We start from the raw sequence: 133,047 nt of genomic DNA on the forward strand, positions 1-133,047 counted from the left end.
GACACCTAGTCCATTTTGAGCCGACTCGCTCACAGTGGAACCACTGAGTCCGATTTGAACGTAGAAGTTCAGGTGGGAACCAACCCATGCGTATGCACCTCACACGTGCATCGCTTATGCACACATCACAATAACCATTTTGATGTGTGCATCGCTTATGCACACATCACAATAACCATTTTGAGCTTCTAGGTGAGCTCGGGCATGGTTACCCTCATACCATGGATGAATACACATCTCGTTTTGAGCATGCAGGCTCGGGCACGGTTTGCCCTCATATACATGGGTGAACAAGTACACATCCAAAATTGAAATGTTGAGGCTTGGGGAAGGAGGGCTTGCAAGATAGGTGGTTGCAAGTCATTTAAGCATGTATCCCTCCATTGTTGTGCTTGAACCTCCTCAGGTTATCTATGTTAATTTGGTCCTCTCTCTGGTATTCTCACATAAAGAAGATTATGGCGTTGGGGTGTAATTCCCACAATTTGTTTCATTAAGCCCGTGCCATATCATCTAAAGTAAGAGCGGCATATCCAACAAATGTGTGAAGCTTCTCCTAATACGAGTCGTGCACACTCTTGACAATGTGGAAATGGGTGATGCTGTTGATAGAATAATGTGACAAAGTGATTCCCACAGCAATTTTCACCTAAGGGAGCATAGAAGTACCTAGAATGAGTTTGAAAAGGAGGAGCACTATAACCCCCGCGATGTTCAGGGCGAGTACTATTGGGGTCAATGCATGGTGGACATGTATCTCGCCAAATATCCATCATCAGGAGTTATCTGGACGTAGAACAATGAAATTTAGAACACTCATATCCATCATTACAATCCCAATCAAAAACAAGATTATCTCAAAAAGAACACAATCCTCTAAAGGCATAAGGAACCACATTATGCAAACACTGATCTACCAAAGAGCTTCAATTGTAGTGTTAATGCCTTATCTTTGGTTTTGGGTATGTCCTCTTTAAGAGGTGGGAAGGTTAGCAATTGTCTTGGAATTTGAGCAAGATAAGAGGATTTAGGAATTGAAGTGCTTGAATCTATGCTCAAAGGAGACTCATGTGAAGTTGGTCTTAGGTACACAAGTTGATGGTGGAACTGTGTAACAAGGAGAAATTGGGACAACTGGTGATTCAATACATATTTTGGGAAGGTCAACACAAGTAGATTTGCAGGTGCTATCACAGCCACCTATCCTATCTTGTGTTGAAATATACAAGTGAATAGGGTGTGTGTGGGAACAAGCTCTTGGATAGAGGCTGTAAAAGATGAGATGTAATTGTGAAAGAACCTGTGAAAAGGTTAGAAGAATCTACTGGGAGAGAATAATGGGTAGCATGAGGGAATTTAGGAGTGTGGAGATATTCTGGGAGATATTCAGGGAAAAGAGAAGAGGTGGAGAGAATCAGGCAAGAGGTGGAGATATTCAGGGAGTGAATCATGGAGAAATCAAGGGGATTTGATGCTTGATGTAAACACTATAAATTGAGGCATAGCCCTAATGAGAATTTACTGGTTTTTGAGTATCCATGCCTACATTAATCTATGTGCTAATTATTCACTAATTACGTCTTAATCATTTCTTAATCACTTTGTTAATCATGTTGATTCTAGTGTATGATCCACCATAGCTCATCATTATGCTCAAATTTCAACATGGTATCAGAGCCATGCCTAGAATCAACCAGATTTATGAGCCCATTAGTGAATTAATTAGGATTAGTAAAATAATTAGCAAAAAATCAAATTTTTAGTAAGCTTTCACTCTTCCCCTTCACCCCCAGCCAGTGGAGGACTCTATTCTCCATGCACAGTCAACATTAGGCTATGCCCTCTTAGCACAAGCTAGCTAATACATCTAGCTACAAGCACATCAAACGGTGCAGCAAAACGCGAAGGCGTTTAGGAGAAATCGCCGTTTTCTTCAGCGCTGATTTTTCTGAGTATTCTGCAGATCTTGAGCTCATCGAATCAAATTGAGCTAATTCCTCTTAGCCCCAGGGGTTTTCAAGCATGCTCTACAAGCTGGTGAAGACAGAAATCAATTTCATCAAGTCTACAGAGAGATCAAAGCTCTTCATCAAATCTGCAGGTGACTTTGGTAAAACAGAGATTAAGCTTTCATTATTTGGTCAAATCTTGTGTTTCTTGGCTTAATCCTCTACTAGACTCATTGCTATTGATGCCTTTGAAAGCATTTGAGCTCATTTGAAGTGGAAGGCACCAGATCTGAGCTCCCCGCATACTCTGTTTTCTGTACACAAACCAGAGCATTAATTTGCTAATCAGTGATTAATCAGTGCTAATCACTATACTTTGGTGCAATTGAGGGTTCAAATTAACCATTAGGTATCTGATACAGATCCCTAAAGCTTCAGATTGCAAATCGGAGTTGGTTTGATACTCCAACCATCCCGTACAAATTGGTTACTCTCAATTTAATGTAATTTCTGGTGATTTTATGCTGATAAAATTGTTGTAATCATCTATCAAACACCAGATTGAGTTGTAAAAGGGTAGACACTGTCCTTGAATCTTGAATTTGGATCAAGAGGTAAGACCCCCTTCACATCACCATGAATTCAGCACAGGAAATAGCCAAATTTAATGGAGAACAGTTTTATACATGGCAAACAAAAACCATGTATTTGCTGATGAGGAAAAATCTGTGGGGATTAGTTGAAGGGAGAGATGAATGCCCAGAGAGAGGGAAAAATGAGTGGAAGAGTAGGAATGAAAAAGCATTGGGGCTTATTGCACTCAGTTTAAATGATGAGATCATTCATCATATCACAGGGATACAGTGGGCAAAAGATGCATGGGATGAACTCAATAAATTATTTGGTACACAAGCAAAAAATTCCAAGATAAATCTATTAATGCAATTTTACAAATTGGACATGAAGGAAAGTGAACCCTTAATCACACACTTGAACAAATATAAAAGCATTAAGCAACACAGCTGGCAGCTATTGGCAAAAAGGTAGAAGATGATGAAGCATTAGCTGTACTTTTGAAGAGTGTGGACAAAGGAGATTATGAAAACATTGTAGCAACACTAAAGAATGTACCTGAACTGAAGATACACGAGATAGAAGCAGCTCTACTAGAGCAAGAGAGCAGAGGCAAAGAGAAGAAAGGGCTCGACTCAATAGCAGGAGAGGAAAAAGCATTCTTCACCCGAGGAGGATTCTCTCGAGGATGAGGACGAGGAAGAGGCAGAGTAGGAGGGAGGACCTTCACTTGCCACAAATGTGGAAAGCCAGGACACATGGCGAGAGACTGCTACAGCAAACCCAGTGAAGAAGGAACGACATCGGCAAACTTCATGGAGGCTCCAAGGGAAGTGGAGTCGGATCATCTTTTCTGAGAGAGAGAGAGAGAGAGAGCCCACAACCCAATGTAACCTGCCCCAATAAAGTAAAACCACCTCTGAGCCACCGATGATGTAGGCCAAGTGGTAGTTGTATGTGTGAGCACTTTAGTCAAGGTCGCGGGCACTTATAGTAGCCTTGGACACATAGAGAGAGAGAGTGTCAAGGACTATGGAGTTTAGGGACTTGAGGCACTGGTCGCGGGCTATCAAGTAAGAGGGAAACTTGATACAGGGTCCAGGTGTGTTAGGATTATTCACTTGAGGGGAGGTGTTGAAATATACAAGTGAATAGGGTGTGTGTGGGAACAAGCTCTTGGATAGAGGCTGTAAAAGATGAGATGTAATTGTGAAAGAACCTGTGAAAAGGTTAGAAGAATCTACTGGGAGAGAATAATGGGTAGCATGAGGGAATTTAGGAGTGTGGAGATATTCTGGGAGATATTCAGGGAAAAGAGAAGAGGTGGAGAGAATCAGGCAAGAGGTGGAGATATTCAGGGAGTGAATCATGGAGAAATCAAGGGGATTTGATGCTTGATGTAAACACTATAAATTGAGGCATAGCCCTAATGAGAATTTGCTGGTTTTTGAGTATCCATGCCTACATTAATCTATGTGCTAATTATTCACTAATTACGTCTTAATCATTTCTTAATCACTTTATTAATCATGTTGATTCTAGTGTATGATCCACCATAGCTCATCATTATGCTCAAATTTCAACATCTTGAAGAGTTTGTGTTGATTTCTTTTGCACCCATTGATATGGAAAACCGAGGGTGGCTTTTGGAATCTTATTGATACACTCTTTTACCCCTAGCAAACCATGGCATTTGGGAAGCCAAAGTGCTGTTGCACCCTCATAATAGCCTTGTGCTTTAAGAACATGCTTTGGAACCCAACGAGTAACAATCTGAGGTTTAGGCTTGGAAAAGATGTGCTTTTTAGGTTGCTTAGCAACTAGGCTAGATGGTACAAGTTTGTACGCATCTTTGGGTAGCCAAATTGATAATTCCTTCTTGCCTGGCCTTCTTTGAGCAGTGACTAAAGTAGTTGGAACATGCCAGCCATGGCCCTCACTTGAGTACTCATCAATTATCCACATCATTTGTGTTGGAGCTTCAAGAGCAGATTTTGAAAGTGGGTTGTGTAAGGTAGAAACACCACCCTTTTGACATGATAAAGCTCGTGGAGTAGCAGATCCCAAGATGCAATCTGAATCAATTTGCAACTTGTATTGTCTATTCTTCCAATCTAATGAGCGATTGCAACTTGTATTGTCTATTCTTCCAATCTAATGAGCAATTGGTAGCACTTAACCATGATCGACCGAGAACAGCCTCTACCACTGCCTTGGACTTACTTGCCACATAAAAGGGCACTGACATCTGGTGATCCTGAATGGACATCATAATGACATATTTTCCCTCTATAGGGTTATCTTCACCTGAGAAGATTCGTAAGTCAATAGGAATGTACACAAGTGTTGGTTGTCCCAAGGCTATCCATGTGTCAAATGAGAGAACATTATAATCTGCACCAGAGTCAATTATGAGGACACCCATGCATATGTCGTGGAAGATACATATGTATGATGACGAGAAACTTATTGTAATCTATTACTGGATCTCATTGTTGACCTGCGGGTCTCAATGGAGAGTCCAGAGTGATACTGTTTTGTGAGAAACAAGGATTGAATGGAAATTTTGAGTTATGACATCTCAACCAGTAATTGTTTGTTGATAATGGATTGTTTTATAAATTAAAGTTTAAAGAGGAGTGTGTGAGTATCTGTATTCTAAAGCAAAAGTTAAGAAAGGCATTCAATTATGGGTGGGTGAGTACTTGTTTGGTTCTACCAATTCCAGTGGTTGGGTGGTGGCTAACCCATGGGCTGGATGGGGTTAGGCAAGAATCTGTAGAGTTTTAATAATAAAATTGATAAATAAGAATACGTTTAGAACTTAAATAGTTAAATAATAACCTGAAGACTTCTCTAATGAATAGATCAACAGCTGTGCCTGATTCAATCAGGAAAAAAGCATTGATTCCTTCAAGTTAAGTTTGTAATAGTTTCCCTTCTATGTGGTTTAATCAGATGAAGGTTAATTCAATATCTTGACCTCGTTAGAAAGATTCGTTAAGTAATTCAAAATGGTGGAATCGTCCCCGCTTTTCGGGCATGAGAATTTTCCCAGTTTCGGTTTTCGGAATGACTGTACCAAGGAATCCTCTATGCGGTTGGACTCCGCATGGACAATAGCATGGGGGTCGGAATCCAAAACTCAGCATACATGTGGGCATTCGCCGCATAAGCTCTGAACATTTGCTGAAGTGGTGGCATAAGTGTCAAAGCTAAGCTCAGCATACATTTTGATGAGGAAGGGCTGTACCAACAAGAAATCCTCCATGCGGTTGGACTCCGCATGGACAACAGCATGGGGGTCGGAATCCGAAACTCAACATACATGGGGGCATTCGCCGCAAACATCTACTGAAGTGGTGGCATAAGTGTCAAAGCTAAACTCGGATCAATCGGACCATCGTGAGGCCCAGTTAGATCATCTGGGAAGGTATCTGATGCATCCGCAACATCCGTTAGAGCATCTCTCGGACCATCTAGATAGGCATCGGCGGATGCATCTGCTATGTCCGCAACATCCGTCAGACCATCTAGAAAGGCATCGGATGCATCCGCACTGTCAAGTGGAACGTCTACATGTGCTGTAATCTTAACAATGGGGTCATCCAGAATAGCATCGGAATCGGCACTACATATAGGAACTGCTAGAGCACATGACATAACATCATCCATGTCGGCACCAAAGTCGGACTCATGTACATCTGAATCACAAGTCGGGGAATCCGACTCTAGCACGCTAGTGAACATGTAGGGGGAATTGTCAGCTGGGGGGGCTGACGTCTGAAGATCATCACAAGCCTGCATGATGGACCAAAGCAATGGGACCTCCACATGAGTGTCCGGAATTTGGAAAATGGACTCAAGGAGAGCCCTCAAATCTGCATCACTACTAGCCAAAGCTAGCTCCTTGGGATCATCATCAAGAACAGAGGAGAAAACATCATCATCAGCATCATCATCTGACTCCATCAAATCAGCAATGGTGACCTCCTGACTATCTGACGTGTCAACAGTCAGAGTCAGACATCCGTTGTGAGCAAGGAACAAAATTGAACCATCATCTGGACTCTCCGCCCACTCACTAGACCCATCCGATGATGTGAGGCTAGGGACATCCGAGGACACCTAGCTCTCCTGGCTCTTCCTATCCTCCCATGGTCCCTCAGACTCCATCGATCTGAACTATCATCTGGACTATCCGCCCACTCACTAGGCCCATCCGATATGCGAGGCTAGGGACATTCGAGGACATCTGTCTCTCCTGGCTCTTCCTATCCTCCCATGCTCCCTCAGACTCCACCGAATCTGAACCATCATCTGGACTACCTGCCCACTCACTAGACCCATCCGATGCGAGGCTAGGAACATCCGAGGACACCTGGCTCTCCTGGCTCTTCCTATCCTCCCATGCTCCCTTAGACTCCACCAAATCTGCCATGTCGTTCTCCCTCTCCCTTTCCTCCAGGGATGTATATAATGCATCAAGCTGATCAAGCAATTCAGAAAACATCCTCCTGATGCAGACACTATCAGCATGATCCCCTTTAAAATATTTGCATTTTCGATGGTCCCTTAGTACTACCCATACTTTTGATTAAGTGCGCATGCATTTCTAAGCTTGGCTTCAAATTTTCCCAACACACCCAAAGCCCATGCATAGTTGCAGACTATCAGCACGTCGAAAAGATGCAACACTTCCTCCTCAAATCTGCTCGGACAATAATTGTCCTCATGGCCAACTTGTTTGCACTCTTGGCAAAAGGCAAACGGACACTCTGTCTTGCAGTGTCCTTGCTGTTGACATCTCGAGCATGGGCAGATTCGGACAATGCTTGGATTTGTGTCCAAATTTGTCACATTTCATGCATTCGGGGCAATCACGGGAGCGATGCTCCGGACTCCCGCAATGGCGGCAATTCCACATTAGTTAGTGCCAAAAGATAACATTCAGATTTTGTGGTATTATTTTTATTTTAATTATTTTCCTGCTTGGCCCACGACCTATGATTATTTTTGCTAACAAGGGATGCACCACGGCTAAATTTGTTTAACAAAGGTCCAAGGTACAAGCTATCATGCTAAGGCAATGGTGCCCCCAAAATTCTACTTGCCAAGTACAATCGGCCAAGAGGAAAAGAACTGGACGGTGTCCCTAATGTAAAAAGCCCAAACGAAATTTGAGGTGTGAATGCCCAATGCCCAAAGCTTGAAAACCTACCAGTCGTTTTGTGAGCCTGATCTTTTAGCTCAGCGCAGGGACCTTACCTCTGCCGCTGATTCTGCCTAGTACTAACTAGCTCGACAGTTCTTTCCGGATTGCGCTGCACGACCCCCAGACTTTGGTTCTCGCTTGCCTACAGAACGCTCTCTTGCATTTGGCTTCTTTCTTTCGTTGGAAAGAGGAGGATCGGGCATGGAAGCCAGCGAGGGTTTTTGAGCTTCTGCATGCTGCAGGCAGGCCTCAGTTCGAAATGGAGGCGTTCCTCGGTACATCCGAGTCTGTGAATGAAGGACACGCTGACAAACTTTGTGACCAGGTCTCTGATGCAGTTCTTGATGCTTGCTTGGAATAAGATCCTGAGAGCAAGGTGGCATGTGAAACTTGCACGACGACGAACATGGTCATGATCTTTGGGGAGATCGCCACAAAAGCCAAGGTGGACTATGAGAAGATTGTGCGAGACACCTGTAGGGAGAATGGGTGGTTTGTTGCTGATGATGTTGGTTTGGATGCTGACAATTGCGAGGTGCTGGTGAACATTGATGGGTAAGAGAGTCGAGGACTCTACACCGGGCGTGCCAAAGTGTTTGGGGTGGCGCCCCAAACATGTTGAACACCTAAGCAATCACACTAATCCACACTAGACATGAGCAAGATGATGATTAAAAGCATACTTAATAACATAATTAAGGCATAATCATACTCAAAACACAAGTAATAGGGCAAAAGCTTCAAGATTGCATTATCTCATATCATGTCATCTCATGAACTCTCATCCTATCTCATGAACCCAACTCAAAATACAATAGGTGTATATATAGTGCTGAATGGGTGACTCTTGGGCTACCCCACTAGCCCACTCCATGTGTAACTCCTCAAGCATGTGGGTGTCCCCGTATTGACTAACCCTCAAGATATCTCTTTCTATCCCCTCCACCCTATCGTCTTAAACATTCGTAGTTAGTGTCGCGTGCTCCAAAACTCAAAAATTCTAGACAACAGTGTCGAAAAATTAGACCTGTTTGTTCCAGATGACATCCTAGAGATGCCCGCCAACTACGAAGTCGTAACACAAAGTTACCAGTGGGTCATAAGTCACGGCTGGTTAGAGGTCTATAATACTCTCACCAACATCTAAACCTCTATGAGTCCACTCTATATCACCCTTATGACATTCTAAAACTCTACAGTAATATTTACAAACATTTAGAAGCCATGATAACAACTGTACAATACAATTTTGATGCTACCTACATAGAGTACCCAACTATAAACAATTTTGATGCTACCCATATAGAGTACCCAACTATAAACGAAGAGGAAATTCTAGACTTAAGGGAATTTATTAAGACTCATAAGCCTAGTCACCCACCACTAGCATAGAACAGGGTAAAGAAGAAACCTCTTCATTCTTAAAATCCACTTACCCTATCTATGCTAATGTCGCTAGTAATCTACTTAAACCCTATCCTACCTCGTAACCTACTAACACCTCTCCAGGCATAAAGCATCTTCTCATCTTTTTCTCCTCCTGAGATTGATTTTCCCACTAACACTCTCGTCCCCGAGGAGGTACGAGCAACTACCCCATCTCCAACACGGCATGCTCAAGAGGTAAGACATACTACACCATAAGATAATCTTCAGTCATTTACTAATGACACAGTCTTGGATGATTTGATAGCTGCAAAATACGAGGGACTTATACGATCAAGCAATCCACTTTTGGAGCCCAAACTAATGTTCAAAGCACTAATACAGATTATACCCTTTGAGCCTACCCGACGGATCATGTTGGAAACATACTCAAAGGTCACTCCAACAAAGCAACATCATGTACCATACCCTCTCCGTGCACCTCGACCTGATCTCAAGGAACTATTTCCATTGGTGGGAGAGGGTACTGTATGTGCAAATTTGGCCAAGCACACAAAGCTCGCCAACCCACAATTAGCGGACTTACTGGAGATCTGAAGAGTCACTTTTATGATCAGCTATTGTTTCCATAGGTGGCAAAAAGCAAACCTCGTACACACCAGAGGCAGCTACGCTACCATCACCACTACTGATGAAGAGCACCCCCACCTGGAGGATTTCGGACTTCAACCCGAATGGAGAAAGGAGTACCTCGTGATTCTAGAATACAGCCAGGTGTCCATGATCGCGCCACCACATTGCAGGTCGATCCATTGTACATGCCAATCAAGAGAAGATGGACTCCGTTGGAGTTTCACGAAGCCAAAAGACGTGACTCTCATGTGTGCTACAATTTTCCAATTTTTGAACCAGCAACTTTTGGCCACATACAAGAAAAAAGAATAATTATTGACATGGATCCGAGCATGGCGCAGCATTTCGGACCTCGCCATTGTAGCCAGTGTCAAATTTTTGAAGCTTGTGGTGGTCCTCATAGACCCCAACCAAAGGAACATTATGATGGTGACAACTTGAGGTTTGACATGAACCAAGGCCCATCAGATAGAGGTATCATGCTTTATTACCACCATCTTTGTTGTCTTCCAGGCAACATGCACATCAGATTTGAAGATATAGTGGATACTGGATTTTGTAGATTCCATTCAGCCTTCAGACGAACACTTAAAAAGCTCCAATCCAGAAGAAATTTTTACCGACATGAGTTCGGTGACCAGGTCTTCCGACCTAGATAACAGGTTATAAGGATAGAACCTACATCACGAAGGGGGGATGTTAATCCCATTTTGGATTAACAAACATGATCCTCAATTGAGGACATTAATAAGTATCATGAAACGGCACTATAAAAGTTGTACATTATGAGATATTGGCCCCCCAAGGCCTCATAAGTAAGTTTTGGGTGCCCACGTGTGAATAAGGGCCAATTGTATATAAGGTATTTTCTCATAATGAAGAGATACAATCCCCTTTGTGCTATTAAGAGTTCTCCCTTTTTGTCTTGAGAGAGATTGAAAGAGTGAGAACATTCTAGCATTGTGTCTCTTTTATGCTTGTATGATTCATGCTTGTGTGAGAGAGTGAGAGAGAGAGTAATTGTCCTATGCAAAGGTGTGAACGACTCCATGGTGATAGCATGGATGTGGAGTTTAGAGCTTGGAGTTTGGAGCTTAACAAGCGAGCTTGGAGGCCTCAAGGGACTCAAGATCGAAGCATTGGTAAGTACCCTATGACAGTTGTGATCTATTACTCACCCATTAAGTGAATGTGTAGAAATCCCTCTTGGAGGTGTAGTAGCCCACAACACCACTGGCATTCCTCTTTCATCCCTATGCCTAACCCATAGCTCACATAATGGCCCAACCTTGTGACCTCTAATACCACAATAATCACATGTTTGCACCCCTAGTGGACCCTCTTGCTGCCCTTGTAGTCTTGGCCAATTAGGTCTATTCTGGAACCTCCTCGGTGGTCGATAAAAATTTATGCCTTGATGATTAGGCATAACCTGATTTGCTAATGAGAATCTAATTTGCTCCCGCTGAGGTTGTATCTGAGCTGGAATCCTTCCTAGGATTATACCAACATCCCAGTGTTTCATCACCTGGCTTTTGGCATATGTCACAAAACTTCTCCTTCACACCTGATGTACTAAAGCCCAACGTTCTCAAAATCAGTTTTATTTTCTTTTCCAAAGCAATTCCCTCCACTTTTGTGGGGGACCTCTTCCTCTTGGTTTTTTTAGACTTCCTGGGAGAATGCTTCTTTTTCTTCTTATTTTCCTCATCAGATTCATCCGAACTGAGATCAGTCTCTACTTCTTCCAGACCTAAACTTTCACCCTCTGAATCCTCATTTGAATGAGACTCCAAATCTAAATCGGAGTGATACTTCTTCTTTTTCTTCTTCTTCTTCTTCTTCTTCTTCTTCTTCTTCTTTTTGACTTTCCTATTCCTAACCTCTTCTCTACTCTAGTAGCTACCCTAACTAATTCATCCAGACCACTAGTAATATCCACATTTGCTACCGCCCCTTTGATTTTCTTTCTCAACCCTTTAAGAAAATACGTGGCAAGCATCTCAACTAAAGGTCTCTCAGCTACATCCAATCTCCTAAACAGGCTCCTAAACTTTTAAGCATAATCTTTGACCAACATATTTTTTTGCTTTATCTTTTTCAATTTCTTAAGGATATCATTGGCAGTCTTCTCCTTCATGAACCTTCCCAGAAAAGATATCTTTAACACATCGTAAGTGTTGAAATGGGCTAACCCATATTGGCTACACTAATACATCGCCCCTCCTTCCAGAGTAGCAGTAAACTGTTGTTTCTTCACCTCATCCCCATACAAGGCATCAAAGCCACTCACTTGCCATTGTGTCTCAAATTGGGCTATGTGGCAATCTGGGTCTTCTTTAGACCTTCCCAAAAATTTGGAGGCTTTGACCTTGGGGTTCAGTGGTGGAGGTGCAGGTTGTGCCATACTGGTTGAGGTGGTATTCTACCCCTTGGATTTCTTGGATTAGGCCTTGATGGAAGAGGACTAAAAAATAATTACCCTCTTGGAACCTACCCCAAGACCTCCCACATCTATATCCCCTTTTTTCTAAAAAAATTTTCCCAAAAAGGAGGGACAAAGATAAGAAAGGTGTAAAGGGGGATAGAGATCAAAAATCCCTTTTCTTCTCCATGTTTCCCTTTAATCGTTGGTCAGAGCCCTTTCTCTAGGTATATTTCTACATGGCAAGATCATGGCAGGCCCCTGATATGACCCATCACCTAGAGATCTCTTTGCATGCCCACTCAACCCAACATCTTCATATCCTTGGGGTAGTGCCACGCACACACCTAGCCATGCTTCGTTGCACAAGTGGAAGAAAGCAACAGTGTTGGAATTGTCCCACTGAAGAAGTCGACAAGGGCATACCTTCCGCCCAAGCCCATGCATGTCACTTGCATATTCACAAGGGCTTCACATTTTGTCACCACATTTTGTGCAGCACCCACTCACCTATACTTGCACCATGCCTCGTCATTGTCAATAGCTCTCCAAGCACATCTCTGGATAGAGGGACCATGACAAGCACATGCGTGGCCGCCGATGGTACAACCCATCGCTTGTTGGAGCACCTTTGAATGGTAGGTTCCTCAATTACCCTCTTCATTATTAGTAGCCCTCTAGTTACATCTTTGGATGGGGGGATAGTGGCAAGCCTTGGCCTGTGATATGGCCATCACCTAGATATCCCTCGACACTACATGATCTCCAGAACCTTTACGTATTTCATATCTCTTCAAGACCCTTGATTCCGACTCATGTACCTTCATAACTATGAGCCTACTATGGGATGCCCTCATGCACTATATTTGTGGCTCCAGTTCCACTTGGGCAATCCCATCTTCGTCGACATCACTCTCTATCACCCCATGCCTTGACATCGGCATCTACCACGCACCAAATATATTTTTGGTGCACTTCTGCCCCACCTTTCAACATCTTTAGGCACCTTTTCCACCCTGGCTTGGTGACACGAGGACACAATCACCTTTAGGAAGGGGGATATGTTAACCATCTAGTCGTCCGACTGTTTGGTCAACATGACTCGCCATTCGAAAACCTGTAAGGTGCTTTGCCCACTTATCCGCACTTCTAGAAACCCATGTAATGGTAAAGTGGCACTGGAACTTATGAATCGGCCTTACCCTGAGCTTAATGACAATTAGGGGAAGTTTAATGACTTCATGTACATAGTTGCTCTTAGACTAGTAAACCATTGCAAGTTCAAATGAGACTTTCTCAGCCCTTGAGCACAAACTCTGCATGCAGGTTCCCAATCCACTCATTCGGTAAATCCATAAGCATTTTTGCCTTTGTAAATTTCAAACTTTATCTCTGTTGTCCGAGTTCTTTTATCTTTATTTCAGCCGCCTTGTTTAGACTTTATTTCAATTAGATCCTTATGACCTAAATTTGTCCTCAGGAGTCTTAATCTCTTCTCCTAGGTTCTAACTTATGTCTTTGGACTAGGTATACTCTAATCATGAATCTTCTAAGGTTTTTAATTTGTTCTTTAAGAGGCTTGAAATTTAAGTTAAGTTTCCCTACCCTCTTCATTTGTAGACTTTTTGTTAAATATCGAGTTTAGGATCCTAATCCTTCCTTTCTTTTTGGTTAAAGACCAAACTTTAGATCCATTTCAGTGATCCCTTAGTTTTACTGTGACAAGTAAATCTTTTCTCTTTCCAATAATAGCTTTTTAAGGAACCCTTCTCTCTATATTAAGGTTGAATTTAAAATCTTGACTGATTCTACTTTTATTCTAACTAACCTTAAGAACCTAAGTTAATCATTTTTCCTGGTTCTTAACTTAAACAAGGGTAAACTTTTCTTTGATTATATTCTTCCTTTGGGTCTTAATAGACTGGAAAAAACTCTCTATTAATTTTGTTTCCATTTCTTAAAATTTATTTTCTTTAAGGGTTAAATCTTGGACTTTTTCACCTATTGAAATCAATCCTTCCTTAGTGAGGATGATTGCCTTAATCAAAACCTTGATTAGGGTGATTTAATCTAGGTTTTCTCTCTCTAGAATGATACTTCTATTTAATTTTTCTCTTTAGAAATAGATTTTCTAGTTTGGTATAGCTTCTAAAGTCTCCTTTACTCTAAGGATAGGATTCTTAATTTAACATAATCCCATATCTTCTTCTTTTTTTGCACTATTTTACCCTAACTGTAATATCACTAGATTAAGAGTCATGTTTGGTTCACTATGGGGCTTAATTTTTATAAACATTCACTTGTACATCTATCTCCTAATAAATTCTATATTTTTATGGCCTTAATCATTACTCCTAAACATGCTTAGACCTTTTTCCTAAGGGTTAATACTTGATCTAAGCCTTATCCTAAAGAGGGATAGATTTGCACATTAATTGTGCACAAGGTACATCAACTAAATTCAATTAAATATTATGCATTAATATCTAGATACTTTTCCTTAGCCTTTAAACACGGCTCCTAATTATTCTTTAGGCCTCGATTTAAGAGTAGATATTAAGTCCAAATTTTGTCCTAAGGGTAGACTTGCACATCTAATGTGCACAATGCACATTACACCAAAATTTAATTAATCGCATAAATTAATACCTAAATTCATTTCCTATGGATTGGACCTTAGGCTAGGGCATGGAAATAATTTTAAATAAGCCAAGGCTAGAGTATAGGGGAAGAATTGACCATAAATTACATAAATTAACCATTTAGGACCAAACTATGTTTTAACCCAAGGTTATTCCTAAAGTTAAATACCATAAATTATTTTCAAATTCTTCCCTAGAATAATGTCAAATATCCAATGCATATTAAAGTCAAAAGTTAAAGATTAAATCAAGGCACTTCTATGCCCAATACCATGGCCAACCCTATAGCCTATAAAGACATTAAATATCTAATGCATATTAAAGTCAAAAATTAAAGATTAACTCAAGGCACATCTATGCCCAATACCATGGCCAACCCTATAGCCTAAAAGACATTAATTTAAGTTACCCTATGCAAAGGTAGTGGTCTAAGGTAATATTAAGGAAGAGATTTTTGACTATAAATAAATTACAGAGAGTAATTTAACCCCTTGATCATTAATCTATCCAAATCCTAAGCTAAGATGTTAACTGCACATTTATCCACAGAGTCTAATTTGCCCATTTATGTAATTGAGGTCATTTAAATGGTCAAATTTCTCTATTAACTCTCTGAATTAATCTCTACAAAATTTACAAAGAATTAAAAAATACCATTTATTCAATTTGAAGAATTCAAGGCTAAATAAAAAAGGACATTGTACAAGCAAAAAGTCAAAATCTGAAGAAGCAGGACTACTTGAAATTAGCTTGAATATTGATGTAGCTGGATGATTTGGGTGTGATGAAGACCTCCAGGTACACTGGAATCCCACGAGTTTTCTCCTAGGGTGGCTTAAAGCTCCAAAATAGTTTGAAATTAATGTAGAAAACCCAAAACTGACAAGTATTAATAATACTAGGTGGTGTAAGGTCTAGAGTAGGTGTACTGGGCAAGGAGAGAATTACTACTATTCATGTTGTCAATTATAACTTCTAAATACTAGTAAGCTTAGAGGATGTATACAAACAATAACACTAATGATCTTGAAAGATATGTTTTAAACGAGAGGAAACTTGTATAACATACCATTAGGACAATCCTGAATGATGTGTGTTATGCCATAACTCAGGCACCATCATGACCTGGGGGGGAGGGGGGGTCACTCATAAATATGTAAGCATAGCATGTGGGTTCAACAAAAGGGGTTTTTTTAATCTCTTTTTTACACATTTTTTACATACAGAATGGTACATTTAAAGGGGATATTTATAGATTGAATAGAAAAAGGGTGCGTTTTATTCATGAAAATTTTACAAATAAGGAGTTTTTAAATTAGGCCTTAAACGCATGTGATATAGAGAGTTAACATATAGTGAACCCCCCAAGATCATGACAATGCTAAGATATTCTTGGCCATGTCTATTGAAACTTGATAGGGGTACTCCCTTTTAAGGTGTGCACCCTCACAAGTATAGCAAGGCCAGGGACTGTAGAGTTCATCTCACATGCCTTATAGCTCATCAATTTTTCCACGCCCATAAGTGCTAAAGGTTGACATCTTGTAAATGGGAGCTAAGGTGTTGTCATGCATCCTTAACCTCTCTGGCTAAGTAAGTGGATGTGGCATTCGTAAACTCAAAATCTAATAGCTCCTCCTGAGATCGGATGGAAAGTCGCCGCCCCTGAAGCCCTGCCTCTTGGGCAGAAAGAAAGCTGCTCACGGCCTCGGCTATGAATAGGTAAAGAATAGTTACCTCCTTTACCTGAGCTAGGTATAGTATGGAGATCATCCAAGGTTGCTCAGAAGCGGCAGATTCACGAGGGCAACATGTTTGTGAACTATGCCCTTATGCCTGTCATCATTCATTGTCCTCTAGAACAAGCATCGGTGGATGAGGCTCTTTCACATTATGCTTGGCGTCATGCTATGCAAGTAGAGATGGATGTCATAGAGTGGAATCGCACTTGGTTGTTCATGCCAAGGCTTGAGAAGAGGAAAGTCATTTGTGTACAAGGGATCTCCAAGACCAAGTACAAAGCACATGGTAGCTTGGACAAGTACAAGGTGAGGTTGCTGGCCAAGGGCCATGTTCAGCATGTGTCGATTGCAATGAGACTTTTTCTCCTACAACCTAGATGACAACAATCTGCATTGTTCTTGCACTGGCTACACATCATAGGTGGCCCATATTTCAAATGGATGTCAAGTAAGATTTTTTGAGAATGGCGAGCTCACATTGGAGGTGTATTTGGAGCAGTCACCTAGGTTTGATATTCCAGGACAAGAGGACAAAGTGTATAGGTTGAAGAAGGTTTTGTATGGTCATAAGCAAGCTCTGCGCCGCGAACATGGTACCAACAGATTGATGAATTTCTTCAGAAGCTTGGCTTGTGTCTTTATCATGCAGACTCGAACCTTTACATCCTCATTGAGAGGGGGTTATGCATAATTATTGTGGTCTATGTTGATGATTTGATTTTTACATGTTTTTTTTGCTGAGAAGATCCGCTTCATCATGGATGCATTGGAAGAGGAATTTGAGATGACGAATCTTGGTCTACTACATTTCTTTCCTGGATTTGAGATTTGGCAGAACCTAGAGAGCATATACTGCCTACTACTAATAGCACAACAAAAGTACACCAAAGAGATTATTGACTCATGGGGTTCACCTAAAAATATGTAAGTATACCACGTGAGTTCAAATGAAGGTGTTTTTTAATTCAAAATTTTAAGGTAAATTTACAAAAATACATTTACAGAAGGGGTTTTTTAATTAATTTTTAAAAAAACCCATAAGTCCATCAAGAAAAAAAGGTCATTTTATTCATGAAAATTTTATAAGAAAGGGGTTTTTTAAATACCCCTTGAACGCACGTGATACATAGGGTTTCTTAGTAGAGTACCCCCCGAGATTCTTGATAGATTTTAGATGACTCAACAAACCCAGTGACGTCTCCCATGGATTCCAGTGAGAAGCTGTCCCTGCATGATTCTTCTTCCATGATCTTGGATAGTATCGGATCCTAGTTGGTTGTTTGGTTGTGGTTAACCTACTCTAGGCTAGATATTTATTTTGTATGGCATCTTCTTTGGTCAAGGGTGCACGCTTCTTGGATAGCCAGATTCAGACTATGGGCTAGTGATCCTAACACAAGGCGATCAAGGATGAGATGTGTTTTCTCACTTGTTACGTCTAGAGTCATTTCATGGAGTAGCAAGAAGCAGCCCACAGTGGTTTTTTCCATAGAGGTGGAGTATAGAGTAGCTTGTTATGTTGCATGTGAGGCCATATGTTGAGGAGATTGCTTTGAGAGCTTAGTTTTCCTCATAAATGGTCTACTCTTGGTCTACTCTTCTTTAGTGTGACAATCAGAGATACATCACTCTTACTAAGAACCCTCTATTTCATGCTAAAAAAAAGCACATCGAGATACAATGTCACTATGTTTGTGAATGGGTTTTGGCTAGAGACTTGCACTTAGATTCTTGTCCATCTGCTGAAACGCAACGGATTTGTTCACCATGGCGGTGTCCTAGAGTATCTTGGTTTCTCATCTTTGGATTCTTGGAATTTTCTTAGCATCTAGTGTTCAGAAGGGGTGTTAGCATATCATCCCTATCTTTTGGCTCTCATATTGGCCCATCTTTTGTCTATTAGGGTTGGCCATGTTAGCTAAGAGTTGGCAACCCTTTTGCCCAAGTTTTTTCCCAATTTTATCTAGTCGTGTCTCCTTATGGAATTTTGCAATGAGTCGGCCATCTCTCATGGGGAGAGTATGTATGCTAAGCTTCTCCCTACCTTTTTGTGGTATCTGATCCCTCACTTATGAGGCCTATAGATCCCTTTTGCTCGGGATCTTTCACCTTTTGTAGTATCAACAAGGTTTCTCTTGTGTTTTGCTCATCTCTCTATTGCACTTTCTCTCTCCTACGTTTTTCTTTTGTTCCATGCTTTTGCTCTGTGCTTTTTCACTGAATGGGGTCAAGGTGTTCTTTAAATTATATAGTTCAAATTGTTGAGGGGAACATCCCTAAGACAAACCTTCGATTGTTGAGGGGAACATCCCTAAGACAAACCTTCCAAACTGAACACGCCCATTATGAGTTTGTGGTCATGCATTTTGGCTTGACGAATGCCCTAGCCACATTCAACTACATTTTTAGGGATTTGATTGTTGGCAAGTGTGTGTTCATATTCTTGGACAACATACTTGTATTTTCAGCTACAATAGAGGAGCATGACATTGATGTGTGGAGAAGGCTTTCAAGTTGCTCAAAAAATAATTTTATCTATTGGAGGTGCACTACCATGGATACATTATCAATGTTGAGGGCATCTGACTCAAGTGGTCGTGATACTCAATTAGGATATACTATAGACTGCATATGACATTAGGTCATTTGTGGGCATATGCCACCCACATTGACAAGTTCTCTGACCTCTCGTTTGATATCTTACAGATCTGCTTACGGCTGTCTCAAGAGTAGATGGTAGCGTATGCAAATGACTCCTTGAGCTTTGGATGCATGCAAGAACCTCAAGGTGGCCTTGTTTGATGCTCCTTGTCTCATGCTTGCCTCATGGGATAAGCCATTTTAGGTGATTATCGATGTAAATAACATTGCAATTGGAGTTTTTCTACAACAGAATGGCCATTTGATAGCTTACTTGTCACGTAAGCTTCTTTCTATCATAAATAATTACTTGGTATATGATTATGAACTCCTCGTAGTAGATATACGGGCCCTAAAACATTGGAAGCATTTCCTTTATGGTGGGTGAGACTTTGAGGTTCGCACTAACCATCAGCAGAGCAAGCATGGTGTTGGATTTAGACAATGCCAAGTCCATAGTGGAGTGATTGTCAGCTGGTGCAAGATTTTCCAACAATTTGGTGGCATGATCGAGTACCTTCCAGGAAAGGCCAACCCAATGGTGGCAGATGCATGGAGTAAGAAGGGAATAGTGACCACAATATAAACCACTAGAATAGACCTTGTTGGTATAAGACTAGATGAGATGAAGCACACGTACTCGGATTGCAAGGAATTCAGTATACACAGTGGGAACAAACATTAGATGCCACACCACTTTTTGATACAGGATAGTTGGCTTTTCTATAAAGGCCACCTCTATGTCATGAAAACATTCAGGGCAGCTCTTCTTCATGATGTCCATGCTGCCAGTACTAGTGGTCACAAGGGCATGAACTCGACTATGGAGAAGTTAGAAAGACAGTATTATTGGCCCAAGATGAAGTGGGTTGTGTTCACTTATGTGTAACATTTTCCAATTTGTTAGAAAGTGAAAGCCTCCCATGAGATATTCATACTCCCGAGGGTAGGGTATAAGAATGCCATCCTTACCTCTTTTATAAAGAGTTTTAGTAGAGCTGGCTGCATTCATAGGTTTGGGATCTTGGGGCTCTGGGTATGTTGAGGAGCTTGGAATTCTGTCGGGATTTCTTCCACCTATCTTTTGGGAACAAAGATAAAAAAGGGTCAAGGGTTGTACTTGCCATGCGAGTGACCATAATAATGACTTTGGTCAACCTCTCAAGATAGGTGGGGGTTTAGAAGTGGAATAGCTCTAAGTTCTTAGGAGCTCTTCTCCCCATGAGACGGGTTGCGCGGAGGCTCATAGATTGATTCCAAAGGGGTCAGTGGAGCTTGCGGCTCCAAGGTAGACTCCTCCTCATGCCCCTCAAGGATGGTTTCATACATGTGCATGTTTGGCTTGGGGCCTATTCGTTTTCTTTGTGCAACGCATTGGAGTGGGGTTTAGGATGGTGTAAGGAGTGGGTTCAGATCATGTGAGTGGCCCATAATTGGCCATTGCTCTAGGACATGCTCTAGTTTACCTCGAACCTTTGCACAAGCACTTGGGCTTGTTTTAACCTCTCCTTTTCCAACATTGAGTGAGAGGAGGGCTAAGGAATCAATCACTCATGGTGGCCATACAAGAGTGCAATCTTGGTGTAACCAGAATATGTAGTCAAGTCAACCAAATGGCACATGGCATGATGACATGACAACTATACACTGATGACATGGTAGTCATAGATAATTGACTGACCAAAATATATGATGCACATTTATATGTGGTGGGATATTCTGCACAGATCATTAGATCATCAGATTGTTAGATTGTTAGATTAGTAGAACAAGTCTACAGCCTACTTCAACACATCTTGCATGTGTGCTTGTGCTATCGACGTAGAACCATAGCCAAAATTATACCATAATTTTTTTACTTCAGTTCAATTATACAAATATCCCCTTTTCTATGCTTGTGTAGTGTTCTTCAAGCATGGTTAAGTTGTTTGTGTAAAAGTGATGCATTGCAGTCAGTAGGTAACATTTAGAATTAGAACATAGTCTTACAAAAGAAATCTCCCAGAAATTTTCTTTGCCTCAAAGTATAGAACTCAATCAAAACTTTGGTACATTTTTTTCCTTCTCTCTTAGCACAAATTGTTACAAGAAACATGTGTTGTTAAAGTGAAAATTGTAGTTAGCCTCAAGAACCTCCTCTTAGTAAATGTATAGCTCCCATATCCTAGACCAATAGCTCCTGTACCTCAGACCTTTTTTCTACAAATATTGGGAGGCCCTTGTGCCATAGAAAGAATGTAAGGAACAATCCAATGTCATGGGGCTTTGCCCAACCACACTTGGGAGCACAAACAACTCAACTCAGAAACCAAATTACCATGGCCTAGCACACAAATACGGAATGGGGTGTGTCACTCACCTCATGAAAGCTTGTTACCTAGGATTCTCATAGGAGACGATGTTGTCATACAGCCGCATGTGAAAGCTCCACTCCGCCACACTCCAAAGGAAGCTTGACTCTCCTTTCACCACTTAATCTCTCACACTCACTCTCTTACATATACAAGAAAGCAAGCACACATAAGAGATCAAACAAGAAAGCAAGTAATAGCATAAGATAGTAGATAGAGAAGAAGAGCACTCTATTGAATTAGCATAAAAGAATGAGTTGTTGGCCTAATTTTGGTGAAAAGGAAAGCTAATAAAGAAATACTCTTGTGTGGGGAGAGGCCACGCACAAGAGGGGGGAAGATTGCACCCAATATGGTCTTTTTGGAGCTAAGTATTTTTGTTTAAGTGTTTAATTTTTCAATTGATTGATTTAGTTGAAGCTTACAAGCAATGGTTTTTATGATTGAATTAATTCTCTACTTTCCACAATCAATTCCTAGAATAAGATTCCGGTTGCAGTGGTATCATACATTTTGCCTCTTATGTGTGGTTACTAGGGTATACGCTCTTGGGCGGCTAAATTTAAAAATACGGTCCTAGGGTTCATTCGGCCACTCTAGTTGTGTAAACACCTAATCTAAAAATAGTACTCGCTAGCTAAAACCCGTGGTGTGCCTACGCACACACATAAAATATATAGTTTTCAAGTGAATTCTGGCCATTTTGATGCTTGTGGCCCAAAGGTGGTGAAAAACCCCTAATAAAGCAATGAGGAAATATTGTTACAAAACTACGATGGAGCAAAAAGCATGCCTTGGGTTATGGCCCTAATCTCTACATACTATCACTTTTTTGTAACACCATCTCTAGCTACTATTCTCTAGCCTTATAAATGAAATTTCTAATATTACAAGATTTTTCTTAATTTTTTTTTATTTAAAAAATTAAGAAGAAGATAAAAATGTAAAATTAGGGCACCACCCTACAGCAGAGACCCAAGCAATACCTCATATAAGAGTATCTAAGAATTGCTAAGTACCTCTACAATGATAGTTTTTTTAAAAGCCCTTTGTTGGTAGGTTTTGAGCCACAAGGTCCCATCCCATGGAGATTAAGGCTAAGGTCCCAAGGCTCCATCACTAAGAGCCAAAAGTCCTACCTAGATCGAACATGGCAATGGTTATCTTCTTGGGAATTTCTTTTTTTTCTTCTTGTTTTTTAATTTTTGGTTTGTTTTTGTTTAAACTACTTTCACTTTTACAATTCACTTAGAAGGCTCTATTCTCACTAAAAAGGGCACACTAAGGAAGGTGGAGTACTTGGCATACTTTAAAGTTGATCTCTCAGAAAGGATTGAACTAGGACCAAATCCTAAATGGTTATCCAAGTAATAACTAGAAAAGTGATAGAGACCAATTAGAACGATGCAAGCAAGTACTCAAACAAACATTAAATGGAGAACTATTAAAAACATTGAAATTGAAAACAATAGCATTAGTTGAGGATGGGTTTAGAACACACCTAGTTAGTTGTATGATTGGGAAGTTGATCTTGTGTCGAATTATACTTGTAATGTTACGAACTTCCTTTGTGCTTCTTGTGAACCTTAAAAAATCTTCAAAAATCAACGTAACATGTCATCATCAGATAGCCATAACTCATACACTGGGTTAGACTCAATGTGTCACTAAGATTATCATCCTCATAGCTTGATTCTAATATATATTCCTTGTCTAGTGTATAAGGCAATGGGCTGAGTGCATCCTCATTGTGATATGGCCCAAGTAATATGGGCAAGTGAGCTAAGTAGTTACCACTAGCTAAGCTGTCTAGGAAATGACTCACCATGCTCTAGAAGGGACAAGAAGTCGATAACTTTATTTCATATAATGATGGTGTAAGTGCATAAGCTCTTTCCCTCCTCCCTTGCTCTATAAGCTCTTCTTATGCATTCCTTACTTTGATAGGGTCCTCCCATTGGGTAAAGTATACTGTAACATACCCATCTTCACTAATAAAGAAATGTCCATGTAATAGATAAATTTATGAGTTTTTATGGTATAAAAATTAATGATTTTATTAAATGAGTCATTTCTACTTAGAATCTTCAAATTCCGAGCCCAAATTTAGAATCTGTGTGCAATTTTACCCTAATATAGCATTTTACAGCATCCAAAACGGACACCGGATTGAGCTTATATGCAGTCATTTTTAGTTAAAAAGCGACGACCTTTAAACCTTAATAAATGTACGACCGGGCGTCTGATTAATGAACGGTTTGCACCCCAATGACCAGGAGAACCTCTCGGACAAAAAAAAAAAATCGCCCCCTGGGGTGGTCCGGCACGCAAATCGAGATCGACGCCCCAAATTTGGGAACCCTGCCCCAAAATTTAGACCGTACACACTTACCAAGGTGCCCATACGATGGTCGCACAAGAACCAAAGGACGGCCACCCACTGTGTGGTCCACACGTACCGCTACGTGGACACCCATGCTGCCCCAAACCAGATAAGGTACATGCGTACCACTCCTTCCCTGTTAAACAACACAACACCGTACCTTTTTCACAGAGCCATGTAGGCCACTGATCTACAGCCTTTGCTGGTACGCCGTCCTTTCATCCTTGCTTTGCGCAGCGCCCATACCCGTACCCCACAGTTATATAAACCCCCGCCGGGGTGCTCCATGGGCAACACGCATTTCTGCGTAGCGTATGCTCTGTTGTGCCACGGTCCGTACCGCCATCTGCACCGTCATCCATCCCTGTGCAGTGTACTTGCTGTAGTACAGTCGCCCCTTGCAGCCACCCCTCTCCACACCCCCTCATTTGCCACTTTTCAGATAAGGCAATTTTCCTCCATCCCCCTCTTGCTAGGAGGCAGTGTCCTTAACTCTTCTCCCCCCCGTATGAAGAGACTTACAGTAGCCCTCAGCCCTTCTCCCCTTTAGCAAAACGTTTTTGTGTTAAGGACATCTCACAATTCCACCCCCCCTTTGCGTGGACTTTAGTATAGTAAGAGGTTTTAGCCTTAAGAAGAGAGGGTTCATACGCTGTGGTCTTTTGCTCATACGGTGAGCAAACGATCTGAGAATTGAGATCCGATTGGGGCGTTTCGACCGCAACAGCGAGCCCTACAAGACGATGTCCAAGATGGCCCCTTCCCAAAAATGTCAAAATATTACCTCTCAGGAGGAGCGCGCAACAACGAGACTAGAGAAGATGCTCCTGATGCGGCCCCAACCCTCCCTTTACAAGCTCCTCAAGGAAATGGTGGTCAGGCTAGCTTGGTTATCTTTTAAAGAAGAGTTTTTTTTAATATTAGTGTTAATAAATGTATATCTTTTCCTTTTAAAATAATGACATAAAATTGTATGAAGCTACGAATTGAGTGATGTTGTATTCAATGAATTGTATTGAAATTGTTATCTTTAAAGAGTGCAAGTTTTTCCTGGCTTCGACGCTAACTCCGTTCCGTGCTTGTGTAGCTGGGCGGCATCGTTAGCAAAGCCCGAGAATGGCCCAAGGTATCCCTCATACCATTGGGAGAATAATGTTCATCGATTGAGGCGAGAGATTATGATGTTGTCTAGTTCTGAGGGCCCAGGCTAGTGCGGTGAATAAGCCCAGCCTAGTGTGCAGACATCCCTCTGAGGGGAGTGGGAGGATCGAGCGAGTCCAATGCCTCATTTTATACAAGTTTGCCCATGATCTGCTCCACTAATTTGTTCCTTGATTTTTGCCACCTCCTGTACATCTGGGGGGACACCTCATCCTTGATTCACTCCACCTCTTTTGCTTGATTCTCTCCACTTTCTCACTTTTCCCAGAATATCTCCACACATCCTAGAACTTCTCATGCTACCCTTTATTCTCTCCTAGTAGATACCTCTCACCTTTTCACTGCTACTCACTCATTTACAGACTCTCTTTTACAGCCTCTTGCTAAGGGCTTGTTCCCACGCACATCCATTCACTTGTATATTTCAACATCCTCATCATAGAGGAACTCATTAGGGAAGCTCTGTAACTTCCAGCCACGCTGCAAGCAGAAACCACCAACACAACATTGACAAGATTCCACTGCAGGCCATGCTCAAGAAGATTTCATACAATTCGAATGGTGCCGAGTATGAAAATATCCAAGATGAAGCTACAGAGAAAGCTTGCAAGGCAATGTCTTTGATGATGCAAATAAAGCCAGTTGGACAAGTACAACAGATTCGGCCTCAACAGGATTACCAAAGTACATGAAGAGAAAGAGGACGATTGGACATATTACCCTACATAAGGAAATGGAGAATTACTTGAAAGCTCACCAATCGAAGATATGTAATCCATACCTGCTCACACAGGTTCTCAATCATGTAGCCAAAAGGCCTCTCAAGGAGCCCGAACCAGAAGAGCAAATGTAGTTAGCCCTAGTACTACAGGACCAGCCCAAAGTAAGAACTGGAAATGTGCAGGAAGGGCAAGCAATCTTGATGGAGACCAAGGAGATCATAAAGCACATCAAGAAAGACCACAAGAAGAAAACATATAAAAAGATGAGAGGAGTGATTACAGATGTTGCTACGAAATCTTAAAGACCAAGACACTCAGAGGCTAGCGGCCCAAAGGCTCCAACAGATTATTGAAGCTCAGGAAAGGGAAGCAATTGCCCGACTGGCCCAAGAAGATGCAACAAAAAGATTCAAAGAGTTGGATGTTGCAAGGATGGTTAGAGAAACATCTATTTCAAACCTCCCCTGAGCAACACAGACTCCCACCCTACAAGAACTAGAGCGTTAGCTACTAGCAGTCTAAGAAAGAAGTCAACGAGACCGGAGCCAAGTGATGATCCCTCTCTCCTCCTTGAGCACACCTCCGAGTTGGGTCAGCTCTCCCAGTAACTCCTCGGATGACCCCTCCTCAAACTCTTTCCTTGTTTTTTTTTCTACACTAACACTCTCTTTCCTTCATATGATATAAACCTACTTGAAGATATAGGCCTAGGAGAACTAACACGTTAATTAAACAAAATAGTGAAAGAGATGTAGATCCTACCGTAATCATGGAAATTTTGAGGGGCGACTTAGTATTAACTAATCCCTAGGATATCTTTTTCTATCCTTTACATCCTATCATGCTAAGACTTCGTAGTTGGTGTCGCGTTCTTCAAAACTCAGAAATTTTGGACAACAATGTTGAAAAATTAGACTTGTTTGTTCAGGAAGACATTCTAGAGACGCCTGCCAACTATGAGGTAGTAGCATATAGTTACCAATGGGTTATAAGTCATGGGTGGCTATAGGTATATAACACTCACCAACATCTAAATATATGTGAGTCTACTCTATATCATCCTTTTGGTATTCTAAAACTCTACACTAATATCTACAAACATTTAGAAGCCATGCTAACCAATGTGTAATACAATTTTGATGCCACCCATATAGAATAAATACCCTGCTATCAATGTTGAAGAAATTCCAAACTTATAAAACTTTTTTAAGGATCATCAGTCTAGCCACCCACCCCCTAGCATAGGTCAGGGTCAAGAAGAATCTTCTTCTTCATTTTTAAAATCAACTTACCCTGTTTATTCCAATGTCAAAGTAAGATAATTAACCCATATCCTAACACGCCACCTACTAATACCTCTGTTTATTCTTCTTCATTTTCAACTTACCCTGTATATTCTTCTTCATTTTCAACTTATCCTGTTTATTCCAATGTCACTAGTGAGATACTTAACCCATATCCTAACACGCCACCTACTAATACCTCTCAAGCTCACTGTATTTTCTCATATTTCTCTCCTCTTGAGATAGATTTTCCCACTAACACTCTCGGCCCCGAGGAGGTACTAGCACGTCACCCATCTCCAACAAGGCAATCTCAAGAGGTACGACACACCATTTCGCAAGATAATCTAGAAGCATTTATTGATGATACTATCTTGGATTCTTTGTCAACTATAGAGTACGAAGGGTTCATTCGAGCAGGCAATCCTTTGTTAAAGCCGAAGTTAATGTTCAAGGTACTCATGCAAATCATTCCATTTGATCCCACCCGCCGAATCATGTCGGAGGCATATGCAAAAGTCACTCCAACAAAACAGTATAATGTACCATACCCTCTCCGCGCCCCATGCCTTGACTTAGAAGAACTACTTGCATTGGCCGGAGAGGGTACATTGTGGGAAAATGTGGCAAAGCACAAGAAGCTAGAAAATCCTCACTTAGCTAATTTACTCGAGATACACATTGTTACATTCATGATCAGCTCTACTGTTTCAAAAGATGGAGGAAAGCAAATCCTGTACACACTAGAGGTGTCTACGCTAACATAATCACCAATGAAGAAAACCCCCAAGTGACAGACTTTGGCATACAGCCAGAATGGAGGAAGGAATACCTGACAATTCCATAATACATCCAAGTGTACATGAGCATGCCACCAACATTGCGGGTCGATCCATTATACATGCCAGTTAAAAGATGATGGACACCGCTGGAATTCTAGGAAGTCAAGAGACATGACTCACATGTGTGCTACAACTTTCCCATCTTCATACTAGAAACATTTGCCCACATTCAAGAACAAAGACAATAACTGCTCACATGGATCAAGACATGATGCAGAATTCCAGACCCCACTATTGTAGCTAGCATCATATTTTTGAAATTGGTGGTGGTGTTGATAGACCAACCCAAAGAAGCCTATGATGGCTATGAAATAGAACACCTGAAGTTCGACATGAACCAAGGGCCATCCGATAGGGGAATCACTGACTCCGATGTCTTCCAGGATACATGCATATCACTTTCGAAGACATGGTGGATACAGAATTCTAGAAGTCACACTCAGCATTCCGACAAACACTTAAGAAGCTCCAATCTAGAAGGAACTTCTACCGACATGAGTTCGGTGACCAAGTCCTTAGACCTCGGTAACAGGTTCTGCGCAGACAGAACCTACATTAGGAAGGGGGGATGTTAATCCCATTTTGGATTAACAAACATGATCCTCCAATTGAGAACATTAATAAGTGTCATGAAACGGCACTATAAAAGTTGTACATTATGAGATATTGGCCACCCAAGGCCTAGTAAGTAAGTTTTGGGCGCCCAAGTGTGAATAAGGGCCAAATGTATATAAAGAATTTTCTCATATAATGAAAAGACACAATCCCCTTTGTGCTATAGAGAGCTTTCCTTTGTGCCTTGAGAGAGAGAGAGAGAGAGAGAGAGAGAGCATTCTAGCATTGTTCCTCTTTCATGCTTGTGTGATTCATGCTTGTGTGAGAGAGTGATTGTCTTATGCGACGGTGCGAGTGACTCTACGGTGACAACGTGGAGGTGGAACTTGGAGGTTGGATCTTAACAAGCGAGCTTGGAGGCCTCAAGGGACTAAAGTTTGAAACATTGGGGTAAGTACCCTATGATAGTTGTGATCTATTGCTCATCCCTTAGAGGTGAATGTGTTGAGTTCCCTCTTGGAGGTGTGGTAGCCCATAACAGCATCATGTCCTTCGTTTTTGGTTTAGCACATCATTGGCACTCATCACATCCTTTGACAAGCAGCGCACAATCATTGAAGTGTGGGCCACAGATACCCTGATTAGAGTTTTTTTCTTGTTGTAACACCTCCCGCGAAGTGTCCATTGGCTACCCCTTGGTGTGTTGGTTTGTCGATGATGTATACGTATTCATTCTCCTTGGGGCAGTGTCTTAATATGTCATCCTTACCTCTTCTTTAAAGAGTTCCAGTAATCAATTAGTAAGGTTTTGCATCTTTAAGCAACTTCCTTGCTAGATCTTTCCTTAACTTCTTTACCTCTAGAAAACTTTTAGCTAGAAAGTCAACGATTTTCTCAATCCAATCTAGTATAGCCTCAACTTTAAATAGTGTAGCATTAGGTAGATCATCATCTATTCCAGTTTGTGTTACACAAGATAGATGATCAACATGACATGTTTCTTGCCAGGCTGTACCACTATTGTGAAATCAAATTTGAGAAGAATCAACAGCCACCTCTAGTGATTCTTCCTGTGCAGCAAGGTTTATTGACAAGTTATAGTAGGCTTGATGATCAACAAAGAAAACAAACTTATTAGCTATGTCGGAATTTCTTCATGGCATATACCATTCCTAAACTTCATGCTCTATATTGATATAATTTATCTCAGCCTCACATAACTATTGACTGGCAAAACTTATAGGATTGTTCAGTTTGTGTTCACCTAGCTAATAGGATAGGATGTATCCAATTGCAAAGTTAGAAGCATCAATATGCACATGAAAGATAACATCCTAATTTGGCACTAGTAGTATGGGAGAACTAGCCAAAGCTTGTGTCAATGTGTCCTAGGCTTGTTGGCATCCTTCTATCCACTCAAATATAATAAAAATCTTGTACAAGGGACTTGCAATCTCAGCATTAAAGAGAATGAATTGCCTGTAGTAGCCTACATGTCTTATAAACCTTTGGACTCCCTTGTAGTTATTGGTGGGGGTAATTCCAAGATAATCTTGATTTTACTTTCATTTGTAGAAATCCCATTTTGGACACTATATGTCCAAGATGACTTTGTATTTAACCCAAAATTGGCATTTGAATGGGTTTAGAGATAGGCAATAAAGTCTACATCTTTCAAATACCTTTCGTAATAAATAGGATAAATGCTCCTCATTGCACAAATCATCTAAGAAATCTCTTTAGCAAATCTTTAAAGATAGTGTTCATAAGCTTTTGGAATGTGACCGGTGTATTTGTCAAGCCAAATTGCATAACTTTATAAGCATAAACTTCATGTTCTATAACAAGAACAATTTTTGCTTAATCCTCCGAAAGCAATGGAAATTTAGTTATATCCTGAATACCCATCTAAGAAGCTTTATGCTTCCATAGCTACTCATTTGAGTATGTGTTTTAAATATGACAAGGGGTCTTATTATTGCATTGACCTTTTTGAAATCAACATATACTTGTAATTTTTCATTCTTTTAGGCACAACCATAATGGGCAACACCCAATTTGAATGTTCAATTTTATAGATGAATCCACATTCGATGAGCTTGTGTATCTCTTCTTTAAAAATGTTAGCATACTTTAGATTATTGGATAAGGTCCCTGATGGGACATGTTTAGCGTTTAGTAAAGCGTTTGGTACCATGGGGATTATGTGCTAGACGACCTCAACAGGCACTCCCTTCATATCATGGTAAGTCCATGCGAAGCAATCCTTATATTCCTTAATGAGATCAATAAGTTTAGCTTCCTGATCAGACTAAGGTCATTTGCTATGAAGACTAGGTTAAGACCTTTTCTAGGTTCAGCCAAGTCTACTTCGTTTACTTTAGTAGGACCATCATAAACTCCTTCTGCCTCACTTGTTGGTTTTTGTGTGGCATTATCAAACACTAACCTGCAATCCCTAATTGTAAAAGATTTATAGTGCTCTGGGGAAAGGTGCAAGTTAGTTGTTGGCTCCTAATTTTCTTTAGTTGCCTTAGCTGTAGCTTTTGGTTCCCTCTCTTTTTGGGCCATATCAACCCCCTAGGGCTAGGGTTATTTGTACTCTTGTACTCCATTCATTCTTTATCATTGTTATCAAGTACTTTCTAGCATCAAGCTTCGTCTCTCTCACTCTCTGAGCTTCTCTGTCGTCACACCGTGTGCATGTGTGTCTATGTGTGTGTAGAGCATCTTCTCCCTCATCCAACATTGGTATCAAACCTTGTGTTTATGATGGCCTCTCACTCTCTGAGCTTCTCTGTCATTGTGTGTGCGTGTGTGTTTATGTGAGTGTGCAAAACATATTCTTCCTCATCCAACATTGGTATCAAAGCTTGTGTTTATGGTAGCCTTGGTTTTAGAGCCACATATTAGAGTCGGTGTTATCATAGCTTTATTTCAGAGCATATTGTCCCTCATCCAACATTGGTATCAAAGCTTGTGTTTGCGGTGGCCTTGGTTTCAGAGCAACCTACTAGAGCCGGTGTTATCAGAGCTTAGGTCTTAGTGCCTAGGTCTTAGAGCCTGATAAGAGCTTGGTTTCAGTGCTAACAGCTCCACGCTGTTATTCTATATCGTAGTTCATTCATTTTTGCTCCCACCGCACATCTCTTGGGTAAGCTCTCGCATTTCTAGATCTAGGGTTTCTAAATAATTTTATACATTGTTGGTGTCATCAATCATTGCCACCACCGTACATCCTAGGTATGCCCCTGCATCTGGCGTACATCCTAGGTATGCCCCTGGATCTGGCACATTACACAAATCTAGGGTTTTTTTCTTCGTTTGTACATTGGTTAGTCCTTCTTTCTACTGTTGTACATTTTGGCCAACCCTACACACTAGCACTACACCTAGCTTTCAGAAGCTCTAAGCATCAGATTTCAATATCTGCCGAAAACTATTGTTTTAGCTGTTGTTGTCTAAGTGTCAGCACTCCTTTTAGCATTGGACTTTTGTGTCCATTGATTCTGCTTGTGGTCAGCCATTAAGCTACGCCCATCAGCTTGGCCTAGTCTAGCAGATCAGTTGTTGTTGGCTTTCCTCAGTCAGCATTTGTACATTCAACATTCAACATTCAGCTTGAGTTGTACTTGATTAGCCATTTAGCTAGCATCCACCATTGGTTTTTCCCTACTATCGATAATTGAACCTTCGACTTGCAGCTCTCATCATCAAACTTCTACGTCCCATCAGCTGTATCAATTGGCTTTCCCGATCAGCTGTTTAGCATTTGGATTTCCTCATTCAGTCGTTCTTCTTCAAGCATTCCACAACATAAATGCATTTGGCTTTAGGCTTTTCGCATTTCAATCATTCAGCTTGAGCATTCAGCATTCAGCTTTTAGTGCTTGCCATTTAGTTTTTAGCCATCAACGTTCAGCATTTGAATGTGGCTTCAGATTCAACAGTCAGCTTTCAGTCTTTAGTTGTTAACGCTTCGCATTCCAAAATTCAGCTAGTCAGGTTTACTTTCAACAGAGTTAGATTACATGTTTGCCGACTTCGAACTACTGACTCCATGTTAGCATCAAATCTACTGATACCACGTCAGATTCGAAATTGCTAACTCCACGATAGCATCATATATACTATCTCCATGTCAATTTCAGATCTGCTAATGCCATGTCAACTTTGGAACTACTGAATCCACATCAGCATCAAATCTGTTGACTCCACATCAGCTTTTCGGATTTGCTAACCCCATGATAGCTTCAGAATTGCTAAATCCACATCAGCATCAAATCTTCTAACTCCACATCAGCTTGTGACACCACATCACCTTCGGACCCGCTGACTCCATGGCACATCAGATCTATTAGCAATTAATTTAAAAAAATTAAGATAAAGAAAATTATGTCGAAATTTAAGTTTTAAAGGGAACTAGCCACTCCGTCTCAAACTTCTATTCTCAAGGAGTGATATGAAGTGTTAATCTAGTGGTATGAGATATCATATCCATTTCATGTACTTACACCAGACACATTTATGTCTTCTATCTTTTACCATCTTGTGTATATGGAATGCGCCTTTGTGGTATAGGACACTTAGACTCGTTTCACATATGTTCATCTCATTGGTTCGTTACATATATGCATTATTTGTTGATCAAGTTTTTCCCACTAATTTTTTCTCTGCCTATCCCGACCTCATCCAATCTTACTTTCAAACCGGGCCAGTTGATATAATGCAACTGAGGAATATTGCAATCCCGAGAAGGAGGGATGCTACGGTTTGATGCTACGGTTTGTCCATCCGTCCTTTTGTGGTTAATTGGGGGCACCTAATTACCACTATGTTCGTAGCATGGCACTTGGGTGATTCCGAATATTCCATGTGTAGGATATTTGAAATTAGGGATGGCTAGAACTAAGTTTGGATTTAATGCTTATGTGCTATCGTGTAACTCTAGCAGATGTTGCTAATGTGTAATGTGTTTGAATGGACAACCTGTGTAGGTTGGTGAGATTGATGATACTTGTGCTCATAAACCGGTATGGCTAGGACATGATGGCGGTGATTTGGTATGAGCAATTACCAGGTTGGTTCTCATTTTTGATATTTTGGCCATAGTATTTACTACGAGATACTTTGTATTATTGTTGGCCCACCCACTTTTGTTATACATGGGGCATGGACCTATTGATTTTGTTACACGTAAATAAGCCCTTGGGGTTCTTTATAAAATTTTCCTTTGGTAGTTTAGATAGGAATAATTTATCTAAGCTTGTGTTAAAAGTAACTCCTATTTTTGTAAAAGGGCAAGCCCATGCATAAGCGTGTAACTATTTTTGGCATGTGGGCTATTTTTATGAATAAAGCATACCTCATCCCATACACAATAGAGAGCGATAAGATGATCAAAATGGCTCCCAAATCTCCCTAGAAGAAGGTGCCAAAAACTGCTCTTCCTATGATTTTTTGGGTCATATTCACACAGCCTTTCCACACTCCAAATGCCCGGGCACCCTTTGACAGCTATTAAATTGGCCATTTTCTACTTATTCCACCTTTTTTTTTCCTTTCCGAGAAAAGATCCTTTCATTAGTTTTAAAAAAAAGCCGCCCACTGGGCTACAAAAAACCTCTCTTGCTCATAAGAAGGCAGAGCAGAGATCCAATCAAGGCAGCTAGGGAGACTCTCCCTAGGTGCAAAAAGGGTACAAAGATCAGTACAAAAAACCGAGAGCTATATCATACAATAGGAGGAGGGGAAAGCCAAACAGGTGGCCTGTAATGCCAGCGGGGGACTCCTGTGTGTAGCGTATAGAAGGGGCCACTGCGCCAAGTGGTGTGGAAGGCCTGGCGCTGCAAGATCGCCACATCCGAGTCGCCCCGAATGCGGTCATACTGTCCGCGCAGGGTGTGGATCATCTCTTGCCAAATCCCCCGAACATTCTCTGATGGTGGCTCCAGTCTCCCCTCAAAGGCCCTGAAACACCGCGCTCTCTAGGTGAACCAGATGGTGAGGCTACTAAGGAGCTCCCATCATAGATCCCTCTCCTGTGTCTAGAGACGACGGACGAGAAGTCCGGTGAAGGAACAAGGCGAGGCTGGCCGCCCCTAATGAATCTGATAGCCTGGTTGTCCTGCTCCATCTCGTATCCCAGAGCAGGCCCTGACGATGTCGACCAAGCAGCGGCACCCCACGTATACATGTCCTCTGGAGAGAGGGGGGACCAAAATGCGCAGCATCCTCAGCCAAATCTACTGCGCCTGTGGACAGTCCCATAGGCAGTGTCTCTGTATCTCCAAAGGGTGGCTGCATCGGACACAGGCTGCCGGAAGACCACTGTAGACAAGCCAGGTGCCACCAACTGCAGAGCCCTTGTGGGCAACTAGCCCCACTAAAAAGTCGAGATCCTGTGTGCCTGTCGACTAGCCCAGAGCCTGGTCCAAAAATCCTCCAGGAACTCCTGTGAGAGTCCCTGCATAGCCGCCAATGCTCCGCTCTGCACACGACTGGAGAGACCATCCTCCTCGCAGTCAGAATATGCCTCCCCAACCGAACAGTGTACAAGGTAATCTCTGTTGTGGCCTCGGCGGACGCATAAGGATCATGCCACTCGTACTCGCCAGGGTCCCACTGGAGCCGGGCCAAAGGGCGCGCATCATATGCCCAAATGCACCAATCAGAGTCCACATCTGTAGGGTCTGGATCAATATGCCACTTCCGCGAAGCGGCGGCCACTACCCGTATCCTCTGAAAGATGCACTCTGCAACCAAAGGCGACTCCGCCTCCACTCTCTGAAGTCTGCCCTCATCCTGGATCTCACAGTAGAGGCATCTACCATCCTCAGTGCAAGCTCTGACAGCAATCAGGATCTCCAACTGTGTAAAGGCTCCCATCCATCGCGTGGGGCTGTTGGCTCGAAAGGCGTGAACCACTCCTCATCAGTGAGCGCCTCCTGAATGTCATCCCGCATAATCAGCCCCCCTCTGAAGTGACTTAGCCTCTCCACCTAAACCTCCTCTGGGAGACTGCAAAAGGCCTGCCAGTCTCCAAAGCTGCGTGCTGGGCCTGTCTCGCCAATGGTCCCCAGGCTAGACGAGGCCAAGAGCCCAGCATATGACCCTTCTTAGTGCGTACCGCGGGGCTCCATATGAGCGGCTGTCTGGCCCGCTCCTCATCTTCACAAGTAGGAGGTCTCTTAGAAATCCCTGGTCTCAACAGCTCCCAAGCTCGCAGGATGCTCAAGGCAAATCTGTCCTCCCAGCCTCTATTGAGGCCTGTCCTCCTCATCTCTACGAAGATCCATCGTATCTCTGGTGCCCAAGTGCCCCCTGCTGGAGGAACCCTAGCTTGCTGAAAAAGAAGCTCCTTCCAAGGCTCAGCGCCCGCCTGGAAGCAGCCCCCGAACAATAAGCTTCCCCAATAAAGCTCTACTCTGATCAATTGAATCTATAATGCCCAAGCCTCCCTAGGCCAGTGGAAGAGTAATAACTGCCCAAGCAACCTTAGCCCGGGCTGGCTGACCGTCCCACCCAGACCAAAGAAAGTTCCTGATCAGCCTCTGTACCTGGCTAATGCAAGAGCTCGAGAAGATCCAGCAAGACGTGATGTACCACATGGTCGCTAGAAGCACCTGATTTGTCACCACCACCCTCCTAGCCAAGGATAGCCGAGCTGTACTCCAATACAAAAGCTTCTTCCGAATACTCAGAAGAAGCGGAGCGATCTGCTGCTCAGGTGACAAATCAAGTCCAATCTGGCATCCCAAATACCGCATTGTTGTGCCAGGAGGAATCCATCTAAAACCCGGGTCTGGGCTCCATACCGGAGTGGGAGCGCTACTGATTCAAAAGGCCACTGTCTTGTGCCAATTGATCAATGCTCCCAAAGCTATCCCAAAAACCTATAGCGACTGCTCTGCCCTCTGAAGATTGGCCTCCTGGCCATGCAAAAATAATCCTGTGTCATCAGCAAACTCAGAATTGAGCAGGTCCTCTCCCCGAACTGGGAGTTGGAGTCCTCTCAAACTAACCTCCTCTGCTGTCAAATACATACTCATGGCCTCAGCAAAGAAGAGAAAAAGAAACGGGGCAAGAGGGCATCCCTGAGACGGACTGATTTGGTCAACTCAAAACTCGGCCCCCGTCCTGCTGCCATCAGCACCTGACTATGCTACGGGCTGTGGAATATAGAGCCGCCACCCCTCGAATCCAGACTGGCTCAAAACCCAGGCGAAGCATAGTGCTCTCTAGGAAACCCCAATCGACTCTATTGTATGCCTTCTCAAAGTAGAGAAGCATAACGACCAGGTCCTCGAATCTAGCTCGAGCCGTCGCCTCCTAGAAGGTGAAAATGTTGTCAAGGATACTGCGCTCCTTGACGAATCCTGTCTGGGTAGCATGAATCAACTCCCCAAGGAAGGGCTGGATCCTCAAACTCAAGGCCTTGGCCAGGACCTTGTAGATAGTATTGAGGATCGTAATAGGTCTCCACTGCTGAATATCATCAGACACTCCCTCCCCCTTGGGGATAAGAAAGATCAAGCCCTCTGAAAAGCTCTGTGGCATCACCCCAGTGTCCAAACCATACTGAAAGCCCCTGCGGAGGCTTGGCCCCAAAATGTATACATATATATACATATGTATATATGTATATGTATACATATATATACATATGTATATATATGTATACATACATATATATATATATACATACATATATATATATATATATATGTATACATATATATACATATGTATATATATGTATACATATACATATATATATATATATATATGTATATGTATATATATATATATATATATATATATATATATATATATATGTATATATGTATATATATATATATACACTGTAATTTGGTTGCCAATGTGCTTGGTGTTGAGGCTTTCTTCGTTGTGCAAGCTTAGGGGACTTTGTGATGCGCTTGGGGACCCAAGCTTTGGTATTTCTTTGGTAGTACCCTTGTGCTTGAGCAATGTTTTTGGTACCCACACTTGTTGCATTGGTGGAGTTCTTTGAGGAACTCACATAGGCTTTTGTAGACGGTGTTGTGGAGTACTCTTCTTCTTCCTTGGCTTTCGAGTGCTTCATTTGAGGAAGAGGTTTTGACTGTCAAGGCACCCAAATTTGATTGGCACCTTCATAGTAGCCTTGAGCTACAAGTAACTGCTTCTCCACCGACATTTTGATACTATTAAGATATCGTAATTGTGGGAGTCTTGGTGGTGGAGTTTTCTTTAGGGTTGATGCTAAAGCTAAGATGCTATGGATGATCCATGTACACAGCGCATAAGGCTTGCATATCATCCTAAGATATCCCACATGGGGTTCCGCAACATGACACTCAAATTGGTAAAGATGAGCCAATGTGAGGAAGTTATGTGATTGTGTAAGATGACCTTGATCTTGCTATGTTGGCGCGAGCGTGGCGCAGGGGCCTTTGGGTCAAGGTCGTCAACCTCTGCATAGCTCAATGGCTCTGTCGAGTGTCACTCCTTTGGGTCAGGCCCCTACATCAGCTTGGGGTCCCAAGAGGGTGGGTGGGTCTGCCCTTAGAGCTCGGGTCTTGAACTCTCTGCCCGCACAATCTCATGTGGCAATGATGGCTTACTCCTAATCATGCACGAGAACATTCTCACCAAGGTCCTTTCCATCGGCTTCCATCCATCATATGCATCCTCCATATTTGTCTCACCTAGCTCCCGCTACATCTCCTATGGTATAGGCTGGCACCCTTGATGGGAGCTCCATAGAATATTGTAGGTGTGACTAGGGCAATAGCCCTAGTTTCGTCCTCGACTCCTGAAACTATATCTACGAGCACTCCCTCTCTAGTGAGCCCAGGGCTGCATAGCCACACGTCAATCTAGCTTGAGCTGCCTTCCTCATAGAGAACTTGGGGTCTAGAAAAAGTGATCCCAAGGTATATGTATGATATGACATACTCCACCGCCTCCCCACTTTGTGTGTGTGTGTGTGTGAGAGAGAGAGAGAGAGGGAGAGAGAGAGAGAGACAGACAGAAACCTCATATTGTCAAGAATATTTTGTGTGTTTTCGGATGGTAAAAACCTTACATAGTGTTTACTCTTCCTTCTACAAAGGAAATCAATGTTATGTTGTTACTATCAACAATGTAGAAAGTCATAATTCACTAGCATTTAATATTGTAAATTATGACTAAAGAGTCCAGACTAAATATCTATAAGTGAACAAAGAAAGTCTACAAGTCTATTGTATGTAGTTGCAGGTTGTATGTGAACACATCTAAGACAGCCAACACAAGCTGAAAAACAAAAGGGCCATTTTGTTAAAAATGTAGGCAAATAAGTGGGTGGACTTTTGCCACTAGAAAAAATTAGCTTTTAAAGGAAAAAAAAAACACTCATTTACTCTCTCTCCCCCCACAACAAAGACGTGCCCCAGGCCCTTTGTAGAGAAACAAGTGTTGCACAAAGGTGGTGAACAAGAAGAGCAACCGTTCAGCAAACTTTTGAGCAGTCCACATGATAAAGAAGTGGTTGACAAGAAATTATCCAGTGAAGAGACCAAACCTCAAGAACACATCACCAAAAAGGATTGCAACACCTCACTGGCCGAACTCAGCCAAAGAGAACCAAAAGAGCCCAAAGAGGGAAAAAAAGACACTTGAAAAGTGATTAGGTTCTTTATTCAAAACAAGCAGGAAAGTGTACCATGATGCAAGAAATGTGGGAAATCAGTCCTCATGTTCTCCCCTTCAATGACATGTTGTGGTACATAAGTTAATCTTACACAAGAAAAACGTATCTGCTGCTTCTTAAGATACTGTCCCATTGAGGCTTATCAAAACCCTGAGATTTCGACAAAAAGGTAGGACAATCAACCTTGTCATAATCCTCACAAATGATCCAAGTGACCAGCTTGAATTTACTGTACATAAAAGGGCTTCTGATTCCGGAAGATATGATAATATGTAAAGATAATGATTTTCCAGCTTCGCATTCTGTCGGCCCACAATAGCAAACTCATGGATGCACATTTACCTACAAGTCGCACGCATTACACTCCAGCCAGCTGGTTTAAAAGGGGTCATTCTCTGGATTACCCCACCATCACTGACCATCTAAGTAGCAAGAACACTGATCGAAGAGCTTGTCTGTAGCATGTCTCCATTGATAGCAGATCCCCCAAACACGCCCCTCTGCTGTTGCTGTGGGGAGAGACTTGTTGCCAACATGGTATCCACCTCCTCGGAATTCATCGAGGGCTTCTGCTCGCAAGCCTCTCCCACATCATCCACAGCATCCTCCACCTGAATGTCTCCTGCCTCAGCACCACCAGTCGGAGAGACTAAGGCATGTGCTTCTTCAATGGTCAATGGATTGTTATCGACCGCATATAAAATCTTCTGAACAGCCATAACCACCTGCCTCAAAACCCACAATCAAGTCAGTAAGATCTACAAAAATTTTATCTACCAGTGTAACCTTAGAAGACTTGGAATGGTGGGAACCCCTTGTCCATACAATAAAAGTTGCTTTGAAAAGGACCTGTGCCATCCACATCAATTATCTGACCACACTTGGAAGGGCAAGACTGTACTCACGGGAAGGCTTTCAAGATCAGGATTTTGACATAGAATTTCAATATCTCTCAGTTTTCCAAAGTAAAAGTCTCTTTCTTTTTCAAGATTGTCCACTGTCAGCTTCAACTCTGTAACCTGCAGACAGATTGTCACAAAATGAATCATAATACTAAGACCACTGCATTCAACCTCTCTCTCTCTCTTCTTCTTCTTTTTTTTCGTGAAATGGTGTTTTATATTATATGTAAAAATGTACATCAGCCACATGGCTCACACAGAACCTGTGGCCCCAAAAAAAACCCCCACAAAAGATCCTCTAAAGGATCATGACCATGCAAACCTGTACACTAGTAAGAAAACCTCCTAGCCAAATAAGCATCCCAGATAAAAGCATCAAAGATGAGCCAGCCGAGCCACCGTAGATAACATCTGCATCCAGTAGCTGAGCTGAGAGAAGAGAAGAAAACTGCCAAAGCAACAAACCGCGGATACGTAGAATGTGCCCATAAGATGAACCCATTCCGTGTAGTCCAAATATGCCAAAGTCCTGTCCATCTAAGGAAATGGAATATCACAAGGTGACTGTCCAAAGTAATGACTTGAGGACAAATCCCAAATATCCACTGATGAGCCGAAACAGTAGACCTCTCTACTGCCTCCCAAACGCGAGAGACAAAAGACCAAATCTGACGGGCCACTGGACAACTCATGAACAGATGCATAACTGTTTCAGTGCATGTCGTGCAGAAGAAGCAAGAGGCCAATGTAATTTTACGACGGCTGAGCTGATCCCGTGTAGGTAACCCTCCCACCAACATCCTCCAAATGAAAACCTTACCTTGGTAAGGGAGTTTAGACTGCCAACCACGCATAAGAGTTTTCTGCCACCATGATTTAGACTTGTGCAATCCCCACACCTTATTGGCCTTGGCTGAAACCCAATCTTTCTCTGATACGAGCTTATGATAGACCTAGTTAGCTGAAAGTGATATCAAGTCACCAGATTTACATAGTGCCCAATCAAGCCAAGGCTGATTTGCATCAGATGGCCGAGGCAATGGAGTAAAAGGCTCAACTGCATGCATGATGTAAACCCATAGTGGCTGAAATGTCGGAGGAACCCTAAAGTGCTGCCGAATACGACGAAACGAATATGGTCTGTCTCACGACCAGGTATCACAGCATCTCGGATTCTAACCAAGCCTAACCTGACCATGCGGTTGAGTCGTATGCGAGAAGCATCTCTGTCTGGCCAAACAATGACACGCGACTCCACAAATGTTTCGAACTGTAAAGAGTTTAAAAGTAGTCTTTCATGACCAGGATCCCACCGAGCCAATAGTAGAACTTCATGCCAAGAAAGGAGAATATGCGATAAAATGTGAGATGAGCGAATACGGACAGGATGAGCCGCATTCACAATGTCCCACCATGAAGCCTGCACACGTGTCTGTCCATGTGACAATCCCTCCAACTCAATCAAGTCACGAGCCATGAATACCCAAGGCTGCTCCGACAAACACATATCCTGAAAAAGCGCCCACCTACGCACCACCATATGCAAGCGGACATCCAATAAAGCAGCTCCACCAATTCTTTTGGGCGTCGTAATGTGATTCCAAGCTATCCATGTTTGACCCATAATATTTCCTTGCCTCTTCCACAGCATAAACCGAATGGGAGCAACCAAACGGAGAAGAGATTTGTGCGTCCAAGGTAGCAAAGGCAAAAAATAGGAAATCATGCTAAGCATAATAACCTGAGCTACCTTTAACCCTCATGTGCATAGGCCACCCTTGAGCTTTCCAATACACAAATTTATCCGAGATCCGAGCAGAAATCCAAGCAAGAAGCGCTTGGGGGTCCACATCCACACCCACCGGATACCCAAGATGACGAACAATGTCTCCTGTATGCACCACATGGCCTTGCCACCCTAATGCCTCAAGATCAAATTCCGTGCATACAATGAGGGCTGATTTTGTTCAGCCCAGAAGCCAATGCAAAATTATTCCAAGCTTCCATTGCTCGATCTATATTGGCTTTTTCGGCCCTGAGAAACATAAAAGTGTCATCCGCAAGTGCTTAAGCAACCAATTGCTTGCCATGAGGGAGATGCAAACCAACCACTTCACCATGCGATGCCATAGCATCTAGGCGAGATAACATAGCATGAGTGGCAATGGCAAAGAAAAGAGGGCTAAGAGGACAGCCCTACCGGAGAGAACGGGTGAGAGAAATACCATCCGAAAGTCCTCCATTGAGCATAATCCGCGTGATAGAGCCAGAGCCAAGTAAATGCACTAAATTAGCCATTTTGGGACCAAAGCCCATGGCTGTCATTAACTGAGAAAGGAAAGACCAGTTGACATGATCAAAAGCTTTTTCAAAATCCAACTGCACCATCACAATCTCTTGCTTCTTTGCCTTGGCATAATCCACTCCAATTTGAACATTAAGAATATTATGCAAAATATTCCTGCCATGCACAAATCCATATTGATATGGATGAATAAGAGTAGGAAGCACCTTCTGCAAAGCGATTGGCAAAAATCTTTGTAAAGATTTTATACATAATACCCATAAGTCGCCATTGAGCCAAAGAAGTAGGCGAAGGGACTTTGGGCAACAAACGAAGTATGCCCAACTTCCAATCGGCAGGCATATATCCCTCATCCCAAACCCTTTGACAAATAAGCGTCAAAGGCTCTGCAAGCTGATCAGCATATTTTCGGAAAAACTCATTTGTCAAACCATCCCAACCAAGGCTCTTTCCCATGGGAAGTTTGGAGAGAACAGCTTCCACTTCCCCTTGAGTAAGGGGAGCATCAAGCTGAACCGCCACATCAGGGTCAACTTGATATCGTACTTCAGCAAACAATGACTCCCTTGCAGCCAGGACAGCCGGTGAGACATCCTCTCGAGGGGCAAGCAAATCTTCATAAAACCTGATGTGATGCTGAATAACCTCAAAAGGTTGAGTAACAAGGTTGCCTTGGGCATCCATCAGCCTAACAATATTCTCACGCATATGTTTTTGATGCAACTTATCATAGAAGCGATGAGATTGACAGTTAGCATCCCGCAAAGCATCAAGACGTGCAAGTAGTTTAAAGCGAACAGAACGCCTGCAAGCCCTTTAAAAGCGACTCAAGAAGAGCCACATGCTGTTTTTGTATACAGGCATTAGCAAGACCATAATGCCGCGCTAATTTCCGAGTGTTGGTATGAAACACTGGCCAAGCATGATAATCAGCCATGGACACTCTTGTGGAGAAATGTCGTATCAACTGACGCATATAAACATCAAAAACTTCATGCTCCAAAAAGGTGTGATTTAAGCGCAAAGGCAAGCGTCCCAAAAAGCCTTTATATGCATCCACAGGATGATAGACCATTTCAAACACAAGCGGCCAATGATCCAAGAAAACCTGTTGTGCTGATCAACCATCATAGTAAGAACCTCTGGCAAAAAGAGATCTTGATGTAAAATATACATCCTATCCAATCTAGCATAAGTGCCCCGAAACTGTTGTAAGGCATAAGTGTAACCCCTTTCATCTGGATGCAACCAAGACCACATGTCTTGTTTTAGCGACCTTGCTGCAAAAGCTTCCCACGCCATTCTCTCCGGGCCATCCATTACAGAATGAGGCGACGTGGCTTGCTCCCTGGAGACACACATATTAAAGTCTCCCATCACAAAGCCAAGATGAGAGATTGAAAGAGCACACAAGTCATTCCAGAGCAAACGGCATGCACGAGCATTATTTGGAGCATACACTCCTAATAACCATAAAGGCGTATCATCTCAAACAATCTGTATCACTAGAAATCTTCCATGAACATCTTGAATCACAAGAGAAGGCTGAAGTTGCGAACGAACAGCAAACATAACACCTGACTACGAAGCAGGATGTCCGCTGTAGAAAACATGAAACCCCTTATATACATAGGCTTTGCCAGCCAACTTATGCTGCTTATGTTCAACTGCACACAAAACATCCCAACCATGACAAAAAGTTGTACGCCAAAGCTTGAACTGCTTTTGGCGCGAAGAAATACCCTTTACATTCCATTGTACAATTTTCATAAGCCTTCCCAAAAAAGGAATCAACAAGGCCGTGTACTAGGCCCAGGACAATCTGCCAAATCACGAACCTTTTGAAGCATTGCATTTTTAGACATGGTATTTGTGATCTCAGACTGCCCTTGCTCACATAAGATGAAGAGTTGACTGAGTACAAGGTTTATTAGTTAAAAATTAAAAGATATTTAGAGAAAATGATGCATTTTTGACACCTCAGTAGTGTGGGGATCTTCCGTCATGAAGGAGGCACCTATTTCATATGTGTGGAGGAGTTCTAAACTCAAAAATAATGAGATATTTTCATCTCTCCTCTCTCCTGTTTCAACTAGATCCAAAAAGTAAGCTCAACTCACCCAAAAATGGTCAAACTGCTCTCAAAAATTCTAGAATTAGTTTGCTTGGTTAGAGGCTCGCTTTTTCCATAAGTAGAAGCCTCCCACGTGCCGAAGGGTAATGTAATGACCATCCCATGGCGAGATGACCTCACCCTTCGAACCAAACACAAGAGGCAATTGTTGTTGTGCTTCTTTTGTTAGGCGACTTCTAATAGGATAGCGTTCTACTCTATCCACCCCAAGAGTCCCTGTACCCTGAGAAAGTTGGCCTCCCGGCCTCTCAATCCTGGTCTGTTGCTGGGCACCTAAACCCAAAGGGCGACGAGCATATGTATGTAAGGGCCCCTGATGAGTACGCAAAGGCCCCCGCCAAACAGCATCTGAGAAATCCCCCCGCGGGGCAACAAATCGTGTCTTTTTACCATGTACTTCCACCCATGGCTGCTCAACCTCATTCTGAACATCCACATGTACATCCATGTGCTGGGCATCATGTAAACGAGCATCATGCTCATCTTCCACGGGCAACTGCCCATCAACGATATCCTTGGTAGCAACAACTTGTTCTTTCTTAGGACATTCGGAGACAAAGTGGCCCATCTCACCACATTTGAAACAGTGGCCAGCAAATGTATCCCACCTCAATTCATACATTAAAGGTTGCAGCCCAGCCATATTGACACGCAAATGTGTCGGCCTAGGTCTCCCAGTATCCCACAACATGCATAGACGATTTCAGTTTCTAGATGTCATTCGAGGCACCACCAAGACATCACCGATACCTCGCATGAGACCTGGTAAAACACGCCAAAACATTGGTGGGAATTGTTTCACTTCAACCCAAACTGGGCAAGCCTGGCACAACATATCTTGGTACTCTGTCATAGGCTTCCACGGAACCACATGAACCAACTGCCCATCCAAAAAGAGTGGCACCTGCTCCAAGACTGCCCTACGGGCTTCTGAAGTGCGAAAAAGTATTTCATAACAGCCTCTCGGACCATCATAAATCTCCTCAAGTGCCTCAGGCGACACCAAGGGGCCCAACCATGCTCTAAGACAAGGCAACAACGGAATACGCCCAGTAAAGAAGAAGAAGATAGCAGCACGATCATGAAAATTTGCTAGCTGTTGTAGCAACAAAGGAGTCTCCATGCATACATCAGCCACACCACCATTATCTGCTGCAGCCATTTGCACGCTATTTGCCTTCACATATTCTTGCAGAAGCTCACCAGTGATCTGCAGCAAACGTGCAAACTCCGGAGAAGGTACCTGAGAACTTTCCTCTGCATTCTCTCCAACATTCACCGGAGTGTAGCTTGCATCAACATCAAGCTTTTGATGTTTTTGTTGCTCCGAGGCATCTGAAGCATAACCCACATCCTTCTTCATACTTGCTAAACGTCACATTGCACCTTCCACATGTCTAAGATGTCAGGCTCCCTCAGAGACTGTTCTTCATCTGCTTTGGCACTGCCCTTGTTCTAGGATCCTCCTCAGGAGAATTTCAGATTTTCTTCGGCTCCGTTTCCCGAGTCACAGATTTGGGAAACATTTTTGGCGTTTTGGCAAATTTATGCGGTCCTTGTCCCAATACTCACTATTTCTCTCTTGGGTGAGATATTGGGCTCTTTGGACAATTTGGAGTGAGCATAATTTGGCATACTTGGGTCGGCAGAATCACCAGTCATATGAATCCTTCCGAGCCTCATTGCGGCAATCCTTATATGATGCCCGCCATGAGGGTGATATGGATGCTTCTTGTTTAGAGCTTTTCTCTTTATGTTTCTGACATCTGGGATACTCTCCGTTTCGGAGACTTCCCATCTTGTAAATTTATGAGCATATAAATATACTGCACTGGATATTACCAAAAAAAAAAAAGTGTGTGTGTGTGTGTTACATTGTATACACCATTCCAGCTACAGCACACCAGACATCCAAGGCCCATCAGATCCAGACAACCCTCCATGTGGCAGCCGGATCCGAGAGATTCTCCAGGGACATAGGAATGCCCCCCTCAAGCAAGAGATGTAGAGATGTGTGTGTGTGTGTGTGTGTGTGTGTGTGTGTGTTACATTGTATACACCATTCCAGCTACAGCACACCAGACATCCAAGGCCCATCAGATTCAGACAACCCTCCATGTGGCAGCCAGATCCGAGAGATTCTCCAGGGACATAGGAATGCCCCCCTCAAGCAGGAGATGTAGAGATCTTGTACAAGGTCATAGATGCCATTCTGACCGAGTGACTCCTCTCCTCTTTATTTGTATGGGCACTTGTATTCGAGATAATACTAGGGACCACCACACCACACTTCAGCCACACGGCTACCTTGTAACTTGGTATTCACATGATCATCATAGCTACGTTTTTTTCTATCTTATTGTAATACCTTAAGACCCTTTAGGGCATATTTAACTGGAAATGATTGTTTCCTAGCCAAAAATGTGGAAACACCAGTTCTTTGGAATTGCCTTTTCCATTTCCTTAACCTTCTCAAGATTTCCCTTGCAAAATCCTTGTAAGCTTTGATTTTTCCCAAATTTCCTCCCCATCTCCTCCAAATTATGTCTCTATTTTTCTCAACTTTTCCCCTCATTTCTATATTATTTACTTTTCATATATACCAAATAATGTTAAAAAGTGTCATTTCCTAGCCATTTCCTTGTTTCATGTCATTTCCATTGCATGGACATCAAGCGTTCTTGTTTTCGTTATCGTTTCATGCAACTATGCCTTTGGGTCTTTTGAACATGTAAATAAAACTCTCTCTCACTCTCTCTCACTCTCTCTGACATAAGGCCTTCATGGTCTTCATTTATGTGTTCGTGTAGAGGTCTCATAGGTCAATTTGGCCTTCCGTAAACATTAATAGAACTCTCTCTCTCTCTCTCTCTCTTTTCATGAAATGGTGTTTTATATTATATGTAAAAATGTACATCAGCCACATGGCTCACACAGAACCTATGGCCCCAAAAAAAAACCCCCACAAAAGATCCTCTAAAGGATCATGACCATGCAAACCTATACACTAATAAGAAAGCCTCCTAGCCAAATAAGCATCCCAGATAAAAGCATCAAAGATGAGCCAGCCGAGCCGCCGTAGACCATAACGAAATAACATCTGCATCCAGTAGCTGAGCTGAGAGAAGAGAAGAAAACTGCCAAAGCAGCAAACTGCGGATACGTAGAATGTGCCCATGTATTCCAGACAAGGAATCAAAGATGAACCCATTCCGTGTAGTCCAAATATACCAAAGTCCTGGCCATCTAAGGAAATGGAATATCACAAGGTGATTGTCCAAAGTAATGACTTGAGGACAAATCCCAAATATCCACTGATGAGCCGAAACAGTAGACCTCTCTACTGCCTCCCAAACGCGAGAGACAAAAGACCAAATCTGACGGGCCACTGGACAACTCATGAACAGATGCATAACTGTTTCAGTGCATGTCGTGCAGAAGAAGCAAGAGGCCAATGTAATTTTACGACGGCTGAGCTGATCCCGTGTAGGTAACCCTCCCACCAACATCCTCCAAATGAAAACCTTACCTTGGTAAGGGAGTTTAGACTGCCAACCACGCATAAGAGTTTTCTGCCACCATGATTTAGACTTGTGCAATCCCCACACCTTATTGGCCTTGGCTGAAACCCAATCTTTCTCTGATACGAGCTTATGATAGACCTGGTTAGCTGAAAGTGATATCAAGTCACCAGATTTACATAGTGCCCAATCAAGCCAAGGCTGATCTGCAGATGGCCGAGGCAATGGACTAAAAGGCTCAACTGCATGCATGATGTCAACCCATAGTGGCTGAAATGTCCGAGGAACCTGAAAGTGTTGCCGAATACGACGAAACAAATATGGCCTGTCACGACCAGGTATCACAGCATCTCGGATTCTAACCAAGCCTAACATGTATGCGGTTGAGTCGTATGCGTGAAGCATCTCTGTCTGGCCAAACAATGACACGCGACTCCACAAATGTTTCGAACTGCAAAGAGTTCAAAAGTAGTCTTTCATGACCAAGATCCCACCGAGCCAATAGTAGAACTTCATGCCAAGAAGGGAGAATATGCGATAAAATGTGAGATGAGCGAATACGGACAGGATGAGCCGCATTCACAATGTTCCACCATGAAGCCTGCACACGTGTCCGGCCATGTGACAATCCCTCCAACTCAATCAAGTCACGAGCCATGAATACACAAGGCTGCTCCTACAAACACGTATCCTGAAAAAGCGCCCACCTACGCACCACCATATGCAAGCGGACATCCAGTAAAGCAACCCCACCCATTCTTTTGGGCATCGTAATGTGATTCCAAGCTATCCATGTTTGACCCATAATATTTCCTTGCCTCTTCCACAGCATAAACCGAATGGGAGCAACCAAACAGAGAAGAGATTTGTGCGTCCAAGGTAGCAAAGGCAAAAAATAGGAAATCATGCTAAGCATAATAACCTGAGCTACCTTAACCCTCACGTGCATAGGCCACCCTTGAGCTTTCCAATACACAAATTTATCCGAGATCCGAGCAGAAATCCAAGCAAGAAGCGCTTGGGGGTCCACATCCACACCCACCGGATACCCAAGATGACGAACAATGTCTCTTGTATGCACCACACGGCCTTGCCACCCTAATGCCTCAAGATCAAATTCCGTGCATACAATGAGGGCTGATTTTGTTGAATTTATTTTCAGCCCAGAAGCCAATGCAAAATTATTCCAAGCTTCCATTGCTCGATCTATATTGGCTTTTTCGGCCCTTAGAAACATAAAAGTGTCATCCGCAAGGGCTTGAGCAACCAATTGCTTGCCATGAGGGAGATGCAAACCAACCACTTCACCATGCGATGCCATAGCATCTAGGCGAGATAACATAGGATGAGTGGCAATGGCAAAGAAAAGAGGGCTAAGAGGACAGCCCTGCCGGAGAGAATGGGTGAGAGAAATACCATCCGAAAGTCCTCCATTGAGCATAATCCGCGTGATAGAGCCAAAGCCAAGTAAATGCACCAAATTAGCCATTTTGGGACCAAAGCCCATGGCTGTCATTAACTAAGAAAGGAAAGACCAGTTGACATGATCAAAAGCTTTTTCAAGATCCAGCTGCACCATCACAATCTCTCTCTCTCTCTCTCTCTCTCTCTCTCTCTCTCTCTCTCTCTCTCTCTCTCTCTCGCTCGCTCTCTCTCCTAAACAATTGAACAAACTTACATGTACAAGGATATGGATTGTGGAGGAACTCACCCCAATGCAACTCAAGTAGAGAAATACAGAATTATCCAAGGTTAGAGCAGCTCAGAAAGAGGGTAAGTGGGCTGTCTCTCATGAAGGTAGAGTAGAGCACTCATTGAGGATCTCCGACCCAAATAAAAACCCATGCCAAAACTCTAAAAGAAACCAATAGATTTTTAGCAATGGTGATTGTACTTGATGTTTGACATGGCAGACTGGCTTGTTGATTAGTAGGATGTTTTTGTTCTCATGTATGGTTTAATTTTTTGAATCATGGATTTAGCTTAAGACAGACATGGTATTTGGTTTCATAGGTTATTTTGGCCTTCTGCAAACGTTAATATCACTTTCTTTATTTCTTGTCTTCTTCTTCTTCTTCTTCTTCTTCTTCTTCTTCTTCTTCTCTCTCTCTCTCTCTCTCTCTCTCTCTCTCACACACACACACACACAAACACACTAACACTACTCAGACCTCCATTACAATATTCTTTGGCCCTCACTAGATGGCTACAATGACCACTGTCGAGCCCTAACAAGAGTAGAGAGAGAAGACAATGCACTTAATCTCGTGATTCATTGGCCCCACACATGAGTGGTGTCATCAGACGTCGCTGTCCTCAGAGGTTCAGACCCTCCACCCACTAGCTCCACATCTACAGCATATGTCACCACCGTTGTGTGGACAAAAATAGAGGCTGATAATGTGTACATAACATGTACAGGCCTGTCTGGAACGAGATCTTCTGGAGATGGTATCAGCTGATCGATGGCTTTGATTGTGGGTGCGTCAAAGAAATGAACGGGCACTCAAAGGTGTATTGAAATGTGTGTGGAAGGCATGGGCAATAAAAGATTGGAAGGGGCCAAGGTAGCTTTGGACATGGTGTGAAATGAAGACATATTATAATGGCCATCTTTTAGGCAAAGAAAAAAAGTGTATAATAATTTTTACGTGGCAAAAAAAAAAAAGAAAGCCATGTGGAAGGCCTATGAGCTGCCAGCTTGATGTCTGGAAGCATGGCGAAGGAGTGAAGAGGTGGCGGATGAGTCGGCCCAGGAGAAAAGGAGGGGAGGCGGCCGTGTTGAAAAGGGAGCTCTGATTTAATTGCAAGAAAAGGAAAAAGAAGAAAAGGGGGGGAGCGCAGCTGGCGTGAGAGCTCGTGAAGAAGCAACCGTGGAGAGAGAACAAGCCGGGTACAGAGGATTCGCGTGGAGTGCAGCTACTGGTGTAGACAGGCCGACATGTGGTAAACTGCAGCTGAGTGCAGGTCGGGCTGACAGCGCAGGAGAGCAGCGTGTAGGTGAAGGCGTGGTGAGCGAAGAGAAGCCTAGAAGCTGCTGTTCAACTTGGTGACGGGCTGGCGACAACTGGTGCTGGCGACAGAGAAGGGTGGCGGGTAGCGCAAGAGGATGAGGAAATGCGAAAGCTACTCTAGTGGGCGTCCAGATGCTGAAGTGAGCCAACGACCAAGGTTGGTCGCCTGGTAGAGGAGAGAACACCTGGTGTGAAGGGCAACTTATGCGAAGGCTGTGGAGCTGCTGTTGTTAAAGAGGTTGGCGAATCGTGGAGGTGGGCACAACTGGAGACAAGAGGAGGCGGTCGTGTTGTAAGGAGGGGCCTTGAGTTTTTTTGTGGTAAAGCAGATAGACGCAGAGAAGTACAAGGGTCGGCTGTATAGCTGAGTGAAACCTGGGCAAGCAATTGTGGATCGCTTGCAAGAAAAAGCCGCCCCTACAACTGACAGTGAGTTGTGTGTTTGGATGCGCTAGCTGGAAGCGCCTTAATGATGCTGCCCCTTGAAGATTTCCATCTTGTGCTACAAGGCTTAAAAGGATGATTTGGCAGAGTTGGGTTTGTTGCTGTGAAGCTGATGACAGCTGGTAACCGAAGGAAAGGGCTGTAGGTGTTAGCTACAGAGGAAAAGCTCGGGCTGGTGATCTGCAGGCACAGAGAGCCAGAGAGTGAGGGGGTGTGTGTGTGGTTTTTTGTGGAACTCTACCTCTTCTGGAGACTCAGGCCAGAGTTGTAAATTCGCTTTGATTAGCTGTGGCTGGTATTTGGTGATGCCAGAGAGTTCTTTTTTGTTCTTTGTTTGTTTAGATACAAGTTGTGACAGCCAGATCTGAAATATAAGTCTTGTTCATGCTCTGGTGTTCTGGTGTGTTTGCATGCGTGTGTGGAAGTGTGGCATTCTATAAAGGCGTAAACAGCTTTACCGCTTCCGTGCCATCACTTTTTGGTGCCTCCACAGAGGAACAGATTTCCTCTGGTTTGTGAACAAAAGACAGGGACTGTGTGAAGCAAGATTTGGAAAGATGGCTCAAGATTTTCCAGAGTATTGGGGATTGCCACAGGAGAGTGCAGTCAGGTTTCTGGAAAAAATGGAATTTACAGCCTTGATGAAGGACATGGCAACCCCGGAGATCCTTTCTCAGATTTTGGCTTATTGCTTGCAGGGTGATGCAAAAACATGGTTACAGATGTTTGTGACTACACACAGGAACATTCATCAACAGGATCCAGAGTATCGTGTAGTCAGAGCTACATTTTTGGCACAGTTTGCCCGTGTGAGGAGTCCGAATGAAGTGTGGAAGGAGTTGTGTAACATTCAGCAGAAGGACGGTCAGGATGTGGATCAGTATCTGTTAGAGTTTGGTAGACTGTGGAGTCTATGGTGTGAGGCTCTGATTCCTGAAGTACCCCCGCAGATGATAAAGAGGGACCGATTTGTGGCTGGTCTGGAGCCAACCCTCCGTCTGAAGGTGGAGCTGAAGAACCTGGATAGCTTTGAGGAGGCTATCAGAGTAGCTCGAGAGAAGGAGTGGAAGGTGAAGCGTCTGAGGCAGATGGGAATACAGGAAGAGCCAAAGAAGTTTGTGAAGATGCCAGAGATTGAGAGTATACATCCTGAAAGGGAAGCTGCTGTTGTTCCAGAACAGGAGGACACTTTGAAGAGGGACATACATGATGCAGTGGAGCTCATGAAGTCTCTAAGTTTGAATTGGATGGAAGCAGGTGGAAAGGGAAGAAGCCGAGGTGCACCAAATAATAGAAGGGACAATATGTCAACAGGTGAAGGAAATATGGGAGGAACAGGGAGAGGACGGGGCTACTATTTGAGCAATGTCCAATGCTGGAACTGTGGGGAGCGGGGACATATCAGCCCTCAATGTGACAAACCGCCCAGAGCAGGTGGTGGAATGTATCCTGTGATGCAGAGGACTAATGATAGATCAGGGGATCATAGTGTTGAAGTAAAAGATCCAAATCAACCCTCTACCAGTGGAGTCAAATGGGAAGAAAAAGGGAAAGGACCGGCTCTCAGCTTGATAGGAGTGGAGACCATTCCAGAGATTATGCCTGTGGCCAAGAGGACGAGGAGTACAATGGCAGAACCTGAACCATCTTCTAAGAAAGGTAAGCATGTCCAATTTGATATAAGCCCTCAACCAGAGAAGAAGAAGAGGAAGCCAAGAAAACATTATAAAACTTCAGATTTGCATATTGGTCAAGGTCAGGAGGAGTATACATTGATGGGAGATTTAAAGGGAAGGGTAGCCAATATAACATTTGCCCAATTGCTTGGATTGTGTCCGAAGCTTAAGAGAGAGTGGAAGAAGTTGGCAAATCCGAGAAAAGTAAATGAGCAGGAGCCCACACAAGGCGAAATGGAGCTGATGTCTGTGGAAGACCTTCCTGATATGTGTCCATCAGTTGATGCTTGGTGTGGAAGGGTGAGTGTTGGAGAAGCATATGTTGATGGCGGTGCACAAATCAGTGTAATGACTCAGTCCTGAATGGAGAGATTGGGGTTAAAGCTGAATGCTAGTTCAGATTTTAGACTCCGTCTGGCAAATCATGCAAAAGTGAAGTGTCTGGGTATATGTACAGAAGTGCCAGTGACTGCTTTTGGTGTGGTTTGCAACATAAATTGCCATATTATGCCGGCTGGTTTGGGAGCTTATCCACTGATTTTGGGCAGACCTTGGCTCAGACAGGTGGGTGCCATCCAAAATTGGAAAAGGGGAACTATAACAGTACATAATAAGAGAGGAAGGACCAGGAAATTCAATATGAGTAGTAAGCGGGAAATGAAGAGTGAGCCTGAAGAAACAAGTGCTGATGAGTATACAGATAGTGAAACTGAAGAAGAGAGTTCTACTTCTGATGATGAGAGCCAGGTATCATTTATAATGAAGGAAGAAAATGAGCATGTGATGCAAGCTGAAGAGGAGATAAAGAAGGAAGAAGAGAGCAGACTTGAAGATATGGACAGTCTGATGCAGCCTCCATCACCCAGTGCAGAGAAAGAGAAGCTATTACAGGGCATGCTGAATCCTAAATTGCAGCCAGTGGAGAAAGAAGAGTATATGAAGATAATACATAAATTCCCTCATTTGTTTATTACTTCATATGAAGAGATTCGAGGATTCAAATGTGAACCAATGCCTATAGTATTGAAAGAGGGTGTGAGGCCAGTGTTTCAGAAACTGAGGAGGATAAATAGAGAGCTATTGCCTGTATTAAGAGAGGAGCTGAGTAAGTTGTTAAAAGCAGGGTTAATTTATCCAGTAGATCACTCAGATTGGGCAAATCCAGTGGTCTTTACTCCAAAGCATACAGGTGGGTGGAGAGTCTGTATTGATTACAAACCTCTGAATGCTGCAACAAAAAGCAATCACTATCCTCTGCCGTTCATTGATGATATTTTGGACAGGGTAGCTGGATATGAGAAGTATAGTGTATGCGATGGCTTTTCTGGGTATTTTCAGATCTCAATTGCTGAAGAAGACCAGGCTAAGACCACTATCATTACACCGTGGGGTTGCTTCTGTTACCGAGTAGTACCATTTGGTTTGAAAAATGCACCCTCGTGGTATCAGAGGAACACTGATAGAGTACTTGCACCTCTTACAGATCATTTTGTGAGAGCTTTTTTGGATGATATATGTGTATATAGTTCTCAAAAGGAGCATGGTAATAAATTGGAGCAAGTATTTTCTAAAATGGATGATGCAGGTGGACAGCTCAATCCAAAGAAGTGTCATTTAGGAAAGAAAAAGGTGAAGCTGTTGGGGCATATGATATCTCAGAATGGAATTGAACCTGATCCAGAGAAGATAAAAGCTCTTGTCTTATTATCTGCACCATCAGCATCCAGGCAGCTGCAGACTTTTGTCCAGAAGGTAAAATATATGGCAAGATTTGTTCCTTTAATGTCTCAATTGCTTTACCCTCTTCAGCAGGCTATGAAGAGGGAACCATTGCAATGGAATGAAGAATGCGAGGAAGTGTTTGAGAAAGTAAAGGAGGTATTGGGAGGTATTTCCAGTGTAAAAGCTCCGGATTTCTCTCAAGTCTTTTATGTGAATCCATCTTTTGGTCCGGATGTAGTTGGAGCAATTTTAATGCAGAGAGGAGATGAATCCAGATATATGAAGCCTATGTATTATGCAAGTAGAGTGAAGACAGAAGCAGAGAGGAAATACACTGAGGCTGAATTAGTTTTGTCAAGTCTGGTGTATGCTTGCAGGAAATTCAGGTCATATCTCTTGATGAGACCATTTGTGGTGCTGACAAATTATACTCTACTCCCTCAGCTGGTGAATGGTACTTCACTCTCGAAAGGTATGATGCGATGGTTAGTGGAGCTTCAAGAGTATGATTTCTCATTTTTGATTGAAGATACTTGCAAGGCAACTCTGGTAGATCTTCTTACATACAAGGACGGCCCGATACTGGTGAAGGAAGTGGATTCAAAGATAGAAAAAGAGGAACAGATTATCATTCCTGGAGCTCATGTTTTATTCTTTGACGGTTCATATAAGAGGAGTATACATCAAGCCACCGGGGGGTATATAATCCAGGATTCAGAAGGCGGGCTGATCCTAAAGGATGGGATACTTCTGGAAGCTGAAAGTAACAATGAGGCTGAGTACACAGCATTGTTTCAAGGGTTGCAGGCTGCTTTAAAGCAGAAAATTCAAAAGCTAATCATAAAGGGAGATTCTCTATTAGTAGTAAAGCAGGTCTTGGGTAGCTGGCGAGCAAAGAATCCGAGATTAAAAGAATGTCTGGCTGATATTAGAAGACTGCTACATCAATTTACAGCATGGAGTATTCAACATGTGCGGCGGGAGGAAAACCATATGGCACATGAGTTGGCTCAGGAGGCAATAAATCAGGATCCAGTAATTGCAAAAATCGAAGAGCCATTATACAGAGGAAGGGAATACCTGTCCAGAGTGGTGGATTACTTACTCTCAGGTCGCTTGCCTGAAGAGCTCAAAAAAGGCCAAAAGTATCATTTTATCAGGAAAAGTAAGCATTATATCATGATTGGAGATGAATTATACATGCAAGGAGCTGATCAGGTATTGAGGAGAATTCCTTGGAGGGAAGAGATTTATTATATTCTATCTTCAAATCATGAGGGAGCATGTGGGGGTCATTATGCATTTAAGATCACCTTGCAGAAGATATTACTGGAGGGTTATGTATGGCCTTCCATCCAGAAGGATATTCAGCACTGGTGCAGGTCTTGCCATGAATGCCAGAGAATGGGGAAGAGGATCTTAAAAATGGAGCCGAGAAATATTATGCTGGTATATGACATTTTTGAAAGATGGGGAGTGGATGCAGTTGGACCATTTCCCAGGACAGCCAGAGGAAAGTGTTATGTGCTTACTGCAGTGGATTATCTATCAAAATGGGCAGAAGTGAAGGCAGTAAAGAGAGTGATAGTAAAGAGGTGGCTGATTTTGTGTATGAACATATATGCTGCAGATTTGGTATTCCTCTGGAGATATTATCAGATAATGGTCCTGAATTTCGAGGAGAGGTAGTTGATCATCTATGCAGAAGATTGAATATCAACCACAAGTACTCCACTCCTTATCACCCTCAATGCAATGGCTTGAATGAAAGATTCAATGGTGAATTTAAACTGATGATAACCAAAATGACAGAAGGCCTTATCAAGAATTGGGATATAGAGATGAATCGTGTATTATGGGCATACAGGGTTGCAGCAAAATCTGGTACACAATTCTCACCCTTTCATTTAGTTTATGGGAAAGAAGCACTCATGCCTATTAATGTGGAAATTCCAGCTTTGAAGTTTCTGGTTGAAGAAGGGCATGAGCCTATTGATTGTTACAGAGAAAGATTACTGGCCTTGCAAATAGTCCAGTTGGACAGAGAGCTAGCATTTGATCACTATGCAGCTATGCAATTGAAAAGACAAGAGAGAGAGAATGAGAAGGTGGAGCAGAAAGAAATTGAAGAGGGTGATCTAGTTCTCAGGTATAATAGCAAGCTGGATAGTACTTTTCATACTGCATTCCAGACAAAGTGGGAAGGTCCGTATAAAGTTGAGAGAAAATTTGATAATGGGAGTTATCAGCTTGCTGATTTGGATGGAAAGAAGCATAAAAGGAGAGTGAATGGTTTACGACTGAAGAAATATTTTGCTCGATTCATGTAAGCCATGAAAGAAGAAAATCAGGAAGCTTGTGATGCATGTCAGGAGGTTGCGGAGAGTACAAAGGAAGATCTGAATATTTCATCCCTGTTTGTACAGCTGCTGGACATGAATGTCTCAGCAGAAGTAGGGGGTTGCTAAATATGTGTGGACAAAAATAGAGGCTGATAATGTGTACATACGTGTACATGGCGTGTGTGAAGTTTTGCTTTTGAGAGCATTGCCAGGTGTACAGAGTAGATGGTTTTAATGTGAGCATGTACAGGCCTGTCTGGAACGAGATCTTCTGGAGATGGTATCAGCTGATCGATGGCTTTGATTGTGGGTGCGTCAAAGAAATGAACGGGCACTCAAAGCTGTATTGAAATGTGTGTGGAAGGCATGGGCAATAAAAGATTGGAAGGGGCCAAGGTAGCTTTGGACATGGTGTGAAATGAAGACATATTATAATGGCCATCTTTTAGGCAAAGAAAAAAAGTGTATAATAATTTTTACGTGGCAAAAAAAAAAAAGAAAGCCATGTGGAAGGCCTATGAGCTGCCAGCTTGATGTCTGGAAGCATGGCGAAGGAGTGAAGAGGTGGCGGATGAGTCGGCCCAGGAGAAAAGGAGGGGAGGCGGCCGTGTTGAAAAGGGAGCTCTGATTTAATTGCAAGAAAAGGAAAAAGAAGAAAAGGGGGGGAGCGCAGCTGGCGTGAGAGCTGGTGAAGAAGCAGCCGCGGAGAGAGAACAAGCCGGGTACAGAGGATTCACGTGGAGTGCAGCTACTGGTGTAGACAGGCCGACATGTGGTAAACTGCAGCTGAGTGCAGGTCGGGCTGACAGCACAGGAGAGCAGCGGGTAGGTGAAGGCGTGGTGAGCGAAGAGAAGCCTAGAAGCTGCTGTTCAACTTGGTGACGGGCTGGCGACAAGTGGTGCTGGCGACAGAGAAGGGTGGCGGGTAGCGCAAGAGGATGAGGAAATGCGAAAGCTACTCTAGTGGGCGTCCAGATGCTGAAGTGAGCCAACGACCAAGGTTGGTCGCCTGGTAGAGGAGAGAACGCCTGGTGTGAAGGGCAACTTATGCGAAGGCTGTGGAGCTGCTGTTGTTAAAGAGGTTGGCGAATCGTGGAGGTGGGCACAACTGGAGACAAGAGGAGGCGGTCGTTGTAAGGAGGGGCCTTGAGTTTTTTTGTGGTAAAGCAGATAGACGCAGAGAAGTACAAGGGTCGGCTGTAGCAGAGTGAAACCTGGGCAAGCAATTGTGGATCGCTTGCAAGAAAAAGCCGCCCCTACAACTGACAGTGAGTTGTGTGTTCGGATGCGCTAGCTGGAAGCGCCTTAATGATGCTGCCCCTTGAAGATTTCCATCTTGTGCTACAAGGCTTAAAAGGATGATTTGGCAGAGTTGGGTTTGTTGCTGTGAAGCTGATGACAGCTGGTAACCGAAGGAAAGGGCTGTAGGTGTTAGCTACAGAGGAAAAGCTCGGGCTGGTGATCTGCAGGCACAGAGAGCCAGAGAGTGAGGGGGGGTGTGTGTGGTTTTTTGTGGAACTCTACCTCTTCTGGAGACTCAGGCCAGAGTTGTAAATTCGCTTTGATTAGCTGTGGCTGGTATTTGGTGATGCCAGAGAGTTCTTTTTTGTTCTTTGTTTGTTTAGATACAAGTTGTGACAGCCAGATCTGAAATATAAGTCTTGTTCATGCTCTTTGGTCTAGTGTTCTGGTGTGTTTGCATGCGTGTGTGGAAGTGTGGCATTCTATAAAGGCGTAAACAGCTTTACCGCTTCCGTGCCATCACCGTAGGGGGGCACAGCCATAGAGCCAAATGCCCCTGTCCTTAGAGATTCAGACCCTCCACCTGCCAGCTCTAGATCCAAGACATACTTGGACACCATGGCGAGGCACTGCCACAGGAGGTGGACATTGATGCCTTGTACTCCACTCATGAGGAGGGTGACACAGTAAGTTTTCTTGTTTCAGTGCATGTACACAGTACAAGGCTCACATTTCCTTTGGCAAATATGGTTTTTCATTTTCATAATTCTTTTTGACATGCAGTTTATTTATGGATCACATGTATCACTTTTTGATCTCATCATTTTTGTGTTTCTTTTGAACATCTAGTTTACTTATAGATCACATGTATCACTTTTTGGTCTCACAGGCCCTTTAGGCCTTCCGTAGACATAATACTCTCTCTCTCTCTCTCTCTCTCTCTCTCTCTCTCTCATTGCACAATCATGGAATCCAAATTAAGCACATGGGCTGAAAACAGAGTCATGGAAGCACATGGGCTGAAAAACAACATAAACGAGCATTGGATTAGGCTGGTTTTCAGCTAAACATAGTGCTATTCATCATTTGGTAAAACAAGCACTAATGGAGGAGAGTACACTAAAGGGAAAAGACATGTACTGTTGTTTTGTTGACATGGTACCAAGTGATAGTTTGTGGAAGTCCCCGCACGAGCTAATGCATGCAACTTCCAAATTATATGGGAGTGTCACTTGCCACGGGGAATGCAACATGGAATCTAAAGGATTGTCATGTGCATGTTTGCCCATGGACATATCCTGAAGCTAGTCCAGAAGGGGCAGACAGAAAAAGATGTAAGAAAAACTAGAGTTTAGGAGCATGCTGCAGTTTTGGCCAGTTTGAACTTGGAGCAGGGCATGGAAGACATGAAGGATGCTGTCGGCTGCATGAAAGGGGTCTGTCGGCTGAACCAAACTGCTGTTGGCTGTACCAGAGGGAAGGTGGCTGCAGGCGCATCCATATCTATGAATTATGGACCAGTCGGGTCAGCCAGCATTCCAATGGTCCAAGGGCCTATAAATAGGCTTAGTGCTCATTGAGTTGTTCATTCACTCCACTAGGGAGTGGGTCCTTTGTGTAGGACTGTTTTGGGTGAATACACCTTTTTAGGAAGGCAGCCCATGGCTGTAGATTTAGGGAACCTTTTTGTACCATATGAATATACTAAATTTCCAGCTATTTCTCTCTCTCTACTCTCCCTTCTGTCTGCGTTTTTTCATCAGCATGTTCTAAGTGGTGTTTAGGGCTGAAAGAAGACCATAGTTGTTTCTCGTACGCGTACGAATAGGTTCGTACGTATGAGTCGTACGGTACGATACCGTACGAATTCGTACGATATCGTACAGTGCAAGTTTTTTTTTTCCCAAATTTTTTTCTCCTTGAAAAAAAAATTCCAAATGCTAAAAAAAAAATAGAAACCCTGCTTTACGAAGATCCCAAATGCTCGCAATACTTCGCAACTTTCGTGTCCACTCAGTATTCCATATGGGGTTGTGGAGAGACCTAAAAAATCTGGCGAGGTAGACTGGTAGTGTACACTTGATTGGTAGGATGAGAGAATCTTGCTACATCACTTGGGGATCCCTGGTATAGGTAGGCTAGACAATTAGATTCTCAAGTTATGCACGAGAGAGAACATTTGGACATGGCCATTTTGATCTAGAGAGGAGTCCCTAAACTTATCACCCTAGATGCACTCCTCGTATTTGTGCAAGGACGGTCCCTTAGTCATAAACGCTACACTGGGAGACCTTTGGTATTGCATTACCCATCCAGGTTCTTTTTTGGAGACAATCGGGAGATCCAACCGGGAGAGAGACATATCCATGTACTGGTTTCTAAAGCACTGTAGACTCCTCCCCTCCCAACCTTCCCTCACATTCAAGCTTGAAGCTCCATAGCTTGTAAGTGTAAAAAATAAAAACCGTATTTTATCATACGGTATCCGAAAATTTCATATCGTACCAAAAATTCCCGTACGGTATCGTATTGTACGGTATCGTATTTTCGTACCGTGACAACCATGAAGAAGACCATCAGAGCTTCCGTGTGTTACATTGGTATCAAAGCATCAAGCTCAGCAAGGCTAAACATTGTTTCAATCCCATATGATGGTGTACAGGTCCAAGGTACACGAAAGTGCACAGGTACGAAGCCCAAGGCAAGGAACACAAGATCAGGAAGAGCTCCCAGGAGGTTTGTTGGTGGTGTTCCACAAAGCCAAAGGGTATAGCAGTCCTGTGAGCCAGATAGGTTTTCAAGCAACGGTCCCAAGGGAGGATTATCCTCCAAGGCGTGGAGTGAGAGTGCCAGACTCATTTCTCAAGAATGAAGACCAAGACAGTGTTCAGAGTCACGACAGGAATGGATTGGGGACTAGATGAAACAGATGCATAGATATTATTCAGAGTCAGAGTGGTTTTGGAGACCGGGCCGGGTTTTCAGTGAAAAGGGTTGCCAGAGACGGATGGATGATAGAGGGACTCAGGGAACAGAATGGGATGATGACAGTCATCCAAGAACAAGTTGGAATCCCGTCATCAAGTTTCGCAAAGGGGGATGTCATGTGCATGTTTGCCCATGGACATATCCTGAAGCTAGTCCAAAAGGGGCAGTCAGAAAAAGATGTAAGAAAAACCAGAGTTTAGGAGCATGCTGCAGTTTTGGCCAGTATTGGACTTGGAGCAGGGCATGGAAGACATGAAGGATGATGTCGGCTGCATGAAAGGGGTCTATCGGCTGAACCAAAGTGTTGTTGGCTATACCAGAGGGAAGGCGGCTGCAGGCGCATCCATATCTATGAATTATGGACCAGTCGGCTGGCCGACCGGCACTCCAATGGTCCAAGGGCCTATAAATAGGCATAGTGCTTATTGAGTTGTTCGTTCTCTCCATTATGGAGTGGGTCAAGAACTAGGACTATTTTGGTGTACTACACCTTTTCAAGAAGGTAGCCTATGGCTGTAGATTAGGGTACCTTTTTGTACTATATGAATATACTGAATTTCCAGCTATCTCTCTCTCTCTACTCTCCCTTCTATCTGCGTTTTTGCATCAGCATGTTCTCAGTGGTGTTTAGGACTGAAAGAAGACTCCCAAAGCTTCCGCGTGTTACTAGGATGCTCCGCACTCTCACAGGCATAACAATGAACATGCTTGTGGGCTTCTCAATTTTGATGCTTGTTGGCTAATCGATAAGCCAATGCTTACTTCCGAGACTGTGCATAAGTTTTCTCAACTAGGAGACTCGAAATTGAATGTTTGGCCTCGTATTACATAGATAGATGAGGCATTGAATAGCTTACTAATAAAGTGATGTATTAAATGGTTCACCTACATCCTTGCCGAGCACCTATCTCTGCTGGTGTAGCAATAGGCTTACAGTCTTCAAAACCAAACCGTGTAAGCAATCTCTATATGTACTTTGATTACAACATCACAATACCAACATCAGGTTGCATAAATTGTATACCCAAATAATAATGCAATGAGCCTAAATCTCTCTCAAATGACACATAATTCAACCTTGAAGGCTGAAATCTTCTCCTCACTAGGGCTTGTGAGCAAAATGTTATCAACATATAAAATGATGACCAAGAAACAATCTTTACTCCTCTTTACATAGAGGTTACTCTCAATGGGACTATTATAAAAACCATTTGCAACCAAGTATGCATTTATCTTCTCATACCATACTCACACTCTGGAAGTCTGCTTAAGGCCATATAAGCTGTATATTTTAGACTTGTGTCCCTTCTCAACAAAACCATAAGGTTGAGATACATAAACCTCCTTATACAAATCACCATTCAAGAATGCAATCTTGATATTCAACTGATGTACATTCCAACCGTGATACGCTGCCAATGGAATAATTACCTAATTATAGTCATATGAAACATGGGTGCAAAGGTCCCTTCTATCATAATCTATGCCCTTCTCTTGAGCATTCTAGAGAAGAGGGTTGTGTACCTAATGATCCTCAGAAGGCCTTACACATGAGAGAGGCAAGGGTAGGTCATGATTAGGAAACCAATCACAATTACATACCCAAGAGTGTGGTGACAGAGGGGGTCCTTGAAGACTTACTTGAAAGAAAGAATCACCCAATAGATCCTTGAGGATAGTCTTAATTAAAAATAGAACAAAGTCACCTAATGGGTGAGACAATTGTCCCAACCACTTTGATCAACATTTACAAGTATTACAATCATCACCCATTTATAGTGATAAACTTCTTATGCTAACCAGATTATTATGATGTCATACTTGGCAAACCTTTCATGAGGGAGGCTAGGTTGGTGCATGATTGGGACTTAAATCAAATCTATTTACGAAAAGACGCCCAAGTTCTAAAGATGGATTTACAAAGTTAGAAGACTCACCCTATGGAGGATAATCTCATTGGAAATGAGTCCATCAGCACTAATCGCACTGCGTCAATGAAGGTGTGTGAACAAAAAGTTATTTCAAACAAGGTTGAGGAGGACATGCTATATGCATTGTTGCCACCTCCAGAGTTTAAGTGAAAATTGGATACACGTGTTGTCAACAATTGATGTGTTCCCCAGTCGGGGACCAAGTACATGGATTTGGACGCAATGATGCATAGTCCTTTGACTTCAATTTTGCAGGTTATGAATCATCTAGTTCGGAGAGTCTTAATGATGAGTTGGGAATCCTAGTGGTGAGGACTCCAGGTGTAAAGCATGACAAGTATATACAACCATAGAATAGGAACTATTACCGATGCGTCAGAAATAAAGTTATCAACAAGCTCTGACAGCAAACCATTGCCAAGAGAAAAGCACAAAAACAACCTGGGCTTTGCATGTCAATCATGGATGGCCTCTCTCCCCTAGTCTCAATGGTGCTAGAATATACACACCAAGAGGGGATACAAGGACCTTGAGCCGAGGGTGTAGTGATACTTCCCCTTCTGTACGAAGATGATGTAATTCTAGTGTGGCAAGGAATGGTTTCGTTTCAAAAACAAAACAGTTTTTGAAACACTCGAAATGAAAACATTTCATTGCCGAGAATCCAAAACGGCCTACGAAAGGCGAGGATGAAAAAATTAGCAAATTTTAGAGTAGTACTCAGAATAATTTTACATTTTAGAATGAATTCTAGTAAAATGCCATTCCATGATATTTTCAAGGCTGTCCCTAAATTTATGTCGTGACACCCCCAAATTGTTAGTTTGCCCAAATTTTCCTTCAATTTTTCCCAAGAGTTAGGCATTTTTTGTATGGTTCCCTCCTAAATTTTACCCCAAAATTTTGCTTTCCCCACAATTTGTGTCCTAAACATAAAGTTTCCTCCAAATTTACAGTTTCTCCGAAACTGATAACCCCAAAATTACTAAATTTCTAAGTTCCTTTTATTTTTCACCCAAATTTAGACCCTTCCAATTGCCAAGCTAGACAGCAGACCCATACCGACTACCCCTTTTCAAGACCAGGAGCTTGCCCAATGAAATCCTTGGGATAAAGAGTCCCATTCAAAACCTATTCCCTCATAGACTTCTGAAGATGGCATGTAAGGCAAGTTGTCTGGCTAAAGAGAAAGACAAAGCGTTGAGCTCCGAGCTGCTCCCTCGAACAGTGCTGCCACGCAAACCCCCCCCCCCCCCCCCCCCCGAGCCTGAGCCCTTCGCAACCCCAATTTCTTCTTCCCCCCCCCCCCCCCCCCTTCCCTTTTCCTTCCTTTCTCCTGCCTACGCCCCCCTCGCTGCGCCTTCTCTCATGCACCCCTCCCCCCACGCCGTCTTCGATGTCCCCCTTTTCCCTCCCGCCACCCCCTGACCCCCCCCCCCCCCCCCCCCCCCACCCTTCCACAGTTTCCCCCTCAGTTCCGTCTTCCCTTCCCCTCCGTTCCATCAGGTAGATTCTTTGTTCTTGGGTATTTCTTTTTTGGCAAGCCTCGGCCCCTTCTGGTCTTCACCCCTCAGGAATACTCCTTGGCAGCCGCTCTGTCATCCCCGACCGAGGCCGCCATTCCTTGCCTATCTTTCCCTGAAGCAGACCTCCAACTCCTTGCTACGACAATCGCATCTTTACAGGCCTCCACTCTGGTATGCAAGATTGCCGGTAGCCGCCCTGTGCGCAGACAACTCTGAGATCTTCTTCAAGCTAGCCTCCTTGGAGTGCCTCCAAAGATCACTAACATTCATCCTATGGAGCATGGCTACTACTAGGTTGAGTTTGACTCGCCAGTGGCGTCAAATCGAGTCATGCAGCTTAGCCACGCCACATTGTGTATGGCCCAGGCCTTCTTTGCGAGGTGGCAGCACGGCTTCGACCCCACATCCGACCCGCCAGCCAGTGTTTCAGGCTTTCCCGTGACAATCTACTTCCCAAGCCTCAGGCTTTCCCGCTGATTGGTGGAGCCATTGGGAGAGTGATGGAAACCCCCCCCCCCTTCCTGCTTCGTCCCTCACACGGGCGGCCAGGATCCCATCCCTTCGCATCTGTCACCAGTTTGGTCCCTTCAACAGTCTTGACCAGTGTTTCACACACTAAATGGAGCCAAGGCGTGAATGGGGATTTTGCCACAGAAGAAAGCTACAGCATTCACCAGCATATTTTGGCTTGAAAGATGGCAACAGAGTATGAACTACAAGGGATTTTATTTGTTGGTTTGATTTTTAAGGCAACAGGTCCACACATCACTAAAGTGTGGCCGGATTTATCACCTTTTATGCATGCATATGTGGACCAAAAGGAAGCGCCTAGAGGAATCTTGACCAACAAGCTGGAAAAGCATGAAACTTGATATTCAGTGAAAAGCACAGCTATTTTGGGCCTGGTCGACTTATTGAAGCAAGGGGGGGTGTTTCTAGAGGATCGGTAGCCGGCACCCTCATCTCCTGGCCGGCAGCAGCATGCTCCCTCTCCCTTGAGCACCGGGCGTACAGCAGGGGATCTTCAAGTGTTTTCATCATCTTCTGGGCGGGCAGCAGTGCTCTTCCTCTCTCTCTCTCTGAGCGCTGTCCATACAGCAGCAGCAGACCGGCCTGTTTTGTTCCTCTCTCCACCCCTGAGCGCTGGCCATACAGCAGCAGCCTGCTCTTCCTCTCCTAAGCGCTGGCCGTACAGCAGGGCAGCAGAGAGCTCTTGTTTTCCTCTGAGCACTGGCCGTACAGCAGCCGCCTGGCATGTTCTCTCTCCTACAATGCTGGTCGTGCAGTGCAGCAGCAGCCATCTAGGTGTTCTCCCTCCTGATGTGCTGGCCGTACAGCAAGGCAGCAGCTTGTTTCCCTCTCCTAGGTGCTGGTCGTACAGCAGGACAGCACCTTCTCTCTCTTTTCTCAGAGTGGCCACTGTTTTTGGGGCTGTTTTCGAGGCAATTTGTACTGTTTTTGGTGCTGTTTGTACCTAGATCCCTAAGCAAGTGTTTGCTGAATAAGCTTTGTGGAAAATCCAGTGCAAGATTGCACCCGCACCTTGGTCTATTGTAAGAGTTTATTCTTTGAATAAAGAAGTTCCTTCCAAGGGTCAGCCGTTCCAACTCAGTGCTGTGTTCTTTTGGTGATGCTTTATGGTTCTTCTGCTACATCCTAAAGTTTGTTTCTGGTATTGTGTTGTCTGTCTTCTGTGCTCCGAGTGTTCCGGGATTTGTTTTCATTGGTCTGGATTGGTTTCAGCATCTATATTGCCTCGCCGGAGACAGTGCCTCACGTCATATCCCTTCCTTGCCTTTGGGGAGACCCCATCCTGCAAAGAGTGGAGTACTCGGGCCTTCCTGGCCAATATGCTTCATTTGCAGGAAGATGGGACCCCTCGCTGCCAGTCCAGAAGACCCCCCCCCTCTCTTCCCGCGGTCCTAGCTCAAATCATCACCAGGGAGTAGAGAGAGAGAGAGAGGCTCTCAGGCAACCAAGCACCATGACCCGGCCACGGACGACTCTACTGCCGGAGAGTGGCAGATTGTTGGCCCGTACCAAGCTGACTTCCAGAGCCGAGCGCCACGGCCCACCACCGTGTGTGCCAAGCTGGCAAAGTACCAGAGGATTCAGTTCTCTCAGAGAACCGTTTCAAGCATATATCGCAGCACCCACCCGTCGATGATAGGCCCCCTCCAGTCACTACGAGGGTCCCAACCTCGGCCTCTTTGGTTTGGCCCCCGCTGAGACTACTTCTCCGGTTCTCAAATTCCAGTGAACCCAACTGGACCCACTAAACCCCCAACGGGCGCCTCCCTGAACCCTCCCTCTCCAATGGATCACTCACAGCCGCTCCCATTTCCCTCTTCTCCGCCTCCCCACCCCCCCTCCTCCTCCTCATCCTCCATCCTCACCTCCGACTCTTCCCGCAGCAGTGCCCCCCTGCCCCGTCCTCTTCCTCTGAGCCCTCCCTCCGCCTCTCCTGCTGCCCTCCGGCAGCGCCCAACCCGGAGCAGAGGCAGCCGGCAAGCTCCGTCCGCCATTTGATTCATAGATTCTAAGAGCCAGTAGAGATGACCATCGCCGCTTCCCTGGTGAGGGCTCTCCCGCCAAAGTCCCCAAGTGGGCCCCCCAGAATCTTGGAGCTGCCAATGGATTACAATTTCTTCGGATGTCATCCAGTGTGGAAGGAACTGATATTTTTAAGGAGACAATGGCTCCCATTTGGATCTGTGGTGTTTCATCATTCAAGACCATCTACACCAGAGAGTGGTGCGATGATCTTCTCCTTTCCCTTGAGTGCGGCTCTAAGGACGGAGTGGGATTTGGAATTGGTGGCTGTCGCCATCTAGGGGCAGGCAGTAGAGCTTTAACACCATCTTCATGTTCTGCGCATCACCGACATGCTCACCCATCTCTAGCCCCTGGCTCGAATGGAGCTGGGAGGCTCAAGCCATAGAGATCAGGACGAGGAGGTGGTGTCCTCCAGCTCGGAGGTGGTGCTCTTTGTGTTCCTTCATATCTCAGTTGCAATACCCCTCCTCCCCTCTTACAGATTAACTTCATTGTAATTGATGAAGTTCAGAGTATGCCTACTCTCACGCTGGGATAGAGTGATGACACATGGAGAACAGGATCCGCACCCACTTGGCGCGCCTTCGCCCCAGCACCGATTGCGATTACTCCCCATCGAAACCCATGCCCAAGACTCTTTGAGTGGAGGGAAGTTCCAATAGTTCGGCCTCCCACAAAGATTGATATACGAATAGCCTCATGGAACATTCAAGGTTTAGGGGGGCCTCAGTGCTTTCAGAGGCAAGGCATCCTCAAAGGAGAGCTTCACAGAGGGAGCCATCAACATTCTTTTCCTCCAAGAGCACCGAAGATTTTACCAAGCAGGACCCACACTTTTTGGTCTTTCTCTTTCGGCCCCTGGGGGACACGGGGAGAAGTTTGTATTTTTGTCAACGAGCAGCTCTTGCCAGTAGTGACAAGCTCAGGTGTCATAGTCTCTAGGCGAGCGTAGTGGGTTACCATTAGGATTGGAGAAGATTGTGTGGGCTTCCTCAATGTTTATGGCCCAAACGCCGTAGTAGGTAGAGCCATCTTCTGGAGTATAGTCCGTCATGCCCTTCATCACGCTGACTTTTGGTGCATGGGTGGAGACTTTAACATGATCGAGTCAGTAGAGGACAAACTCAGAGGAGACACGGATACAATCTCAAGCACAGAGTACTCTGCATGGGAGGAGTTGATCCTGGCACTCAAGGGACAAGACCCTCCGCATCTACCACAGTTTAGGCGCAACCCCGGGAGCTTGTGCTTATCACGGTCCGATAGGAGGAGCACCAGCCCCAAACCTCTCGACTTGATAGATTCTATGGATGAGTGGGCTTGCGGTCGCGAGGGCATGATTGGCATCTTGGCAGGCACCACTTTCTCTGATCATGCTCCGGTTATTCTATCCTTAGAGGACACCTTGGAGGCAGGACAAGCATACGAGCACTAGGATTTCGGACAGCCTCATACAAGACCCCAAGCAGGATAGAGCAGATATGGGTGCGATTGGATTTTATCTTAGGTTCTGGCCGCGTGCACCTTGGATGTGGGCCTTGGTGAGATCAACAAATTTTTGCAGGAGGCAGCACAGAGCAAACTGGAGGAATTTCGTGAGCAGGAATGGAGTCTAAGGAGTCGTCTTGCTTTTCTACAACGTCTTCACGAGAGTTCCCCCAATAGCCCTTGATTGAGAGCCCGCTAACTGCCGCCCGTACGGAGATCAGATCCATCGAGGAGAGGAGGGTGGAGTACAGGTACCATGCCAGAGCTTCCTTCTGGACCCAGGCCAGAGAGATAGTCATAGGGGACTTCTTTGAGATTGCAGGCCCCCATAGGTGGAGAGATTGTATTCGCAGGTTGTGTGGCCAAGATGGAGCTATTGTTTTTGAGACCCGACCCCCCCCCCCCATGGGAGAGCCATTGCCAATGATTTTTTCCGATCCCTCCTCACGGGCACCCCATTATCCCCATAGGTGAGGGACGCGCGCGCGAGAGGGTTTGGCGGCACACGAGAGAAGTGGTTCCCCACGCTCTCCAGACCTTCTTATTGACTCCCTTCACAGCAAAGGAGCTAGCGGATGCATTGACAGCTCTCCCTAGGGGCAACGGATGGGCTTCTAGATTCCTTCTTTCTTCGCCACTGAGATCTCATGGAAGGCGGCCCGAGCAGCCTGTAATGAGATTATGATCACAAGTTCCATGCCAGAGAGGCTTTCAGGGTTTGATTCGCTTGATTCCTAAGGAGGGTGGAGATCCGATAGTGGAGACCCATCACCCTCCTTCGGACCGCCTACAAAATTTTGGCCAAGGCCATCAACCGGAGACTTCAGCCTTTTCTCCCTGACTTGATCCATGACACTCAGATAGGTTTTGTTCATGATCAGAGCATTCTAGACAACATCTTCACTTTCTGGGAGGGGAGAGCTTCAGCCAGGATGTGGTAACAGGACCTCACTATGCTCCTCCTAGACTTTGAGAAAGCTTATGATACCGGATAGGGTTCCCAGTGGAGTGGATCCATCATGTTTCAAGACTTTACTCAGCCTCTCGCAGTAATGGGAGGCTTGCCCGGACCAAGGTGGCTTGGAGAGTGATCATTTAGCCACACGACACAAAGGGGGCCTAGGCATCATTGACCCCACCATTCAAAGGAGCAGAGGAGAGGAGGGGGGGAGGCAGATGGGAAGATGGAGGGGTAAGGGAGGCGGACGGCTGGGGGATGGGACTGAAAGCGATTAATGGTGGGGAGTTGAGGTAGGTCGGATGTCCACCAAAGGGCCAATTGGGGGAGGCACCTAGGGTTGCGGGCTATCGGCAAGCTAGGGAGGAGGGTTCAAAGAGGAAGGTCCAACTCGCGGCCGAACGGCCTACCGAATCTCCTGACAACACTGCGTTTGGATCCTAAGGTAAATGCGAGTAACGGTTCTCATTAAGAACAGTTATCTCGAGGTCCATGCTAGGTGACTCTTGTCCACATCGCCTCTGGGGTGCCTATGTCACCAAGGCTGGCCAACGGGCTGCCACCTCAGCTCTGAGGCCGGCTGCTCCCAGGCCTGTTGGGGAGGGCTCTCACCTGCCATCAGAGAGGGATGAGGTGTTCCCTAAGATGACACCGGGGAAAGGGCAAAGCCACATGGGGGGCAGTCTCCTGACTAATCGCCCTAGCCCAAGGAGTGGTTCAGGGCGAAGTTCCTTGAGGGCGGTCGGCGGCTGCTGCTGGCACAACTGACATGGACATGCCCTCACAAGATGCCCAATCTGATGGCATATGAAACCATGTCTGAGGAGTCCAGAGGACCCCACCTGCTGACTGCTACAATCGAAAGCCAACGAGGCGAGAAATCAAGATAAATGAGGGAGGTGGTTGTAAGAAAACACAACAGCAGATGCAAAATCTTCACAATACCAAGCGTTGAATTGCACAAAGAAGTGGAGAGTAAACAATATTACTACTTGTTTGCAAACTTTAATTCCAAATTGATGGCTGTCCGCTCACCCGTGTGCGCCGGATAAGAAGATTTGATGGTGATCTAGACAGACTCTAACTCTCGAAGGAGGATGTCTTGGTTACAAGAGCCCTTGAACACAATGATCTCGATGATGAACAATGGCTACAAATCATCCAACTAGGACCATATTGGACTACAATACAATTCTTTAGTAGCTCCCACGACCATTTGAGACCGTTTGGACTCTCAAATGGACCCCGCTACCTAAGAACAGTGTCCTCGCTTTGCTATCTAGAGCTCACTAATGCGATCACATAGCCCACACAAGCATGTATCCTCCTTGGCAGTGTGCCAAGTCTACATAACCCGTTTCTAAGATCCTCCCGTAGGCGCTTGATTATCCGCCCATAGGCGATGTCGCCGAGGAAGCAGCAAGGGGAGTTTTGAACCCAAGACCTCTCGGTCCTAGGCAAACGCCTTCAACACTTGAGCTATCACCTAATTCGCCCACCTAGCCACATTTTGCCACCATCCAAGGTCTAAACTAGGAACTATTGGTGATGCTCGGGTGCTCATCATAGCAGCTACCCCTCATGTAGGGGGCCTTACAAAATAGACATAGTTGTCGTCACCTAAAGTGACAACGAGAGGATGGAGCATTGGGAAACACTTTTCCAACACCCCCCTCATTGTCCACCCATAGTTGAACTATCTCTTCAGTCCCATGCCGAGTCGATGAAAATGGCCCTCCAGCAAATCTCTCCTAAGAGCCTTTGTGAAAATGTCTGCATAATTTTCTATCGTGGGGCGCAGTAGACAAGCTCCACCTCTCCATCGGCCATGATAAGCTCATGCACATAATGAAATCGTATCTCACTGTGTTTCATACGAGCATGAAAACTTTGATTGTCATACAGCAACATTGTCACTTCTTTTCGAGCAAAACACTTATGGCTTCCAAAATCCTTTACCAGACTGCTTCACATGAAGCAAAGCGTGTCGCCTTGTACTCAACCTCTATAGAAGAAAGTGCCACTGTAGGCTACCTGTTGATCCAGTATGTAATTCTAAACCCAATCAAAGAACAGTAACTAGAAACAGATTTTTCACTATCAGCATCTCCTAACTAATCAGAGTCACAAAATCCAATCAAGGTATCACTCGATGTGTAAGTGATGCCATACCCACCAGCTGTACTTTGATGTACTTCAACACCCGCATCCTTGCCTTCCAGTGGTTCTCTCTGGGCTGATTTGAGAACCTATTAAGGACACCAACTACAAAGAAAGATCAAACTCCCCACCAACTTTATATACTCCATATAAACAAGTGGAGAACCATCTTCCACAGATAGCTTCACATCAACCTCCACGGGTGTAACCACTAACACACTAAGCCATGTCAAATGCCTTCAGAGTTTCTCCTGCATACTTTTGCTAAGAAATGAAGATTCCAACTAGCTCTTGCCAAACCTCGATCCCCACCAAGAGAAATGCATAAGCCAAAGGAATGCACTAATTGGCATTTTACCACATGGACAAGATCTAGAGGACCCTTTGCACGATTCTTGCTCTCTTATAGAAATGCATGCGATACTGCTTGCCCATCATACAAGCTTCACATGCATCTGACATATGAGGTAAGGCATGAAGAGCATGACTGAACTCCTACAAAAAGAGGCATCCAAAACGGCACACATCTCCTCAGTAATCAAATGTGGCAATGCATTCCAAACCTTCCTCTCTGCCTTGTGTCTCAAGTCAGAGTGAGGCTCAGCACTAAGAAGTTGGCGATAGAAATTAGTGGCAATCTGTCTAACCATAAGAGGATCTGAATGAAGAATGCCATGTGAATCCTGCAACTGCCTAACACTATCTCTAGCATGAGATGGGCTGTGAGTAGCAAAGAAATGTTTGTTGCATATGCCACCCATCTAGGTCCAAAAGGATTCCTGGGCATGGTAATTGTACTCCGCACGCTACTCAAGAGAGTGATGAAGCTCTGCTCTAACAATACATAAAGAATCTGCAACCCATTGAGCATGAGCATGTTTCTTGTGCTCTTTCTGTAAGGTAGCCAGTCTACATCTAATAGCCCTTTCTAAATCCAAGGCCTCTTGCCTCTTAGAAAGGGCACGTGTGATAAAAGTCACTAATATCACAGAGAGCACAGGCCACACTTTGCGAGGCCTGCGAGAAATCATGAGATCTCCAAATATCAAGCATGCAACATGATAGCTCTGCATCTGACAACCAATGATCAAGGATGCATACATGGGGTGCTGATCCATGGCGACTCGAATCTCTAATGCATAAAACCACTAGGCAATGATCGGATTTAGGGGTGCCTACAGCAATAAAAGTATGCCCCCCTCTGTCAAGCCAATCATCCACATAAATCGGTCTAACTGTGCATAAATACATCCTGCATCCCTTCTCCTATTAGACCATGAATAAAGAAGAGTGGATGGTCTCCTCGAAATGTCATCCTCATGCCAACAATCTCCGCCATGAATGGAGAGTATAAACCTCTCCCAAGAGGATGCACCAAGCCCTCATATCCACCTCTTTTATGCACTGGCATCTCAACCATGTTAAAATCCCTACCAATAATCCAATGGTTAGCATAAGGCATCAACATAGTGAGAGATTTCCAAAAGACAATCCTCTCACCTCTATGGTTAGGAGCATAGTGATTGAGAATACCAATGCGTGTAGTCCCCTACATAAGAAGGATCCAATGCGCTCTCGCAGGCAAAATGACACCATGTCCAATGATGCAAGGCAAGACCAAAACTGAAACAGAGATACAGACACCACCTTTGGTACCAATAGTTGGTGACCAAAAGGTGTGTCCCGAGAGAAGCTTGCCTGATCTCCCACATTGGCTAGCATCCAGTTTATGCTCTTGCAAGAGCAATACATCCCTGGGTCCACCTATAACTGTACAATGAAGTTGAGTTTTGACAATTTGTTTTTGCCGACGCGGAAAAAAGCCCCCAAGACCCTAAATGTTCCATGAGACAATCCACATAAGGACTCAAAGTAGGAATGACCAGATCTTGTGGTCGACGAAGAACCCCCTTTAGAGATGGAGGTACGTCTCGCATAGGTAAGAGAGGGAAAATCTAACGATGAAAACCTTACCTCTCGTTCCCACTCCGGGGAAAAGCCAAGGCTAGTCCTCAAAACTAGAGAGATACCATGATAGTGCGACTGCGCAACATCATCCTCGAGGGTGCAATCATCTTGTAACTGTAATGCAACATCCTCCTGTAAGGGATCCAAATCATGTGCCTGCAGAGCCTCATCCTCCAAAGAAGGATCAACATCCTGTGAGGCAAGAGCTGCATAAGGGTTGGGGTGCTCCACTAGGGGTGCGGGTAAAGGGGCAGGTACAAGGGTCCGAGGACGCCTTCCATCTCTAACCACAACCCAACGCTGTGTGGTCTGCTGGGGCATAGGGGCAACTCGAGTCTAGGCAACTGCAGAAGGCATCAGATGGGTAGGACCACGCCGCCTCCTAGCATGGCCTCTCGATCCGGAACAATCTCTAGCAATGTGGCCCTGTCGGACGACAAATCCAACACTAGTCAGGTCTACTTGCAATCTCCATCCTCTGGCGGAAATGAGAGTCGTCAGGTCTCTGAAGCATGATATGGTCGTCAGTAATAAATGGATAAAGAACAAGCACAAAGACCCAAGGTACACCATCAGAAGTGACAGTAACAACCGCAGAAGCTAAGGCGGGAGAGCTCAAAAGGGCTAGTACCTCTAAAACCTGACCAAAGGATGCCCCTATGGAAGCTAAGAGCTTCCAATAAGACCGAGGAAGAGCAAGGAACCACAGTGAGACCGGGGTAAGGCGCTGATCATCCGCCACTGGATCAAAGCCCAACTAGTACTGAAAGAAGAAAATCTTCCTAGGGCCAAGAGGGAAGGGACTGCCAGCCAAAACCTGAGAAGTGGCTTCTAGAGAATGAAAGTCAACCTGGAAGAAGCAAGCAAACGAGTATCCTGGAAGTGCACAATCAGCTCCGAAGGGAGAGCTGCTAGAAGCCATTCACGGGCCTGCGAATGAGAGGGGTGGGAGCCATAAACCTTTGCAAAAAGGGTGCTCTAGACCTCAATGTAAATGTCGTGCTGAAGAGAGGTGAGCTCGTCTTGCGAAAAATTGATGATTCTCTTGGCCTGTGGGGGTGACGAAAGATTGGTTGTGGTAGAAGACATAGAGCCAATCAACAATGGGTGGCCGACTCAAATCCAAATGAAAGAATGCTGCTAAAGGAAAGAGGTGGCGGGGGGGAGGAAGAGGCAGGTGAGAGCAAGGAAGAGAAAGCAGCAAGGGCCGGAAGCAAGGCAGGTGAGGAGGCAGGGATGGAAAAGGGGATGACATCTTTTACTCCTGCAAGTAGCCGATACTCAAATCCTTTACAAATAGTAGGAAATTAAATTGCAGGAGGAGTTAGATTTACCTGTTCATTCAGAATCTGCATTTGTGTAGGAGAGGACCAGTTAGAGAATGAGAGTTGTTTTGTCAGCTTGATTCCTGCATAGTTTTAAATGAGGCACAAAACTTAGATTAAGAACCTGTCCATTCGCACAAATATTTTGGTATGCCTCTATTAAGGCTAATGGCTAGATGCAAGTGTTTAACAAAGAGGAAATGACAGCGAAAGACTAAAACACGCAAATTTCTGGCACTCCAGTAAATTACCACTAATCTCTGTATTAATGTGTGAGCAATGCTCCAAAATACCAAGAACTGAAAACTTAATCCAAAAGGTGACCAACTGCAGATTGAGCCCAAGTTCTTAAAAAGTGCTACGCGTTTCCCAAAATACGGGCAGATTTTTGCTAATCCCCCCCTTCTAATGCATGCCAATGCGCTCATAAGGCTTCTTGACTGCTAAAGGCAGGCTAATGATTGATGCCTAAAGTGAGGAGGGGAAGCCCCAAATTATTGGTCCCCACAGCCCACTTTTATGCAGGCCAGCTGGTCTATCTGTGGAGGACCTCGAAGTTTTTTGTGTTATCTTCTGATATTTGTGAGCCCAAATCTTAGGGATGTTAGACCATCTGTTTTTTGTTTCTATGAAGAATAGTGTGCGTGGAGCTTGAGTTCTGTGTGAGCTGTTGAGTTTTTGTGTTATGATGCTATACTCGTGCTATTTTGATTGAGATTTGGGAGAGGGAACACCTGTGTGAGTGTGTCTGATGTTTGGTGGACTGCTACTGAGTCAGTAGTGACTCGGTCAGTATCAGCAGAGAAGTTACAGAGTCAAAACTATCAGCTGAGGGTATAGAGGGCTTCCCTTGACCTGGTTGAGTTTGAGAGAGGTGTTTGTGAGTCACAGCTGACAGTTAGAGAAGTCAGTTGTCTGCAGTCGGATTGGGTTGTGGTCAAAGTAGTGTTTCTGGAGTAGTTGTGAACCAGCTGCGTCGGCTAGGTGCTAATAAGGTTAGATCCCTGTGTGGTGTGGGTGACTTGAGCATCTAGAGGTGTTAGCGGACACAGAGGATAGGAAATCAGCGTCAGCTGTCAGATTAGTGTGTTTTGTGATGAGTGGAGGAGTTCGGAAGCAGATGTGTGGCAGCTACAGTCAGCAGAGGGCTTGTAGTGTGGCATCCTTTCAAGATAAGTGTAGCCTGAGGACCTGAGGATGTCAGAGGACATGTGAGAGAGGATTCTGTTTCTGTAGAGACTTTGGAAGCAGCTGGTTCTGTGTCAGATTTCTGAGGCAGAACTCAATTTACTTCAGTCAAAGGAGGGTCAGAGGAGAGTCGGCAGAGTGTCCAAGGAGATCCTGGGGATGTTTGTGTGAAGTCAGCTGATGATAGAGGACATTCTGGGAGACAGGAGGACAGATTTTTGCCTGGGAACTAGTGGAGGACTTCAGAGGAAGAATCAAAGGGTTCTGCGTCAGCTGGGGTGGATTGTGCTGGATGTCAACTGTGGTCAAGAGAGGCTCTGAAATGGAAGATGAGAGGTGCTAGAGGTGAGAGCTGACCTGGGAGGACATCTGCATTGGATGTGCTCATTACATACTGTCAAGTTGTTAGTAAGTCATCCGACACCACATATAACAGACCTAATTACAGACATTAAAAAAGGAGAAAGGCCAACACAAACAGGAAAGAAAAGGAAGAAGATGCCTGGTGTCTTTGTGCACACAACCTGCATAGAAACATAGCAGAGGATCAAGTGCATGTGCGTGTGTGAAAGAAAAGGAAGAAGATGCCCGGTGTCTTCGTGCACACAACCTGCATAGAAACATAGCAGAGGATCAAGTGCATGTGCGTACACACACATGCACAAGCGCGCACAGATGTGAGCACACAAAGAGAGATACCGTTCAAAACCGGGTTGCTAGAGTTCCCATCTATGCGGCGCATGGAAGATAAAGTAGCATTATTCCCATTAGCATTAGTGGAAACAGCATCTGTGCGGCGCATAGATGGTAAGGAAGTAGTCAATGCTAATTTTGAAATCCCAACAGCAGCCTTTACTGAGGGAGAAGGCTGTGAAACACCACTTCCTGCAATTCCTTTCTTGTTTGCTTCCTTCCCTCCTTTGCACAACTCTCTTCTTTCAAATGGATTGTAGCTGCACCACATCAAGAAGAAAAAAACAGCCAAATCTGAACTTTAGCCCTTGCTTTGTAGAATATACCAAGCATTTTCATAATTTCCTCATTGCGGGGGTTCACCGGGGGTTCAGTTTTTTGAAAATCCAATATAAACATGCCTTCATCCTATAAAATGACGCTATAAATTTGCACTCTCTGGTACTGAGCTTTACCGCATTCTCCTTATTGAAGTTTGAATACTGGAATTACCTATTGTAGACACCTCCATTCACTGAGTCACAGTAACGCTTGAGCCACTGCAAAAACTCTAGGTTGTCCAATGGTCGACCTTTGACAAGTTTATTGACCTCAATATGCTGTCCAAGCCAGTAACTGGTAAGTCATCAGTACTGGACAAATATCAAAGCTAAGATCGTGGGGACAGAAAGGAATAAAAGCAAATGGCCACTTTAAAAGCAACCATAAAAGCACCCTCATTTTTTACTGCTTTCGAGAGATGAAACTACAGCAACCAGATGCCTTTAAAGATCCTTTTCATTGACCAGAAAGCATATTACCTTCTCTAGTCTCAGTTTGGTGAATATATCTTGAAGCACTTTGTAGTTTTGTATCTTGTCATACTCCGTCTTGGCATCGAAATTGACCTGAGATATACATTCAAATGCATTATGGAGGTGACAGAAGCCCAGATGCTATGCTGGAGAAACCAATACTTCAGTGTACCTTGTGCATGGGAACCACTCCTGGATGGGTAGCATCTATTAGTTGACATTGAACTGCCCCTGATGCTGCCTAAAAAATACATCAAATCTTTTATGTGAGGAAAAAGATGTAAAAAGGGCAACCTTATACCATACTACCACTCATATAGAGATGCTTCTTAAGTGCTACAACTGAGTTTGAAGAGATCAATCAGTGTAATATTCCTACTTCCAGACTACCGCTCATGTATGCAGAGGCACATATTAAGCCTTTTAGCTAAATTTCAATTATGCTTGATGTATGGAACTGATTTGTATGCATGAAACTGTTATTACATGTGAATTTTCACGAGACTCAGGGTGTAACGGGGCAGAGGGTGTTACTTGGAATAAATTAACTGTAAACAAGATTAAACACTAATCATGGCACAAACACAAACAATTGAAATAAATTGTACACCACACTAGGGGCCGAGCCTTGTGTGCGTGAAACAGCCCTTAGATGGCTTAGTGTGTTTGTGTGTGAACAACCTCTTATAGCTGTTTGATGTGTAAATGTGATAAGCATTGATGTCATAGGCATTTGCCATGTCTCATTGCCCCAGTGTGTGTTGTATCAAAAGATAAGGCTCTAAAGCCTATAAAAGCATTGTACTCCATGCAACTTTACAATATCAATCAATAGAATTAATATTGAGTCGTGCATATACTTTCTCTATAATCAAGTTTGTCTAGCTTTCTCTCTCTGCACATACTACCAAACTGCATGGATTTGTTTGATCCCCCTGTTATGAAAAATACATGATTCTCAATTTTTGTAAAAATAAGTTTGAAAACTTGAAAAAGCAAACTCAACCAAAATTAGCTTGTAAACTATTTTTAGTAGAATAAAAGCTATAAAAATAAGGGGACAACACCCAGCAGCCGTGCCTGACAGGGGACACAGGTCACACACCTACACACACAGACAGGCAAGGCAGCACACCAGCAAAGCCCCACACACTGGCGCCGACAACAAACAGCACACGGGAGACACTTCTCTCTCTCCCCCACAAATTGAAGACAAAGGGAAGCCCTTTGTGGGTCTTATACCCTCTCCGCCAAGCATCGATATCATCATGTGGGATAAAGGAGAGCTGCATGGCAGCGCAAGGTGAGCCATGAGTGAAGTAGAAGGAAGAGAAGAAGAGGAGAAGAAAGAAGAGAGAGAGGAAGGAGAAGAAGAAGAAGAAGAGAAAGAAGAGAGGGAAAGAGAGAGAGAGAGAGAGAGAGAGAGAGAGGGAAGGAGAAGAAGAAGAAAAAAAAAACAAGAAGAAGCAAAGAGAGGAATAAGAAGAAGAAGAGAGAACTTATCCCTACACGGATCTCGGAACCCACAAGCTAGCAAAGAAGGCCAAAACTACGCCGGTTACGCAATTCTTCATCCGCTTGAGCCCTCGCATCGAGTGTTAAGCTTTGGAGACCAATCTTTGACGCTTTGTCTTCGAGCTTTTTTGCCATTATTTCTTCTTCGAGTATCTGGCATTCAAGAAGTACTTTGCTATCTCCGACAATTGCAACGGACTTCAAATCGACTAACCTTATCGGTTTAGACAGGATCAACAAGAGTCACATAAGCTTGTTTATTTTCCTCTCTCTTCACTTTTACAATTTTCAATTATTTTCCCTTGTCTTTATCAAGAATTCTTCTACAATGACCAACCAATCCTCGATCCGCCCACTTCTTCTGGCTCTTAGAAACACATCAGGGCCACACATTCATAAATTAGTGGAAAAACTCATCGACTATAAACCTCTTCCCAAGTTTTTCCTTGATGGACGGGGCCCACGTATGCTTTGGACCCGTGGAATTGCTTGGGACCCAGCAACAAAAGTAGTGGATTTTGACTTTACTTCCCCAACTCGAAATGCCTACCTAGATGCCTTATCTAGACTACAGATTTGTTTTTCTTTAATATGGTATCCAAAATACACATCCATATTCCTAAAACTAAAGAAGAGCTCCCAATAATGGATATTACCCTTCTTATGAGTAGTTTCCCTCGCCATCTCTTTAGGCTTTATGAACAAGGCTCTTGGCTCCCCTGGCCTTAGGTAAACCTTTCCATACTTTCTTCTTTTTGACACAATATCTTTGGCCATCGTCACTTCTATTTTTGTAGCATACGTCTATATTATATGTGTGCGTGTGTGTGTGTGTGTGTTTACTATTTCTTCAACACAATTCATACTGTGGTTTTTGTCCATAAGAATTTAAGTTCTTTTAATTGCATATTGTCTGAGTAAATAGGTTTAATGTTTCAATAATTTCGTAATTTAATAGCTCACCCTTAATCATGTGTTGGCATAATCTTACTTTATTGTAGAAACCACAGATATTGTCTATCCCTGGTACCGTTGCGAGTTATTCCAATGTCAATAATTAGTTTGACTTAAATCCTAAACTATTATTATTATATGTCAATTGAGGTTAGTTAAGTCTTGAATAGGATTGTCCCATTTCATTTATTTAGGACATAATTCTTCATTTTTAGATAAGTTTTCCTAATCACTCCATTTTGTAGAATATAATTCGCCATTTCAGATAAGTTCTTGATTTACTTAAAAGTAATTCTTGTTTTAACTCAAACCTTTCAATTTTATATTTCTAATTTAAAATTGTCTCTCTATGATTTATGCTTTTTACCTAATTTATTAACTCTCAAACTCCAGTGTTTAAAATTTTTGCAAACCTCAAAGCATTCTATCTCGATGTACTTGAATTTTTTCTACATGTTGGATGATTTGGAGCGACTCCAATCAATCCTATATGAGGAAGCGGTTCTTTGCCTAATGCATGAATTGTGAGCGAATCCAAAATTCCATGTGACGGATGGTTGTTGAGCAAGTCCAACCAATTTCACATGAAAGATGGTTGTTGAGTGAGTCCAACCAATTCCAAATGACGGATGGTTGTTGAGTGAGCCCAACTAATTCCGGAACCCTTTGATTTCGGAGGGATGCTTACTAGCCGAGTTGGAACTTGCTGCCAATGGCAACAAGTTTTTGGGTGATGGTTATTGAGTGAGCCCAACCAATTCCATGTCAAAAAATGGTTGTTGAGTGAGTCCAATCTAATTTCGTATGCACACTGCGAATTGGTGTGCGAGCCGGTTGTGAACGAATCCAACCTAGCTCCATATGCACACGATCTAGATTCTTTCTTCAACGATTCTGAAGTGACTCCAGCATTTCGTTGCTGCTATTCTACGCAATTGAGGACAGTTGCTCTCTTAAACGGGAGGATTGTTATGACAAATACATTATTCAATTCTTGTAAAAATTAGTTTGAAAACTTGAAAAAAGAAAACTCAAACAAAATTAGCTTGTAAACTATTTTTAGTGGAATAAAAGCTATCGAAATACTCATGGGGATGGGGAATACCACACACGAGGGGGCGATTGGTATCCAGTCTGTTGTTCTTTCTAGCTGCACGCTTTGTTTCAGTTGGAAACTATCATTTCACCCCCATAGCTGTTTCTTCAGCTCTATGCTAACCATAACCCTAATTACCACAAATGGTATCAGAGCCCATCTCCTCTCTGCCCAGTGACCCTGAACTTGCCGCTGACTTAGAGACCAGAGCTGCCTACCCAGATCCAACAGCCCGTTTTCGCTGCCAAGTTTGGACGGCACTAGTGCAAGGCGCACCACCACCACTCAGCCCATCGGCGGTGCTTCCAAACTCGAGTGGTGCTAGTGCTGAGAAATCCACTGTCACAACTGCTCCGCCCACCTCCACACCCAATTCGCTGCCACCGCTTCTCCACCATGTTTGCCCTCGTTGCTAAGAAGGGTTTCTTGAGCACGGAGATTCAGCAGAGAGCCCTCTACATAGAGCTTTACCCATGGCTGGACCTCTTCTGGTGATGGTGTCCACGTTGACCTGCTTTGGAAGAGAAGGCCAAGGGCTTCATAGCGTCCGTCGCAAGGCCATGCACAAGTGCCGCAGGATGAACATGTTGAATGCATTCTCTAGTGTAAGATTTGATGGCCACAGCATGAAGCAAACTTTAATAACTCTAATAACCCTGCAGATAGACTGCAAGAGTTTATGTCTAGAGCGGGCGATTTTGAAGATGAAGATGAAGACTTTGTCCTGCATCGCTTCGGTCGCTTGCTGATTGGAGGATTAGCATGGCATGGCAAGTGACAAAGAGCTGACCTTGCTGCTTAGGTCCCTTGCTTATCGGAGGATAAGCATGGCATGGGGGATATGTCATTGCTCCAGTGTGTGTTGTGTCAAAAGATAAGGCTCTAAAGTCTATAAAAGCACTGTACTCCATGAAACTTTACATTATCAATCAATAGAATTATTAGAGTCACGCATATGTTCTCTCTCTAACCAAGTTTCTCTCTAGCTTTCTTTCTCTGCCCATACTACCAAACAGCATGGATTTGTTTGATCCCCCATAGTTGTTGCTTCAGCTCTGTGCTAACCATAACCCTAATTACCACAATGTGCTCCCAAGTACAAGATCACGGGTACGGGAGTCCTCACAAGTCTGCATCTATTCTCCAAATACATGTAATGAATACAAATCAAGCAATAGGGTGTTGAAGTGGAGATCAATGTAGCAACACACACATAGATGCTACAAGCAAGGAGAGAGAGAAGAGAGAGAGAGAGAGATGGAAGCAAAACACTCAAAGTAGATTGATGAGAATGAGTGGAGGACAAGTGAAGTGACATGATAGGTCACTTACACACACTCTTATCATACACTCATAAGAGTGTGTACATATGCTCAGGGGAAAAAACCTCCTAAAGAGGGAAAAAGTACCTTGGTCCATCATTAGCCTGAATTCACACACCACTACCATATAGATGGCTACAAACCCCCCCCCCCCTTAGTGATAATGTGAACATGTACAAGGATCATGTTTCTAATCAATCCTGGAAATAAGCCCAAAGCTTTGTCGTGAGAGAGACTTCGTGACATATCTCCCACATTGTCATGTGTGGAAACATAAGTAAAGCTAATCTCTCCTACAATGAGCCTCTCCCTGACATAATGATAATGCATCTCAATGTGCTTTGTGCGAGCATGAAATGTCGGGTTCCTCGCAACGGCTAATGCACTCTAGCTGTCACTAATGTCCAACACCAAGATTTGCCAAAAGGTATCTAAGCCATACACACTCCACAGTCATAAAAGCTGCCCTATACTCAGCTTCACAGCTCGAAGTGGCCACTGTCGTTTGCTTCTTGCTAAGCCATGATATACATGAATCACCAACATGAAAGAATCCAGCCCAATCAGAATCACTGAAAGCACGGAACTGAACATCACCCCCCTTAGCATAGAATAAGCCAAGGGACTAAGTGTCTTGTAAGTATCTCAATACTCACTTGGCAGCTTGCCAATGTTACTTTCGAGACTAGGCATAAACCTGCTCAACTGGGAGATCCTAGACTGAATGTCTTGCCTTGTATTACATAGATAGATGAGGCACCCAACAGCCTACTGATAAAGTGATACATCAAACGGTTCACCTGCATCCTGGAGACTAAGCCTAGAACCTGTCACTAAAGGTGTAGCAACAGGCTTACGGTCTTCAAGACCAAACTGTGTAAGCAACCTCTGTATATACTTTGACCAATACTATCATCACACTCCATAAACTGTATGCCCAAATAATAATGCAATGAGCCCAAATCTGTCATCTCAAATGACACATGTAATTCAGCCTTGAAGGCTGAAATCTTCTCCTCATCTCAGCCTGGAATATCTGGAAGGCTAGATGCACTGAGGCCATTGAGGGTACTCTCGTTCTTGTTTCTCAATGTCTTTCCAGAATTTGGAGTGATATTATTCACACCATTATGGCTACCTGGGCCAGAATCCAGGGATCTTCAAGGGCTGCGGAGAGGAAGCGCTGCCAGTTTATGAGAGAGTGGGACATTGGTATCTTTTTCACATCCTCTCATTCGGGACCCTATTGGCAGCACAGGGTTCCTGATTGGTTGAGATCTCCACCTTGCTTGGTGTGAAATCTCTATTTTGTAAAAAAAATTCATACTTAATAGAAGTCTCCTTTCCGAGGAAAAAAAAAATATCTTCTCCTCATTAGGGCCTGTGAGCAACATATCATCAAAGTATAAAACGATGACCAAATCTGTCATCTCAAATGACACATGTAATTCAGCCTTGAAGGCTAAAATCTTCTCCTCATTAGGGCCTATGAGCAACATATCATCAAAGTATAAAACAATGACCAAAAATGAATCTTTACTCCTCTTTACATAGAGAGTACTCTCAGTTGGACTATTGCAAAAACCATTTGCAAACAAGTATGCGTTTATCTTCTCATACCATACTCTGGGAGCCTACTTAAGGCCATATAAAGCTTTTCTTAACCTACATAATTTAGGTTCCTACCCCTTCTCAACAAAACCATGAGGCTGAGATACATAAACCTCCTCGTGCAAGTCATCATTTAAGAAGGCAATCTTGATATCCAACTAATATACATTCCAACCATGATGCACTTCCAATGCAATAATACACCTGATTGTAGTCATACGAGATATGGGTACAAAGGTCTCATCATAACCTGTACCCTTTTCTTGAGCATAACCCTTTGCAACAAGCCTTGCCTTGTAGCTATCAACGCTTACCATCAGCTTTACACTTAAGCTTATAAACCCACTTCTTACCAATGGACTTTTTACCATGAGGCAAATCTGCTAAATGTCAAGTGTCATTTTTAAGGATTCAGTCATATTCATCCTGCATGGCTTACAAGCAATAATCATTTTTCTACACTTCCTCAAAGGAAACAAGTTCGTCTTCATTGCAGATACTAGCAAGGAGAGCATGATCCACAAAAGAATAAGATACATGACGATAACCTGCACGTATCCTACTAGGTAAAGAAGTAGCTAATTTGTTATCCCGCAATGTCTGCACCAGCCATTTTGGCATACTATTGGACGCCTGTATGGCTACCCTTTCCTCATCCACTACATCATCCACAATTGCCTCATCAATATCCTGACTTGTGGCGTGAAATTCGAGCTGTTTTTCAACCGGTACGGGTTGATTTGCAACACCTCTTTGTGCATTCATTTGCTCCATATATGGCTGCTCCACATTGTACAAAGACAAGAGTGTATCAAAGATATCCTGTGAGCATACATTTTGCTGTGCAATACACAGATGAAAGAGAGAGAGAAGCTGTGTAACTCTGCTATATACACCACATAAAATCCCGAAAATGTACAATCTAGAGTGTGGGGGCAAGGGGCCATTTTATATGGCCTCTGGCTGCTGGTTGGCTGCAGCCCATAAACAGCCAACAACAGCCCTGGCTGCCCACGACCAGCAAAAGGCGCAGTCGGCCAGAAGATATGCAGTCGGCCAACACTGAGGGATAGTCGAGCAGCACCAGAACAATCGGGCAACACCTGAAGGCGGCCGATAGCCCATACACACCTCCAGAAAAATAGGGAAAATATACGGAGAGTGAGGAAAAATGGGAAGACACTAAAACGAGCGGGCACACCCACAACAGAGGCCCTGACATAGTGTACAGACAGGAGATGATCGCTAACACCCCCTCTCAGCTCCTGGATGTGGAACCAACCCCAATGAGCTGGAGTGCCACCAGAGCATAGCTTGAGGTAGAGACTTCGTGTGAAGAGATCCGCCGCATTGTCCCCCGTCGAAAAATAAAGAAGCAAGATGTCACCAGCCAAGATCTTCTCACAAACAAAGTGATATTGTATCTCTATGTGCTTGGTCCGGGCATGGAAGACCGGGTTCCAAGCAATAGCAATACAGCTCTGGTTATTGGACTGGATGACCGTGGACTCCTTCTGTGGAAACCCAATCTTGCCAAGCAACCTCCACAGCCACACAACCTCGCAAGAAGCACCACAAGCATCCCGGTACTCTACCTCTGTAGACGACAAGGCAATAGTTGGCTGCCTCTTGCAGCTCCATGAAACAACTCCTGAGCGGAGGGTAAAACTGCAACCTGATGTACATCTCCTCGTGCCTGTCCTCCCCAATATGAGTCACTCGAACCTTGGAGTCAAACTCGGTCCTTCGTTTCACCTCCAGTGGTGTAGAAGAGTCCAAGATCCTTCGTACCCTGCAGATACCGCAAGATCCACAATCTTGCGTCTGAATGAGACTTCAACGGTGTCTCCATAAACGAGCTCAATAGCCCCACAGGTAAGCTCAAGTCCAATCTGGTGTGCGGCAACCAGATCAATGAACCAACTAGCTTCCGATACAGAGAGGCATCAACTGGCTCACAAGGATCATTCACGGCGGTAAGCTTTGTGTTCGGGTCCATCAGTGATGTGATAGGCTTGCAGTTCTCCATCCCAAAGGCCTCAAGCAACTCATGGACATACCGCTACTGAGAGACAAAGAACCCCCTCTGGGTCTGCCAGATCTCCAATCCCAAGAAGAAGTGGAGTAAGCCTAAATCGGTCATCTCAAACTCCTTTGACAAGGCAGCCTTCGTCACTGCAATGTGCTCCACATGACCGTGTTGGAAATAAGTGCTCACTAGGAGTACTTTTAGTCTTGGTCATCTCAGTATGCCACGTGGCACTCAGGGATTTATCCCATATGCACTCATTCTCTATCTTGTACTTCTCACCTATATATTGTAGGTGTCACATCAATGAAAGTATCAATCTTGTGTCTTGTCTACACTCATCTCAAGGTATGTTTAAGCTTTGTGTCTTGCTCTCATTTCAGTTTCAGTTTTTAGCTTTGTCTCTCCCCCATTTTTCCTACATGGTATCAGAGCAGGTTTGTTCGCCCTCAAGATTCCTGGTGCTCATTCTTGGGTTTCTGGTCTTCTTCTTCATCTCTGGCTTCCTCACCGATCGCATAGAGTCCAATCTGTTCACTTCGACACGCAAAACCAGTGTCCTGAAGCTCCAGGTTGGTCTGCTGGGAATGGCACGCTCTTTGCAACAAGATCTGGATCGTATAGCTGAACGAGCTGACACTTCTACTCCTGAAGGACTTCATCATGTTCTGACAGAAACTGTCCTTGCGCTGTTGAGGCACCCTGACTACTGCATCTCTGGCTACTCCTCGGCGGATGTCAAAAGGGACTCCGAGGCTGGAGAGAAGTTTTTCAATGAGCTTTCAAGCTTCCTTTGCATCTACGCCTGCCCTCAGGCGCTTGGTTCGGTTCTCTTGCTCATGGCTCAACGGTTGACCACGTGGGTTCGCCTACATTATCGGCGCACTTCACGCCATTGCGACCCGTTCATCTGGCTTGGCCTGCTGATGGCTGCTGTGAGGGCCGCCGCTTTCACACCAATCGGGCTGTATCTCCTCCCTCCGCCACCTATGTATGGGCTCAACCGATGCAGATCCCTCTCACCTCTCTCCTGCGCTTATCCTCCACCCGCTTCAACTCGCCTCTCTCTGCTTCAACGTTTCTTTAGCTCGTGGTTTTTCAAGCTTCAACTGGGCGACTCTTTCTCTCGATGGCATCTCTCTAGGTGCAGCCCGTGCTGCCCCTACCCTCATCGCTGCCCTGTTTGCCTCTGCTCCGCCTATTGTTTCTGCTCCAGCTTGCAACTTAAGTTCTGCACCTCTGCTCTCTCCGGTCTCTCTGGGTATCGTGGTTTTGTACTTCATCTCTTTCTATTTGCAGAATTCTCTGTTTGCAGCAGTCTTTCTCTCGGGTTACCCCTGAAAGGGTGGAAGACCTGAGGTAAAACCAAAATGGATTATCTTTCTATGCTGCAATATTTTTAGTTCTAAGTTTATTCTTCAAAATTAATTTTCAAAACTACTCTCTATCTTGTACGGGATTAGACACTGCCAAGTATGGTAAGACCTTCCCATCTCTCACATATCTGTCTATGCTTTCATGCTATCTACCACCAATGATCACCAATGATGTAGATCATGGGGGTAATGTCATGTCTATTTGGACTTATCTTTGTACCTACCCAAGAGGCATCCCTGCATTACTCACTCTAGCAGGAGGATTGTCCTTGAGGAGGGATTATTAGTCAAGGTCCATCTCTCAGTCTATCTACAATCAGTCAGTCTCTCTGTCTATGTGTCTATCTTGTGTGATCTTACAGTCATATGTCTCTGACACTCTGTCTATCAGTCTATATGCCTATCTTTTGTGGATTAGCTACCCACATTCTCTTTGGCATTTTGTCTATGTCCCCATTTATCTTCTATTTGTCAGTCTCTCTCATGTCTATCTGAAAGTCTCTCTCTCTGTGGGACCACTCTACTGGCTGATTGTCTCTCTCTCTGTCTGTCTATGATCCACTCTTGTCCCTACCCTTGTGGACCCATATGAGGATATCACTTGAGGAGGGGTGTCTCAGGATCTTTTGTCTCTCATGTCTTGTCTCTCAGTCTATCAGTCTTTATGTCTGTCTTCTAGTCTTGTCCATCTTGTGACTTGTCTTCTAGCTTGTCTCTCAACCCTTGTCTAGTCTCTCTGTCTTGGTCTTATCTTTTGTCATGTCATAGTCTTGTCTTTTTGTCTTCCTCCTAGTGTCCACTTAAGGAGGGTGTTGGAAATAAGTGCTCACTAGGAGTACTTTTAGTCTTGGTCATCTCAGTATGCCACGTGGCACTCAGGGATTTATCCCATATGCACTCATTCTCTATCTTGTACTTCTCACCTATATATTGTAGGTGTCACATCAATGAAAGTATCAATCTTGTGTCTTGTCTACACTCATCTCAAGGTATGTTTAAGCTTTGTATCTTGCTCTCATTTCAGTTTTAGTTTTTAGCTTTGTCTCTCCCCCATTTTTCCTACAGACCGCCAGTGAGAATGAGGTCATCCACATAAAGGATGATCAACGTGACCATGCCGCATTCCTGAAAGAGATACAAGGCCGCATTCTTGAAAGAGATACAAGTTAGGATCTGCAACTGATCTCTGAAATCCAGTCCGTAGAAAGAAGAAATCAATCTACTGATTCCAAGCCCTGGGAGCCTGCTTAAGACCATACAAGGCCTTCCGCAACCTATAAACCATCCCCTTGATCCTGGAACCTCAAAGCCTGGAGGCTTCTCAACATACACCTCCTCCTGCAGGTCACCATTAAGGAACGCAGATTTCACATCCATCTGAAATATGGGCCACCGCTAAGAGGCAGCAAGGGCAAGAACGGTCCGAATCGTAGTCATCTTCACTATCGGTGCAAAGATATCCTCATAGTCGATGCCAGGCCGCTGAGCATAACCCTTAGCCACAAGTCTGGCTTTGTGTTTGTCCACCGACCCATCTGACATATACTTGGTCTTAAGGACCCACTTGACTGAATGAGTGCACAGAGTGGAAGCGAATAAGCACTAGAGTGTGCTGAGCAGAGAGTGCAAGAGAGAGAGAGAGATATGAAGCAACTATGTTGAATATACTGAAATGATACAGTCCCAAACAAGAGACAGAAAGTGTCTCATAAGTGAGGGAGCAAAAGAAAGACTAGGCAAGATGAAAAAGCGAGAGGCTAACCCACCTATTTATAGGTAAGAGGGGTTGGCCGACTGGGTACATTGCAGCTGGCCGACTGGGAAAAATACATCCAGCCTGGGAAAAATCCCAGAAAAATATATAATAAAAGGGGTGGCCAGCCCACAATCAAGGGCCATGAAAAGGGACCAAAAGGGACACCAAATATGAGCAGAAACTGGGGATGAATGTGCTGATGTCTCCTCTCAGCACCAAATGCTGAACATACTCCGAGAAGCCAAAGATGAGGAGCCAAGGAAGCCTGAGAAGCCGGCTTGGTGAACAAATCTGCAGCATTCTCCGCTGAAGGACAATACTCCAAACGCAAATCTCCAGCAAGAACCCGTTCACAACATAGTGATACTGTATCTCAATGTGTTTCGTACAAGCATGAAACACAAGGTTCTTGGCGATGGCGATGCAACTCTGATTGTCACACCAAAGAAGAGTAGATCCAGTAGGAGGATAGCCAAGCTCCTCCAATAATCTCCGCAACCAAATCGCCTCACATGCAGCATAACAAACCGCACGATACTCCGCCTCTATAGAGGAAAGCGCCACAGTAGGCTGCTTTTTACTGCTCCATGAAATGGCTCCAAACCCAAGTGAAAAACACAACCAGCACACCGCCAATGCTGCTAAACGAGGTTTGGATGAGAAAGAACTCAATAAGCTGACTGCGAAACACACATCCAATCGGGAGTAGGTCAATCCCTCGAGAAGCATCAAGAAGAAAAAACTTCTCACTAGTATCCATAGGAGAAGATACTGGTTTGCATCCAGTCATTTGAAATATGTCAAGAGTCTCCCGTGTGTACTTCTGCTGAGAGAAGAAAATGTCCTTCGGGGTCTGCCAAATCTCAAAAGCCAAGAAAATAATGCAAAAGGCCAAGATCCGTCATCTCAAACTCTGCCTCCAAAGCATCCATGACTGCACGGATCCTCACAGAATAAGAACCTATAAAGATGAGGTCATCAACATAGACCACAATGATAACAATCAACCCCCTCTCAAGGAGGATATAAAGGTTCGAATCTACATGAGAACGGTGCAGGCCGAGCTTCTGAAAGAACTCATCAATCCATTGGTACCAAGTCCGCAAAGCCTGCTTCATACCATATAAAGCTTTCTTCAATCGGTACACCTGATCTTGTTTGCCTCAACATAAACCTCCTATGTAAGCTCTCCATTCAAGAAAGCCGACTTGACGTCCATCTAGAATAGGGGCCATCTATGATGTTTTGCAAGAGCAAGAACGGTGCGAATGGTAGTCATCCAGGCCGTTGGAGCGAAGGTCTCATCGAAGTCGACTCCAAGGCGCTGAGCATAACCCTTGGCAACCAACCTCGCCTTGTGCTTGTCCAAGCTGCCATCAGCTCGGAACTTCGATTTGAAGATCCAGCACACACCAATCACCTTACGCTGCAATGGCCTAGGCACCAAAATCCAAGTGCCATTCCGTTCAATAGCATCCAGCTCTGCCTACATAGCACGACACCAAGGCTCATGTGAAAGAGCCTCGTCCACAGAAGAGGGATCAGAAGGACCATGAATGATAGAGGACATAAGAGCATAGTTAACAAACATGTTGCCCTCATGAATTTGTTTCCCTGAAACTCTGGAAGATTGCCTAAGAAAACCAGGCGGAGGAGCAGAAGGAAGCTCACGTAACCCAGAATCACGAACTGTCTGAAAGTACCATCCAAGCACAGATCTACTCGAACTCGCTCGAGGAGGAGCAGAGTCATCATCATCATCATCTGACTGAGAATCCACAGCTGGAGGTGTAACAGAAGTAGAGGGAGGAGGAGGAGGAGGCGGAGAAGGAGGCGGAGGAAGGAAAAGTTCACCACCCCCCTCTGAAGATGTAGGAGTCTCGTCGAACACCACATCACGACTCACAACAACTTTGCCGGCCTGCTAATCATAAAGACGATATGCCTTGGACACAGTGCTGTATCCGAGAAAAGTCATGCGCTGAGACTTCGAGTCCAACTTGGAGCGATGCTCCTTAGGCACATGTACATACGCCGAACAACCAAATACCCCAAGGTCCTTTTTTACTGCATCCAAATGAGGTTTCTTGTGATCTCGCATGAATTGACTCACCATACCAACACAGTAGCTCAAGTCTGTGACCCTCCAACGGTTCCCAATATTTGGCCTTTGTTTCACATTGACTTCCAAAGGAGTTTGCATAGGCTTGCATGCCTGTAGCCCATACTTCTCCAACTTTTTTAAAGCATATGCCTTTTGAGGACTTGACGAGTTCTATCTTTAGAAAGTATTGGAGGTCCTCCATGTCTTTCATGTCAAATGTGCTTTGGAGTTGCCCTTTGACTTCCGAAATAGCTTCTTCATCTTTCTAGTGAGAACAAGTTCATCTAAATAGAGTATATTGATGACCGTATGTCCATCACATGACCTAATATGTAATTATGGATCACCAACACACTGGCTGAACCCAATCTCACAAAAGAAAACATCAATCTTTGTGTTCTAATGCCTTTCTAAGCTTCAGCCGGTTGCTCCATACACAATTCTTCCTACGAGTCCCCATTCAAAAGCATTCTTGACATCCATTTGATGTAATTTCCAACCATGATGTGTGGCCAAAGCAATAATAGTTTGGACTGTCCCGAGTCACCCCGGATGCGGTCATACTGGCCTCGCAGGGTGTGGCCAGATACTCCGAACAGTCTCTGCTGGTGGCTCCAGTCTCCCCTCAAAGGCCCTGAAACAATGGGCTCTCCAGGTGAACCATATGGTGAGGCTACTGAGGAGCTCCCATCGTAGAGCCCTCTCCTGTGTCCAGCCGGCGGCGGACGAGAAATCCGGTGAAGGAACAAGGCGAGGCTGGCCCCGAATGAATCTGATGGCCTGGCTGTCCTGCTCCGACTCGTATCCCAGAGCACGCCCTGACGAAGTCGACCAAGCAGCGGCTCCCCACGTATACATGCTCTCTGGAGATAGGGGGGCCAAAATGCGCAGAATCCTCAGCCAAATCTATTGCGCCTGTGGACAGTCCCATAGGCAATGTCGCTGTGTCTCCAACGGGTGGCCGCATCTGACGCAGGCCGACGGAAGACCACTGTAGACAAGCTAGGTGCCAACTGCAGAGCCCCAGTGGGCAACCAGCCACCACTGGAAAGTCGAGATCCTGCGTGCCTGTCGGCTAGCCTAGAGCCTGGTCCAAAAATCCTCCAGGAACTCCCGTGAGAGTCCCTGTAGCCGCCAATGCTCTGATGCAGCTGGAGAGACCATCCTCCTCGCAGTCAAAATATGCCTCCCCAGAGTGTACTGGAAAAAGGTGATCTCCGTGGCCTCGGGGGACGCATAAGGATCATGCCACTCGTACTCGCCAGGGTCCCACTAGAGCCGGGCGAAGGGGCGCGCAACATAAACCCATATGCGCCAATCAGAGTCCACATCTGCAGGGTCTGGATCAATATGCCACTTCCGAGAAGCGGCGGCCACTACCCGTATCCTCTGAAAGTTGCACTCTGCAACCAAAGGCGACTCCGCCTCCACTCTCTGAAGTCTTCCCTCATCCTATATCTCATAGTAGAGGCATCTACCATCCTCAGTGCAAGCTCTGACAGCAATCACGATCTCCAACTGTGTAAAGGCTCCCATCCACCGTGGGGCCGCTGGCTCGAAAGGCGTGAACCACTCCTCAGTGAGTGCCTCCTGAATGTCATCCCTCATAATCAGCCCCCCTTTGAAGTGACTCAGCCTCTCCGCCTGGATCTCCTCCAGGAGGCTACAAAAGGCCTACCAATCTCCAAAACTGCGTACTGGGCTTGCCGCCAATGGTCCCCAGGCTAGACGAGGTCGAGAACCCAGCATATGACCATGCTCTGTGCGTATCACGGGGCTCCAGATGAGCGGCTGTCTGGCCCGCTCCTCATCACAAGTGGGAGGTCTCTGAGAAAGCCCCGGTCTCAGCAGCTCCCAAGCTCGCAGGATGCTCAAGGCAAATCTGGCCTCCCATCCTCTACTGAGGCCTGTCCTCCTCATCTCTATGAAGATCCACCGTATCTCTGGTGCCCAAGTGCCCCCTTTTGGGGGAGCTCTAGCCTGTAGCCCCGCTGAAAAAGAAGCTCCTTCCAAGGCTCAGCGCCTGGAAGAAGCCCCCGAACAATTCCCCAACAAGGCTCTACTCTGATCAGCTGGATCTATAATGCCCAAACCCCCCTGGGCCAGCGGAAGAGTGATAACTGCCCAAGCAACCTTAGCCCACCCAGACCAAAGAAAGTTCCTGATTAGCCTCTGTACTTGGCTGATGCAAGAGCTCGAGAAGATCCAGCAAGACGTGATGTACCACAGTCGCTAAAAGGACCTAATTTGTCACCACCACCCTCCCAGCCAAGGATAGCCGAGCTGTACTCCAATATAAAAGCTTCTTCCGAATGCTCAGAAGAAGCGGGGCGATCTGCTGCTCAGGTGACAAATCAAGTCCAATCTGGCATCCCAGATACCGCACTGCTGTGCCAGGAGGAATCCATCTAAAACCCGAGTCTGGGCTCCATGACGGAGCGGGAGCGCTACTGATCCAAAAAGCCACTGTCTTGCGCCAATTGATCAATGCTCTCGAAGCCACACCAAAAACCTGTAGCGACTGCTCTGCCCTCTGCAGATTGGCCTCCTGGCCATGCAAAAACAATCCCGTGTCATCAGCAAACTCAAAATCGAGCAGGTCCTCACCCCGGACTGGAAGCTGGAGTCCTCTCAAACCAACCTCCTCTGCTGTCAGATACATGCTCATAGCCTCTGCAAAGAAGAGAAAAAGGAACGGGGCGAGAGGGCATCCCTGACGGACTGATTTGGTCAACTCAAAACTTGGCGCCCGTCCTCCTGCCATCAACACCTGGCTACGAGCTGTGGAGTATAGAGCCGCCACTCCTCGAATCCAGTCTGGCTCAAAACCCAGGCGAAGCATAGTGCCCTCTAGGAAGCCCCAATCGACTCTATCGTATGCCTTCTCAAAATCAAGAAGCATCATGACCAAGTCCTCATCGAGAAATCTAGCTCGGGCCGTCGCCTCCCAAAAGGTGAAAATGTTTTCAAGGATACTGCGCTCCTTGACGAATCATGTCTGTGTAGCATGAATCAACTCCCCAAGGAAGGGTTGGATCCTCAAACTCAAGGCCTTTGCTAGGACCTTGTAGACAGTATTGAGGATCGTAATAGGCCTCCAATGCCGAATATCATCTGACACTCCCTCCCCCTTGGGGATAAGAAAGATCAAGCCCTCTGAAAAGCTCTGTGGCATCACCCCAGTGTCCAAAACATACTGAAAGCCCCTGCGGAGGCCTGGCCCCAAAAGGTCCCAATAGCGCATAAAGAAGGTAGGCGTCAATCCGTCCTCCCCAGGGCAACTATGACGCGGAAGGACCCTCAAAGCCTCAACAAGCTCATCCTCTGAAAGGGGCTCACCCAAAACTGTGCGCATACGATCTGTGACCCTCCTCTGCACATGGGCCCACACAGTCTGTCTGCAAGCATCACGTGCCTCCGTGCCTGGCTCTGCTGAAAGCACGTCTCTATAGAACTCAGTGGCGATGGCTCTAATCTCCCCGGGCTCAGTGGCTAACGATCCGTCCTGCCTCCTGAGCTGGCGTACTCCTGCTTGAACATGGCGGGATCCGGTGATCTCAAAAAACTCCCCCATCACTCTATCACCAAGCTGCGTCCACTGAGAGGCCTGGCGATGATAGTAGAACTCATGTCTCTGCTCCTCTGCCTCTCGAACCTCCTGGTGTGCCTGGTTCAGCTGGGACGCCACCCACTCACATGTAGGCGGCTGCTCCTGAAGACGCTGAAGCGAAGCAAGGCTACGTCTCAAGCGACGCTCCCGCTCTCGAGTCTCTCCTAGCCGTGTCAGCTGTAGCGTGCAGAAAAGAGCTGAGCTCGATGAGTCCCTGGGCACACGGGCCTGTTGCATCCAGGTCAGAGCTCTGGCTATCATGCCATATCCTCTCAATGTCCTCAGAAAGACTGGGATCTGTAAGTACCTCTCTGGGATCCTCAACTGCAAGCTGGTCTCCCGTGTCCTCTCCTCCGGTGTCAAAATAACTGGCGCATGGTCTGAAAAAGAGGTGCCAGCGAGAATGCCAACGGAGCCACCACGCTCCCCGAACCTGTCGCCCACATAGAAGCGATCAATCCGTGATAGATTAGTCCCTCCCTGTCGGTGATCCGACCGAGAAAAACTAAGACTGTCCTGAGAACGAGGAGAGCCTCATGCTGCCATGCATCAGTGATCCGCAGTGTCATACAAAATCGCTCCCAAGCTGCAAGCTCCGTGCCGTGCATTGTAACATGACTGCCTCCCACCCTATTGGCCGGGTCCTCAAGCATGTTGAAGTCTCCCCCAACACACCAATGTGCGGCCTCGGGCAATGCATCTGTAACAAGGGTCCAGAACTCTGCTCTGGCACTAGCATGGTTGGGCGCATAGACATTGAGCACACCAAAGTGCTCATCGTGCATCCTCATAATAACATACTGTGCTCTACCAGGCACAATGACCCCGCGATCCACAATGGCCTTCCGCCATACATCCGCAATGACCATACATACTCCTCCCTGCCCACCCAAGGGGCCAAAGCTTGCAGACCAAAATGTGTCCCATCTACCAGGCATCACCGACCCATATCTCCGAATCCTGCTCTCACTCAAATGGTGCTCCTGCATCATTAGAATATCAATACTGCCCCCAACCAGGCATCTCTGAAGCTCCTGCCTCAAGCAACCACAATAATATATATAATGTGCGCCGCCAAGGCCCTGTACATTCCATGAGATGATCCTCATGGATGACCTGCGGAGGTGGAGGCTGTCTCAGCCATACGGCGGGCCTTCGCAAGCGGCTTGGATGGAGAGTAATCCCCATCCGAGCGGCTACGAATCTGCCCACCCGGTGCGCTGCAAGAGTCTCGGACCAGGCGCCAGTGGCTGTGTCCCATAGCGACTGCCTCCCGCTCAGAGAGAGAAACCTCATGTATGCATACATAGCCAGGGTCTCGTGCTAGGTCTGCCACTATGCGAACCACCAAATGTCGAATCCCGGAGGCATCCGCACGCCCGGTATCAAAGAAATGTGCCAACTCCCAGAGTCGGTCTATCACATCTGTCATCTCCAAATCGCTCACATGGTGAGAAAACTCAACTGCCTGAGTCTTCAACATACTAAGAGCGAGATCCAGAGTCCACTCCCGGTCGCTAGTGCCGCAAAGAGGGAAGGAGAAGGCCACCGCTGAATCAAGTGCCTCCTCCTCTCGGGCCGGAGGTATCACCACATGAACTCTGATGGGTGCTGGCTCATGGGGGCCCTCCGCTCCAAAAGGCGTGTGAAGGAGTAGTCGAAAGCCTCCGAGCACTGTCTAGTGTCGAGACTACTCAGCCGACTGCGGATAGAGGATATCCGTGAAGCACGAATCGGCATGGTAGGTCTCCTCTGCAGTGCTCGAGCAAGGTCGGTGCTCAGTGCCCGCCGGACTGCAAGTGAGTGCCAGGGAACTGCCAGTGCCTCCCGGGGAGTTGAGGTCACTTTGGGTGATTCTTCTTCCGTGCCAGTGCATGGACATGGCACCATCCCCATCTTCCGCTCCTCCGAGGACAAGAGGTACTTCTATGACGTTTTGTACATTCTAGATTTGGCATTTAACCTTTTGTCAGTGAGTGCTCTTACAGCTCAAAGTGCGGAGGTGATCTTCTCTCGTTATGAGATTACCATTCATGATAAGGAGACTGGTAGCATCTTGGCTCAGAAAGTCCAAGATAGTGGTTTGTACAAGTTGATCGCTTTGCTTTCTTTTGGTTCTTCTTCTGCTCTTTGGCATGCTCGGTTTGGCCATTTGAGCTATCAGCTCCTACAGCGAGCTTCGAAGGATGGGTTGGTTGAGGGTTTACCGACCATCAAGGCTCTATCTATTGTTTGTTCCTCTTATCTACAAGGGAAGCAACACCGAGCTGCCTTTCCGAAGAAGGTGACACACAGATCTTCGACATCACTTGCTCTTGTTCATGCAGTTTTATGTGGTCCTATGAGTACCGCGTCTTTGAGTAAGGCGTTGTACATGCTTGTGATGGTGCATGACTTCTTCAGATATACTTGGGTCTTCTTTCTGAAGTCCAAGGATGAGGCTTTTCAACACTTTTGTAATTGGAGAGTTGAGGTGGAAAAAGAGACCGGTTCCTCGATCAAGGCTCTCAGGACTGATAGAGGGGGTGAGTTTACACCCCAAGAGTTTTAGCAATATTGCAGGGCCCATGGCATTTGGAGACAGCTTACTACAACATATACTCCACAGAATGGAGTTGTAGAGAGGAAGAATAGGACCATTATGGAGATGGCCCGTGCTATGCTTGAGCATTCTTCATTACCTCGACGTTTCTGGGCTGGGCTGAGACAGCTTCCACTGCTGTCTACATTCAGAACAGGTCTCCTACTGCTACTCTTCCATATAAAACTCCATATGAGGCTTTAACAGGACCTTTCCTAGGGCAAGACTAGACACAACTTGCAAATGAAACTCAATTACTGTTGCAAAGCAATAATTACAACTGATGGCAACTACTTCCCATTCATGTGCTCCAGTTGATGGAAGCTTCAATGGTGTGTTCGAAAACTGCTGCGACAGAGGCTGTTTTCACAGTGAATTAAAGGGTGCACATACAGTGAAGGTAGATGTCTTGATCTCCAATGTTGAGATTCATTCAGTCCTCAAAGATATGAGATATGGTCTGCCCCTATATAGGCTTCCACCGAGATCTAGCCATGTGCTCGACCACAAGTCCAATTGTAGTTCTGGCAAAGTAAACTCAAGATAGTAAACTGGGGAAGCAAAGTAAACTCAGGGTAGTGAACTAGGAACCGACAGTAAACTATACCAACTTGGACTCCACAGCTAGGATGATCTCCTCCAGGCCTTGGTCCAAAAAACACACAGCAATAGTATCGCATAAATTCAAAGCAAGTAGATCTTTGGCAATGTCAAAGGTGAACCTCAGCAGATGCTCCGTCAGCACTCCAGCTCACTGGGGTTGGTTCCGCATCCAGGAGCTGAGAGGGAGTCAAATATGAGAACACCAGCCTGTACTTGCATGTAGCATGTTGGGCTGGGTTCCAAACCTATCCAAGCCACAATTGGCCATCAACCGGTGTCTAAACCGAGGCATATCAAAGTGTCCCCAGACTACACAAATAAACAACGGCTCATCCTCATAAAAGGGGCCTTAAAAAATAGATCTAGCTGGTACCCACGTATATGCAATGATAAGGGTGGAGCATTTATTTTCAACACAAATTGGGCTGGAAGTTCACATGACAAGAAATCCACATTTCGATATGCATTCAGCTTTGGAGCTGCAGCCGTTACTTGGTCCTCCAAGAAGCAACATACAGTTGCATTGTCTTACACGGAGACAGAGTACAGAGGAATTGCAATTGCGGCTTGTGAAATGACATGGCTGGATATGCTCTTGGAAGAGTTGCAACAGCAGGTGGTACCTAACCTATTTCAAGCATTCAGTTGAAAAACAATCCAGTTTCATGCCAGGACAAAAGCACATTGAAATCCGCTACCACTTTGTGAGAGAAAATGTCACTAGCACCCACTGCACTAGGGTGCCACATGTCCGTTATGTTAATTAGTGTGCAGTTTAGTCACATTTTGGATGAGCACTAAGCATGTTGTGAGCCCTGGTCCAAAGACAAGTTGCCAATTGCCATCAAGTTAGGACCAAGTCAGTGCATTTGTCCCCCGCACAAATACAATCCACTAAGATTATCTGTTGTACAAGTGTCCAGGCAACTTATAATGCCAACAGCCAAGTGCCGGACAAAGGTGTAAACAATTCTAGGACCTGCAGGACAAAAGCCAGACTGAATTCTCATGTTCCACACTGCCAGATTCCACCAAACGTGTGCTTTATTTGCATCCACTTAGCATGGGCAGATTCCCAAGTAGATTGGGCAGCATCAGTGCAGCAACAGGCCCATAAGGGCGGATTCAGGGATGACCAGACAATAGGGCGATATGCCCTATTTTGTTCCCATTTTCGAGTCTGAAAATTATAAGGCTGGCTAACTAAATGAAGGGATCCCCGACCCTTGTGCTTCCTCTTCCTCATTACTCATCTCAAAGATCTGCAATCTCAAGCGATGAGGAGTCCTCTCCAGTAGGAGAAATCAGCCAGCAGTGTCTAAAACTCGCAAGAGCAGGAGTCCATGTCTTTCAAGCTCAGTAGGCAGCCAGCCCAAGAGCAACCATAGTCGGAGGTGAGCACAGTGCATGCCATCAGCCAGCCTGAAACTCAGCCAATGCTCAAACCAAAGAGGTGTGTTCACATATTTTCCATTGTTGTAATACAAGCAAATACACCCCTTGTGGTGTCTTGTCTCCTCCTCTTCACTTAATTGGGTAGTTTTGGGACTCAATGGGGTGTCTTGTCCTCTTCTCTTGATTTCTTCAAGTACTGTACATACTAAGCACACCTTAATCGTACATGCTTCCGCAACACATGCAACAAAAAAAGTGTTTGCAGGTGAGATTGATCTACATTATGTGCATACACACTGCCAACTAACAACTTCACCAAAGCACTCTTCAAGCTGAAATTCGAGCAATTCATATCAGATTTGGGTGTTTCACATTTAGATTCGGGCTAAAGGGGGAGTGTTAGAAAAGTAAATTAGAATCCAGCAATTTTTGTTGGAAGTTTAGATGTACAGCATGCCTACACACATCATCATCATCACCATACACTACGACATCCCTGCTCACCACAAACTATGATATTCCTAATTACCGCAAACTACCACATCCCTATTCAATCAACACTGCCCACACAAGAATAGGTGCCCGTTAATGTTTTAAGATATGTTACCTTATTATTCAAATCATATTTGCCATCTTTAGGATCCATAGCTTATGTGGTATCAATGATTGTTAGCTTCACAAGGGTATTAAGATATGTCGAAATCCAAGAAGACATCCACATATTTGTGATAAATCAATTTTTACCTCTTCTACTTTGGATAAATTAAGCTGTAAAGTTGAGTTGATCCAAGCAAGGATTTCATTTCTGCCCACAAAATAAGCCCCATCCATCATCCCTATGTTGGCTGCAGTCATGCTTTATTAATTCAAAGGAGCCCTGTATCATCATAGTATAAGAGCTTGATTCAATAAAATAAAATGGGAAGCCATTACATAGATTCGATTAAAAGATGCAATGAATTGCATCTTACATTGATCATAAAACCATGTTAAGTGATTTTTTTTTTTTCTAAGATCTAGTAAAGCTTACTTGGATTGTGAACAAGAGGGACACAGTTGAGTATAAATGATGATAATCTAAGTTGATCTAGACAGCGAAATTGATAAGGGGTTTGCTTTGAATCGAAAGACAAAATGTAGCTATGGTGATTGGCCGCATCAGCAAACAGAAAGCACTAAGGATGAATATTGTAAAGAGGCTGTGGAAAACATGTATTGAATTTGAGAAGGCTACAAAGAGCCGGCAAGGTATCTAAACTATGTTTGGCACAGAAGAGGCCAACATGTAGCAGAAGACAAGACAAAAGCCAAGAGAGGTTTGCTGAAAACCAACCCCTCCCCCCAAAAAAAAAAAAAAAACAGCAAGAATTTTTTTTATTTGGGCTTGAATAAAATGTATAAGGAGCGTTACTCAAAAAAGCAGGGAAAAAAACGGCACATCAAGAAAATTGATCGATGTGGGCTTGATTAGAGCAAAAAAAGGGTTGCGAAAATTGTAGGGAAAAAAACCAAGCAGGCCAAAATCTTCTTGACAAGAGAACTGCTGGGTTAGATGGGTTGCTGTAAGAGCAGACAAACAGCCCAAAAAGAATGAGAGAACTGGGCGTTGAATATGAAAGACGGGCAGCGGCAGAAAAGGATGATGAAAATAAAGAGTGGGAATAAAGCTTTCTTTACCCTCCTTGCAAGGAAGGAAGGATCCCACACACAATTTTGAGCTTAGGTATGGCGGAGATGGATCCTTCTTACAGAAAGAGTTATTCTCTTTCTGGGTGTCTTTTTTCCTCTCTCTCTCTCTCTCTCTGTGCATATGATGAGCTGGCTTGCTTAGATTTTCATACATAAAAGAGGATAAAATGAGAGAGAGAGAGAGAGAGAGAGAGAGAGTACATGCAGCTGGGTTGGTGCCGGCCAAGATGATGAAGGTGGTAGTGGTGCATCTCCAAAAGCAACATCCACGCCACCATGGACCCTTCCCTTCTTCACCATCTCTCCCCTCCTTAGCATTTACTCACAAAGGTAACTACATTTTTTAATTAAGAGGCCTAAGATAAAAGAAACTACAAGTTTTGATAAGAGAGATGTTTTGTGAGGGAGATCGATATATATTTGAACACACACATACCTACATCACTTAACCCTCATGGTAGAGTAGCCCTCATGGCGAACAACTACAAGGGCGCTCAAGATGCTAAATACATCTTAAGCCTATCTCTCTCTACACACCCTTCAATGTCATCATATGGATCATATGCACTCTTCAGCTAGCTAGCTTGGCTATGACATTAGCAACCCTCTCTCTCTCTCTCTCTCTCTCTCTCTCTCTCTCTCTCTCTCTCTCTCTCTCTCTCTCTCTTTGTACATTTGGGCAATCCATTGCGAAACAACTCTCCTATATAGCTTCTTAGTGGGAGAAGTGTCTAGCATAACCTTTCACAAATTTGACCCTTTCGCTTCTCCTAACTTTTTGTACATTTGGGCAATCCATTGTGGAACAACTCTCCTCTATAGCTTCTTAGTGGGAGAAGTGTCTACCATAACCTTTCACAAATTTAACCATGTTATTGTGTATACATCTCCTACTCACGAGATAATCAAGTAGTAAGCATGCACTATGCTCTAGGAGAGCTTGGTGAAGTCACAAAGCCATAAGGGGTCCCTAAGCCATTATGCATCAACAAGCTCCTAGTTGCATGTAAGTGCGGATGTCGATGCCTCTTTTTTTCATTATTGGTAATGAGTGAATCTATGAATAAACATCGATCCTAGCAAGCTCTTAGCATGTTAACAATGAAGGAGCTTGTCCAATGTAGGCACCTTCCACTATTAACAAGGATGGTTATTAGAAAGATTTAAGAGGAGACGTTAAGCACAAATTCCATGTTATTGTGCATGCATCTGCTACTCAAGAGATACTCAAGTAGTAGGCATGCACTATACTCAAGTAGTAGGCATGCACTATGCTCTAAGATAGCTTGGTGAAGCTACATAGCCATGAGGATGCCCTAAGCCACTATACATTAACAAGCTCCTAGCTAGATGCTCCTAGTTGCATGTAAGTATGGATGTCAATGCCTCTTTTTTTCATAATTGGTAATCATGAGTAAATTTATGGATAAACACCAATCCTAGTAAGCTCTTATCATGTAAGTATGGATGTCAATGCTGCTTTTTTTTTATCATTAGTAATCATGAGCAGTGATCTTGCATATGGCTTCAAAATGTGGATAAATACTAATCATATTTTTTTAGCAACAAAACTAATTGATATAGTCGATCTTGATTATCCCAATCTTGATTGTGTGTGTGTGCGTCTATGCACGCGTGCTGTATATATATTTATATTTATATTTATATTTATATTTATATTTATATTTATATTTATATTTATATTTATATATTTATATATATATATATATCCCTAAAGGGGTAAGAATGTCTTGCTCTCTTGTTCAAAAAATAATTACATTCTAGTGTGTGAAACAAATGTTCATTTAGGTCACATGTGGTGCAATTTTGTATTGCAATTTTGTATTGCAAAAAAAGTGAGCAATAAAGGCACATTGCAAATTTCTTTTAAATCCTACATTACTTGCTATAATGAATCAAAAAAAGTCACTCGAAATTGTTATGAGTACCTCTATACATTCACTCAACACTCAATCAAGGAGATTTTTAGGATGACTTCATTAAAGTACTAGAATATGACATGGCATCACTTCATTTCCATTGAAGCTCAACAAATTTTAGGTGTGGAGGCAAGCTTTGACATGACAAAACATTACTAGGTAAAGGCAAAACATAGTTATAAAAATGAAGTAATGTTTGATTGAGACAATACATAGATTATGATATGAATCCAGTAGAAGTGTGGAGTATCCACATACATCCAATCAAACTATATTCTATTAAATAAAATCATATAGTTAATTAAGAAGTGGACGATAAGCATCTAAAGGTGTTTTCTTATCACTCACACTTCAATAAATAGTTAAGTGGCCATGTTTACCAACCTTGATGTTGAAAGGAGCTATCATCCATGATCAAACACATTATTGCAGCATCATCACGAGTTGGAAATTTCACCAAAAAAACTAAGATGCAAATCTTTCATGGTCTATCTTAGTCTCTTCCAAGGAAAAATTATTCATCTAATCTTAGTTTTTTGGTGAAATTTCATGGTCTATCTTTGTCTCTTCCAAGGAAAAATTGTTCGTCTAATCTTATTTTAAAAATCCATTTCATGATAGTGTGCATTGTCTTTTCATACAAACAACCTTGACATTACATATGGATCTTTTGTATTTAGAAATAAAGGTGAAAAATAACTCCATATTTTTATAGAATTGTTGAAAAATGCATCACCTCACTCAAAGACAATATCAAATTATTTATGCTTATAAAGGGATAGCTTGAGTTTAGTAAAATGTATTTATTGAGTTGATAAAAAATACATCACTTCAAAGATAATATAAAATTATTTATGCTTATAAAGGGATAGCTTGATAGCTAGTAAATGTTGTAAATGCTTGTTGGCAATGAGTGGTCCACTATACCAACAAGACTATATATATTATTTCAAAGATAATATAAAATTACTTCTTCATATATAAAATTACTTCAAAGACAATATAAAATTATTTATGCTTGTAAAGGGATAGCTTAATATCTAGTAAATGTTATAAATGCTTGTTGGCAACAATGAGTGGTCCATTCTACTGCTTCTTGTAAATAGTGTATGCCTCATGGATAGATTTTATTACATTCTTATAAGTGTACCAATCCAATTGTCATGAGTAACTTTAAGATTTGTAGGAGTTCATGATGCATCTAGTATAAAAAAAACTAGACTTTTTATTATTAAAACATCACAAGTTGGAAGATATATAAATACTTGTGATAGCAAAGTATGTAAAGTGGTAATCTAGACATGGCTCCTAAACATAGATAGCGGCTGGCATTGCCTCTTTAGCCAATTAATTCCCTAAGGAATCGTTTTTAACTAGGCCACTTTATAACATTATAGATAGCATAAGCAAGGTTGACCTAAATTATTAATATTGTATTCTTTATCTTTCTTTATGATTATAAACATGTAATGCATCCATGCATGCACGTGTGCACGTTTCTAATCATAATAAAGATAAGTGTGTGTGTGCATGCATGTGTACATGCATATGTACAACCATACATCCATCACAATAAAGATAAATGTGTGCATGTTTCTAATCATAATAAAGATAAATGTGTGTGTATGCGCACATGCATAGGTACAACCATACATCCATCACATTTTTTACCCTTTATACTATTCTCACCCGTCATGAGTAAGAATCTTGCATGCCATCAACAAACTCAAGATTGGGTAATACTCCTTGGTGCACAAACTAATAAACGTAACCAAAAGATGAAGTTTAAGCTTGCAAGCTGCAAAAAACTTCTTTTTCACTCATTTTCACAAAACCTATACAAGGACACTTTGAAAACTTTGAGATTTGAAATGGAGAAAATCGACAATGTTATATTTATTTCCTTGAAACCATGGGTTTTCACATCGAACACATGGAGCTAATTAGGCATCACAATATCTTTCAATTGTTGAAGACCTTGGGGTTTTCTACTGTACCATACATTCTAGAAGGCCTTACATTACTAGCTTTTGACATTCCAACTTGCTCTTAGGCATCTCTAGAAGTACAAGTCTTATAATCCTATAACCTAATTGAGCTTAAGTCAAGCTCATAGTTGGATTAGGGTTTTTATTATATGTGTAATTAGGTTTCACCCACCATAGGATTAGGACATGTTAATCATTTAGATTAGGGTTTATATTTGCAAGCTTCCAGAGCTGCATGCCTGGTACCCTTGTTAATCAGCAATTACGGGAGTTATGTATAGCCTAAGAAGCCTAAGGATTTCAACAAAGCAATAAAATATGCTTAGATATTTGATGATATATCTTGCAGGTCGAAATTTGGTCCTACGTAGATGACAAATGAGAGTGGGGGTACAAAATTAAAAGAAAATTCTTTCAAGGTGACAAGAGACATAGTCAGGGTGAGCAAGGGAGACGTTGGTCTACCACAAAAAAGTAGAGAGAAAAACCATACAAAACTCCCAAATCAATAACAATACAAAAAAGCAAAAAAATAAAATCTATGCTTTCACTGCTTTGAGGCGGGACATAGCAAAGCGACTTGTCCCAAGCTGGGTGCTAAAGTTAGAGTTAGTCTAGCGATGCTAAGAAGGATGGTAAATCCTCTTAGCAAGTTCATACGGTGCAAGTGTTGCCTCTCCAATCCGCATAGTTAACCCTGTTTTGTCTGCATGTGAGTAAAACTTGAAAAAAATCAAAGGCTGAAAATGAGACCAAAAAAAAAAGGTAAGTACATAAATACTTTAAATTCTTTATTGCGAGAGTATCGGGATGTTTTTTTGACAATTTATCGGATGGTGTCTCACCATCTAGGGTGGTAGACCATTCCATTGATGTCCTACCAAGTTCCAAGCCTATAAGAAAGCCTACTTATAAACTAAGCCACTCTGAAGCATAGAAGATGGATGGCAAACAATTGGCCGATTATATGAGAAAAGGTTTCATAAAACCTAGTTCTTTGCCATGCAAGAAAAGGTTTCAGGAAACCTAGTTCTTTGCCGTGGGCTTCGCCCATTCTTTTGGTAAAAAAGAAGGATGGTTCTATGCATATGTACATTGATTAGCATGCTTTCAATCAGAAACCTAGTTCTTTGCCATGGGCTTTGCCCATTCTTTTGGTAAAAAAGAAGGATGGTTCTATGCATATGTGCATTGATTAGCATGCTTTCAATCAGATTATGATCAAGAACAAGTATCCAATGCCCCACATCAACGAGTTGTTTGACCAACTCAATGGTGCACATTATTTTTATAAAAGTGACCTTAGGTCGGCGGACTACCACCATGTTAGGATTAAGGAACAAGATGTTTGCCAAGGATGGTTCTATGCATATGTGCATTGATTAGCATGCTTTCAATCAGATTATGATCAAGAACAAGTATCCAATGCCCCACATCAACGAGTTGTTTGACCAACTCAATGGTGCACATTATTTTTATAAAAGTGACCTTAGGTCGGCGGACTACCACCATGTTAGGATTAAGGAACAAGATGTTTGCAAAACTGCATTTAGAACTTGATTTGGGCATTATAAGTTTTTGGTCATGCCGCTTGGTCTGACTAATGCACCAGTGACATTTATGATGCTGATGGACAATGTTTTACGTCCATACTTAGGAAAATTCACAATAGTTTTCCCTAGATGACATACTTGCTTATAGTAAGTCAAGAAAAGAACACGTAGAGCATTTATACTTAGTATTCGCGTAACTTAGAAAAAATAGGTTATTTGTGAAGGAAAGCAAATGCAAATTCTTTGCTAAGGAAATTTATTATCTAAGCCATGTTATATCCGTTGGTCAAGGAACAAGATGTTCGCAAGACTACATTTAGAACTTGATTTGGGCATTATGAGTTTTTGGTCATGCCACTTGGTTTGACTAATGCGCCAGTGACATTTATGATGATGATGGGGATAATGTTTTATGTCCATACTTAGGAAAATTCACAATAATTTCCCTAGACGACATACTTGCTTTTACAGTATGTCAAGAAAAGAACATGTAGAGAATTTACACTTAGTATTTGAATTAGTTAGAAAGAATAGGATATTTGTGAAGGAAAGCAAATAGAAATTCTTTGCTAGGGAAATTTATTATCTAGGCCATATTACATCCATTGGTCAAGGAACAGGATGTTCGCAATGTTAACATTCCTAATATGGGATTGATCATGGTGATAGACACAAGATTAAGCATAAGATTAAGGTGAATTAAACTACACAAGAAACTCCATAACTAGAGAGAGACAAAGATTGCACACTCAACACAAGATCTCTATTGTTGCAGACATAAGATTAAGCATAAGATTAAGGTGAATTAGACCACATAAGAAACTCCATAACTAGAGAAAGACAAAGATTGCACACTCAACACAAGATTTCTATTGCATTCCCCAATGAACCATACAATGAGGCTTCTAATATAGACTGCCCTCATCTCACTTTACATGTGCATCCATATGGCACATTTTTTCCACTCTTTTGGTCAAAACTCTTTTGGTCAACACTCACACACCATTGCCTTCCTTGCCAGAGAGGAGTGCTAATCTGGAACAATTAGCTGAGGTTTTTACAACAAGAAGAAGAGGCAGTTCTAGTCCAAAGTGACTAGATAGGTCTCTTAGGTTATGTACCGAGATGAAGAGCTTGGGAGTGGACCCTTCACCACCATTCGCCATTGTTTCAAATGGGGGTTATAAAGTTCGTAGGGGAGAAAGGTTTAGGAACTTCTCTATTGATGATGGGGACTTTCTTTACAAAGATAGATTTTTTGTGCCATCTATTGGTGACTTTCAGTGTCAAATTCTTATTGAAAGTCACAATAGTCCAAGTACTAGTCACCTTGGGGTACAAAAGAACTATGCAGTAGTTAAAAGACAAATCTATTGGCCTAGTTTGTTTAAGGACATCCAAGACTTTATGCTAAAATGTAAGAAGTTCCAGGTCAATAAGCATGAGAGTCTCAAAGTAGGAGGATCGCTCCATCCATTGGATAATCCAAAGGAAAATGGGAGAGTATTTCCATGGATTTTATCACCGGGTTACCTGAAACGAGTTGATCGATTTGGGTGGTGATAGATAGGTTGACTAAAATGGCCAAATTTATTGCTACTAGAAAGGAGGTAAAAACTCGTGAGCTAGATAAATTATTTATCGAACATCTCTAAACGCTATATGGCATGCTCGCAGATATAGTTTTTGATAGAGATAGGAAGTTTGATAGCGGGAAATCTTCAAAAAGTTAGATACTACTCTGAGTACAGCCAACCATATGCAATCTGATGGTCAAATAAAAATAGTCAACCAAGATATAGAAGGCGTGCTTCAAGCGTATGTCAATAAAAGCCAATCCAATTGGAAGGAGTACTTGCCATCACTATTATTGGAATTCGCTTATAATAGTTCAAAACATTCGACTAGATTTAGCCCATTCATATTTATGTATAGTTTCCAACTGTGATCTAGCTATAGGGCTAGAGAAAGATAAAATTCAATTTGTTAAGGGTTTCCTTCGAGGAAATGTAAGATATGCTAACAACAACAATAGATAGCATTCGTAGTGCACAAGATTGTGTAGAAACATACACTAATAAGAGCCGCAGAGAGAAGTAACCATTGAAGAGAATGAATTTGTTTTCTTGGAAGTCCCTTCTGCAAAGTCAGAGACTCTCAAGATGGAAAAGTGTCAAAAGCTTTCTCCTAAATATTGCAGTCCGTTTCAAATCCTTAAGAAGATTGGTAGCGTAGCATATAAACTTGAGTTACCAGAGAGCTCTCAAGTACATCCTATTTTCATGTCAGACGTAGAATACGAAAAAATAGTGGATCATCAGGATAATCTCTTGACATTTTGGTGGAGCTTATTGAACCACCGTCTCTTCCACATGAACTCAAGAAGATTCTTGGATTTAGGTATCAGAACACGAGGCATAATGTGTACCAAGAGGAACTTGTCAAGTAGAAGAATAGAGACAAGGAAGTATACCCTTAGGAACACCTGAGTATGTTTACCAAAGACTATCCTTAGTTTATTTTTGCAGATGAAAACTCTTATTAAGGGGAGGTAATCTCACAAAGTAGCTTGTAATTGGCTATGTAGGGCTCGACCAGACATGGAGCCTGATAACAAGGAAAGTGATTCGTGAGAGTGTCCAGGGTGGTTCAGGGGTGAGGCACTCAGGTCGAAGGACCACAGGCGGTTGGGCAAGTGTGGGCAGGTAGACCACTACATAAGCTCGGCATTGTGGGTTCTTATCCATATTCCTCTATGACTGGGTGGTGAACAAGAGCCCTCCTCTCCTTCCTCATCTTGGTGGCTACCTATGGTAATGTCACAAATAAATAATTTTAGGTAAGTATATAGCCAAGTATAATCTCCCATGTTGCCCAAGGATTTAAGGTTTACGATGAAAATGAAGCACTTCAATTAAGAAGAAAAGTTATCTTTCTTACTCATTTTGGATCTTGCATTTTAATTTGATTAAGCTTTTCAAGAGGACTGCTCAGGTCATGAGAAAATGCATGTAGTCTTGTTTATAAGTGTAAAGGTATCTTGTGTTGGTTAACCAATTTAGACACGAGAGTAAATCAATGAACCAATGTTGTAATTGTTGAGGTTGTGCTCATTAAGGTAAATAAGGATCCAAAAATCTTTCTTTTGAGTAAGAATGGGTAGGTATGGCACACAATGGGATTGGTGGTTTATGTGTGAGGTGGGGTGGGGCTCAAGGGTAGGATTAGTGGGTAAGACTTGGTAGTTGAATGGGTTTTAAATAGGGTGGGTGCATGGGGAGTTGAGGTGAGGTGTTTTTACAAAAGAGGTGGAGGCATTTTAAAAGAAGGTTTGTAGGGAAATATAATAATATATGTGACCCACCTAATTTCTAATAGGTCAGCCCAACTGTTGTTGTGCAAGCTTGCCAACTTTATATGCCTTACCACATTTTTCCCAAATGTTTCCTCACCACCATTGGCTTCGAGTTAGCCTTATCAACTGGCAATGTAGCTTTGATAGGGTATCTCATCCTTTCATACTCCTCTACTGCTTTAAAGGAAGCATTATCTCTTCCTTGTTTTACTTCTTTTCCTCTATAGATGTTAGGGTGTCCTATGTGCTTTCTCATGGGTTTCTTTGTTTGCTTCTTTTCCTCTATAGATCTTATGGTGGAATGTGTGCTTGGTCCTTACCATGAGAGGATGACTTCTCTTTTGGTGGAGAGGCTTATGTTGTTGGCGATGGTGCTGGTGGATCCTCTAGGTCGTGTTAGTACAAAAATCATTGAGAGGGGAAAAGATAGAATAACTAGTAATATTTTCATCATGGATATTGTGGCCCTCGTCAGCTTTAGGGGGAGGAGATGTTTCAAGTGTAGCTATTACGGAGTGTAAGTGTAAGAAAGCACAATAGGGAAAGTAGGATCTTCATAATATAATGAATTGAATTGTAGAAGAAAGAAGTGGAGAATAAACAATATTATTTATTTTGAAACTTTGATTAGAAACTCTGATTGTTCACCCGCCCATGTGCTCCAAGTAAGGAGCTTTGATGTCTTACTTATAAGAGTACTTGATCATAATGAACTCGATACAGAGGATGTCTTGCTTACAAGAGTGCTTAAACACAATGAACTTGATGATGAACAAAGGCTATCAAACTAGTCTCTATATAGTGCTTAGGGTCGAGGCATGAACGTAGGTCAACCATGTTGGCTATAAGAAAATACAATAATGGAAGCATGCTCTTCATAATACGAAGCAAGAAATTACAAATAGAAGTTGCAGAAAGAAGTGGAGGGTAAACACTATTAATTCTTGCAAAATTTGAGTACAAAACGATGGTTTTCTACCCACCCATGTCAGGTAAGGAGCTTTGATGGTGATCTAGATAAACTCTAGACGACAGAGTATGTCTTACTTATCTTACAAAAGTGCTTTAACATAATGAGCTTGATGATAAATGCTACCAAACTAGTCTATATATAGTGCCCAGGGTCGACATGGATGTAGGTTGGCCAATCCACGACTTGGTCGAAAATACCAACTGATCATATCATCTGACTTGAACCATATTAGACTATAACTAATTCCCATAGGGACTTAGGGTAGCTCCAAAACTACCATCTAAGATTGTATGAATCATCACACGGACCACAACCCAAGAACAGTGTGTGCTCGGTTTGTTGTCTAGCACTCACTAATGTGGTTGCGTAGCCCACACAAGCATGCATCCTACTTGGCAGAGTGCCAAGTCTACATCAGCTATCTTTAGCCACATTTGGCCACCATCCCACTATATAAATTGGGAACTACCGAGTGCTCGAGTGCTTATCACAATGGCTACTCCTCATATAGGGGGCCTTATAAAATAGAGCACATCAATCACCCATAAACAATGCGAGGGTGGAGCATTGAGCAAATTCTTTCCAGTACACCCCCACCACCATAGGCGAACTACCTCTTTGGTGTGCACTGAGTCAATGAAGATGGTGCTCCAGCAAGTCTCTCCCAAGAGCCTTTTTCTAATTCTCTATCTTTAGGCAGTAGACAAGTTCCACCTCTCCATGCATAATAAGCTCACACACATAATGATACTGCATAATATATCTCAATGTGCTTTGAAAATTTATGAAACATTGGGTTCTTGGTAATTACCATACAACTCTGATTATCCCACAGCAACTCTGTGGTCGCTCCCTTTTGAGCAACACCCATGTCTCCTAGAATCCTTCTCAACTAACACATTACTTCACTAGAGCAAAGCATACTGCCTCTTGTACTCATCAGTCCTTTATATCCATAACTGAAGAAGCATCCATTGAAAGCTTTGTATCAAACCTCCATGGGTGTAACCATAGACTTGCACTCAACCATGCCAAATGCCTTCAAAATTTCTCCTACATACTTTTACTACAAAAAGAAGATTCCATATGACTCTTACTAGACCTCAATCCCCAAAGCCCAAGGTATATCATTTCAAACTCTGAACTCAATATCTCTTGTATCTACTTGATCTTCTCTTCATAATTCCCTATCATAATAAGGTGATTCACATATACGACAATGATTATGTACCTGCTTAAAAAATATATACAAATTTGCATCTAATGGGCTTTTAGAAAGACTAATACTTACAAAGAAAGCATGTATCCACTGGTATCATAAGAACATGTTTTAGTCCATACAATCCCTTCTGAAGTATGTACACTTTGTTTTCTAAACTAGGTATATCAAACTTGGGTGATTGCACCATATAAACCTCCCCCTTGAAATGGCCATTTAGAAATGCTAACTTCACATCCATTTGTAATATCGGCCACTTATCACTCATGAGTAGCCAAGGCTATTTAAGTAACTCCTATTAAACTACAATGTTAAATTGTCTCGGCGCAAATAGAATTTTGTATACCTTTCCATTTGAGGATACTTATGCCATCTCCATAATTATGCAATTTCTTACACAACAGCATTTTGTTGGCAGAGTATAAGTAGTTCTCAAATCTCTCTTGATCCCATGCTCCTTGCAACAATAGCCATTGAATTCACTTGATCAGTAAGAAGAAGTATGAAGACCCACCCAATTCAGTGGTTGGTATTTTACCACAAAAACTACATGGATAAGCTCTAGAGGAGCCTTTACATGATTCTTACTTTTTCCTAGAAATGTAAATGTATACCCATGTTACTTGCCAGCTTCACATATATCTAACATCTCTAAAAATAGATGTGCCACAATCCTAGTCCTTTACATCTCTTTTAAGACTGCAAAGCTTAGGATCCCAAATCTTTCATATTAGCTTACTTATCCTGATATGGGATCGGGCTATAAAAGTTAACAGCTCAAACTCTTAAGGCTTCAAAGTAGCATTCTTCTCATCTATTTCCTTTAACCTAAATGATTTGATCTCACAACTAGGCTTATTGCAATAAAAATACTTTGCCTTTGACTTCTTATTCTTCTTAGAAGCATTAGAGCCCTTCACCTTGCCTTTCTTTGTATTTGTGGAGAATGTAGCATCACTACCGTCTCTGGGGTAAAAATGTATCTCCTCCTCCTCCTCCACACTAGCATTGCATCAAACTCCTCAAAAGCAAGAGGTGGGTCATGCACCTATGTATTCAATGAGGTCATACTTTGGGGGCAATACTCTAATTCACTTTTATGCTAGTTCTTCACTGGCATTGGTGATCCCCACTGCTGCCATCTCATCTTATATATTCTTTATTCGTGATATGAATTGCTCTCTTGCTTCTCCTTCATAATGTTTTTTGCTATAAGCTAATTCTCAAGGTTTGAATCCTTATCTTTTGCTCATTTCATATTGGTTCTTAAGAACTTGCCATGCTTCAGAAGCTATGGGTGGTGGTAGTATGCTGAATCATGGTCATTACTAAATTAGTGATGATGGAGACAATGTAAAATAATGTATCTTCATTCCTTTGCCTCCACGACAAAGTAAGAGTAGGATGTGACGGTACATTCTGTAGTGGATCTACTAGATTCGGAGTAGGACTCGCCTCTGCATAAACCCCTATGGCGATTTTCCACAACTCATATGAATCAAGAATAGAACTAATCTTAAAGTTTCAAAGAGTGTAATTTATCCCATCAAACTTTCCATCACCAAATGGTGGAGGACAGCCAAGAGTATCGACGTTATTTGGAGGTTGTTTTCAATCTTCCTTCAAATAGTAAAAGAGAGAGAGAGAGAGAGAGAGAGAGAGAGAGAGAGGGGGGGGGGGTAGAAGCTAGTTCACTAGGAGAAAGAGCTTAAGGTATAATGAAATACAAAATAGATAGTAAGCCTAAACTAAAGATGAGGTTACTTATATACAAGCTAACCCTAAGGCTCCTGTTCACACCTGGATGACCATCGAAAAAACCCAATCGGATAAAAGTTCCCATGGCATGACTACTTGATCTCATAGTAGTACTACCAAATATCTAATAAACCCCCTGTAGTACAAATGTGAGGTTTAGAAAGATTTCAAATTAGTATCTGAAAGAGAAGGCCCAAATCTTTGTGGAAGGCCTCAAACTTTTCATGGGATAAGGCTTTAGGGAAAAGATCTACCACATTATTGTCATGTAAACTATGATAGATCAAATTGATCTCTCATGTAAGTAGTCTCTATGTGACCTAGTGATAATGCACTTCAATGTGCTTAGTCGTAGCATAAAGACAGGATTCTTTGTAACAACTACCATTATGCTATGACTGTTAGTGAGAATAGAGTAGGGATGTTTGAAGAGACACAAAGATCCTCCATCAATCTTCTTAACCGTATGAATTCAACTATCACGGTGAATGTTGCTTTATATTGAGCTTCATAGGATGACATTGCCATAGTTGGTTATTTCTTGCTTAGCTAAGATATGCACGAATAGCCAAGAAAGAAACGGTTTTCAAATGTGGATTGTCATGTATCATAATCGCCTACTACCTAATCAGAATCACTGAAGGGCTACAGTTCTAAATCACCTCCCCTTGGCATAAAACAATCCAAGATCTAAAGTGCCTTTTAAGTATTTGTTGATACGTTTAATTACTTTGTCAATGCTTAGTGCCTAGGCAATGTATAAATTTTGAAATTTGTGACATAGCATACTGGATGTATGGTCATGAGCTACACAAATAGATTAGGCATTGATCATAAATGGCTACATCGAATGATTCACCGACATCCTACAGACTAAGTTTTACACCAGGTTCCATTGGTGTAGAAATCAGTTTATGACTTCCAATATTAAACCTCTTGAGTAGTGCCTTGATGTACTTTGACTTTGTTAATGACTATACCATTATCTTGATGTGTAAATTACATGCTTGGATAGTAGTGCAAAAGGGCAAGATTTGACATCTCAAAATTTGAGGGAAGGTCAACCTTGAAGGCTATTCCTCATTGGTGCCTATCACTAGCATGTCATCTATATAAAGAACGACAATAAGAAAATCTTGCTTATCCTTTTTTACATATAAAGTGCTTTTTATAGAACTACTTTGAAATCTTTGTATAGTCAAATAGGCATGAATCTTTTGGTACCAAGATCTAGCAGCTTGTTTCAAACTATATAAAGCTTTATTAAGCTTGCTTGGTACCAAATAAGCATAAACCTTCTGGTACCAAGATCTAGGAACATGTTTCAAACCATATAAAGCTTTATTAAGCTTACATACTTTCAAATTTTTACTAGGTTGGGTAAATCCAAATGGTTGACTCATATAAACTTCTTCCTGTAAGTCACCATTCAAGGACGTTGTTTTGATGTTTAATTGGTGCACTTTCTATCCATGAGATGAGCTACTAAAGTAATAACAAATCAAATAGTGGTCATACAAAAAGTGGGAGTAAAATTTAATTAATCCCTTTTTTTTTGGCATAACCTTTTACAACAAGTCTAGCCTTAAATCTGCCAACTAATCCATCTAGCTTTCTCTTGACTTTAAAAACCCACTTCATACTAATAGCTTTCTTGCCAAGCGGAATATTCACTAAATCCCAAGTAACATTTTTTTGAATGAAATGAATTTCACCTTGCATGTCTTTCACCCATTTTGGATCTTCTTGAGCCTCTTCAAAATACTCAAGTTCATCTACATCATGTTGTAGAGAACTAAGAAATGTGAACTCAGCACAATATCTACTAAAGAATTGGTTCAAGCATCGGATCTGGTTCTACTTTGTAAAGGAGCCTTGTTTGTTGCAAGGGAGAAGTTTTTGTCAATTTTCAATAGATTTTGTTTTTTACTTTTCCTTGTTTGCAAGGGGGAATGCTCAATTAATGCACCAACCTCATATCAGTTTTAGAAGATTAGTAAATGCTGAAAGATTAGTAAATGAATCTAGGGTTATGCCTAGATGGGTTAGAAGTACCAACTTCAAATGAATTAGCAAATGAATCTAGGGTTATGCCTAGATGGGTTAGAAGCACCAACTTCATATCGATCGAAAGATGATGCAATAAATGTTGAAAGAACAACAAATGAATCTAGGGTTATGCCTAGATGGGTTAGAAGCACCATGTAGGATAGAAAATTATGTGATGAATAGGCAAAATTTGTTAAGAATCAACACAAACTAGCACATATAATAAATCATCAAACATGTTCGAAGAATTAACATAGGCATGATTATTGAATTCCATCATTGGATAGACAGAATCCTTAGCAAAAATGGCATCCGTATAATAATAGTAATCTTCTTAGTGAGAGGATTGTAGAGATGATAACCTTATAAAAATGCATTTCACTGCCTTGTCGTCGAGCTTAGTTCTACTTTGTGCTAGCACATGTGCATATACCAAACAACCAAAAACACGCATGTGTTCAACCTTAGGTTTTTTATTGAACTAAGCCTCATAAAGGAGTGATACTCTTCAAAGCTTTAGTGGGGCACTTGTTCAACACATGGTAGTACAAAGAACTACTTCTATCCAAAACTTGTGTGGAAGTTGATGACCTTTAACCATGCATCTAACGACCATCACCATGAGAGTCCTATTTTGTCTCTTAGCAACACCATTTTGCTATGGTGTATAAGGAGTTGGACATTGATGCTTAATGCCTTTTGTGCTAAAAAGTCTTTGAATACATTGGACATATATTCCCTCCCTCTATCTAAACAGAGGGTTTAAATTTGTAAGAAAGTTTCATTTTCAACCATAGCAATAGTGTTGAAAATGAGAAAATACCTCTAATTTTTCTTTCATAGGGTAAGACCAATTGTACTTACTGTAATCATCAATGATGTAACAAAATATAAGTTTTCTCCCACAAAAGTAGTCCTCATTGGACCACACACATCACTGTGTATGAGCTCTAGTTTTTGTGATCGGCTCTATCTATTGCATTCTTTGGGGGAGAGTTTAGCGAGAAAGTTTACAAAGGATGCATCTTTCATAAACATATCTTGGTGGTGGATCAAGTGGAGGAAGATTCTCTAACATCCCATGTTGTTGCAGAAGCATTAAACCACCAATAGAAGTGTGGCCAAACCTAGCATACCACAATTGATAATGCATCTTTCATTATATTAGTAGTGTCTGCTAAACAAGCAACATCACACTTGTCATACATGCTTAGTGGGTAAAGATCCAGAAAGCACAAGTTGTTTGTCATGTTCTCTCTGTCTCATTTGGACAATGCATTTATCATCTATAAATTCAACATTAAGTCTCCCTGTACTAGAGTAGATAAGAAAGCATATTCTTTTTAATTCCTAAAATACAAAGTACATTTTAAAGACAAAATTCTCACCACTTACAGTAGTGAGAACTATGAAAGGTATTAGTGAGTACTATCTCACCAATACCTTTGATGGGATATAAGGTATTATTGACCCACATAACACTGTGACAACTTTACATAAACTCCATATTCTTGACCAAACTTCTTTTGAGAAGTTGTGTCTAGAAGCACTAATGTCAAGAAACCAATTGTCGCTCGTGGACAGTTACACTGAGACATGTATCTTGTTAAGTAGCTGTAAATAGCCACTAGTGAGAAGTCTCCATGGACAACAACATTAGAAGAGTCCTCTTTTTTGGAACTCTGATTATTTGATGCAAAACTACTAGAACCCTTGTTGGATTCCTTTTTCTTCTTTTCTTTATTTTGAAGTTTAAAGAAATTTTCAATTGTAGGCTGAGCTTTTTGCAATACCAAGTAGTCTTAAGCCATATTTGGTAGTGATGCGTGTGAACACACTAGGACTAGCTGGGGCACTTTTTCCCTCATTAGGAGGTTTTTTTCCCCATGCTAGTATACACCCATCTTGGGGTATACAGATATCATCTCAGTATGTGATCCCTTAAGCTTCTTCGTTGTGTGTGTGTGTGTGTGTGTGTGTGCACGCGCGCGTGTATGCATTCCTGCTACAAGAATGGGATTGCAAATGAAGGAGGATACCCAATCCTACAAGATCTTTAAGCAAAAAATATTTTTCTCAAGCCAACCAATGACATGGTTTAGTGTATGTGTTATTTTTCCATAAGAAGGCTTTGATTAGGGGGGGATTTTTTCTGGTGAGCAGTTTCTAGTGAGCACTTTTTGGGAATTAGGTGAGCGAATTCCAAAAAGATTCCCTCCTCCCTCCATCAAGATAGAGAGGGGTGAAGAGAGTTGGGGGAGAGAGATTCATGACATAATTATTTGAGAGGGAGAGGGCGAGAGAGAGGTAGAGGGAGTGAAAAAGAGAAAAAAATGACAACATCACATCCTCTGCATCGAGGTTATTGCTTTAAAGTGAAAATAAACCCAAGTTCATTCACATACAACTTCCAAATATAGAAATGTGAAAACCATCATCTTTACTACTATGTGCCTCACTTTTCCTATGGGGTGAAGGCACAAAGTAAGCAAATGGCATTCATACCCTTCTACACTTCCTCTAGACACACTCAAATGATTCAATAAAACCATGGGCTCGCCATATCACAATTAATCCCACCACTTTGGTCATCACTTAAGAAATAGCATCATCCTTATCAAGAAGTGGAAAGGATGTGAGACGATTCCATGCTTGTGCACCATCTATGGTCTTCTGCTTGACCTCCACATTGGTGGCCTTCCTCGTAATACGTGTAGCAACAACTTCAATGCTAATATTTGATGAGGTCATCACAAACAATACGGAGGGTTTAGGGTGGTGTACTCTACTAACAAGGCTTGGTGGCAATGGCGATTAACAACAAAGTTCTATGGAGCTTATCTCTATATTTATAGTAGTGGGAGAGGTGTACTCTACTTTTGTAACAAACAAAATAAAAACACATTTTACCTTTTTTAATATCAATAATAAAGACATCTTTCCTCAAATTTCTACACCACAATAATAAAGGCATCTTTTTGTACTTTTTTGGGGAAGAGCGAGTATGTGTTTTTTTTATGCATGCAATTTCAGATAGGGGTTGTGGGCTTTGTGGAACACCTTGCCTCTCTATTCTCTCTCTAGCTCGCCGTTCCCCTCTCATTTCCCTAAGATTTCTAATCGTTTAATGCTCATAACGTGAATACCATTCATCAATAGATGACCGTGCTCTACAATAGCATACTTGCTTGAAAATGCACAATCCATAGTGAGAGATGGAAGAGGTAGGGAGGGTGGGGAGAAAGATATTACATAATTGAACCCTCTACAATGAAGTTGCTTCCACTAAGGTTACAAAAGTCCCAAAATACAACAAGATAAGTGATATTACATGCATTCAATTGTCTAAAATAGGACATGTTCTCCTATGAGACAAGGCATTGTAAAGCTCCAAGTCCGATAGGATAGGTTGCTGAATGAACATATCCTTATTTTGGCTCAAGCCTAGTGAACATAAATAGTACAAGTGCTTTCATGCAAGATACAACGGTAGTTGGCATATCTTGGGTGGTGGATTGAGCTTTGGGTCTATGTTGGTGCTCCACAATATAGCAATGAAGCACGTGGTTAGGGCAAAACCATAAACATTGTCTAATGCGACCATTCAGGTACTTGTAATAGCCTTCAAAAGATGTGCAGGCACACCCTTCGTCGTAGATCCAGCTATGTGTTTCCCATACCTCTTACCTCCACGAGGCATTCCACTGCTTGTGACCTTGCTGTCAATACATGTCCTTCTGCCCACATTGCTTCATTCACCTTGTGCTCAATGACACTGAACTTTGTGACTTCTGTTGTTCTTTCTCTGGAGTACTGCTTGTATCATGCTCCTTAAAAATGATCTTCCGTGGCCTCCCAACATACTTGCGGTCTCGTACATGTGTGTTATACTCTGATCGATGCATGGCCTCATCATCAATATCAATGACCACAATAGTTGGTCTCTTCTGACGTGCACTTTCTTTATCACCGCGGTGAGAGGGTTAGGTATCTTATAGTTGCCTAATTAACTGTTCGGACCGAGCCTGTAGACAAGTGTTCTTTTAGTTTCTCCAAGCTTAGTCCTCTCCCTATGTGCTTACGTTAAGAGTAAGAGACTGCCTTAGTGCTTTGTAAAATTGTGTTCGCACCATATCGGTAATACATGCATCGTAAAGAGAAATCTTGCGTCTATATCCTTCCCCTGCAAGCCAACTTCCATGCTTGCTTTCTGTTAGGTTTGTTCATGGGGTATTTGGACCATCATTACTTCTCTCTATTGTTGTCATGACTAAACCCCAATGTTCTATACGCACCTCCCACCAGCTCAACCAAGAGTCAATTACTGACATATTCCTATCCATCATATAACCATAGCACCACCATTGATGTATCAATCAAGCCTCTACTGATGCAGCTTCACTGGTAGGAGCCATGCGCCACTTCTCGCACATTACTTTGTGCTCTCCTTGAGATGTAGTGTACACATACTTTGTTGTGTAGGCAACCATGCTCTTCTCCCAATGAAATAGGCAAGAACTCTCCCTATCTGTCAGGATGTTATTTTTTCCACCACACCCAGAACATACATTGGGCCTCCATATCCTCCTCATTCATTTCACATGTTGCAATTGTTAGAAGATCATGCATGCTGCATGAAAACTCTAGTCAGTTATGATGTAACACACTTAGCTAGCTCTGACTACTTTAATACTCTACATTCATAATATTCTACCTTGGATCATACACATGACAAGCCATGGTCACCCAATTTGATGTTCGTTGTGGTCAAGGCTGTATCCATGCATGTCGCCAGAGCTAGTCCATCGCATTCAATTCACTAAATCCAAGTAGCTCCAATGGTGAACATCTTGAAAACAAAGCACTCTCACCTGAGTACCCTTTTCTCGGGAACCTACTTCCATGAAAAAAGTCGTAAGTGCACTCTTGTTTCAGATTTAGAAGTGCATCCAAGCCAAAGCTCTCCTTTGAAGGCCCATGCGGGTTGCAGAGAGACTGAGCCTCGAAACCTAAAAATCAAATTATTCAAATTTCACACTTTATGTATCTAGATTTTAATAACTCTTTTATAAAAACATAACTGCCAAACCAAATTAGTTTACTAGTCGTCTTCCATCAGTGGTCCCATCTCCTCTAAAATATTGATGAACTCTTATTTCCCAATGAAATGTGAGGAACTGCCTTCTTGCATTAGCATTGCCATTACGATTTCTTTTGCCACACACATTTGTACCTTTCTTGCCCCCCCGGCATTGCGATCACCCTGGACACCATTTGCTTTGTCCTATCAGTTAGTGCCTTTGATGTGCTTGCCCATACATTATGTTGATGGAAATTGATGTGTATCATTAATTGACGCATCATCTCGTCAAAGGGCATCACATAATAGATGTAGCAATTGCATGTGGCATTGCACATTGCCGACACTGAGTAGTAATGGCAAAGGAGATTTCCAGATGCATTGCTGCACTCCTCTCTAGTTGTGGTCGGTGCCTTTAACATGCTTCCAAAAAAATGTGATGTATTTGAGACCCTCTGGTTCTTTAAAAACGGGCAAAGTTCATTCACACACTTCAAATTACTTAGGCAATGGCTTCTCTGATACACTCTAGGGAAGGCAATGTTAGAGGTTTGCGGCTTTGACCACCAGTGAGGATCATATTTATGCTCCATGGATTCCATTCCTACACATGTTCCCATGGTTGGTGGGAACTCAAATGCAATATCACCATTATATTGCCTATGAATCTCCACGGCCTTGATAACCTCTTTGACATTCAACAAAATCTTTGTCAGTGTGTTTCCCTTCTTCATGCTCTTACCATCTCCTCTTGTAATAGTGGACAAGGCTGATGCACCGGGGGTTTTGTTGTTATCTTGAAAGGGGTTGCATAAATCTATCACATTAGCTGAGTTGGAAGTCCTCTAGGAAAGCTATCTAAGATGGCTATTAGTTATGGATTTGAGTTTAACGAAGCATTAACTATTTTGGAGTAATTGGCTAAAAGAGAGTCCTCAAGTATATAGAACTCCTCCCCCTCATGATTAGAGGTTTTCTCTAGAGGGACATGCAACTCTGGGGACCCAATATTTACTATTGCTTGCAATCCACAGAATGACAAGGGAGCTACTTGTTCTTGTAAGAACGTTACACATGAGAACTCAACCATTGCTGAAACATAGATTCTTCTTAGAAGATGGAAAGGAGATTGTATAGCTTGTAAAGAGGAACAAAAAGAAGTACACAAGAACAAAAAGAATGACACAAAAGGTACCAAAAGTACACATGCAATGAATGATGCTGATTAACACTCTATAAGTTGGCCATTTTTTATTTGATCGTTTTAAAGTAATTAATATCTAAAAAATATTAATTAAAAAAACTCTATGGTTTACATATATATATATATATATAAGAAAATGAGCATCTCCCTGTGTATAACCAACATTATAGGCTCACATAAATGTAACAATCAATGCTCTATACAATGTTTTGATATACCCACTAACCTTAAGTTTTATCAAATCAATTTACCCCATCATAGACGTTGCAATATACATAATATATATCCTTTTAAGCAATACATCATTTTTGCATGTAGAGTGCATAATTGTAGCCAATGACATCTACTCTTATGACATGTAAGAGATCAACCTTGTAAAGTGGAGTGGAATCTTTATTTTTTACTTAGCCTTTGTTTGTAGCTTTGTTCTCTTCTCCATCTAAAACATTTAGCGTTGACTTCATTACATTGTTATATCATTATAAAATGTCTCATTAAGTTAAATTAATTGCCTCTAGATTGATATGTATATTAATGACTGTGAGCAATGACTTATAATAACATGTGTAGGCTTTTCAACTATAACATTGGGGGGGGGGGGAGTGAATCTGTCTCTCTCTCTCTCTCTAGACTGCCTATGTGGATAGCAGTGTCCAAATAGGCATGCCACATGTAATGCCCAAGCTCGGGCATTACACATGGATGCCTACGTGGACTGTGTTGTTCATGTAGGCTGTGCCATGTGTAATGCCCGAGCTCGGGCATTACACATGGCAGCCATCGTGGACTGCGTAGTCCATGGTGGTTGCCACGCTGTGAGACTTGGCCTTCAATATGAAATGCTTCTATAGCTAGCCAAGCTCCACTTCAATCCACTAGTGGGGCAACACTAAACAACCACCAACACTAGCACAATCCACTCTCTCTCCTCAATTTGCAAACAACTCTCCCTGGCTTTCAAAGACTATATAATTGAAAGTTTATGATAGTGGATGGAAATAAACACTCAGATAGGAGTAGGTCACATAGTTTAGGTAGGATTGGTTAACACCATCACACACACAAAAGACAAGATAGAATAGGATAGACTAGGATAAATACTAACTCAAGTACTAACATTAATAGGATTCACACTAACACAATGAATAGATATATACATTAAATACATCTGAAGTTTGTGTCTAAAGGTTAGCGTTACCATCATAAGTGCTAATTAGTACAAGTGCTCCTGCTTCTCCAACCCACTGAAAGCCACATGCTCCACCCATTATACTTATCCATTAAGAGGACTCCATGCCCCTTTAGGTGCCAATGTCCTTCCTTGCATGACGTTACCAGCACCCATAATCAATGGTGGGTGTACCAACTACCATCCCCAATCCCTACATCCCTATTACCTTATCACAATAGCTCAGTGTAAATAGTAGCCCAAGGCAAGTAAGGAGAGAGAGATAATGCTGGTGTCATCACTTCCTAAGCTTGCATAAAAATACTCAAACCATCTCAAGCACACTGACAACCATGCTCTATTTGTACAACAAGAAGATGATATGCAACAATATATAGTAAGTGCAAAAATCATTGTCTCATACTAACAAAACTAAGCCACACAAAACCATAAACAAGCACAACCAAGCCTATATCAGACCACTTCTAGACTCCCACACAAAACCATAAACAAGCACAACCAAGCCTATATCAGACCACTTCTAGACTCCCACAAGTGCATTCCAATCCTTCTGGAGTTATAGAGATATCATTTGTATGGAACACAAAAAAACCTGTCACAACATGTAATGCCCAAGCTCAGGCATTACTCGTGGCACTGCCATGTATAATGCACATGGTCGGGCATTACATGTGGCCCCAATGAATCACTGCCATGTGTAATGCTCGAGATCGAGCAGTACACGTGGCAGCACCACATGGCCTGTACATGCCACCTTGGCTTTTGTTGTCTGACAGCTTCTTAAGCTGTTAGATAGCAAAAGCCAGCCTCACACCTGCCCTCTCCCTTAATGAGCCCTCAGCCTCACACCTGCCCTCTCCCTCAATGAGCCAGCCTCACACCTGCCCTCTCCCTCAATGAGCCCTCCCCCTCACAAGCATCCTCTCCCTTAATGAGCCCTCCCCCTCAACATGCCCTCCCCTTCACAAGCGCCCTCTCCCTCAACGTGCCCTCTCTAAGAATGCCCCACACGCCCACTCCCTCAATGCATCTCTTTGTCTCCCTGATTTGAATCTCCCTCCATGCCTCCATCTCTCTCACTCTTGAGTTACTGTCTACAAAGAAAATGCCTCCCTAGATGCGTTTACAATCTAAGGGCTTCATCGAAAATCCAAAGACGAGATTGCGGTAAGCTGCCACATCAAGCGACGTAACTGACACATTTGGATTGCAGTTGGTTGTGAGGCCTACTCCTGTAACACCCACCAACAATCGTGTTACCAGCAATAGTGCCACGATTGTAGAAGAAGAAGAGTCCATAAAGGAGAGTTTCAGCCAAGTGGTTGATCGACACATCTCCACGAATTGGTGGAGGACCGCCTTCCTTCCTAGAGTGCCTCTTGGTTACCTCCTTGTAAACCTAGAGTGCCTCTTGCTAGGTTTACCTCCTTGTAAACCTAGCAATCCATATGAATGAGGATTCCATCAAAGGGTTAATTAAAAGCATGGAAGAGAGCAATACCAGTCCTTGACAGTGGTGGTATTCATTGTCTCTAAGGGTTTCCCTGGCCAAGTGCCCTTTCCATTCAACCGTCGAAGTGCAGTCGATCGTGACCTATCATTGTCAACAGAATTTAACACAATACTAGAGCAGATAGAAGGATGGCAACACATGGTTGGGAAGATGTTTGTTGTCTAGGATGGAAACTATCGACTCAAAGCATGGCAGGAATGAGCAAAAACCACTCAGTTGAAAGAGAGAAGGTTCCCAAGGTGATTCGTAGAGTGGTCTGATTCCTTGAGGAGGAGGAGGCTGAATTCTTATTGGTGCTGCATATGATATAAACAAGTAAGTGGATTGTATCTTATTTTTTTGTGATTCAAATGAACAAACATCTTATATGTCATCATATACCTTATTTATTATACATGCGAAATTGCCAAGGTCACTACCATTCATGTGCCAAACACAACATCACATGATGTATTTATGATACATCATGTGGACCTTGCCGATCCACAAATGTTGTTGTCAAAGTTTAATGGCACGAATTGTGTATGGGCAGAGAAAGCACAGATCGAAGTGACTGAAGCTTCCCCCACGACACAGATCGAAGTGACTGAAGCTTCCCCCATGACACTCCTCTCACAATTGGTTTTCAAGGTATGTGTACGCCTCGTTCTCAAACCACAATAAAGCCATGTTTTGATTTTGAAATATGTTTCTTAAACATAAATGCATTATTGCAATCGAAGTTTGATGCCACCTACCAAGCCAAGGTCAGTGGCTTGCATGAGCGAGGTGCGAGGTTGCTATTCCTACCTGCACCTACACCATTTAGTAGAGCTCCCTATATTCATCCACTTCCGTCTTCCACTAGCACCCGCGGCGGCGTCCTTATTGATGTATTTCACTCGCTTGTAATGAAAGAAATATATTGTTTGACATTATTGTGATGCACTCTTGTACACTCATATCATGTCAATGACATTATTTTTAGCTTCTACTGTAACCATTAGGCAATTAAATTGACAATTGAGAGAGATGGAGCAAGATGGATAGAGATCTCAAGGCCATGAGAGAGAGGGTGAATGAAAGAGAAAGAAAGTTGAGTGAGACCTTAAAATAATTATTTTTATGCTTACAATATTTTTTGAATTTCTAAGACCTTATAAATATAGTAGATATTTCCATGTTCTAGTACTCTTCTTCTAGGGACACATCCCACCCCACCCTCCCCTTAAATCTTCGTATTGCAATAGGTTGGGCATAAACTCAATTATCATGGAATCATCTAGCAATCCCTCTAATATTACTACATTTGCAAGCATCTTAAGTAAAGATCTTCAATCTTTCATGCACCTAAAAGAAAAATAACCTAGATCGGATGCCCTTTATGAAATCATGGACAACAACGTCTGAAGTAGTGCAGGAGCTCTACAAGAAGCTCACAATAGAGAAAGTGGTAGACCTTGTAGATAAGAACATGTTAAAGGTGAAAACAACAACAACCATTAGGATATGGAGAGCTTTTGGCATCATTGAAGAGGCAAAAGAGGCTCCTCTTCGAGGAGAAGTTGCCACCTTCATTGCAAATTTAGGGTAGACGGAGAAGGCCAAGATCATAGTTGAGGTCCTAAATGCTTTTAGGATAGACGGAGAAGGCCAAGATGATAGTTGAGGTCCTAAATGCTTTCATGTATTGTTGCTTGTCTTCAACATCTCGTAGGTGTTTGTCATAATATGCTATAGTATTGCAATTTTGCTTTGAAATATAATGGAAGTTTGCATCTCTCTATGGTGTCTTTGTGAAGAAGTAGCAATGATAGTGGCCCATGGAAGTAAAGAGTGTACACACGTGCTTTCATGTATATTTGCGTGTGTTCAACATTTCGTAAGTGTTTGTCATGTAATGCTGTGGTCTTGTAAATTTGCTTTGGAATATAATAGAAGTTTTAGATCATAATATGGTGTCTTTGTAAAGGAGTTGCAATGATAGTGGCCCATGGTGTCTAGTGCTCAACATCTTGTAGGTGTGACAATAAAGAGAGAAAGAGTAAACATAGACAATAAGAGTAGAGACAATAAGATTAGAGAGAGAAATCGCTCATCTCAACACCAAAAAGTACTCACCAAAAAAATACATCCTTGATTGGGGAGAGGGGCTTGGACCATTGGCAAAAAATACATCCTTGATTGGGGAGAGGAGCTTGGACCATTGAGCTTTCCTAGACCATTGAGGGGGAAGAAGGAGATTTCTTGATAGGAAGGCTTTAATTGGGTAGAGGAGCTTGGACCAATGAGCTTTTCTAAAACCAATGAGAGGGAAGAAGAATTGGATATGGACAAGAAGGATGGGTTTGATAATAACAATTCTAGACAACAAAGGTTTAAAAAACATTATTCCATTTTCTTATTTCTCCATAAACTCTTTTAATGATCCACTCTTCTGATTGTTTGTTAGTAGCTCCAACTCAACCCAAGTATTTAAATATCTTTCGATGACTTGATAGCCTCATCTATGTACATCAAACATGTCATCTTTAGAAGCCTCAAAGAAGCATTGGACCTTTTCTGACATTGTCATTATCAACTCGTTAGAGAGAAACATAAGAGAATCATCTACAAAACATTAGATTATGAAATTTTTTATCTCCATTAAGATTTAGGCCAGTGATTTGGCCCTCTAAGGAAGCTAGATCAAGAGCTAATATGAGGGGATGAGTTGTAACCACAAATAACAATGGGTCTAGAGGAAAAAAACTTGCCTCATAGATTTGTGAAGTGGAAAACTCTCTACCAAAATACCATTTAGAAGTAGGCTAGAGAAAGATACATAGCTGAGAACATATATTACAAATATTAGATGAGTTTGCCAAAGCCTATTCTTTCTATAACTTCAACGCATTATAGATGTTGTCGAATGTTTACCTCCCTTTTTATAAACCCATACTGTCTCTTAGCAATATTATAACATATGGGTTAATTTGCCATGATCTTGTATAAGACCATGAGAAAAGTTATAGGTCTCCAAAAAGTGAAAACGTCTCACATTTTGGGGATATCCAATCTTGATGAATGACGTCTTGTATAGGACCATAAGAAAAGTTATAGGTCTCCAGTGTGAAAACGTTAAGTTTAATGATGCCATCTTTGATCTCCCTCTTTCAAGAATTCCCAATCTAAAGACCTTGTTGACAAAATCACAAAGCCTTGAAGGGAGGACCAACATAAAGAATTCAACTACAAGACCATCCCAACTAGGAGTTTTGTCCTTCTTCATCTATTTGAGAGCATAAAAGCATTCATCTTGCTCAATGGTGGGTCTTTCAACCTGTCTTGCCTGGTATGAAGAGATACATGTGGGGATGATATCAAGGACCCACTCTTTTGCTTGGACTCTTAAGTGGGGATAATCCTCTTCCTAACTTAGTGTCTTACCTTAAGAAAGTCTACCCATTTCTCAATCATCACATATGGGTCTCTTATGATGTCTCTGAGATGATATTATTCATGTCAGTTTTACTTGGCTAATGGAATCTTTAGTTTGTTTATCCTTTAAAGACCCGAAAAAGAAATTAGAAGTGGATTTGTTGGCTTTGAAAATTATTTTCCCTTTGTCTTCCTTAAACCCATCCATTTAAGTTTGACACCAACTAAATTTACACTAATCTTCCAATGAGAGGAGATCTCATTGTCTTTTCCTAAACTAGCCATTTAAAACACTTATATAACCTATTTTTAATGCCTCCTTCTCTCAATTGCTCTAACCAATAGCCATTTATATGATGGTAGTGATGTGTGGACGTATGCTAATAAGGGATCGAGACACTTTTTCCCTCTTTAGGAGGTTTTTTCACCCGAGCGTACATTTCCGGGGTCTTCACCCTTTATGGGCGATAGCCGGTGTTGCGAAAGCCGCCAGCCTGCTCCTTCACAAGACAGCATGGCAAGAGAGGCATGTGATGATGTGGCAAGTTCCTTTTCTAGAATGGTGATGTGGCAAGATAGACGTTCAATCTGCCGTCGTATGGGGTCTGTGCTGTATGACGTGGATTGGCAAGGTGGTCCAACTCTGTTTTGACATGGCGGGCCGCCAAAAAGCTTCCACGTGTAAAAGCAATGTTGGGCACGCTTTTTCTTTTCTTTTTTTTGGACAACCCCACCTCCCTCCACGTGGGCAAAGGACATATTCCTTAGACTTATTTTCATCCATCTTTTTAAATTAGTTTCCTAAAAGTTCTAAAAGTGTATTTTGTAAAATGATTTTGGACTTTTTAAATAAAAAATGATTTGTTTTGTTATACATATATATATATATATATAGATAGATAGAGAGAGAGAGAGAGAGAGAGAGAGAGAGAGAGAGAGAGAGAGAGAGAGAGAGAGAGAGAGAGAGAAAGTGTAGAATAATTTGGGTTTTTTAATAAAAAAATGATTGAGAAAAAGTGGTTGCATTTTGGCTAGCCTTCAAATTTTTAAAAATTTTGGTTATTCTATGTATGCCAGGCACCTCAGTCTGCTAGCTTTGAGCTCCACGTGGTCGTGCCTTCGCCTCCTCGAGCTCCTCGACTACCTTTGCCTCCTCCAAGTGCAAACCAGAACTGGTACTACGCTGTTACCTTGAACTGGTACTGCGCTGTTACCTTGAACTCGATGCAATTGTATACATGAGTGTTGTAATGAATTGTTTTATAATTAATGATTCAACCTAATATAAACATCAATTCAAAACCTTCCTAAAAAGTCAAAGACTGATGACTTTTGATTAATGTTTGATAAAGATCTGGATTGTTTTGTTTTAAATAAAAGAATTTTTATATAGAATATATATATATATATATATATATATTTTGTTTTAAATAAAAGAATTATTTTAAATAAAAGAATTTTTATATAGAATATATATATATATATATATATATAGAATATATATATATATATATATATTCTATATAAAAATTCTTTTATTTAAAATAATTCTTTTATTTAAAACAAAATATATATATATATATATATATATTCTATATAAAAATTCTTTTATTTAAAACAAAACAATCCAGAGAGAGAGAGAGAGAGAGAGGACTACCTAAAGATTTCAAACAAAATGTATTATATATATTTATCTATACCTTGAACTCGATGCATTCATGGATGGGAGAGGAGGCTATTCACATGAATGGCTTGATGTCAATGATGCGGCCAACGGCAGCCCCTTCGCCATGGCAGAAGGAAACGATCGATCACTGTCTTGGTTTTTGTTGTGATACCTGAGAAGCCCATGGGACCAAATCCCTTCTGCATTGCATTGCCCCTCATACCTCTTATGCTCGAATTATTGACATGAACGCCTTCAAGAACAGATTTCTTTATTACATGGGGAACATGCATGTTGTTCAAACATTATGTGTCCTCTACATGGGGAACATGCATGTTGTTTTGAGACAAAGAGAGTGGTTCTCACGATAAGTGTAAGGGAGTTCACTAAAGGAGTAGTTTAAAACTCTTTGATCTATGAAGCTTGATGTTTTAAATATACCCATTTTGTTAACTTCAAGGTAATAAACTACGGTCAAACTTACAACTTTTTTCATTCTTTGTATTTAAAAAATCGAGGATATATATAAAACTTTATGTAAGTCGATGAAATTGTAAGCTCCTTTTGTTTAACTCACATGATATTTTACATATTCCTAGGTGAATCCCTTGGGCCCACTGTTACCTTGAACTCGATGCAATTGTATACATGAGTGTTGTAATGAATTGTTTTATAATTAATGATTCAACCTAATATAAACATCAATTCAAAACCTTCCTAAAAAGTCAAAGACTGATGACTTTTAATTAATGTTTGATAAAGATTTGGATTGTTTTGTTTTAAATAAAAGATTTTTTATATAGAATATATATATATATATATATATATATATATATATATATATATAGAGAGAGAGAGAGAGAGAGAGAGAGAGAGAGAGAGAGAGAGGACTACCTAAAGATTTCAAACAAAATGTATTATATATATTTATCTATACCTTGAACTCGATGCATTCATGGATGGGAGAGGAGGCTATTCATGAACGGCTTGATGTCAACAGTGCGGCCAATGGCAGCCCCTTCGCCATGGCAGAAGGAAACGATACTGTCTTGGTTTTTTTTGTGATACCTGAGAAGCCCATGGGACCAAATCCCTTCTGCATTGCATTGCCCCTCATACCTCTTATGCTCGAATTATTGACATAAACGCCTTCAAGAACAGATTTCTTTATGAAAGTTGACATAGTATGTCTCCTCTACATGGGGAACATGCATGTTGTTCAAACAATATGTGACCTCTACATATTATTCATGAACAGCTTGATGTCAACGGTGCGGCCAACGGCAGCCCCTTCGCCATGGCAGAAGGAAACGATCGATCACTGTCTTGGTTTTTGTTGTGATATCTGAGAAGCCCATGGGACCAAATCCCTTCTGCATTGCATTGCCCCTCATACCTCTTATGCTCGAATTATTGACATGAACGCCTTCAAGAACAGATTTCTTTATGAAAGTTGACATAGTATGTCTCCTCTACATGGGGAACATGCATGTTGTTCAAACAATATGTGTCCTCTACATGGGGAACATGCATGTTGTTGAGACAAAGAGAGTGGTTCTCACGATAAGTGTAAGGGAGTTCACTAAAGGAGTAGCTTAAAACTCTTTGATCTATGAAGCTTGATGTTTTAAATATACCTATTTTGTTAACTTCAAGGTAATAAACTACGGTTAAACTTACAACTTTTTTCATTCTTTGTATTTAAAAAATCGAGGATGTATGTAAAACTTTATGTAAGTCGATGAAATTGTAAGCTCCTTTTGTTTAGCTCACATGATATTTTACATATTCCTAGGTGAATCCCTTGGGCCCGCACTCTCATCCATCTTTTTAAATGAGTTTCCTAAAAGCTAAAATTAGGTGAACCGCCTTCAGACATATATAGATATATATACAAATACATATACATATACATATGTATGTATATGCATATACATACATATATACATATACATATATATACATACATATACATATATATATGTATGTATATGCATATACATATATATATACATATACAAATACATATACAACCATATATGTATGTATATGCATATGCATATACATATACATATACATCATGTGGATACCTTTTTACCATTCATTCACTTGAGCGTAGTTGGGTCTTAATCTATTCTACGTACGTGTGATTTAGTTTGTGATTCACCGTTTCAATTATTTTCATAATCCATAATTTCTTCTAGATTAAATAAAATTTAAAAATATTTCATTAATATATTTCTTAATGATGTACAGTATGGATAACGAGGGAAAAATTGTGAGGTGTTCCATGGACGTTCAGGATAGAAGCCATTGTGTAGAGTATTCAAGACCTCAACAATCTGAGGTAAGAGAAGATAATGAGAAGACTCAACGAATTATGCATGCTTTTAAGCAATGCCAGAGGAAACTAAAAACCTCTACTAAGTGGGTGCGACGTAACCA

At 42.8% G+C, this 133,047-nt stretch overlaps 1 protein-coding gene across 6 annotated transcripts; it reads right to left on the reverse strand.

Moving 5' to 3' along the window:
• Nucleotides 1–39,155: 39,155 nt before the first annotated feature.
• LOC147635558 (microtubule-associated protein RP/EB family member 1A-like) lies at nucleotides 39,156–102,073 on the reverse strand. 6 transcript variants are annotated; one of them, XM_086802888.1, is made up of 9 exons: nucleotides 101,918–102,073; nucleotides 100,772–100,904; nucleotides 78,248–78,316; nucleotides 78,082–78,168; nucleotides 77,774–77,880; nucleotides 77,288–77,541; nucleotides 75,410–75,483; nucleotides 40,104–40,217; nucleotides 39,156–39,923 (listed from the first exon to the last, which is right to left on the reverse strand). In XM_086802888.1, the coding sequence occupies exons 2-9, from the start codon at nucleotides 100,880–100,882 to the stop codon at nucleotides 39,621–39,623; spliced, it is 1,119 nt and encodes a 372-aa protein (XP_086659014.1). In that variant the 5' UTR covers nucleotides 100,883–100,904; nucleotides 101,918–102,073; the 3' UTR covers nucleotides 39,156–39,620. The 6 variants fall into 6 exon arrangements, with proteins under 6 accessions (XP_086659014.1, XP_086659013.1, XP_086659015.1 ...); XM_086802887.1 differs by having other exon boundaries at nucleotides 101,058–101,919; XM_086802889.1 differs by lacking the exon at nucleotides 101,918–102,073 and adding an exon at nucleotides 101,705–101,821.
• Between the last annotated feature and the right edge of the window lie 30,974 nt (nucleotides 102,074–133,047).

The sequence above is a fragment of the Cibotium barometz genome, chromosome 9, assembly GCF_041138505.1.
Source record: "Cibotium barometz isolate CiBa-2024 chromosome 9, ASM4113850v1, whole genome shotgun sequence".
Classification (NCBI taxonomy): domain Eukaryota; kingdom Viridiplantae; phylum Streptophyta; class Polypodiopsida; order Cyatheales; family Cibotiaceae; genus Cibotium; species Cibotium barometz.

Coding starts and splice junctions, on each gene's coding strand:
- LOC147635558 (XM_086802888.1), bottom strand. CDS start 100,882: ATGACTGCAGCCAACATAGGGATGATGGATGGGGCTTATTTTGTGGGC. Junction 77,542..77,773: donor AATGGAGGTGTCTACAATAG/GTAATTCCAGTA, acceptor GATGTGGTGCAG/CTACAATCCATTTGAAAGAA. Junction 40,218..75,409: donor TGCAGATTCTGAATGAACAG/GTAAATCTAACT, acceptor ATCTGTCTGCAG/GTTACAGAGTTGAAGCTGAC.